The sequence below is a fragment of the Schistocerca cancellata genome, chromosome 9 (assembly GCF_023864275.1).
Source record: "Schistocerca cancellata isolate TAMUIC-IGC-003103 chromosome 9, iqSchCanc2.1, whole genome shotgun sequence".
Lineage (NCBI taxonomy): Eukaryota > Metazoa > Arthropoda > Insecta > Orthoptera > Acrididae > Schistocerca > Schistocerca cancellata.
The window spans coordinates 435,175,417-435,309,164 of NC_064634.1; the positions used below are offsets into that span (position 1 = coordinate 435,175,417).

General features: G+C 42.0%; 1 protein-coding gene across 1 annotated transcript; it reads right to left on the reverse strand.

Moving 5' to 3' along the window:
• Positions 1-12,167: 12,167 nt before the first annotated feature.
• Positions 12,168-74,095, reverse strand: LOC126100214 (protein takeout-like). The gene is made up of 6 exons (XM_049910776.1): positions 73,942-74,095; positions 48,535-48,627; positions 34,713-34,863; positions 23,226-23,362; positions 18,556-18,705; positions 12,168-12,929 (listed from the first exon to the last, which is right to left on the reverse strand). The coding sequence occupies exons 1-6, from the start codon at positions 74,003-74,005 to the stop codon at positions 12,775-12,777; spliced, it is 750 nt and encodes a 249-aa protein (XP_049766733.1). The 5' UTR covers positions 74,006-74,095; the 3' UTR covers positions 12,168-12,774.
• Positions 74,096-133,748: the final 59,653 nt, after the last annotated feature.

Sequence of the window (133,748 nt, forward strand, 5' to 3'; positions counted from 1 at the left end):
CAACAAAGTCAAACATTCTAAAGCGCCTGTATCAAGAAACTAAGAGAACCCATAGGGGGAACTGTGTTGGTCACGAGGGTGACTATGTTGAGAAATAAATATGTAGACTTGAAGAATAAAGATGTAGAATTTTAATAAGGTTTGCTTCATTTAAAAAGTTTTAGGACTTTCCATATAAAAATTTAGGAGGCATTACCTTTCATCAAGCCCACTTAGTTTTGTATTCTTTGACATGAGGGTTTCCCTCGTGTCCGTTTCTCACTCTCTGTAGGAGATGGGTATTTAAATGAAGTGGTTGAAGCCAATGAGGACAATAACAAAATCCTGCACAGTATCTCAGCAAAAAAAGGTTTCTATAAGACAACTTTAGATGTGGCTGGCTCATGCTATGTGCTGGATTAAAACTTCGTTGCAATTCTGTGTTTAGTCTACTGCCGTTATCGCGATTATGCTGTTATCTTCTCCTTCCGTGGGTGGCAGCAGCGGTGTGTATCGATATTCGCACCTTGGACTATCTTTGACCTGGCGCTGATAGTTACCGGCTGGGCGGTGTGCGACCAGTCGGTCCGTTGGCGTTGAGCAGCGAGGAATTCTCCAAGGGACGTGGTTTGGCCGGGACCACTGGCGGCCTCTACACTGTGTTGCAGTGTGTGGGGCTGTTCGCATTGCTACGACGTCCGTGGCTCACCGACTCTGGACACGAAGGTTGAGTTTTGATGTAATATACCAGGAAGTCAAGACTGTTCATATTGTGATGTTTCGAGTTCATTGTCGGTTGTTGGGATATTCCCGCGAGCAACAACATTGTTTTCAAGTTGGAAAATTCTAGCCACCCTCTGATGGACTTTCACTGTATTTGGTTATTTGAACTGAAGTTACCAGCGGAATCTTCTGCCTTGTGGCTGTTAACGTTCCAGTTACGTGCCCTGGCCGTTGACGTAAATTTCAGGCAGTGTAGTTTCCTCATCGTGTTGTTGCTGTCCCACGGTGTGTAGTTTGACAGCTCCATGTATGATTGGTTGTGGGAGCCAATATCTTCTACGTTGCTTCGTTGAACTTCCTGTTGGGCCCTGGTCGGGTGAACTGGAAGTTATCTTGTTGGTGGATACGTTGACACTCTGTCGGTTCGTGAATAGTTGGCACGACTGTCTCTCACCTAAGCGAGCGTTAGTGTTGGATTTCCAGGCCGTCCCTCGAAGTTCTGAGCGCCCTTGAGTGTACTGCCTATTTTCATTTGTTCTTGTTGTTTGTACTGGTATGGCTTCTAGCCGATTTTTTTTTTTTAATTAAGGTTGTTTTGTCCTTAAGACGTAAGATTCTTTAGGCCTTCAGCCTAATTTAAAGAACTGTTTCTCGTAAGACCTTTGGCGTTTTAAAAATTTTAATATTGTAGAATTTTAAGTGTTGGGCTTTCATCCGATTTTCAATTCAAATTTTTTGCTCTGGAAATCTCAGATTTTTTGTGCCTATGAGCTAAATAAAGAGCTGTTGTAAGATAAGGCTTGCCTTTTAAATTTCTGATTATGCTTGCGTTTTAACTTATTTGCCTTCAGTCATTTTTAAATTAAAGTAGCTTTCAGCCGGTAATTAAGTCCCAAAGATTAAAGGATGTGTGTTACGAAAAAACCATCTTTGGGCTCTTGTAATGTTTGATCAAATGATAAAGTTGTACATTCGAGTGTAACTGGCAGCCTCTTAATTTGGCCCCTTTGCACAATTTACACTACCTGTCCTGTCGTGCAGGGCGTCTCACTGGTAGCAGAGCGTGGTTTGTGCTTGTGCTTGCCATTTTAGTTGCTGTCAATTTCACTCTTATTTCGTTTGTGTTCTGTGGCACCATATTGTTTTGGCTGTAACTTGTAAAAGGTGCTTACCGTAATGGCAGTCAGATAGTATCCGTGAATTGTCATGCTCAGGAAACACCACCTTGTATATGAGTTGGCAATAAGGCACCAACCGATTGAGGGCAGTGTTCCGGAATTGGTAATCCGTTTGCGCGCTGCCCTTCTTCAGCCGGTTGACGTCACGCCGACGGTGTTGGGTGGGACAGGAGCGGCAACTGAGTTCTTGTTTGAGGCTATTAGAGGCCTTGAGAACACTATTTGTCTTTTGGTGGGAACCCAACTTAGTAAAAGTCAGCTGGATAGGGTGCAGGCACAATTAATGCATTTAACTAATCGGATAGCGGATTTGAGCACGTTAGATTCGGAAGAGCATCACAAAAAAAAAAAAAAATAACCGTTGGGTTCATAAATTTGGTGAGCGCATTACAGTTTAAGCTTACGTGTTTGGAGATGGATGGGAAGAGGGTTGAAGATAGAGACTTGCGCTGTCAGGGAGAGAGTGAGAGCCAGCGTGGGGGTGGTACTGTGACAGCCCTTGTCAAGTTAGATGCTGTGTTTGCTAAGTTGTCTATTCCTTTCGAGATTTTACTGTATTTGCTGTGGAGTGACTTGATCATATAGAACAATTATTGTGGTTATTGGTTCTCTTAGAACAACAATCCGCCGCATTTCGAGTACGGCACTAATTAATTTTATCGTTGTTGTACCCATTTGTTAGAGGTGAGTTACAGAACCTCCTCTCGCGAGCCTTGGCGGAAGGGTTTTCCTTGCGGCAATTAAGAGAACTCGTAATTAGGCAAAGGTTGACCACTGGGGTTCGTACACAACTTGAGTGTCGTTACATTTGGGAAGTGCAGTGAGGTGAGGGCCAGTTACATCAGTATGTCGATAGAGTTCAGAATGGTCTTGCTCATTAATTTACCTGAATAAGAATTGGCGTCTGAATAAGAATTGGTCTATTCTTAGGGGAATGCGTGCGACGGATAAGTCATATTTTGTCTTCCGTAAGCAGCCTTCAACTTGGGAAGAGCTTCGTGACGCGGTCGTAGCAGCATCAGCATTACCACTTGAGAGCCGTGTACGTCACAAGGTTAAGGGGCGGGACGTCGGCGTTGATGCCGGAGTATATACATCTGCTGAAGTTACAAAAAGGGAACCCCGGCATTGTTTCAGGTGCAGCAGTACGGCTCATTTGGTGCGCTATTGTGTTCAGCCTCGTGCACCCAGAGCCAATAGACGACGCCGGGTTGGGCCGCGAAATCGGGTTCGAGCTTTCAGACATTGGCGTACTCATGTGGTCGCTTCCTCATCACCCCCCTTGCATTATGTTTGTTAACGGGTAGGTGGCCAGCCGGTTTGTGCTCCTTTGGGTTCTGGTAGTTCCTTTTTATTATTGAGCTTCGAGTGGTTTTTGGAATTTGGGCATCTCACGAAAATTCGATCGGTCCCTTCGTCGGTGCAGAGATGTCTGGTGCCCAATGGCCAGGTGATGCATCTGTACGGTTGGGTCCGGGCGATTACATCGGTCGGCGATTTTTCCTGTCCTATGTCTGTAGCCTTGGTTAAGGAACTTCCCGTTAATCTAATTTTGGGGTGTGATTATATCGGTAAAACCGGCTTAGTCTTGGATTATTCCGGATACACCTTATCCTTTAAATTCGCTCCTCGAGAGAAGTTTGGCCTTTGCGAGGGCGCTAAACCTGTTGTGAATCGAACTTTCGGGGCGTTGGCCTTTGAGGTTGTAGCTAACGAGTTTGATCTGGCCCATCTCTTTCCACATCAGGTTTCGTAGTTGCGCGATTTGTTGCACAGTTTCCCCAGGTCCTTAGGGATAATCTGGGTGTTACTAACGTTCTTGATTGTCATATCCGTCTGTTCGACAATATTCCAGTTAGGCAGTCCCCATACGGCCTCTCACCCCTAAGGTGAAGATACTTAAGGCTAAGATACCTCACATGCTCCAAAAATGAGTAATTAGGCCCTCTACATCTGCTAATGCCCCCCAATATTTCTTGTACCAAAAGATCAGGGGCGTGAGTTCTGTGGTAGACTACCGCCTTTTAAACGCTAATGTTGTCCTTGAATCGGTACCCCTACCTGATCTGCATAATTCTTTTACATGGTTTGCTGGGGTTAATTGGTTTACGGTTCTTGATTTGAATCAGGCCCATTATCAGATTCCATTGGCTGAAGAATCTAAACGTGTTACTGCATTTAGTACTGATTGGAACTTGTTCGAGTTCAAATGAGTCACTTTCGGTTTTGCAACTGGAGCGGTTGGGCTTACTCGTTTATTGGAAATATCCTTGGCGACTTGAAGTCAGTCTGCGTGTATAATTATTTGGACGATTTGGTTATCTATAGTCGTTCGTTTGAAGATCATTTGGAGCATATCCAGCAAGTTCTTCTGAGATTACAGGGAGCCGGGCTGACCGTTAAGCCTAGTAAGATGTCGCTAGCCAAGCAGCAGGTATCTTTCTCAGGTCATATAGTGTCGGGTCAGAGTATTCACATTGACCAAGAACGAACTAAAGCCTTACGGGCTTTTCCTCTACCTACTGATAAGCGGGGGATTGCTAAATTCATAGGCATGGCAAATAATTTCAGGCGTTTCGTTCCCAATTTCGCTCAGTTGACAGCACCCTTAAATCAGTTACGTAGGAAGGGCGCACGTTTTGAATGGGAACTCGCCTAGGAGGAGGCCTTTGTGCATATTAAGGCACCGATAGCAAATCCTCCGGTCCTTGGGGTACTCGATCTTAGTAAAAGCTTTATGCTGGGGTTTAAGCTGTTCTCCTAAAGGAGTTTGAGGGACAGAGACAGCCATTAGCCTACGAGTATGAGCGGTTACGAGTGCGACGCTTTGGCCGTTTTGTTTGCATTAGAGAAATAACGCTTCTAGCTTGAACATCGGGTTTTCCAACTAGAAACCGACAATCAGGCTTTGAGCTGGGTGTTGGCTAGGTCGCGTTAGACTGGCCTTATTGCCATTGTCCTCAGCTGGATGTTCACCGAGACTACACCTATTGAGAAAAACCTGCAGGTAGAAGGAGACGGTATTAATTGTATGGTGTTGGGTGAAATTGCCTTCTTGTTTCAAGATGTGGGTCAGCATCAGGATCAGGACCCGGACTCCCATTCAGAAACGTGTGTTGGCAGGAGAGCTGTCGGATGAGTATTTTGTTAAGAGTGGTATTCCCTGTAAGAGTGTGGGCGAGGCTAAGCAGTGCAATATCTGTTTGTAAATTTGGTGCGCCCGGTTTTTTGTTGTTTTCATGATTCAGTGGCTATTTTTGTACTTCCAAGACTCTCCAAAAAATTAAGGAGGATATAACTTGGCCCTCCATGGGCGGGGCTGTGTGAGAGATGATATCCCAATGTCACTTGTGTAATGTAGCCAAACGCAAGAATGCTCTTCATCAGGGTTCCTTGAGTTCTGAACAAGTCATGTCCTATGCACAAGCTCTATATTGATTATTTAGGACCTTTACGATATACTAAGAAGAGTCATCGATATGTACTAGTTATTATCGATGCGTTCTCCAGATTTACTTGGCTCCTCCCGACTCGTAACGTTACCGCTGCCACCACTATTTGTCATTTAACTCGTTAGCGATAATGCTCCTGCTTTCCTTTCGTCTCCTTTCATGGCATTCTGTTTTCATATCGGTGTCAGGCATATCACTACCACCCCGTATTATCTCCAGGGGCCTTTCGCGGAGAGAGATAACCGAGAGATTAAGTCCGTGTTGATTATTTATCATCAGAAAACGCCTAGTAACTGTGACTCCAGTCTTCCTTGGCTTAGTTTTGCCTCTAATACCACCAGTCATGAAGCCTTGCGAGTTACGCCATATTAGTCCTCGTGTTATCAAGGAATACTGGAACCGGGCCATACGCAATATACTCAGAGCCCATATTAAACAAGCTGAGCGTTACAATCGCAATCGAGAAACCTTTACAGGCAGGCCAGGGGATCAAGTTTATGTCCGCAGTTTCCCAGAGAGGCTGGTGCGTGGCGGGAATCTTAGTAAGTTTACTCCTTGTTTTCTACGGCCTTGCGCTATCATGCGTATTTTAGGCCCGGTAAGTAATTCGGAGTAGGTATTAAAATCCATGGAGAAGAAATAAAAACTTTGAGGTTCGCCGATGACATTGTAATTCTGTCAGAGACAGCAAAGGACTTGGAAGAGCAGGTGAACGGAATGGACAGTGTCTTGAAAGGAGGATATAAGATTAACATCAACAAAAGCAAAACGAGGATAATGGAATGTAGTCGAATTAAGTCGGGTGATGCTGAGGGAATTAGATTGGAAAATGAGACACTTAAAATGGTAAAGGAGTTTTGCTATTTGGGGAGCAAAATAACTGATGATGGTCCAAGTAGAGAAGATATAAAATGTAGACTGGCAATGGCAAGGAAAGCGTTTCTGAAGAAGAGAAATTTGTTAACATCGAGTATAGATTTAAGTGCCAGGAAGTCATTTCTGAAAGTATTTGTATGGAGTGTAGCCGTGTATGGAAGTGAAACATGGACGGTAAATAGTTTGGACAAGAAGAGAATAGAAGCTTTCGAAATGTGGTGCTACAGAAGAATGCTGAAGATTAGATGGGTAGATCACATAACTAATGAGGAAGTATTGAATAGGACTGGGGAGAAGAGAAGTTTGTGGCACAACTTGACCAGAAGAAGGGATCTGTTGGTAGGACATGTTCTGAGGCATCAAGGGATCACCAATTTAGTATTGGAGGGCAGCGTGGAGGGTAAAAATCGTAGGGGGAGACCAAGAGATGAATACACTAAGCAGATTCAGAAGGATGTAGGTTGCAGTAGTTACTGGGAGATGAAGAAATTTGCACAGGGTAGAGCAGCATGGAGATCTGCATCAAACCAGTCTCAGGACTGAAGACCACAACAACAAAAACAAGTCTGTTGGTCAATGAGAACAGTTCAGGTAAGCAGTATCGGAATCACCTTAGCCAAGTTAAGTTCAGATAGCTCAGGGGTTGAATTACCCCCTTCCTGTGTTAAGTTTGAAGGGGGGGAGGTTGAGCCGTTAGGGCAAGAAAGGAAGAATGAATTGACTGTTCGTGTTAATAACGATCATCCTCCTTTACCTTCTCTGCATTACTGCAGATGACGTGTCACTGAGCACAATTGTTCTGTGCATGCAGTAGACGTGAGGCGCCTAGTTTTTTTCCACTGCACTGTGTGGAATACGGAGGTTCTATTATAGTTCACTAACCTGCTATCTTCAAGTTGATGTCTCCAGCGCAGAAAACAGCACGCAGGTCGTAGGTTCTGTATCTTGAGGCTGAAACTGTCTTTTAGCGAGGTTCTGTTCCGAAATAATGTATCATTTCTTTGGGATGCCACTCGCGTATTTTAATATTGGCACACGAGAAGACTACATGATCTTAATACAACACCTTGTGATACAGAAAAGTACACGATCAAACACAATGTTTACGAAAATGTATCTTTATACCATTTGTGGCACGTGTCTGTGCCTCATAACTACCCGGAGTGAAACGTTTAGTACTGAATACTGGCCACAGACAACATGACTGTACATCTCGACCGCCTAATCCAGAGTGACGAACAGCCCGAAACACTTCGCTCGCCATACGAGAAAAGGCGTGACCCGAACGCTTCCGAAGTGCTTCGTCTGCAATTTCGTCAGTCTTTTGTTTTTGATTTAAATTGTTTTTAATAATTCTAAAATGACTGATTGATAGGTGTTGAGAGATATGTATATTAAAAAGTGAAGTAATTCCAATGAGTAGTTTAACTAATAATAATAACTATAACGTTTTGGCGCCCTTGCTCCGAACACAGCAGCCAATCACGGAGAAGTAGCATTATGCAGGCGGCATTTCTCATGGGAATGGTACCGAATCTAACAACTGTCGCAGGTACCTCACACCACATTTTGTCATCTATATACTTCCTGCATCTCCACAGCTCTGGGAACAGCTTCTTGGAGCCTAATATGATGGCTGACTAAGCCAGAAATATTACACCATGGCTGGCTCATGCCATGCGCTGGATGAAACCTTCATTGCGATTCTGTGTTTCGTCTACCGCGGTTATCGCGATTATGCTGTTATCCTCTCCTTCCGCGGGTGGCTGCAGTGGTGTGTATCAGTATTCGCACCTTGGACTCTCTTTGACCTGGCACTTACAGTTTGCGACTGGGCGGTGCGCGACAAGTCGGTCGGTTTGCGTGGAGCAGCGAGGAATTCTCCACAGGACATAGTTTACCTGGGGCTACTGGCGGCCTCTATGCTGTGTCGGAATGTGTGGGGCTGTTCCCACTGCTACGAGGTCAGTGGCTCACCGACTCTGGACAGGAAAGTTGAGTTTTGATGTAATTTACCAGGAAGTCAAGACTGTTCGTATTGTGTTGTTTGGAGTTTATTGTTGGCTGTTCGGATATTCCTGAGGGCAACAATGTTGTTTTCAAGTTGGAAAATTCTAGCCCCCCTCTGGTGGAGGTTCACAGTATTTGGTTATTTGAATTGAAGTTACCAGCGGAATCGTCTGCTTTGAGGCCGTTAAAGTTCCGGTTACCTGCCCTGGCCGTTGACGTAAGTTTCAGGCAGTGTAGTTTTCTCCTCGTGTTGTCGCTGTCCAGCACGGTTTGTAGTTTGACAGCTCCATGTATGATTGGTTGTGGGTGCCAATATCTTCTACATTGTTCTGTTAAACTCTCTGTTGGGCCCTGGTCAGGTGAAGTGGAAGTTATCTTGTTGGTTGATTCGTTGACTCTCTGTTGGTTGGGTTGTCGTCGGATCGTGAATAGCTGTCACGATTGTCTCTCACCAAAGCGACCGTTAGTGTTGGATTTCCAGGCCGTCCCTCGAATATCTGAGGGCCCTTGGGTGTACTGCCTTTTTTTTTTATTTGTTTTCGTTGTTTGCACTTGTATGGCTTCTAGCCGATTTTTCTTTTTTAAAAGTAAGGTTGTTTGCCCTTAAGGCGTAACATTCCTTAGGTCTTCGGCCTAATTTAAATAACTGTTTCACGAGAGATCTTTGGCGTTTTAAAGGTTTTAAGGTTGTTGAATTTTAAGTATTGGGCCTTCAGTCCGAGTTTGAGTTGTTTTGCTCTGAAGGCCTTCAGCCTAGTTCAAAGAACTCTTTCACGTAACGTCTTTGGTATTTAAAAAAATGAATGTTATCGAGTTTTAATTGTTAGGCCCTCAGCTGATTCGAATTTAACTTGTTTGCTCTTGAAGTGTCTGATTGTTTGGGCCTTTACGTAAGGCCTTTGTTTTTTTTAATTAATGTTGTTTAGCCTTAAGTGTTACGCTTTCAGCCGATTTTGAATTCAAATTGTTTGCTCTGAAAATCTGATTCATTAGGCCTTCAGCTTAAATAAAGAACTGTTGTAAGATAAGGCTCGCCTTTTAAATATCTGTCAATGCTTGCGTTTTAACTTATTGGCCTTCACATTTTTTAAAATTAAAGTGGCTTTCAGTCAGTAATTAAGTCCCAAAGATAAAAAAGCTGTGTGTTTTTAAAAATATTTTTGGTCTCTTGTAATGTTTGATCAAATAATGAAGTCTTATGTTCGAGTGTAGCAGTCAGCCCCTTATTTTGGCCCTTTTCCACAATTTAAATTATCTGTCTTGTCCTGCAGTTTAAGCAGGGCGTCTCACAACTATTTAAAGTAAATATCCTGTGCAAACACAGAAATTACTACTAAATCATTTCATGACTACTAACCGCTTTTTCTAGCATACCTTCTGTGACTGCCTCACCAGAGTTAGGGAACACCAAATCAAGAGTAGAAAATTACAGCAGCTGGTTAATAGTGCAACAAGGTAGGCGCAATGACTGCTCTGCCCACAGACCAAGTTATTAAGGTATTATCTCCTCAAAAGTAATCTAAGTGTCTTGTAGTAGAACGTACTCAGCAATAGCAGAATATTACCAACACCAGAAACATCACGAGCAGCTACTACTCTCGGCTAGCCTTCTCACTTGCACTCATGAGGCTACTATCAATATTCTCGGCGAGGCCATTAACATGCAGCGTCCGCCACTGGGATCCCGACACACATCTCTGGAACATTCACAAAGTTACTTCTAATTTCTGAGCAACTCTCCATCCAAGATAACATGCTACACTCTCCCTACAAAGAAATCGTAATCCAGTCTCAATTGTCAATGGATGCCTCGTCTGATCGTACTTTAGAAAATGTGGGTAGGTTTTGCGCTGTGTCAAATTGTCTTCGAAAGTCAAGAAATACTGCATCTTTCTTACTACCTTGTATCATGGCTTGCAGGATGTCATGTGAGAAAAACTTGAGTTGGCTTTCGCAGGTCCGATGCTTTTGGAATCGATGTTGTTTAGCATAGGAGAGGCCATTCTGTTTCGAGATATCGTAGGTGACACGCCTGTTATTTGCCACTAGGTATTCGCTCAAATGAAGTCATCTAGAAAAGCGTTTTACCTGGCATTCTGTTATCACTATGTTATTTTTCGTGAACGCACAGGATTGTCTCAGGAGCAGCCCAGCCACTGTCGAAGAGTGAGATTCCCATGAGCAGCGACGGCACTACCACCTTCGGGGCACAATGACAAGTATAATCCAAATACGTTAGTAGGCACAATATTCAGTGTTAACCCGCGGAAGATTTTTATTTCACTGATGTTCATTATCTAACCAGCTACCTCCATTTTCGCTATTTTTTTTATTTCGTAGTATAATTCATTCCATTATGAGAGGTATTTAAAACCCGCATTTGCGACTACCATAATAATAATAATAAGCATATGCCTTACAGAGCAACAGCACCCAGCGTACCCAGATGGCCAGCCACAGTAGCTCTAACACGACCTGACGTTGCTTAATTTCAGTCATACGGGCGAGACTCAGCATATAAAATATAGCAAAGTCGTTTCCTGCTACTACTATGATATCCGTGGTAATTTCAAAAGTCATTCTCTCTCTCTCTCTCTCTCTCAGTCTCTCTCTCTCTCTCTCTCTCTCTCTCTCTCTCTCTCTCTCTCTGTGTGTGTGTGTGTGTGTGTGTGTGTGTGTGTGTGTGTGTGTATGTGTATGTGCGTGTGTGAGGAGAGAGAGAGAGAGAGAGACTGTATGTGACCTGAAGTCTCACCGCTTTCAGAGCTCGGTGTGTTGAGGTTCACAAAAAATTTTCGTTATTTGACACTTTAAGAGGGGGATTGCCACACTGATGGGTCCTTATCACCTCTGGGGAGATTAAGGGATAGGGGAGGTTTTTTTGGTGTAGTCTGCATGCGCTTCCTAGTTGGCAGTCAGCTGAGGGGCACTTTATATCGGTGCCACCTTCTGGAGTGTACTGTTCCGGCTTATTCTAGTTACCTAGCGATGTGTGGTAGATTGCCAATCCTAAAAAAAAAAAAAAAGAAAACAGAATAAAAGATATTATCCTTTTAGGATGCGAAGGTCTTTCATGTTACTACTGCAAGTTGGATCGTGTGGTACAATACAGCATGATATAATAGGTTGAACAGTCGCTTAATAAAGTGTATGTGTTGTTGATAGGTTAAGGTCTTTGCAGAGAGACCTTGGCGCTAACGCCTATATACAGTAGTTTCGAATGTCACTTTTTTGTTTCTGTCACTTGAAAAAAGAAGGTATTTCTCTAGCCAGATTCCAAAATGCTTCGTTTGGACTTTCCAGGGTACCAGATAGACACATCATTAATACTGTATCTTGTATTGGCGGTTTCCGGTTAGGCAGTACTGCCACTAGCTTAGTGGGGTTGAAAACAGCTTTTTACACCACTGACTCACTAATTAATATTTTTAAAACACATAAGGTCATTCTGTCAATCCCTTTTTTCCTTGGATTTACGACTTTCGACTTTCACTAATATGCAGGTGTTAGAATATTTCCTTGAGGTGTTTGAAGACATAGTTGCACATGTAAAATTCTTGTTAAACTTTGATCAAAGGCCTCGCTCTATATATATCTTTGCTGTGAATGTTTGCATTTATTAATGTGAAATTTAGATCAATATCAGCGAATATTACTAAATTAGTACATGAGAACACTCATCATAGATACATATCCAAAAGCAGCTGTAGCAGGCAGTAAATGCAATCCGGCATGTTATTTTTACATTCGTTGTAGTGCATTACGAAGTGACAACATTACTAAGAGAATCAATGCACATGAAATCCGTTTCACAAACTTTTAACAAAGCCTTTACTCAGCGCAGGTCTTCTCTGTAGATGTTTAAATATATCAAAGTTTGCTTTAATAATAAAAGCGTGTCTTACATCGTTAGCACATTGTAACATACAAACATAATGACAAAAACAGGTTGAAATTATAACCCCAGTTTTTAATTTTAAATGTAGGAGTGTACTTTATTTACAGTTATCTGGCAAATTATGGGAAATATATTTTTGTGATGGCATACAATAGCATGTTTTTATGATGAAACTCTTTTTAATGAGCTACTCATTCTTATAATTAGACTCTGCATGTTAACAATATGTTACAAAATAATTTATAACGACTATTATACCATGATTTTTAGAAAGGAATTTATTATTCGAAATATATGAATTATAGAACGAGAATCGTTTGAACTGCACACATTAAACATAGCCTACATGGTGCTGGTATCTTATTTATTAAAGTCTAATGGCATCAGAGTAGATGGACTAGAATGCCCTAAAGACTTAACAAAGCATTTTCTGGAATAAATTTTGAAACAAATGCAGTTTGTTAATGGGCAAAGTAGCTATAGAAATTGAAGCAAAGTCATTTATTTCTGGGAAAGTAATGTTCATATTTTATTGTTTCTGTAAAGTAGAAGTATGATAGAGCACATCAGTGTACGATATTGGGCTGAACTAACGTTCACCTTTGTGAATGACTAATGAAGTACTTTTCCTAAGGAAAAACCTACATCTCACTCCACTTCATGAAGGTGGAAAGATTGAGTTGTAGGGAACACTTCCAAACACCTTCCTGGCCATTTCCTTGAAGGAGACGCCCAGAGCTTCATCTATAGCCGGTTTCAGCTCCTTTGTAATCTCTCCAGAATTCTCATTCAGGAACTTGAGTGTGTTATCAGCTGTAACATCCACATACAGTTCACAATTACTTTTACTTTCTCACAGCCATACTCATCGTCCAGCATCAAATTATCAAATTAATATGTCAAACACTGAGGTTTTTCGCTACTCTGTAATTTCATATATTTAGCTTCGAATTAAGTACAAATGTATTTAAAAGAAAGTAAATTCTATTAAAATACTAAGAAATATAGTATGCAATAAATCAGATAGAACCACAGACAAATGTGGCATATTATCAGGAGTTTATGAATATGCTCGATGTCTCAGCAGCTAATATTTACACAACAACGAAAATTTGAATTCTTAGAAACTCATTAAATGTATTTCTGAGACAGCTAGGTTCACCAGTTTTGCTCTTCACATCATTACAACTTTCAAAGAGAAGCAAATCAAATTTGTAACATGGTTTACATGTTTCCCATCAAAGTCTTAATATTCTGGAAAAAGTTAATTAGCTGTTAAAATAAACTATTTATTACAAGAATGTGGGAGGTGCATTCATCTATGGCATCTTCCCACAGTTCACTAATGGTGTTTAACCACTGACCTTGGTATTGTTATTTTCTTGCAGTTAGGCTGTTTGACACATACTTGCATTAAGTAATTCGTTATAATTCACAAACAGTAATAATCAGCACAAAGCTGTTAGTGGACCATGAAATCTGTAGCATGATGTCGGAAAAATATTAACTGTTATAAAAATGTTGATAAGTAACAAACCAAAGTAGAAATCTAAACTGAAATCGTCCCATCTTAAATCGCTTCTTGCCACATATTGATGATTTCCTTAAATTAAAAGGTGCTTAGTTCATTTACAACATTTTTTTTTTAATTTTAAATGGAAGTAGTTCTTAGTAGAAATACGCGAATTAAAGAAAAATACATATTTTCTCAATTTTTAATTTAACTATGGTTATTAACAACAGAATTTATGTGTAAGATTGAAATGTCCATATTTGTTAATAAATTTGAGCTCCTGAGATATTTATTGATTTGTAAAGAGATTGCATCCATCTATACATATGTACCACGTACAGAATATGGAGATAACTAGCTTTTGGTTCATTAGCTGGAACATAGGTACTAACTAGAAGCAATGAAGTGCCTACCAACAATAACTGTACCATAAAATAGAATAGAGTTTCTGCTGAATTAAGTCAAAACTCGACTGAAAGTAAAAAACGAAGGTCAAGTGCGAGTACGACTCTTTCTCTGAGGGTTCCTTACAAATGTAGTTACATGTGTTTATAAACAGCTTATCCATCGACCATTTTTTCCTGTTATCGATATAGATATTGCGAAGTATGTCTACTGGTAACTCCAAGACTTTCGAGAATATTTTAATGTTAAGTTTTAAGTTTAAAACTTTTGTGTGTTTTCGCATTTCCTATTGTAATTTTTCACAGTTAGGTGAAATGGGAATGAAATATTCATAAACTGTGTACATAAATTTTGCACATAAATCAACCATTAAGAAAAACCATATCAAAATCTTTACAGTAGTCCCTCAGACTGGCCTGGACATTCAAATACAAGAGAGAAAAGAACTTATGTTTACATTGTAGAGAGAGAAGCATTGACAAAATATTGATATTTACTTATTAAATCAGGACTACAATTTCCATTTTATGTTTAAATACAGTAACATGTTTCTATTATTCATAAAGAGGATGAAAGCAATTTAAGTACTAATGACAAAAAGAGTTTTTATGTAATATAGCTACAATTTAACAGATTTTGGTCCTTTAGTTGTAATATAAAACCTTTTTTTCTTCGCGAATTTTATTATTCAAGGCTTTTGATGAGTGAGTTCACGAGTAACAAAATATGTGACATAAATGGACACATATTTTGTTTGCATTGACATAGCAGCTTAACTCTTTTATACCAACAGGTGCTGGTAGACCTCAGTCAGTATGTGACATAAATCTCAATATGTCTACTCGTTCCTGAGAAAAATTAGACAGGCAGGCAAACAGAACAGAGGGACAACAAAGTCGTTCTTTAAAGGTTCCATTTTTATGGATTGAGGTATAGAAAACCTAAAATCCAGCACACAGTTACCAGAATACTTGCATAGAATTACCATGAAATCTTGAGCAATAATTAATCCACAGGATGTATGATTCAAAATCCTAATTTCAATGATACAGAACGTCATAAGTCGAATTTTGTACCGGTTGTCCACTTTTGTAAACATTTCGAACCGAATTTTGTTCCAGTTGTCCACTTTAGTAAATATTTTGATAAAAATCGAACAGATACGTGGAAATTTTTAGAGAGGAAACAAACAGTTCCTATGGACTATGGATCTTATGGATTCATATGAAAATACTAGTATACAACCAACTTATACTCATATAAGTAGGGAATCACCAATTATCAGCTGTACACAATGAAGAATACAAATAAAGAGAGCTTTCATTAGAGAAAATTTTACAAAAATTACGTATAAGTTAATCTGATTGAAGCTTTGGAGAATGACGAACTGTCGGCTCCCATACTCGCTAAAGGTTCATCTGTACATTTTGTTTCAGTATGCGGGTTCTCCTTGGTAATGTCCTTAACACTCACGAACAGTTCTTCATTTGATCAGATTTTCAAAACGTGCTAACCATTATGTGACATGTTTGGGATATTTAATGACTTTTTCTAACTATTTATCAGGATTTATAGAACCAAGTATTTTATGGAAGTGTTTTATCCGAGAGTTTTGGGAAAATCTGGTATTATGTTGTAGTATTAAGTTGCCTCATCTTACTATTTTCTATTAAGACAGCACAGTTGGTGCACAAAAATTAGACGCAATCCAAATTTATCGCTTGTGATACGATTTACTGGCAAGTATAGATGCTGGATATACATAATCTGTGACAACCGAGTTCCACCTTAGTGGCTGGACACTACTTTGAATAGCCAGCGTATACTACGAACACTGAAGGATAATAATAACTCACAGCCAAAAGGAAAAGAACATTCTTGTTATTATTCGAGTTTATAGATAGCCTGTGCCCTTTGTAACATGTGAAGCTATGCGGGGAAACGACTATTCACAGGATGGTTAGGATTTTCAATACTTCCAATAATTAAAATTCCTGAAGGAGTGCTTGTTTTGTTCTCACGAGGAGGAGCAGTGCTTAACATACTGGACTCTTCATATGACTGCTTAAATTCCTGTCCAGAGCGTGATAACTACTTTCTTTTTTTCTTTCTTTCCATGATTACCTCAAGATCACTTAGCACAAACGATTCCATTGAGAACCTTACTCTACATTTCCTTCCTCATCGTAATCTGACTTGAGCTTGAGATCAGTCTCTAATGAAACCCTCATCGACAGTGTTTTACACAAACTCTACCTTTCTTAAATCTGTAACCAATAAGGTAATCAAAGAAATGCTGCATCATCTCAGTAGCAATTCATTGTGGGAATCTTAGGCCTGTGCAACGGATTCAGGGAGATGTAAAGAAAATTATTGTAATATTGTGTAAATGAGGAATGAGGCTGTCACGACACAGAAGAGAGTGAGAGAGTCATTGGGGAATGTAGGTGGTATTTTAAATATTTTTAAAGTTCTTCAAAGCATATCACCACTACACAGACAGTCACCTTACTAGCTGTACAAAGGACGTTCAAAAAGTTTTGCTCAGTCGTCTCCAATTTTTGTATTTTTTGCAGGACGAGAATGAAACGTTTTGTCAACATACTTGGAACACTTAGCTATAAAATGCTGTATAAAAGTATTTTCTTTTATTTACAGGTAAGCCATAATGGATCACGAAGTAGATGTCAGTTTGCGACGTCGGTGATGCAGTTCATCTTCAAGACTGGTGACGACTCTGCCACATCGTTTCACAGGAAGTCTCCCTGTTTACGGGGAGGACACAGTGCATCGCAGCAGTATCCAGCGGCGGTTGCAGAGGTTTACAGAAGGTGATTTCTCTCTACTGGACAATCCAAGATGTGGTACACCATTGACAGCAGTGAGTGATGTGAATAAAGGAGACCATTGATCAAATCATCCAAAATGACAGATGTGTGACGACACGACAGCTTGCTGAAATGACTCGTTTGTCACTGGGTAGTGTGGTATCACTGGTACAATCACTAGGGCACAGAAAAGTCTGTGCACGTTGGGTGCCTAGATTATTCACAAGAGAAATGAAAACGATGAGGAAGAATGTGTGCGAGGGTCTCATGAAGACTTTTACTGAAGAGTGGAAACAATGTTTTGATGGTGTCATTACCCAGGATGAAACATGGTTGTATTTGTCCGAACCTGTGAGAAAAACACAATCCATGGAGTGGCGTGATCTGGGTTCCCCCCGGAAGAACAAATCAAGAGGTTCACGAACAGCAGGCCGAAAGATGATGGCCTCCTTCTTCTGGAATCAGCATGGTGTCATTTTTACTGACTTTTTGGAAACTGGCTCCACAATTAACTGGGACCGTTGCTATTTGTCACTGGACAAGCTGCGATGTGCCATCAAGACCCGCAGGCCAGAGCTTCAGGGTCAGCTCATCACGCTACCATGACAATGCTAAACCCCATACAGCAATTATGATGCAGGAGGAAATCAGGAAAATGGGTTGGAAATCTTCCTCATCCTCCCTACAGTCTGGACTTCGCTCCATCTGATTTTTGCCTGCATGGTAAAACATTTGATAATGAGAAAGACCTTATTTCCTATTTCAAGCGATGGTGTAAATGTCAATCCCCAGAATTTTACCAAAGTGCATCTACATCATGGAAAGAACGTTGGGCCAGATGCATCATAGGTGATGGAGGCTACATTGGTAGGTTCAATTTACAGCTAAATGATCCAAGTACGTTCACAAGAAATTTCCTTCGCCTCCAGCAAAAAATAAAAAAATCAGAGACGACTGTGCAAAACATTTTGAACACCCTTAGTATTTCACAAAAGTGTACTGTGTCTTCTATACTACAGTAGATGAAGCATAATGAAACCATTACATCTTTGCTATTGATAGGAACTGGACGATTTTTCTTAGCTGCATTTATAGTCACATCCCACTATATTGATGCCCAATGTCGGTCTCTGTTTCATTTTGACAATTAAAACCACATAAAATATCTTTATTGTTTTTCTAGCTCAGAATTGCTTTTCATTAATAGCATTGTGGTTTGTTTCATCTGGTATCAATGAATGTAAAAAAAAAATTAAGTTTTCTGTCTTAATTAAATAATCTACTACATCAACTTACGATTCTAGCAAGTGGTTTCTGTTGCTAAATTTGTTTGTATGTTCAAAACATTGACAACTGAGAAAACCAACAGAAATTATGTTTCTTGTATATTTTTACCAGATAAAATCCAGCTTTTAATGCTCACTAAAAGCAAGAATCAATTCTCACCCAGTTTTTATAGTAAACTGATTCCTCTGCAACACATTGAAATTACTCTTTCTAAGAATCAATAATCAGTAACACAGTGACTCCTCTTAGCAGTAATCTAATAATCCCAGGCCTAACAACTGACCATAGTCTGAGAGATTTCAGTGGAACTATCTACTGTATTTTTCATGTATCTTAATATTTCAACAGGTGGAAGAAGCAGGCACATAATTTCTATGAGCACAACAACATCTTTCTAGTTACGTACCTAATGCCTTGTCATTGTTGAACAATCCTGTCAAGTCCATCGACAACTTGTTCAACTTGAGGTCGACCTTAAAGTCCGTCACGTCCCAGAACACCTGTCCATCTCGTTCAGTTGGCTGTCCACTTAGCTCCACATCGGTTTCCAGTCTAGCTGCAGGTATGGGAGACAAAATGAATATTAGTACAATTGCACTGAAACTCACAATAACAGACAAAGGACTATTTCTAAAGGCAGCTAAATGCAAAAAAGTGTATATTTGTTGGACATGAAATGACAAAAATAGTTTGCTTAGGGTGCATGTTGAAAGAGGGGGGAAAATCACGATTTTAATGTTGTACATAATGGTACTGTGTTTAAAACCTGCGAAATACATGATTATTTACAAGCTAAAGGAAGTGACTTCAGTTGAAAAATGGTGGTTATAAAATCATTATGCGCAATTAATAAGCTGTTATGATGTCTTCAAGCACTGTGGCCCGATGTCTCCCTGTATAAAAAGTCACCCTCATTCTGCTAACGACCTTGTCAAAGAGGGCAGAGGATCGGACAGAGGTTCAGAATACACTCTCGTCCTTGGGGTTGGGAAACTGTACCTAAAGGCGGAAGAATCACCCCTGATTAACGGTATGAGAATGCAGAATGCAATGAAAACAACTGCATTAAAGACACATATCGTGTCTCCACAGAACTATTGGGCTGTAATTGTGGAAATGTCATGGAGATCTCTCTATTGGCAAAAGATTTGGGAATAGTCTTCCATTCAGCTGTGCAGAGGGGACAGCCAAGGAGGAATGACAATAAGAAGATTGAGTAACCGATGAAAGGATAACATTCTATGAGTCAGGGCATGGATTGTCAAAAGCTTGAAAGTGATAGGGGAGCTAGGAAATCTGAAAAGGGAAATGCAGTGGCTCAGTCTCGATATAGTAGGAGCTAGTGAAATGAAATTGTAGGAAGAGAAAGATTTCGGGTCAGATAATTATGGGGTAATATCAATAGCAGCAGAAAATGGTACCATGGGAGTCGGATTCCTTATGAATAGGAAGGTATGGCAAAGAGTATGTTAGCGTGAACAGTTCAGAGATACGGTTGTTCTCACCAGAATTGACAGTAAATCAACACCAATCACGATATTTCAGGTACACATGCTGACGCTGTAAACTGAAGAGACAGGGAAAGTATATGAGGATACTGAAAGAGTAATACAGAATAGCAAGGGAGATGAAAATCTAACAGTCACGGGTCTGGAATGATGCTGTAGTAAATAAATAAAAAGGTTATAGGAGAATCTGGGCTGAGGGCAAGCAATGAGAGAGGAGAATTCAGCTATATCATATCATCGACAGTCAGAGAGTTCAAAGTCAGATACTGGATTTTAAAGCGTACCCAGAAGCAGATATTGACACAGACTGCAAAGTTTAAGAGATCAGTGAACCAGAATCAATACACAAAGAAGTGGGGTATTCAATTGCTAAGGAATGACGAGATACACTTGAAGTTCTCTAAGGCTATAGATACAGCACTAAGGAAGAGCTCACTAGGCAGTGCAGTTGAAGAGGAAAGGCGGTCTATAAAAAAGGCAATCACACAATCTGGAAAGATAAACTCAAGTACAAATAAGGTGACTGTGAAGAAACGATGGGTAACACAGGAAATACTTCAGCTGATCAATGAAAGAAGGAAGTTTATTTATTTATTTACTTATTGTTCTGTGGGACCACATTATGGAGAAGTCTCCATGGTCATGGAACGAGTCAATACATGAAATTATAACACGATTGTAGAAACAGATAAAATGAAATATAAGAAACATATTCAGGCGACACATCATTAGTTTAAATAAAGAAATCAAGAATGTAACACTGGAATTTGCTTCATTTTTTAGCTCTTCCAGAAGCTCCTCGACAGAATAGAAGGAGTGAGCCATGAGGAAACTCTTCAGTTTAGACTTAAAAGAGTTTGGGCTACTGCTAAGATTTTTGAGTTCTTGTGGTAGCTTATTGAAAATGGATGCAGCAGAATACTGCACTCCTTTCTGCACAAGAGTCAAGGAAGTGCATTCCACATGCAGATTTGATTTCTGCCTAGTATTAACTGAGTGAAAGCTGCTAACTCTTGGGAATAAGCTAATATTGCTAACAGCAAACGACATTAAAGAAAATATATACTGTGAGGGCAATGTCAGAATTCCCAGACTATTGAATAGGGGTCGACAAGAGGTTCTTGAACTTACACCACACATAGCTCGAACAGCCCGTTTTTGAGCCAAAAATACCCTTTGTGAATCAGAAGAATTACCCCCAAAAAAATACCATATGACATAAGCGTATGAAAATATGCGAAGTAGACTACGTTTCGTGTTGAAATGTCACTTATTTCAGATACTGTTCTAATGGTAAATAAAGTGGCATTTAGTTTCTGAACAAGATCCTGAACATGGGCTTTCCACAACAGCTTACTATATATCCGTATGCCTAGGAACTTGAACTGTTCCGTCTCGCTTGTAACATGCCCATCCTGTCTGATTAAAATATCAGTTCTTGTTGAATTGTGAGTTAGAAACTGTAAAAACTGAGTCTTACTGTGATTTAGCATCAAATTATTTTCCACAAGCCACGAACTTATTTCATGAACTGCATTATTTGATAATGTTTCAATATTACACACAAGATCCTTCACTACCAAGCTGGTGTCATCAGCAAACAGAAATATTTTTGAATCACCTGTAATACTAGAAGGCATATCATTTATATAAATAAGAAACAGCAGTGGCCCCAGCACTTGGGGAACGCCCCATTTAACAGTGCCCCATTGGGACTGAACATCATTACCACTCTCAATATTGCGGAGAATTACCTTCTGCTTTCTGTTCTTAAAGTAAGAGGCGAACCAATTGTAAGCTACTCCCCTTACTCCATAATGTTCCAACTTCTGCAGTAATATTTTGTGGTCAACACAGTCAAAAGCCTTCGTTAAATCAAAGAAAACACCTAACGTTCGCAACCTTTTATTTAATCTGTCCAAAACCTCACAGAGAAAAGAGACTATAACATTTTCAGTTGTTAAGCCATTTCTAAAACCAAACTGTACATCTGACAGCAAATTATGTGAATTTAAATGCTGCAGTAACCTTGTATATACAACCCTCTCGATAACTTTAGCAAACACCGATGGCATGGAAATAGGTCTATAATTATCAACATTATCCCTGTCTCCCTTTCTATAAAGTGGCTTCACTACCGAGTACTTTAATCGGTCAGGAAACCGACCACTCCTAAAGGAAAAGTTACAGATATGGCTAAGTACTGGGCTAACATACATAGAACAATACTTCAGTATTCTGCTAGATACCCCGTCATATCCATGAGAGTTCTTAGTCTTTAGTGATTTAATTATTAACTCAGTCTCAATGTATCAAATTTATTTTAGATATTACAATGGGGATAAAGGGGTAATTGAGGAAACAAGGAAAAATTTATATTTTTGAAACCATTTGTTCACACATAAGAGTCTCCACATAGGAACTATTAAACTTATTGTATTTGAAATAACGAGGATGATCTTCTGCTCACAGCTGGCTTATTGTTAATGATTAATGAAAAGTACCTCAGCTGTATTATAAATTGGCAATAAGACATCTGAGATGGTTTTCATCAATCATTAATCAGTCATATTAGCAGAAGACTCTAGTATTGCATGACTGAAAGTCACTCCATTATAAAGCACGCCAGTAAACGTACATTTTCAGCAGTTTTTTGCTACCAACACTGATCAGAGAATTAAGCTTTGGGAAAAGTTAACCTGGAAGAGGTGTTCTTTACTGACAGTTACATGTACAATGTCAATTTTTAGGAGGCTGTTGTATTTGCAGCACTACTGGAAATGTATGCTTTGGGAGATGGTGTAGGTATTTGAAAATGTTCCTTTTTTTAATAGTTTTATTGTCCTCATTCCAAATGTGCGATTCAATCCCAAAATATTTTGAGTGGGAAGATAATACAGAAAGATGTAAAAATATTTATAACTAAGAAACTGAGTTATCAAATATTGCTGGTGACTTATTAGAAAGTGCTGTTTTGGCATGATATGACAATTTTTGAGATGCCAAACGAAACGATGCTTACGAGAAGGTAACAGAAGTTAGGATGGAGAATGAGGGGACTTTTTGTATTTTGAGGAAGAGCTCTTGAGTAACCGTTGTTGTAGGAAAAAGGAATCGACTGTTTAGATTTCGTGTCACGATGAGGAATAGCGCAATTTCAAAGACAAATAGATCTTTTATTCGGTTTCGTGGTAAAATAGCAGAGTTAATTAAACTATCTTATGTGGAGAATTGATAGGTATGTGTTCAGGGGTATATGATCGTGTAGGTCAAGCAGATGGAGACTCTTGTAAGGGCAGTACGGTGCTTGGTGTGAAGTTTGTTGAGACTACAAGTATTCAGAATGGAGGGTGGGCGATAAACGGGTAATTTTATAGATTCCTATAGAACAAATGCGTATGAGAGAAAGTAGATGTGAAAGCAAAGTGGAATATATGGTTGTATAGTATAAAGAAGGGAGTGATAGGACCCTGGATGGATAGAAGCCCAGGTTACATTTGATAGAAAAAGATCTCGAGGACCGTTGTCATAAGAAATGAGTGGATGAAGCGACAAACTGGTTACTTACGTGCCGTTATGTTGCTGTTTCCCTCCCCTTTAACAGGCAGCACCAGAACCTTGCCATCTGCCTTGTATTGTCCAATCAGCGAGAAGGGCGAATCGGCATGCAGCTTTGCCTTCAAGTTGTAACTTCCCGGCTTCATTCTGTGAACACAGTCATGTTGACCAGAGTTATCAACGTTGTTGCGTTGTAAGCCGATATTTGGTGAATACTCATTTCTCCGAGTAGTAACATATGAATGAGTGTTTCATTATTGTATGCTGACCCTCTCTCTGAGCCGACTCTTCGGCACACTGAAATAGGGAGCACACTATCAGAGGCGAATGTTGGAGAGTACTAGATACACCGAGAGGTGATGACCTACATTATATTTCCTAACTAAATTTTGGAACAGCCAATAATAACTTCTCAGCTTGCCAAGTCTGTAAGATTTCGTATCACTGCCCGCATAGTCATTGATGGTTGCCTTTCGCAAGAGTTTGGACTTTGTTTGCTAGAGAATTGTGCGTGAGGCTTCGTTCGGCGAACAAAGACTATTACCAGATATGTGGCCTACAAATCGCCAACTGTTGTGTTGCCAAAAATGGTAACCATCACCATATGTACTGTACGTTTTATTTCAGTCTTCATCACCAGAAGTATTTCTGTGTTATTGAAAGTATACTTTCCACATTTGTATGCCATGTCGGCTAGGTAAGAATCAGTTGCGCTGCGACTATAAAGGAATCAACAGATATGGACTGAATCATAATTCAGTCATTCCAATTGAGACTTATAAATTATGAGTGATTAAGATTTACGAATGGAGATATTTTCATAGATATATCGTGGCGCAAGATCAACAGCCTGCCACATAACGAAACCGTAATGAGTAGCCTCGTTAGAATGAACTAATGTCAAACAAACTGTGCCGACTATAGAAAGGCAATACTAGTTATCTCAAAACAGATTTTAAGTGAACGAGATGCTAGCAAACGAATATACGAGCATGACAACGGGTTCTGATGACCTGGAAGCTAGAAAACTGTGAGTGAAATGCAGTTTGTTACCTGTGTATGACTTACTCTATTGTGTGACCAAAACAATTTGTGCAAACTGCAATCCACTTTAATGTTGTGGTATCGTGCAAAGATTGCGTTTCACACCAAAGCTGACAACACGAATTGATACCGCAGACTCCAGGGAGAGCTCTCTACAGTCCGGCACGACGTGTAAGAAGCTCTCCTAAAGACTACGCCTCCCCTCCCAGCACAGCAGTGCTCTCACCCTGTGGTCAATACACTGTCGACCTAGCAAGGCCTCTGCCCCAGTTTATGACCTCATTTGAAGAAGTCGTAGGACCAACTCGATAGTTAAAGTTTCTCATGGACTTCTTCATTTAAATATTGAACATTTTACAGCAAGAGAACAGTTTGTTAATCTTTGCAGTAAACAATGCTTTCACAGTCAGTAAAAATTGTAGCTCATCAAGCAGTCCTATGGCAGAGATCTGTGTCCAGGTTCAGCAAATTATTTATTCACCTGTGTAATAAACTGAACTAATCTTTCACGTCTTTCAATTTATAGTGCCACCTCATCGAGCAATCAAAAACCTGACAATTCTAATCGGACGATTGTAGTTCCGTCTGGTCACAATGTGCCTCACTGGAAAGACATACGTGAATCTTTACTGGATATCTGTGGTCCTTATTGCATGCATGCACCCGCCACCTGCAGCTAACTCAATCAACAATTACAGTCTAACATTTTATTTTGTGTTGTAGCATTAAGAAGACAAGTGCCAAGGGGAAACAAGTACGAGCGACCTAGGTAGTCGGTCATTAAAATTCTGCTCCACGTGCCTGCACTGCGTATTGCGTAACGTTAGCATTGTATCAGACTATTTGAATTGTGGTCGACAGAAATAGATAGTTTTTAACTCCCCAGACCGGTCACATGTCTTACGAAATATCAATTCTCATGACATGCACGACCATAGTAGGGTTACCTATTTTCAAATAGACATTCATGCACTTTCCTACGAACAAAATAAAAATGATAAAGTATTTTGGCATTAACAGTAAGGATTATTGATTACCACAAAGGTGACCTATTTTATTACTTACTGCTTCATTGCTTCGTGGTAATCGTGTAAAAGGACTTGAGCCCTGAAATAAAACGTTATAGACAATATCAGGTTCATTAGCCACGTTTACTGCAATGTGAAGTATCAGTACGTTTCGTGCTGTGCAAATATGTTCGTTGTCTACTTGTGGCTATTTACCTGCCGGTTTTCGTCCCCTTAGACGATCTTCCTATAGAGGAAACTATTAAGTAAAAAATATTTTTTGCCACTTATAGTCTATTTACAAATTTTGATAATCAAATGGTTTTCTTTTCATTGTTGGCCATAGTTACTGTGAAACTTTGGAATTAAGTAAAACATAGCCAATATTTTTATAAGTTTGCATTAAAGACTGTAGTTGTTTATACGGCTATGCTGTGTGCTAAATGTAGCTAACATACTGAAATTGTTTACAACGCTAGAAGGAGGATCCTACCTCTTTCCATTCTCGAGTAAATACGTGAGATACTTCGAAGTTGTCTGCAACAGCGCTGGCAGAGATACACCACACGCAGGCTGATTACACCCTACTGAGACTTGGTACTAGTCCTATCTGTCTTGCGGGGATACAAGGGTTGCAGGTCCAGTTCTTCCAGGATCATTTTCCGGCCGTGGTGATGTCGGAGATTTGATGTTTTACCGGATTTCTGATATGCACGGTACACTCGTGTAATCGTCGTACGGGAAACTTCCCACTACATCGCTACCTCGGAGATGCCGCATCCTTCTCTCGTGCACCGACTATAGCACCTCGTTCACACTCACTTACATCTTTATAACCTGCTATTGCAGCAGCAGTAACCGATCTAACAACTGCGCCAGGCACTTCTTGCCCTATACAGCCGTAGCCGACCGCAGCGCAGTGTTCTGCCTGTTTACATTGTACACTCCTGGAAACTGAAATAAGAACACCGTGAATTCATTGTCCCAGGAAGGGGAAACTTTATTGACACATTCCTGGGGTCAAAAACATCACATGATCACACTGACAGAACCACAGGCACATAGACACAGGCAACAGAGCATGCACAATGTCGGCACTAGTACAGTGTATATCCACCTTTCGCAGCAATGCAGGCTGCTATTCTCCCATGGAGACGATCGTAGAGATGCTGGATGTAGTCCTGTGGAACGGCTTGCCATGCCATTTCCACCTGGCGCCTCAGTTGGACCAGCGTTCGTGCTGGACGTGCAGACCGCGTGAGATGACGCTTCATCCAGTCCCAAACATGCTCAATGGGGGACAGATCCGGAGATCTTGCTGGCCAGGGTAGTTGACTTACACCTTCTAGAGCACGTTGGGTGGCACGGGATACATGCGGACGTGCATTGTCCTGTTGGAACAGCAAGTTCCCTTGCCGGTCTAGGAATGGTAGAACGATGGGTTCGATGACGGTTTGGATGTACCGTGCACTATTCAGTGTCCCCTCGACGATCACCAGTGGTGTACGGCCAGTGTAGGAGATCGCTGCCCACACCATGATGCCGGGTGTTGGCCCTGTGTGCCTCGGTCGTATGCAGTCCTGATTGTGGCGCTCACCTGCACGGCGCCAAACACGCATACGACCATCATTGGCACCAAGGCAGAAGCGACTCTCATCGCTGAAGACGACACGTCTCCATTCGTCCCTCCATTCACGCCTGTCGCGACACCACTGGAGGCGGGCTGCACGATGTTGGGGCGTGAGCGGAAGACGGCCTAACGGTGTGCGGAACCGTAGCCCAGCTTCATGGAGACGGTTGCGAATGGTCCTCGCCGATACCCCAGGAGTAACAGTGTCCCTAATTTGCTGGGAAGTGGTGGTGCGGTCCCCTACGGCACTGCATAGGATCCTACGGTCTTGGCGTGCATCCGTGCGTCGCTGCGGTCCGGTCCCAGGTCGACGGGCACGTGCACCTTCCGCCGACCACTGGCGACAACATCGATGTACTGTGGAGACCTCACATCCCACGTGTTGAGCAATTCGGCGGTACGTCCACCCGGCCTCCCGCATGCCCACTATATGCCCTCGCTCAATGTCCGTCAACTGCACATACGGTTCACGTCCACGCTGTCGCGGCATGCTACCAGTGTTAAAGACTGCGATGGAGCTCCGTATGCCACGGCAAACTGGCTGACACTGACGGCGGCGGTGCACAAATGCTGTGCAGCTAGCGCCTTTCGACGGCCAACACCGCGGTTCCTGGTGTGTCCGCTGTGCCGTGCGTGTGATCATTGCTTGTACAGCCCTCTCGCAGTGTCCGGAGCAAGTATGGTGGGTCTGACACACCGGTGTCAATGTGTTCTTTTTTCCATTTCCAGGAGTGTATTTGATACGTTTGGCATTTAAGGGTATGTATGTATACAGGGTGTTACAAAAAGGTACGGCCAAACTTTCGGGAAACATTCCTTACACACAAAGAAAGAAAATATGTTATGTGGACATGTATCCGGAAACGCTTACTTTCCATGTTAGAGCTCATTTTATTACTTCTCTTCAAATCACATTAATCATGAAATGGAAACACACAGAAACAGAACGTACCAGCGTGACTTCAAACACTTTGTTACAGGAAATGTTCAAAATGTCCTCCGTTAGCGAGGATACATGCATCCACCCTCCGTCGCATGGAATCCCTGATGCGCTGATGCAGCCCTGGAGAATGGCGTATTGTATCACAGCCGTCCACAATACGAACACGAAGAGTCTCTACATTCGGTACCGGGGTTGCGTAGACAAGAGCTTTCAGATGCCCCCATAAATGAAAGTCGAGAGGGTTGAGGTCAGGAGAGCGTGGAGGCCATGGAATTGGTCCGCCTCTACCTATCCATCGGTCACCGAATCTGTTGTTGAGAATCGTACGAACACTTCGACTGAAATGTGCAGGAGCTCCATCGTGCATCAACCACATGTTGTATCGTACTTGTAAAGACACATGTTCTAGCAGCACAGGAAGAGAATCCCAAATGAAATCATGATAACGTGCTCCATTGAGCGTAGGTGGACGAAACTAAAATGAGCTCTAACATGGAAATTAAGCGTTTCCGGACACATGTCCACATAACATCTTTTCTTTATTTGTGTGTGAGGAATGTTTCCTGAAAGTTTGGCCGTACCTTTTTGTAACACCCTGTATATGTATGCATACGGCTACACGCTGGCCATTTGCAGGTTGCTATTCGACTGATAGGGAAAGGAATTTTAGGGGCAAACAGTTTCTTTCTGTATTTCATCTATCAGGCTCTGTCAGACATCCAGGTAAATGAACAGGTTATTCAATGGTTCAAATGGCTCTGAGTACTATGGGACTTAACTTCTGAGATCATCAGTCCCCTAGAACTTAGAACTACTTAAACGTACCTAACCTTAGGACATCACACACATCCATGCCCGATGCAGGATTCGAACCTGCGACTGTAGCGGTCGCGCGGTTCCTGACTGTAGCGCCTAGAACCGCTCGGCCACTACGGCCGGCTCACAGATTATTATCAAAAGCTTCTAGTTATGGAGCCATATTATAGTGTGGGTACGCTGCTGTCAGTGATGGGCCATTTTTTGTTGCCTATCTGCTGCAGACTTGTACGTGTAGGCTGACTGAATTGAATAAATGTTGAAATACACTGAAGCACCAAAGAAACTGGTATAGGCATGCGTATTCCAATACATTGATGTGTAAGGAGGCAGGATACGGCGCTGCGGTCGGCGACGATTATATAAGCCAACAAGTGTTTGGTGCAGTTGTTAGAACGGTTGCTGCTGCTTCAATGGCAGATTATCAAGATTTAAGTGAGTTTGAACGTGGTATTATAGTCGACGCGCGAGCAGTAGGATACAGCATCTTCGAGGTACGGATGAAGTGAGGATTTTACCGTACGACCATTTCACGAATCTATCGTGAATATCAGGAATCCCGGAAAAATGTCTAATCTACTGCATCACCACGGCCGGAGAAAGATTCTACACAAAAGGGACTACAGACGGTTGAAGAGAATCGTCCAACGTGAGAGAAATGCAACCCTTCTGCAAATTGCTGCTGATTTCAGTACTGGGACATCAGCAAGTGTCAGCGTGCGAACCATTCAACGAAACATTTTCGATATAGGCTTTCGGGGCCGAAGGCCACTCGTGTACCCTTGATGACTGCTCGACAAAGCTTTACGCCTCACCTTGGCTGTTGACGACGGGAAACATGTTGCCTGGTCGGACGAGTCTCGTTTCAAATTGCATCGTGCGGATGGCCGAATACGGTATGGTGACAACTTCATGGACCCTGCATGTCAGCAGAGGATTGTTCAAGCTGGTGGAGGCTCTGTAATGGTGCGGGGTGTGTGCAGTTGGAGTGATATGGGACCCATGATACGTCAAGATACGACTCTTATATCTGACCCGTACATAAGCATTCTCTCTGATCGCCTGCATCCATTCATCTCCATCCTCCATTCCGACGGAATTGGGCGATTGCGACAATGCATATGGCCAGAGTGGCTCAAGGAACACTCTCCTGAGTTCAAACTTTTCCGCTGGCCACCAAACTAACCAAACGTGAACATCATTTAATATATCTGGGATGCCTTGCAACATACTGCTCTACCCTCGTACTCCTAAGCAATTATGGAGAGCTCTGCAGATTTCATGGTGTCAGTTCCCTCCGCTCAGAGATCAGCCGAGTCCATGCCACATCGTGTTGTGGCACTTCTGCGTGCTCACGGGCGCCCAACACGATATTATGCACGTGTACCAGTTTCACTGGCTCTTCAGTGAAATTAAAGAATGTTTTTAAAGGAAACCTAAGAATTTATTCTGAATGACTTTCATTAGCTAAGAGCTACCTTCATGTCGCCTACTCTTCAACTAGTAGGGGCATCAGCTGTTCATAGGAACATGAATTCGAAGCGACATAATTTAGATCTTCCTTCTTACGACCGGGAGAGCGGCTCTCTGACCCCACGCCCCTCCTATCCGCATCCTCCTCCGAGGATGACACGGCGGTCGGATGGTCCCAGTAGGCCCCTCGTGGCCTGAAGAGGGAGTGAGTGCTAAAAGTTTAATCTCTGCTACTTTCGAGTTTGTTATATTTTGGAGCTGGCATTGTCTATAAATTGATCTTTTTTTCATACTTTCATCCACTAATAGCTTACGGCGTAAAATGAGAGTTAACTCACTATAAACGAAAAACTTTTCTTTTTCATAGAGGAATGTCGGTCGAATATGTGGCTTCCGCCTCAGGAGCTGTTGGAGGCATCTCTTTGAACAGATTTATGGTACATTTATCCCATTATGTAGATTGTTCCCAAGAATAGATGTAATAGATAACGAAATTAGTAGGAAACAGGAAATGAAATCACATCTCCTTGGCGACTCCTATTCCACACAAGAATTTCTGAATACATGAAGAGTATGGTGTACGCCAGTGCGTCTTGTGGTGTGTGTGTGTGTGTGTGTGTGTGTGTGTGTGTGTGTGTGTGTGTTTTCAAGGAAATGAAAGGCATTGAGCTTTAAATCACTGAAAACAGGGAAAAAATAAGAAACAATGTATATGACCAGCAAACCGTCATATCAGCAAATGTCCTGCGACAGTTAGACGTGGTAAATACAGAGCAGAGAACATCCAAATAACGAACTGATTATTTAACAGTGGGGTAGGTAATGTGTCTGTTATCTGGAGGGAGCTGAGTACAGACTAAAGCGTATGCGTGACTGACTAATTCCTCGTCGCACGAAAGTGTCCCCTGTCTTAAAGCGCTAATCGCTTGAAAGTCAGCTTGCCCTTTTCTCGCACGACATCCTGTAAAGCATTCATGAAACACGACAGACCGATTCCACATTCCCAGATTTCCGGTAATCGTTTGACACGGTGGCTCACTATAGATTGTTACCGTAGATCTGACCATACGGAACAGGTTCTCCGTTGTAAGAGTGGCTCGAAGAGTTCTTGGGTAATAGAACCCATTGCCTGGTCCTAAACGACGAGAGTTCATCAAAGACCAGTCATAGTTCCGCAGGGAAGTGCGATAGGATAGCTTTTATTCTCTATATACGTATACGATGTGACGGAGTGGGTGAGCAGTAGTCTGCGACTTTTTGCTAATGGAGCTGCAAGTGTACCAGAAATTGTTGTCGGTGAGTGTCTGTAGGAGGATCCCGGGTACTTTGGTGTGATGAAGCAGAGCTTTCACTAAATGCATAAAAATGTAAGTTAATATAGATGAATAGGCAAACAATATTGTAATATTCGAATAGAGAACTGGTGATGTAATTGCATACAATCACTTCGATCAAATATCTGAGTGTAGCGTTGAAAAGAGCTATAAATAGGGACGAGTAGGTAGGAACGGCAGTAGGGAAGGCGAATGGTGGATTTCGGGTTCCTAGGAGAATTCTAGGAAAAGTGCAGCTCATCTATGAAAGGAACTATGTGTAGAGAACTAGTGTGGCCATTTCTCGACCACATCTTTTCGCGAAATAGCACTGACAAATTTGAGAGAACTGGCACTTTTGGCAGACCGCAGATGGATTCTATGAAGGATAAGACACATTTAAAATGAGTGCCGTGAAGAACAGGTAAGATAGATTATGATTCGTCGGAGTTATATAGAAAGTCGTTTACTCCTCGCACGTAGTGGTACTCTCCGCCATGTGCCGTATGGTGAATTCGGAGTATGTATGTAGGTGTAGAAAAGCACGTACGGTCTTCATTATGAAAGTCGTTTGTGTGACTGAGAAGTCGAAAAATCTGTGAAATTCACCCAGTGTCCACCTTTCTCGCTCCCGAAGAGATTTCGTATTGTTTTATGTATATATTGCCTTTGTTTGCCTTTTCACTGTCAATGAATTCTTCTGAAATTACACAAAGTACTCCAGAAAATTAAGGATTTCTAAAATGTTAAAACACTTTCGGAGCTACAAGTTGATCGTGTAACTAGGAACAAATATTCCATTAATATTCAAAAGTGTAGCAATTGAGAAAATCTTATCAGTACTGCAATAACCAAACTATAGATTACATTATTACTTTACTACAAGCCAATAATCACAAAGTGAAATTAAATTAAGCAGAAGTATTATTAAAAACAGCTACAAAATGGTTCAAATGGCACTGAGCACTATGGGACTCAACTGCTGTGGTCATAAGTCCCCTAGAACTTAGAACTACTTAAACCTAATTAACCTAAAGACATCACACACATCCAAGCCCGAGGCAGGATTCGAACCTACGACCGTAGCGGTCGCGCGGTTCCAGACTGGAGCGCCCAGAACCGCTCGGTCACTCCGGCCGCTAAAAACAGCTACAAGTTAAATATAATTTAAAACTGAAGATACTGAAAACTAATACAAATTTCCATTCTCAGGTGAGACAAAACTGGTAAGACAATATCAGATGTTACGTGGTAATGAATCCCCTTAAGTTTCAAGGTACGAGAACGTGGCTTAACTATCCATACGTTACATAGGTAATCCCAGAAATGTTGCGACAAGCTTCGAGGGGCTGTAGAGGGTGTCCTGAGGAACAAATCGAGGATAGGAACCCGTGTCTGGAAACGTCACCCAACGACGCTGCAGAGCGTCGAAGCTATAAGCGCCGATGTTTGTCATTAGGCCAATCTCTCGGCAGCAAACGTAAGTTTGTATGCTGAAGGACTGTAGGCGTAACATTTCGTAATGTTTGTTATTCAGTGGTCGCGACTGACTGCCACGGTCGCCAATGGAGAAAGTGCACCTTGCTGCTGCGTACAAAGACCTGATGTCCATGAATGCAAAGCTCTGTTGCCTTGGTGGATGACGGTTCCGGACACGGGTTTCTATCTGCAGTTTATTTTTCTCCTGGATACCAAAAATGATGCGATATTTTAGAGGGACGCTTCGCCAGAAGATGACAAGGCTGATACTCATCGAAACGCTCCGGACAATGGAGTCACCCGGATCGAAGCCGGAGATGATTTGATAAGTAGTACACGTTGTCCCGTGTCTGGCAAAAACAAAACTGTATAAAACGTCGGAAACTGCTTATAGCGATCCCTAATGCGAGTTCCATCACGTGTCTATAAAACCTGCGACTAAACTGAAGTACTGACCGATTAACATGTCTCTCAGGCTACAGTAACCTCTAGTTGCAACAGTCTCCCCCCACTCTCTTCAGACAATGCGCCGCGCTTGTACATCAATAGTCTTAGCGTGGGAACACAAGTGTAACCACCTTTCTAAAATTCGAACGTACGTACCTTCAGTCATTTTGGATATTTCGTAAATATAGTGATTACACTGTGCGCACTGTTTGTGTAAAAGATTATATCAACCTCTAGTTTCAGCGGGTTGTTGAAGTAATGACCCATTTTAGAATCAGGGAAGTTTTCAGCTGAATTACAAGCGAACTGATTCTGAGATTGTGGAAGCATGAACTGAGAATATATGGCAGGGGATTTTCAGTTCCAGCATTACCACTGCAACCAAAGGAATCTTCCTGAAAACCTTGACAGAAGCGGGAGATGGGAACTGTTTTTGAATTAATCCTTGACAGATGGAGCCCGCTCAAGAAGTATGAAACCCCAATGGGCGTTAGTGCATATCTTTCACTGTGCACTTAGCAGAATTGGCTATGTGCTCAACACGTCCAGTATACCTACGTATGACGTTGGTGACCTCCTGCCTCGCTGCTCTTTTCCTTTGCGAAATATAATCACCGAGTACGTGACATTAGCGACGTAATACGTTGAATTTGCGGACATTTTAAATAGCTGTCACTCAAAGCTTATAGAATCCGCTTATGGAATCGGCTCTAGCAAACAAGCGTATTGTGCAGCTCCAAGTTCACACATGTTAAAATATTCAGGACTATTACACAGTTGTCAGATTTCTTACTTATAACCAACGTGTTGCTCCCATCTACGGCGGAGAATTTCAAGAGGAGTTGTAGCCAAGGTCCAATGCACGCAGTGGCTCGCTCCGTTTCCGCGTGATACCGCACACCTCAAATTTTTGAATTCTCGAGGAGGGGAGAAACATATATTTCAGCCGTTGCGGAAACGCTCTGCGGTCAGAAGTGCAGCGGATTCGTTTGGATAAGACTGACGCACTGGCAGCCACTAGCGGATTCCATGAAAGCCAGTTCATAGAGGCCATGGTGGTTGTTAAACGCCACAATAACATTTTTCGGGCCGGCCGTTGTGGCCGAGCGGTTCTAGACGCTTCAATCTGAACCGCGTGACCGTCACGGTCGTAGGTTCGAATCCTGCCTCCGGTATGGATGTGTGTGATATCCTTAGGTTAGTTAGGTTTAAGTAGTTCTAAGTTCTAGGGTACTGATGACCTCAGATGTTAAACCCCATAGTGTTCAGAACCATTTGAACATTTTTCGGGAGGAGTAGAATGTGTAACTACCATCCGTGCTATTTGTAACGCTGTAGTACTTACTCGATGGAGTCGACGATGCCATTGCCAATGCCAGTAATGTCCACCTCGTTGAATTCCAGGTTTAGGGAGACTGGCCGGTCAGGTGAGTCATTGATTTTGATTTGCGTAAAGTGCAACGGGTCAAGTGGCGGAAGGCCGAGACTCGGAATACCTGGAAAGGAACAGTGCATTTGAACGGGATGTCAGATGCGATACAGCACTAGTAAATAAATAATGTGGATCAGCAATTGAACTGATTCAACAGTTCTATAGTGCCGAGATCCCACTAGTTGGAGAAAAAAACAGAATTGATGATTCGGAAGAAATAACAGCATTGTCGCGACATATGTATGAACTACTGCACTACATAGCACAGTAAGCTGCGACTTGATTGTGTCCTGGGTGTCCACAAAAATTTATCCAAGAGGTGTACAAATATAAAGTGTCAGTAACTGATGCAGTTAATTCGGTTAATCTGAAAAGTATTAGTTCACCAAGAACTAAATATTACACGAGATATACGCAACGTATTATATCACAGAGGAGAGATACGTGTCCACGCAATAAAGGATGTTTATAACACTTAATTGTTGAAAAGGTAAGTAACTTATAGAAATATTTGATACAGCATTGAGTGCAGTACATCTCCAAGTTTTATTTACAAAGTTTAATTTCGGATACCTTTTGTAGCACGACAAATATCCCATCCTTAATCATTTCCCTACCAAATACTAAGAAACGAGGTCACAATGTCTGATGGAACTGCTTGTGTTATTCATTGCCGCCGCCCATCGACTATGCCGGAAGCGGAAGAACAAACAGTCTGTATTTTAGATAATTCCATACACAGAATTCCACTGCAGTTAAATCAGGTGACCGAGGTGGCCACCAAGTCCAAACCGACTAGGCGACAACTTTACGATGACAATGTGGTAGAGCGCCAACTTGTTGGAAAATAAATTATGTGCACATATCCTGTTGTAATATAGGCGTTAGATAATGTTCAAGAGTGTCCAGGTACGATATGCCAATTACAGCTGACTAAGAGACTGCTGGCCGACGCTGACTGAGCGCCCTGTGTGGTACGTGGGCAGTTTCAGTGAAGCGATTGTGCAAATGAATTACAGTTTGTCTTTGATATGGTCGCTTGGCTTGAAATATTTAGTGCTGAGTTGTCTCCGAACTGTAGTAGCGGATTTGGATTCATTAAACCATAAACAATACTACACACACTATGCAGCGTTATACGACTACTAGATAGTTGTTGGAATAACTGATTCGAGCATGCCACCTACCAGAAACGTCTGGACGTAAAAGTGTTAGGTAGGAATGAAACTTTAATATGTACTGCATCCAGTGCTCTATCAAAGGTTTCCGTATGTTTTTTACCCCTTTCACAATTAAAGTTACTTTACCACAGCTCATTTAAAAGCATCCAGTATAATTTTGAAGTATATTTGTAGATTACCGTGATACCCAAAACAAGGCATATTTCGTTACATTATGGAAAGCTGCATGGGTACCTTCGAGAAATGAAACAGGGAAGGCAGCATAGCTTCTTACATGTAAAAAGGCAAGTTGTAGTAGAAGTCATTAGATAACTGACATACAAAATTTAAATGTCGAAAGGAGAAAATACACACATCAAAAAAGTTTTGCATCACCTCGGTTCCGAGATTTCCGGAATATAAATCAACATAAACATCATTTCCGCCCTTTTTATTGCACATGAAAACCACACATGTTGTACCATCATACAACGAGACCTTTAAGAGGTGGTGGTCCAGATTGCTGTACACACTGGTATCTCTAAAACACAGTAGCACGTCCTCTTGCATTGATGCATGCCTGTATTCGTCGTGTCATACTGTCCACGAGTTCATTAAGGCACTGTTGGTCCAGATTGTCCCACTCCTCAGCGGCGATACGGCGTAGATCCCTCGGAGAGGTTGGTGGCTCACATCGTCCATAAAAGGCCCTTGTCAATCTACCCCAGAATGTTCGATAGGGTTCAAGTCTTGAGAACATGCTGGCCACTCTAGTCGAGCAATGTCTTTATCCCGATGAAAGTCATTCACAAGATGTGCAAGATGGAGGCGCGAATTGTCGTCCATGAAGACAAATGCCTCGCAAATATGCTGCCGATATGGTTGCACTAACGGTCAGAGGCTTACATTCACATATCGTACAGCCGTTATGGTGCCTTCCTTGACCACCAGCGGCGTACATCGCCCCTACATAATGCTACCCCAAAACAGTAGGGAACCTAAACCTTGCTTCTCTAGCTGGACCGTGTATCTAAGGCGTTCAGCCTTATAAGGTTCCCTTCAAACACGTCTGACGATTGTGTGGTTGAATGCATATGCGACACTCATCGGTGAAGAGAACGTGATGCCAATCCTGAGCGGTCCATTCGGCATGTTGTTGGGCCCATCCGTATCGCGCTGCTTGATGTCGTGGTTGCACAGACGGACCTCGCCAAGGGCGTTGGGAGTGAAGTTGCGCATCATGCAGATTATTGCGCACAGTTTGAGTAGTATCACGACGTCCTGTGGCTGCACGAAAAGCGTTACTCAACATGTTGGCGTTGCTGTCAGGGTTCCTCCGAGCCATAATCCGCAGGTAGCGGTCATCCACTGCAGTAGTAGCCCTTGGGTGGCCTGAGTGAGGCATGTCATCGACAGTTCCTTTCTCTCTGTATCGCCTCAATGTCCGAACAACATCGCTTTGGTTCATTCCAAGACGCCTGGACATTTTCCCTGCTGTGAGCCCTTCCTAGCACAAAGTAACAAAGCGGATGCGATTTAACCGCGGTACTGACCGTCTACGCACGGTTGAACTACAGACAATACGAGTCGTGTACCTCCTTCCTGATGGAATGACTGAAACTGATCGCCTGTCGAACCGTCTAATAGGTGCTGCTCATGCAGGGTTGTTTACATCTTTGGGCAGGTTTAGTGACATCTCTGAACAGTCAAAGGGACTGTGTCTGTGATACATCCACAGTCAACGACTCTCTTCAGGAGTTCTGGGAACCGAGGCCTGGCAAAACTTTTGTTGATGTGTAGATATAGATGCAGAAAATGAAGCAGGCAGTACAAACAACGAACAACCAAGATTGATGCACATTGTAAAATTGCTTGGTAGGCATAGCAGGTGAACAAAAGAAAGACTGGTGAGACTTACATAACTTGGCGAAAGATAGATGCCGCCCACAAAATACTATCGAGTCAAGTGGGAAAGTTAAGCAATTGTATGAATATCAAGAGCTCAGGTACGAAGCCAGTAAAGAAAGGAAGCCTTAGAGGTACAAGGGATATATAGAGGGTCAATGTAAGGAGAACAAACTTGACGACAGTATTACAAGAGGAAGAACAGGTGGAAATGTGATGGGAGATTTGATACTAAGAGTGCAATTGGATGTACCATTAAAACGCCTAAGTGTAAACAAGTAATCTAGAGTTTACGACATTCTTTCAGAATTATTGAGATACTTGGGAGAGCCAATCGTGAGAAAATTAATTCACCTGTTGTGAAAAACATACACTCCTGGAAATTGAAATAAGAACACCGTGAATTCATTGTCCCAGGAAGGGGAAACTTTATTGACACATTCCTGGGGTCAGATACATCACATGATCACACTGACAGAACCACAGGCACATAGACACAGGCAACAGAGCATGCACAATGTCGGCACTAGTACAGTGTATATCCACCTTTTGCAGCAATGCAGGCTGCTATTCTCCCATGGAGACGATCGTAGAGATGCTGGATGTAGTCCTGTGGAACGGTTTGCCATGCCATTTCCACCTGGCGCCTCAGTTGGACCAGCGTTCGTGCTGGACGTGCAGACCGCGTGAGACGACGCTTCATCCAGTCCCAAACATGCTCAATGGGGGACAGATCCGGAGATCTTGCTGGCCAGGGTAGTTGACTTACACCTTCTAGAGCACGTTGGGTGGCACGGGATACATGCGGACGTGCATTGTCCTGTTGGAACAACAGGTTCCCTTGCCGGTCTAGGAATGGTAGAACGATGGGTTCGATGACGGTTTGGATGTACCGTGCACTATTCAGTGTCCCCTCGACGATCACCAGTGGTGTACGGCCAGTGTAGGAGATCGCTCCCCACACCATGATGCCGGGTGTTGCCCTGTGTGCCTCGGTCGTACGCAGTCCTGATTGTGGCGCTCACCTGCACGGCGCCAAACACGCATACGACCATCATTGGCACCAAGGCAGAAGCGACTCTCATCGCTGAAGACGACACGTCTCCATTCGTCCCTCCATTCACGCCTGTCGCGATACCACTGGAGGCTGGCTGCACGATGTTGGGGCGTGAGCGGAAGACGGCCTAACGGTGTGCGGGACCTTAGCCCAGCTTCGTGGAGACGGTTGCGAATGGTCCTCGCCGATACCCCAGGAGCAACAGTGTCCCTAATTTGCTGGGAAGTGGCGGTGCGGTCCCCTACGGCACTGCGTAGGATCCTACGGTCTTGGCGTGCATCCATGCGTCGCTGCGGTCCGGTCCCAGGTCGACGGGCACGTGCACCTTCCGCCGACCACTGTCGACAACATCGATGTACTGTGGAGACCTCACGCCCCACGTGTTGAGCAATTCGGCGGTACGTCCACCCGGCCTCCCGCATGCCCACTATACGCCCTCGCTCAAAGTCCGTCAACTGCACATACGGTTCACGTCCACGCTGTCGCGGCATGCTACCAGTGTTAAAGACTGCGATGGAGCTCCGTATGCCACGGCAAACTGGCTGACACTGACGGCGGCGGTGCACAAATGCTGCGCAGCTAGCGCCATTCGACGGCCAACACCGCGGTTCCTGGTGTGTCCGCTGTGCCGTGCGTGTGATCATTGCTTGTACAGCCCTCTCGCAGTGTCCGGAGCAAGTATGGTGGGTCTGACACACCGGTGTCAATGTGTTCTTTTTTCCATTTCCAGGAGTGTATTTACAGATCGATGCAAAAACTGGTAATTGTCTACGTTGGACAACATCAGTTTGGATTCCTGCGAGATATACGAACACGCGAGGTAATACTGACCAATAACTCATCATAGAAGATAGCTTTAAGAAAGGTGGAAAAATGTTTATAGCATTATAGATTTATAGAAAGCTTTTAACACTGTGGTCTGGAGTACATTTTTTGGAATTTTGGTGGTAGCAGGGAGAAAACGCAAAGAGGGAAAGGATATTTACAACTTGTATAGGAACCACAGTGTAGTTGTAAAAGTGGAAGGGAATGCAAGAGAGGCAAAGTTGACAAGTGAGACTGGATTGCACCCTATCCCCGCTGTTACACAATGTTCACAATGAGCAGGATGTGCAGGAAAGCAATGAGAAATTGATAAAAGGAGTTACATTTCAGGAGAAAAATAAACACTTTACAGTTTACTCTTGACATTGCGTCTCTGACAGAGATCCCTGCAGACTTCAAAGAGCAGTTGAATGAAACGGATAGTACTGTGAAAAGAAATTTTAAGACGCATACAAATAAAAAATAAGTATATCAGGCGATGCACAGGGAACTAGTTTAGGAAATGAACTGATAAAGTAGTAGATGAGTTTTGTTCTGTAGCTAGCAAAATAACTGATGATGGCCAAAATAGGGAAAAATTCAAAATACAGACTGACAATAGCAAGAAAAGCATTCCCTGAAAAAGAAGTTGTTAACATCTAATATCAATGAGAAAGTTGTTTCTGAAGGAACTTGTGTGGTGTGCATATCTGTATGACGTGATCGTGGACGATACGCACTTCTGACAGGAAGATCATATAAGCTTTAGAAATATGATGCTACAGAAGAATGCTGAAGACTTGATGCATAGATCAATTAACGAGTGAATATGAACAGAAAAGAAATTTATGTCACAACTTTATTACAAGAAGGGATCAATTAGCAGGACACATCTTGAGGCATCACTGAACTGTCATTTTGGTAATGGGAGGATTGGTTCGGCATAAAAATTGTAGTGGGAGAGCGTGGCTTGAATTCGATAAGTAGATACAAATGGATGTATTTTATGGTTTCTATGCAGAGATGAAGAAACTTGCACAAGATAGACAAGCATGGAGAGTTCCATCATACCACTCTTTGGACTGAAGACTACATGCAAAGTTTATCTTTCTATGTTATCAACGCAATTTTAGATATCACCTTTTTGACCTAACAATGCTAAATTACATCTCTATGATTAAATCTAGAATATCAAATGGGTTACTAAATAAATCTAAAATACATTTTTATACATTAATATTTTTGTGTTTTTATTCGTGTAACAATGTTATTTAGGCACTAAAATAAGACAAAACTAAAACTGGAAAGCACAGAAATGAGAAATTCTTGTTGGCTGTCAACACGTATGACTTATAAAATCTGCCATTGGGCAGTGTGGATACATCAATTTTTAAAAATACTTTACTGAACTTTGATATGATCTGCAGCACACTTTGCTTACAAAACTTCACGCCTGAATGTGTTACTAGATTTATTGCGTTATTTTCGTGCACTCAGTTTATTAATGTCGCTTGACATAATTAATATATATATGGTGCCTGTGCATTCGGACACATGCAAAAGATCAGACACCATTTTGATTCTCCAGCCACTATGAGTGAAGACGCAAAGGAATTAATGACATTAGCTGCCAGTGGGCTTTGATTTAAATCAAAGGAGAAAGCTGAATATTTGTGCTGGGCAGATGTGCTGACCACTGCGCCATCCAGACACAGTCGTCATCGCAGCTGCATGAACTACCCTAGCAAGCCTTCCATCAGACCTAAATTCTCAACTCACCCACACAATACTGATGTATTGCTCCCTGTTCATTAGCCTATTTACTCGCTGTGTTTCAGTAATTCTCGAAGGAATTCGAACGGGGTTTACATCTGCACTGAAGTGATCAACTGGTCGTCCTCACCTTAACAGCGTATGAGGTGTCTCTTGTTTTGTATATATTGGACATGTGATTCCCCCATACTGGTCACAGAAATGTGCTCCCAACGCTGAGCCTGGCATCACTCTTAACGTAAGGGTTTCAGAGCATTCCTTTACGCTAAACTTGCAGTCTGAAACGCGTTCTTGTGTCATCCTAACATAATATTATTACACATAGCCGCACTGAGGAGAGTGTTGGTTTTATACTGAGTTTGAGTGCTGGAGAAGATTTTCTTAGCTTTCTCTCTTGCACGCTCTGAGGCAACGAGCTATTGCTTGTTTGCGCTTCAGTTCTTCCGAGTGTTGACGTTGGTGACACCATCACTGTGTACTCCACTTACCATCATTGTAGGTTTTATTAAAAATATTTTATTCCGGCGCTTAATTAGTATTCTGCTGCGGAACACGGCATTTTTGTTTGGGGCAAGACCTATCAATTCAAGGTATTGCCATTTGGGCTGACCATAAATGTTTCTGTTTTTTTCACAGTGTTAGACCAGGTACATGAACCTGAGATAAGTGCAAAAATTACTGTATATATTGATGACATACTAACTGCCACTTCCACCTGGCATGGGCATTGTAAATTATTAAATGAGACGTTTCAAGCATTCACGAAATAGCGCATGATACTTAGGGGGCTTGACTCTGAGAATGAGCATCTGTGAAGTGAGAAATTACGATTCTGGTGTTTCTTCTCACAAATGAAGGTGACAAACCTGATACAGAAATATTATGTAGCATAAAAGGTTGTACCAAACCTAAAAATAGAAAAAAACTGATCCATTTTCTGGGACTTCCTACTTTTGCAGAAATTATGTGCCAGGGAAAATATTCAGTTATAGAAACTCTAACAGACTGCTGATCCTAAACCAAAATTATGAATTGGATGACCAATGTCAAAAAGCAATCGAGAATTTGAAAGAACACTTAGTGAATATACAACGAAACATCGTCCAGCTTTGAGCAGACCTTCCCATATGCGAACAGATAGAAGTGAGTATGGTTTAAGAGGGACACGTTTTGAAAATAAGAGAAGAACAAACGTATTTAAATAGTTATTTCAAGTGGTTCTAGCCATTTTTTTTTTGTTTTCAAAAATTTAGAATACATCTCCGGAGGCATATGTCGCATGTGTACACGCACCAGCGAGCAGTAACTGTCAGTGAAGAAATTCAGATTGGTTCATGAAAGAGTATGATGGTGCTCACTGTACTTACAGCAGTTTCAATATAAAATCAAATGAATACATTATAAGACGCCACAATGCTGACAAGACTTTCTCATAAGATGTATGTAATGTTAACAAGAGGTTTCTCCAGCCTTTCGCAACCTATTCATCAAGCTCTTTATTCTTCATCAACTACAAAATAGCTAACATTTGCTGATAACATATCACTTGACAAGCGTTGTAGTCTTGCCAGTTTTCAACCCATGGATTTCATTGTTGCCTAGTTTCAGCCCACAATCAACAAAGGTATAATATATTTTCCCATTTGCTCATTATCGTGCAGCTATTCAATATAATCAATTTCTACATTTAACAATAATTAACTTCCCCTAATGCTAGCGTAGTCTACACTTGCTTATCAAGGGTAAGTGTTGCATGGTCTTCGCTTCTCAGCCGACCTGACTCTACTGATGCCAAGCCATGTGCAGTGCTGTAGACGCTGGGACAGCCTAAGAGTCATTAGTGTCACTTCTGTTTAACCATCCAGTTTGCTCACAGTCTGTCGTGTAAGCGAACCCACCAGGAAGAAAGAAACAGGCCTTTCGGTCATTCAACATAACGTTCTCAATTTACAATAGCTTTGTCACTAAGTCCGATTCTGCTCAGTACCTGACCATGCAAAAAACGAATGGATGGAGGAAACTCAGACGATGCTCATCCTACCAGCTATTCATATGGGTTGCACTCATTCTGATAAGAGTAAGAATAATGTCTTGTCCACTGATGTATGAACGTTTTTGTCGCCTACTTGTTCTGGTGACTGTCACTTAATGACGCAATAGTCTCTGTGCATCGAATGTGTCGCAAATAAATTATTTGTAGCTATGACTAGTGTTCTTCTATTTCAGGCGACACTGACAGGAACATGCTGCAACTTTTGGATTAATGATGAGTGCGAGCTACTTTCCAAAAGGAGCAAATTTGTCTGAAGAGTCGTAACAACTAAACACGTGTATACGTGCCTCTATTTTGTTTTTAATGAGTATTTAATGGAAAGTCAATTTGAATATGTAATGTTTTCATGCGGATTGTGTATTGTATGTGGGTATAAGAGCACGTGTGTGTGCGTTGGAAGGGGGGGGGGTTAAGAGAGAGATGTGTATTGGATAGTTAGATGGAGAGCGTTTCCATTTGCTGTTCTTGTTATTTATTGAGCACTACACTATACGTGAATCAGTTGCAGTCACCTACACCGTGCAAATACATTCACTACACAACTGTCGCAGGACCACAAGGAAGGGGGGCACCGTGTGATTGGGACCAATACCGTTTCAGACAGGTGACTGAACCCTCTCCGTAGGATACATAAATGCTTTGCAGAAAGAGTGCCTAGATGGCTATGAGCATATGCGTGCGCCCCGCAGGTAGTACAGCCAGATGGCTATGGGCGTTTCATTACCAACGGCCGGTAAGAAGGCCTGATGACTAAGCGCATTCATGTACACCTAGACCCAGGCGCAGATAAACGTGGACAATAGAATAGGGACTTATTGTCTGCGTTTCAACATTTCTGCCAACGCTGGCCTACCTGTTCTTCTTGTGGGAAAGTGCCATAGCTTTCACCTGCTGCTGGTTGCTTTCAGCTTTCGAGTCGATCTATTAGATTCTCTTTGATTTACAACAAGACATACAAAATTTGGGGACCATAAATTATCCTAATGATCTGACGTATCATATATCACAAAAAGTGAACAGAAAACCAAAATATGTGCACTTTCTCAACAACTACCAAGCGGAGCAGAAGATATTTCTATTTCGGGTGGCTACGCCTGCAAGTGCTCGCTTTAAAACAACATATGCTGAAACGTATTTGTCCAGTGTTTATGAAGTTTTAATATTTTACAGAATTTCTTCATAGATATTTTAAATCTGAAGTTACAGAACCTTCCAATCAAACATAAAAATATTCGTATCATTGTCCTAAAATAATTTTTTTTGAAGCCAGAATAACCTTATAACAGAAAGCTAGGATTAGCTTTGAAGCTTTCTGTCGTGTTTATCATATACTATGACTATGACTGTACAGCACAGTACTGATTACAAAAAGAATGTTATGGAAGAGTGGTTCTACACGCGCTCATACGTCGACTGCCTTCAGTGATCATAGCCTGCAGCGAACGTCAGGCTATGCCAACCAAACAGATTACCGAAACATATGTCTAACGATCAAGAAACTCATCTTTGATACTTACGGTGTAAATAGGAATAAAATTAGCATAACACCAAAGTAACATAACGGAATCTGACTACTAGTTTAATGGTGAAGATCTTGAGGACGTCACGTCTTGTAAGTGTTTACGAGTAGTATCGAGAAAAAAATTAAATGGTGTGATCACAAAAATCAATATGAAGGAAGAGTTGTGTGCTATGTCAACTCCAGACACCTTTCTTTACATCTGACCTAACTCAGCGCCCTACATGTGATGTCACAATCCACTATGCTGACAACCAGGGCACCCTATCATGTGACAAGCCACATCTCCCCTATCTGCCACATCACACACCACATCTCTCCCTTCTCCGCTCCTCATACGCCTCCAGAAACCAGCCAAAACCAGTGTAGTCACCCATAGCATAGTACTTTAGTGGCACTAAAATATACTGAAAATGCATTGATGTATCCTGCAAGTACAACAGTTTGCTCCGCAGCTGCAACAACGTGCTACAAAGCTGTAAAAATTTACCAAATACCCGTAGAACTCGCAAGGCAAGTGTAATAACTTGCCAGCCACCCGTAAATCCTTTCTCCGAAACAGTAACAACTTTCACTCCAACTATGACAAGTTGCCTATTGGGACCAATACCGTTTCAGACAGGTGACTGAACCCTCTCCGTAGGATACATAAATGCTTTGCATCCTTTGCATCCTAGGTGATGTTAGTTCGTTGTATGACCCACAAATTACCTATTTCGGCAGACTGATACGACAACACCCTTCACGTATTTTGGATGTGTAGATACCACTGAACACTTCAGAGAAACTATAAAACAGTTTAGATATGAAAATACTTAATTTGAATATGTATTGCGTCATGCGCGGAATGTAGGCCTATATAATGGAACTTATTACTTTCCTCTGGTATCTACAAGTAATTCAGACTGCTTGTAAGTTTGTCTGCTTGCCTGCTTAGCATAATATTTTAGCCACAATGTTTTTGCTGCAGTTATAAGTTTGTTCAGGTTAGTTTTATTAAATCGCCTAAATTTAGCTTAAACAAGACGTTTACATGTGTGTTTGTAATGTCATAGCTTTGTCAGTGGTCAAGTGTGAACATAGCATTGGAGCACTTATTCTGAGAATTCAAAAACATGTTTTAACCATCAGTCATGATAGATGTTTGTGTGTGAGTGATTGGAATACAATTGTAACACTTATGTAAACATTGCACTTTTTATGTTTCTGCTTACTTTTGCCGAGATTTTTTTCTGTTGTGAGACTTGACAGGTAAAATAGACCTATTTAGAAGTTGAAACGCATAATTTGATGCTCTCTCTTTCATTACACAAAGTATGATACAAAAACCGAACTCTGCTCATCTAGTAGTGTTGCGTAACCTTTGATTTCCTGTGACTTTTGTGTGCGTGTGTGTGTGTGTGTGTGTGTGTGTGTGTGTGTGTGTGTGGGTGGGTGGATGGGTGGGTGGGTTGGTGGATGGCTGGGTGTGGGTTGTGGGTGGATGTGTGGGTGGGTGAGTGGTTGGGTGTTTTGATGTATTTAGATGTGGAAATACTATAAGAAACACCTTTTTCACAATTTTTTGGGTAAATACTTTTGAACAACTCAGATTGTTTGGATATGTTTCAGCACATTCAAGATGGCTACTGTGGGGTTACACAGTGAAATTTTAAACCTCGATAAAATACTGCATGTGAATTAGGTTCTCGTTTTAATACTACGTTGATAATGGCTGGAGAGGTGTGGTGAAAGAGGAAGGGAGCAGGGCAGTTGTATGGCATGGCGGCTGAAAGATAAGAGATGTGTGGCTTTTAACGTGATAGATAACGGGAGCGTGTCAGCTCCCATTAGGGACTGTGCTGCCATAGGTTGGACACTGACCTGTGTCACATTAGTTTACAAATACGAACCAAATATTCTGGAAATGGCATAGATACACTACTCGAAAGGGGAACGGGAAATGTAAAGATTCCTGCACAGTGTGTTTAAACTGTAAACGTTAACCGCATAAAAAATGTTTGTGTCACTAGTCCTAGAACATTGTTCAAGTGTTTCGAATCCTTATCAAGTGAGAATGACAAAAAGTTTCAAACGAATTCAGACGCGCTGCTAGGATCATGGTATTCAAATATAGCCCAAACGATAGTGTAACAGAACTGATCGGAATAGTTGTAAGGAAATTATTAGTTTCTCGATGTTTGGAGAGTGTTTTTGCTCCACAACGGTGTATTGAATTGCTGAACGACTTCTCCAGATGATAACAACGTATTTATTTTATTTTGCATCAAATTTTAGCTTTTATTTTAAACCACGTTGTAATAGAATATGAAAATATTTCTGTGGTGAAGGAAAAGCGCACACCACAGCACAGTTATCAGTTACCACTAGAAATTCGCCTCAGTATTCTCAGTATAAGAACCACAGCCGGTCGTAGATTAAAATAGAGACTTTTTCAGCAGCTGAAGCGGTTAATCATCTCTGAAATGGGAGTATGAAGGAATATGACGCAGTTTTCATGAAATCCTGCTGGTTTAAGTTAGATAACCAGTTTTTGTAAAAGCTTCTGCTACTGATGTGCAGCTAGTTGCACTGTGATCTTGAGAAATAGATAAGAGAGATACTGACCCACAAAGATGAATACAGACAGTCAATTTTCCGTTGGTTGCGGAGCTTTTATTTGGATAGATGCAGAACAAATTCAAATCTACTTGTCCTAGCCATTTGAGGTAAGAAAACACATATCAATGCAAGCAGTAAGACTCAGAAATTCTTACTACAGGATGGACGAAATAAAATTGGCCAAGATACATAGTACACCTGAAAATCGGCAATCCCAAGTACATCATTTATCGTGGAAAAATATTTCTTGTCCCTTAACATAGGCAACCCAACTTACAGCATCTCCTGTTGGCTACGTATATTGTAATTGGGGTTGCCTATATTAAGGTGCATAAAATATTTGTTTCGACAGTATAATTTTTCCTACCCACGGTATTGCTAATGTGTGATGACAAGGCTTATTTTTGTACATTAATCATTGGAAACATAAATTTCAGTGCGTCCCTCTTACATTGTATATGGTTTATGCACATTTTCACGTACATCACGACAATGTAACTTTAATTATGAAATTCAGCTCTGCTAATGTAGTCGTATGGTTGATAATTACGTGAAGTCCAGGTACTTTCTGCTTTTAGCATGTGTAACGCGCCAGTCCTTTACAGCAATTTTTGGGAAGAGGCTTTTGCAGTCGGCTCACCCTTGTTCGAACAACGTAGTAATGTTAGTCACAGGGATCCAAATCCCACATTTCTCCTCAATACTGCAATAGCTTCACGTGGTACGTAATTAAGCTAGCTCCACACGACACCAACCCATGAGCTCCATGTACTAGGAGTACATATGTGAAACACTTATTACTCTCGTGCCATTTAACTTTTTTTACAAATCATGAAATGCATTCCGAAGTTGGCGGAAGTTACCTTTTTTCAGTATTGGCACAGCATCCATAATAGCCTTCTTCAAGCAGCCGTTGAAGTCTGGGTCAGTCTGCTTGCAGGTTTTCAGAGATGATGCTGTAAGAGAACAGAAGCCTATTAGGGAATTTGAACTCATAGTACTATAAAAAAAACTGAAGAAACATCTGAAGTGCAGTGACAAAACAGTGTTTATCATTTTTATGATATAATGTGTGGTGTCACCGCCAGACACCACACTTGCTAGGTGGTAGCTTAAATCGGCCGCGGTCCATTAGTACGTGTCGGACCCGCGTGTCGCCATTGTCAGTACTTGCAGACCTAGCGCCACCACATGGCAGGTCTAGGAAGACGGACTAGCACTCGCCCCAGTTGTACGGACGACATTGCTAGCGACTAGACGTACGAAGCCTCCCTCTCATTTGCCGAGAGACAGTTAGAATAGCCTTCAGCTAAGTCCATAGCTACGACCTAGCAAGGCGCAGTAAATCATATCTGGAGAGAGTCTTACTTGTATTCACCATAAACGATGTATACCAAAAAGGATGGATTAAAGTTAAGTATTCCCAAAGCAACGTACTTTTCTTATTAGCATTCATTGAGCATCCTGTTTCAGACTTCACGATATTCTGGGTGAGCTTAGCGTGCCTTTTCGGCCCTTCTAAATAACACTGTGTCGGCACTTCTGTCGACACATAACATAATGTACAAAACAGAATTTTAGCTTTCACCTCTGATATTAAGTTTTTCACGTACAGAAGTACGTGTTCTACAACTTGGAAATAACGACAGATTTACTCTACAGGTAATTCAGGACAGAAAGTTGTTGAGAAACTGAGATCTGTGTACATCAATGGCGCAAAAACATTTATAACCATTTTTCAAGGACCTGTAGTGCTATTACCATTAGATAGGACATATAATTACTGTAGGGAAAGAAGCTGTTCAGATTCGTCAGTTGTTCAAAGGAACAGATACATTTTTCATTTCTAGAATGAATGTTTCGCTATGCAGCTGTTTTGAAACTTGTTAACAGATTAATACAGTGTCCTGGGTTAAGATTCGAAGCATAAATCAGTCTTTCGCAGGCAATACTCTTACTGATCCGAATACATAGGAGTGTCTCATGAAATTCCGTCGGAAGTGTGGTAGGCAACTGAGATCAGAGCAGAAGTAAAGGTGACACGGCAGGTCGTGAGTCGTGCCTGGATTGCGAGCAATGTTCTCACTGACTCAGCTAGCTAGGATGACTCACGACCTGCCCTCGAAGATCTGGATATGGGGGAGTTAAGGGCAGCAATAAAGCAGTGACTGTGGGAAATATTCGTAACGACTCAGGTATCTAAGACAGGCCTGTAACCCAGCCTCATAGGTCAGGACTGTACGATGGATAGAGATGGAAGTAAAGCGTTGGCAGCATACCACGTTTCATATCTGAGTGATGAGCAAAGCTCCTACCGAGTAACCTATCTAAGATCGACTCACGACACGCTCTGTGAGGGCATGCCGAAAGTCATCAAGGAAGGAGATCAATGCTGTTAGTGATTCGGGACAGGCCCTCACTGGTCTAGGATTAGGAGAGGTGCAGGCGAAAGTAAATCAGTGAGGGCATACCGCGAGCCACAACTCGACGGTGAGCAACGCACTTACTGACGCGGCTGTTTGGGTATACTCACAACCTGTTCTCACAGGCCTGAAATGTAAGGAGGTAAAAGTAAGGAAGTAAATCTGTGAAGGCATGCCGAAAGTCATCAAGGAAGGAGATCAATGCTGTTAGTGATTCGGGACAGGCCCTCACTGGTTTGGCATGTAGGAGAAGTTGTGGCGGAATTAGAGGGTCAATGGTGGGTTACGAGACATATCTCTATTTCGGCAATGCTCTTGTCCATTCAGCTATCTAGAAATGACTCACAACTGCCTCCATATCCCGAAAGTAGGAGAGGTGAAAGCACAAGTAAAGCTATAAGGGCATGCGTAAGGCATAAATAGATAGCGGGCAATTCTCTCACCTACTCAGATATGTAGGAATGACTCGCAACCCACCCTTATACGTCCGGAGTGTAGGAGAGGTGCAAAGGCAAGAAAATGTGTGAGGGCATTCCGGCAGTCACGCCCGGATGATGGCCAGTGCTCTTACTGACGTAACTGCCTAGGAATGACTCACGACGCGTTCTTACAGGTCTGAAATGTAGGTAAGTACAGCTGGAAGTAAAACTATGAGTGCATTCCAAAAGTCATACTAGATTCATGACATGCTCTCATAGCTCTGGTACTTGGGAGACTTCTTGGTAGATATAAAGGCGCAGTGGTAGGTTCTGAGTCATAAACACTTGGCGACAATGGTCTTACCGACTCAGCTGTCTACGAATGACTCACAGCTGCCCCTAAATACCTCGAAAATAGGAGAGGTGGTGGCAGTAGTGATGCTGTGAGGGCATGCGCGATTCATAACTAGGTAGTGGCCAGTGCTCTATGTCACTCAGCTATCTGGAGATGACTAACGACCCACACTGGTTTGTAGGAGAGATGAGGTGGAAGTAAATCTATGAGCGTACGTCAGGAGCCACACATCGATGGTGATCACCGCTCTCACAGCGCTAACACATGCTTTCATAAGGTAGAACATGGAGTGAAGGGTATGAGGAGCTATACTCCCAGCAAACATGGAGTTACTCTGTCAAAATGAAAATTTGCATAGTGGAGGTTTCTTTGAAGTTGTCGCCTTTTCGTTACAAGTATCACATCTGAGGTTTTTTCTCATGGGAGTATTACTATGACCTACATCTACATCTACATCTACATCTACATCTACATGGATACTCTGTAAATCACATTTAAGTACCTGGCAGAGGGTTCATCGAACCACCTTCACAATTCACTGTTATTCCAATCTCGTATAGCGTGCGGAAAGAATGGAGACCTATATTTGTCCGTACGAGCTCTGACTTCCCTTATTTTATCTTGGTGATCGTTCCTCCCTATGTAGGTCACTGTCAACAAAATATTTTCGCATTCGGTGGAGAAAGTTGGTGATTGGAATTTCGTAAGAAGATTCCGTCGCAACGAAAAAGTCTTCCTTTTAATGATGTCCAGCCCAATTCCTGCATCATTTCTGTGACACTCTCTCCCATATTTCGCGATAATACAAAACGTGTTACCTATCTTTGAACTTTTTCTATGTAGTCCGTCAGTCCTATCTGGTAAGGATCCCACACCGCGCAACAGTGTTCTAAAAGAGGACGGACAAGCGAAGTACAGGCTATCTCCTTAGTAGATTTGTTGCATTTTCTAAGTGTCCTGACAATAAAAGGCTCCCTTTAGTTAGCCTTCCCCACAACATTTTCTATGTGTTCTATCCCAGTTACGTTGTTCGTAATTGTAATACCTAGGTATTAGCTGAATTTACGGCTTTTAGTTTAGACTGATTTATCGTGTAACCGAAGTTTAATGAGTTCCTTTTAGCACTCATGTGGATGACCTCACACTTTTCGTTATTTAAGGTCAACTGCCACCTAGCGCACCATTCATATACTTCTTCTAAATCGTTTGGCAGTTTGTTTTAATCTTCTGATGACTTTATTAGTCGATAAACGACAGCGTCATCTGCAAACAACCTACGACGACTGCTCCGATTGTCTCCAAAATCGTCAATGTAGATAAGGAGCAGCTAAGGGCCTATAACAATACCTTCGGGAACGCCTGAAATCACTTCTGTTTTACTCGACGGCTTTCCGTCAATTACTACGAACTGTGACCTTTCTGACCGGAAATCACAAATCCATTGACATAACTGAGACGATATTCCATAAGCACGCAATTTCATTACGAGCCGCTTATATGGTACAGTGTCAAAAGCCTTCCGGAAATCGAGAAATACGGAATCGATCTGAAATCCTTTATCAATAGCACTCAGCACTTCATGCGAATAAAGAGCTAGATGTGTTTCACAGGAACGATGTTTTCTAACCCTATGTTGACCGTGTGTCAATAGACCGTTTTCTTCAAGGTAATTCATGATGTTCGAACACAATATATGTTCTAAAATCCTGCTGCATTTCGACGTTAACGATATGGGCCTGTAATATAGTGGATTACTCCTGCTACCTTTCTTGAATATTGGTTTGACCTGTGCAACTTTCCAGTCTTTGCGTACGGATCTTTCGTCGAGCGAACGGTTGTATATGATTGTTAAGTATGGAGCTAATGCATCAGCATAAGTATGGAGCTAACGCATCAGCATAAGTATGGAGCTAATGCATCAGCATACCCCGAAACAAACCTAATTGGTATACAGTCTGGACCAGAAGACTTGCCTTTATTAGGTGATTTAAGTTGCTTCACCACTCCGAGAATATTTACTTCTACGTTACTCATGTTGGCAGCTGTTCTCGATTCGAATTCTCGAATATTTACTTCGTTTTATTTTGTGAACCCATTTCGGAAGGCGGTATTTAGTAACTCTGTCCTCGATAGTATCTCCATTGCTATCGTGCAGAGAAGACATTGATTGTTTCTTGCCGCCAACATACGTACGACCAGAATCTCGTGGACCTTCTGCCAGGTTTCGAGACCAAGTTTCATTGTGGAAACTGTTATAGGCATCTTGCTAAATTTCGAGCTTCTCTAAAAGATCGCCAATCTTGGGGATTTTGCGTCAGTTTAAATTTGGTATGTTTGTTTCGTTGTTTCTGCAACAGTGTTCTAACCCGTTTTGTGTACCAAGGAGGGTCAGCTCCGTCGTTTGTTAATTTATTTGGTATAGCTCTTTCAATTGCTGCCGATACTTTTTCTTTGAATCTAAGTCACATCTGGTCTACACTTACATAATTAATCTGGAAAGAATGGACATTGTATCTCAGGAAGGCGTCAAGTGAATTTTTACCTGCTTTTTTGAACAGGTATATTTTTCACTTATTTTTCGAGGATTTGGGGATTACAGTGTTCAGTCTCGCTACGACAATCCTGTGTTCAGTAATCCCTGAATCGGGTTTGATGCTCATTATTAACTGAGGAGTTCTTGTTATTAAGAGGTCAATTGTGTTTTCACAACCGCTTACTATTCGCGTGGGCTTACGAACTAACTGCTCGCAATAATTTTCAGAGAATGCGTTTAGCACAATTTATGATGATATTTTATGCTTACCTACGGTATTAAACATGTATTTTCGCCAACATATCGAGGACAACTAAAGTCATCACCAACTATTATCCTAAGACTCGGATACGTGTGTGAAATCACTCAAGTTTTCTTTGAACCTTTCAGCAGCTGTATCATCTGAATTGGGAGGTCGGTAAAAGGATCCAATTATTATTTTATTCCGGTTGCCAACAATGACCTCTGCCTATACTAACTCACAGGAAGTATCTACTTCAATCTCGTGACAGTTTAAACTACTTCTCACAGCAACAAACACGCCAGCGCCAACCGTGTTTAGCTTATCCTTTCGGAACACCGTTAGGTTCTTCGCAAAAATTTCGGCTGAGCTTACTCCCGGCGTTTGCCACCTTTCAGTGTCTATAACGATTTGAGCATCAGTGCTTTCTATTAGCGCTTGGGGCTTTGGTGCCTTCCCAACACAGCTACGACAATTTACAACTGTTATAGCAATGGTTCCTGTATCTACGTTTTTCCTGTGTTCAGCCTGCACCCTTTGAAGCCCTTCTTGTGCTTTCCCGAGACCCTCCAACCTAGAAAACCGCCCAGTCCACGCCACACATACGGGTGTATCCGCCTTCTGCGTATAGTGGACACCTGACGTACTCAGCGGAACCCGAAACCCAACCACCCTGTGGCACAAGTCGAGGAATCAGAAGCCTACACGGTCACAGAACCGTCTGATTCAGACCCTCCAATCGGCTCTGTACCAGAGCTGCAAATGGTCAGCCCTGCTTTCATCTTGCCAGCAAAACTGTCAGCCTTTACCACTTCTGTTAGCCGCTCGAAACCAGATAGAATCTCTTCTGATCCAAAGTGACACACATCATTGGTACCGACGTGAGCCACCACCTGCAGTTGGCTGCACCCTGTGCTCTTCATGGCATCCGGGAGGACCCTTCCCACAGCTGGATTGACTCCAACGGGTATGCACACGGAGTGCACATTGGATTTCTTACCCTCCTTGTCGGTCAAGTCCCTAAGGGGCCCCATAACGCGCCTAACGTTGGAGCTTCCAACTACCATCAATCACACCCTCAGCGATTACCCAGATATTGCAGGCTGAGAGGTTTCCTCTGAAACAAGACAGGCGACAGCATCTGGCTCAGCTGCAGTGTCAGCCACAGACAGCGCCTGGAACCTGTTTGTCAGACAAACTGTGGAGGCCTTACGTGCGGCCGCCTCGGAAGTCTTTCGCCACCTGCTTCGCCCCAGGGTGACCTCCCACTCGACCACAGGTGAGGGATCAGCCTCAGTGCGAGCAGTAACTGGGTTGGCCACCGGTGAGGACCGATCGGACGACTCTGACGTGCTGGACGTCTGTTGGATCCCCACGGCCGGCCCACAACAGTGGTGCCCATCCATTGTAGCCTCAAGCTGTGTAACCGAAGCCATCACAGCCTGAAGCTGAGAGCGAAGTGTCGCCTACTCGACTGGCTTCCCCAAACAACAATCGCAGTCCCTGTCCATACTAACGACCGTGGAAAACTAAACTGTGCAGATAAATAATCGGCACGTCCTGCGCAACTCTACTGTAGACCTTGACGAAAAAGTAGCAACTGTGTCTAATAATACGCAGATATTCAAAAACTTAAGTACCAAAGCAGGTGAAACTAAAGAATTTGCCCCTGATTAGGAACTTGTAATGTGTCACAAAATCTGTTTGCTGTCCGACGCAAACGAAAACGAGACAACTGTGGCTATTAGACAGTAAACTTACACGCAGAAACTCAAGAAACTAAGCTATTAAAGCACACAGATAATATAATAAAATTCGCTTCTGGGTAGGAACCCGGAAATGACAAAAGCCGTTTACTTTCCTGATGCTGCGTCTGTCTCTGTCGGCTACTGCTGCCTGACGCTAGAATAGTATTCTAGAGTAAACCGAGACATTTCATGTGCTTCAAATGTCCACCAAACTCAGTAAAAACGTTCTGCTTTGTAAATTTTCTTATTGGCTCTGAGCACTATGGGACTTAACATCTGAGGTCATCAGTCCCCTAGAACTTAGAACTACTTAAACCTAACTAACCTAAGGACATCACACACGTCCATGCCCGAGGCAGGATTCGAACCTGCAACCGTAGTAGTCGCGCGGTTCCGGATGAAGCGCCTAGAACCGCTCAGCCACCGCGGCCGGCAAACTTTCTTATTCTAACTCCGTGTGTTGTCTCTGTGAGGTTTAGAAATGAAAGCTTCTTGTGTTCTCTTAAAACTGTGTCTGATATTTGTAATCTGTAACTAGACTGCATATTGCTGGACGTCAATCGTCATTAATCGGGTATGGTAACTTTCCAACTCTGGTTAGTTCAAATGGTTCAAATGGCTCTGAGCACTATGGGACTCAACTGCTGAGGTCATTAGTCCCCTAGAACTTAGAACTAGTTAAACCTAACTAACCTAAGGACATCACAAACATCCATGCCCGAGGCAGGATTCGAACCTGCGACCGTAGCGGTCTTGCGGTTCCAGACTGCAGCGCCTTTAACCGCACGGCCACTTCGGCCGGCCAACTCTGGTTAGTCCCCTCGTCCCTCGAACCTATGAGAAGCGAGTAATTAGATCTCTGCTTATTTGGGCTCAAAAATTGTTAAATGGGGGAACTTCTAGAGTCATTAGTACTAGTGCTCTCTTATCCAATGACGTTTCTTGTCGCATGTGTCCCTTATTTATACTTTTACAGGAGCTCATCTGTAATTCAATGCTCTACAAATGTGTCTGATATGAAATTAGTAAACTTAGTGAATTACACTAGCGATAAGTGTACGACTAACTTCCGTTTCAGAATATTACTTCAGTTTAAATACGCTACGAAAATATTTACATACCATACCTTCAGAGTTCCCAGACAAATTCGTACACAGGTAATCGTCGTGGGTAAAGAACAGGACATTATGGCTATATCTATACCAGTTTTCTGTTCACAAAGTTAACGTCGTGTCAGGCATAGTGCCTTTCTTTGATCTTGCCCCTTGTGCGTGTCGTACAAGGAGACTTTTGAACTGACGCTGGGGTGCCCACGTAAGTTTAGGACTTAAAATTATTTCAAACTTTTTGCCGAGCTCCATCGCTGCCGTTTCCGGTTAATAAGGCGGTTCAGGCAGAATTCACAAGGCTTCAGGACCGAGGAGTTCTCTCCCTGGCTTCCCCCAGGCTATGTGGAACGCGTATGGTTATCATTAAGAAATGGAACTGGTTGTTATGCATTGGTGGTGATTTTAAGTTCACTGTTAACTAACAGTCTAGCATTGATAAGTACATACTGCTTCGTACAGAGGATTTGTTGTTAAGATTACTGGGAACAAATATTTTTTCGAAAATTTGACCGCATCCACAGGAAAGAAAACCTCTGGACGATAGTGGAGAAGATGTCCCCCGGCACCTGATAAAAGTATACCAAGGCTTATAAGAAAGCACCAAAATAAGAATAAATACTGACAAATGTTAGCACTAGAAACAAACCAGGGAATAAGGCAAGCCTGTAGGACATTAGCAACACTGTTCAACATCTACATCAACGACCCGCTTAATTAAGGAAAGCGTGAATTACAGGAAACCCCCAACGTATCATACCTGCGACACATAAATTGGTAATTACGTTGCTTTTTGCCGACGACCACGTAACTGGTCTCAGTGATACAAACATTAAAAAATATTGGGCTACATTAGAACCCGAATATGCCACCAACTATAAAAATAATGTCGTTTTTAGGAAATTATCCCATAAGAACAAGAATAATCATCAGCAATGTACTAACAGAATAGGTGTCTCATTTTCACTATCTAGGTACGGAATCGTGCTGCTGCTACGGTCACAGGTTCGAATCCTGCCTCGGGCGTGAATGTGTGTGGTGTCCTTACGTTAGTTAGGTTGAAGTAGTTCTAAGTTTAGGGGACTGATGACCTAAGATGTTAAGTCCCATAGTGCTTAGAGCAATTTGAACAATTCTCAACATATATAGCGAAGGATATAACCAACATTAAACGGTAAACGAGTGGAAAAACCCAAATTGAACTTCAGGAAGTCACGACACTACTAAATCTCTTCAGCAAAATGACGGTGTGGTTCCTTTGAAAAGGGCGAGGCCGGTTTCCTTCCTCATCCGAGCTTGTATTCAGTGATAGCGCCTGTTCAAATTTGTCATTAGAAAATAGTGAGCCTCTTCAGTTTCTTACTTGTTTTGTGATTTTAGTCACTATTACCTACGCCTCCCCAATTACCTTCGCGCTGTTTAAATTCGCCTGACGTCTCGAAGTTCTCTGCTCATCTCACCGGAAGCTAAGTTATTTTCTTCTAATTATTAACAGGTGTAGCGGAATTGTTTGTAGTGTAATTTCTATTGTTAAGTTTGCCGTCGTGCATGATAAATGTGGATGTTGTCGTAGATTAGTGAGCACGAGAGTGAAATGTCATGATTATGGGTTGGTGTTTCACTGGGGTGATTGTAGTGGGGAAGCTGTTATAGAGCCACATGAGGCTCGCCAATGGAATTGTAGATTATGTATCCGTGACAAGAAAATCGTGGTACAGGAAGAAAAGTTTGTGCCCTTCAAGCTTAACTAGAAATGTCGTACTTCGAATTAGACAACTTGAAGGGGGAAAGAGATAATGGGAGCTGGAAACAGGTAACAAGTCGTACACAGAAGGAGAAAACCCCAGAAATCACTTTTCAGATTCCAGTGCGCAATCAGTTTGATTTTTTACCTGAAGAGCCTCAAAGAGTTTTTGAGCAAAATAGGGTGCATCAGACTCGTAGTAATAATTGTAATGCTAGTTCGTGAGTAATTTCAAGGAGAAAGAAAAGAGTCCTGCTATTAGGTAGCACCATGGAAGAGGTGTAGGCCAATTGCCACAGAATACGCTAGGAATCGAGTACCAGGTCAGAAGCATTGTGAAACCTAGTGCTAAGCTTAGCCAGGTTACAGAAAACCTAGGGGCCTTGTGCAAAGATTTTTATGGTGAAGACTATACTCTTATAGTAGGAGGAGTACTAAACAACCAGGTTAGCAATTCGGATTGTAGTATTAGGTGTAACCTGGATGTAATAGGAGCAACAACAGCTCACACTCGTGTGTGGTTGTAGATATTTTGCAGTTCCATGACCAGCCCTAGGTTAAAAAGACTGTCAACCACGTTAACAGGGAGCTGGTGGGGGGGGGGGGGGGTGTTACCGTTGGCAGAAACTAAATCTCATATCTGTGCTGTGCCTGTTGATGCAATTGGGAGGTGGGGTTACACTAGTCATGGCCTGCTCCTGAATAGGAGGGGGAAGGATAGATTAGTTGGTCTTCTTGTAGAATATTTAAGGGGGGCCACATGCACACAAGACAAAATACCTGTGATTATTGGAGTCATAGGGACATATTTTTTTAGTTTAGAGTCGGGTTACAGACAGAGAGTATTGAAAGAGTTTAAAACAGAACAGTGCCATGATATCTGAGATGAGCCTCTTGTATGCATAGAAAATGGGGTGAATTCTGAAGGTCTAGATATTTTGTGTCTCTCTGAAGACCATGTAATCGCAGGGATGGAGAAGTTAAATTTAAGGGATTACAGATTAGCATATTATTCATGTAGAGCCAACATGGAAAAAGGAGGAGTTGCTACTTATATAAAAACTGGACACAAAGTCAAAAATATGGAAACAAATAGTTTTTGTGTAGTTCAGATCCTTGAAGCATGTGCTACTGTAATATACTTCTATAGTAATTGTAACAATCTACAGGCCCTCGCAAGATAACTTTCAGCCATTCATGAAAAATCTAGAGGCATTATTGAGGTAACTGTCAGACAAAAGAAAGCTGTTAGTGGTTTTCGGTGAATTTAATGTAGATTTCTTAAAAGATACACACAGGAAAATGAGCTAGTATATTTGTTTGGTTGTTTCAATGTAGTATTTGTTGTAAGTTTTCCAACTCATGTGCAGCAGGATAGTAGGTCACTTATCGATAACATTTTAAAAGACAAAGCTAGGACAGGAACTATTAATGTGCACCCAGTTGTTAATGAACTATGTGATCATGATGCACAGTTAATGGAAATAACACATATAGCACCTCACAGGCTTGAAGCAGGTTCATACAAGGCAAGGAGGCTTATTGATTCGAACAAGATGCAGAGTCTTAACATCAGCCTAGAAGAGGTAGAAAGGGATGAAGTATACACAGAATGGGGACAACAGTGACTTAAATAATTATAGAACCATATCATTGCTGACTTCATTTTCTAAAATATTCGAAAGATTTGTGTATTCAATAGTAGTCTCACATTTAAGTGAAAATAATTTACTCAGCACGTCACAGTTCGGATTCTGGAATGGTTACTTGACTGAGAATGCTATCTACTCATTACCCATCAAATAGTACAAGCAATAAATAACAAATTATCGTCAGTTGGTATTTTTTGTGATCTTTCCAAGGCATTTGATTCTGTGGATCATGTCACACTCTCAGATAAACAAAGATTTTATGGCATTGAAGGCTATACACTCAGCTGCTATGAATCATAATTAACGAACAGAAAGCAAAACGTTGTGCTGAATAACACAAATAATGAAGGGAGGGTGGTAAATTCTAGTGAATGGGGAGTTATCACAAATGGAGCCCCACAGGGTTTAATTTTGGGTCCTCTGCTGTTCCTTATTCATGTGAATGACTCCTCACTTAACGTTCAGCAAGCAGAATTAGTACTTTCTGCAGACGACATGAGTGTTATAGTAAATTCCGTTCCAGAAAAAGCAGAAGAAGATATTAATAAGGATGTCTTTGAAATAATTATTAAGTGGTTCTCAGAAAATGGACTCTTTCTTAATTTTGAAACACTCACTATATCTCCCCCCATGAACCATGGACCTTGCCGTTGGTGGGGAGGCTTGCGTGCCTTAGCGATACAGATTGTCGTACCGTAGGTACAACCACAATGGAGGGGTATCTGTTGGGTAGCCAGACAAACGTGTGGTTCCTGAAGAGGGGCAGCAGCCTTTTCAGTAGTTGCAAGGGCAACAATCTGGATGATCGACTGATCTGGCCTTGTAACAAGAACCAAAACGGCCTTGCTGTGCTGGTACTGCGAATGGCTGAAAGCAAGGGGAAACTACGGCCGTAATTTTTCCCGAGGGCATGCAGCTTTACTGTATGATTAAATGATGATGGCGTCCTCTTGGGTAAAATATTCCGGAGGTAAAATAGTCCCCCATTCGGATCTCCGGGCGGGGACTACTCAAGAGGATGTCGTTATCAGGAAAAAGAAAACTGGCGTTCTACGGATCGGAGTGTGGAATGTCAGATCACTTAATCGGGCAGGTAAGTTAGAAAATTTAAAAAGGGAAATGGATAGGTTAAAGTTAGATATAGTGGGAATTAGTGAAGTTCGGTGGCAGGAGGAACAAGACTTCTGGTCAGGTGACTACAGGGATATAAACACAAAGTCACAAACGAGTAATGCAGGAGTAGGTTTAATAATGAATAGGAAAATAGGAATGCGGTTAAGCTACTACAAACAGCATAGTGAACGCATTATTGTGACCAAGATAGATACGAAGCCCACACCTACTACAGTAGTATAAGTTTATTTGCCAACTAGCTCTGCAGATGACGAAGAAATTGAAGAAATGTATGATGAAATAAAAGAAATTATTCAGATGGTGAAGGGAGACGAAAATTTAATAGTCATGGGTGACTGGAATTCGAGTGTAGGAAAAGGGAGAGAAGGAAACGTAGTAGGTGAATATGGATTGGGCCTAAGAAATGAAAGAGGAAGCCGCCTGGTAGAATTTTGCACAGAGCACAACTTAATCACAACTAACACTTGGTTTAAGAATCATGATAGAAGGTTGTATACGTGGAAGAACCCTGGAGATACTAAAAGGTATCAGATAGATTATGTAATGGTAAGACAGAGATTTAGGAACCAGGTTTTAAATTGTAAGACATTTCCAGGGGCAGATGTGGACTCTGACCACAATCTATTGGTTATGACCTGTAGATTAAAACTGAAGAAACTGCAAAAAGGTGGGAATTTAAGGAGATGGGACCTGGATAAACTGAAAGAACCAGAGGTTGTACAGAGTTTCAGGGAGAGCATAAGGAAACAAGTGACAGGAATGGGGGAAAGAAATACAGTAGAAGAGGAATGGGTAGCTTTGAGGGATGAAGTAGTGAAGGCAGCAGAGGATCAAGTAGGTAAAAAGACGAGGGCTAGTAGAAATCCTTGGGTAACAGAAGAAATATTCAATTTAATTGATGAAAGGAGCAGATAGGTGGAAGGTGTATATAGAGGGTCTATACAAGGGTGATGTACTTAAGGACAATATTATGGAAATGGAAGAGGATGTTGATGAAGATGAAATGGAATATACGATACTGCGCGAAGAGTTTGACAGAGCACTGACAGACCTGAGTCGGAACAAGGCCCCCGGAGTAGACAACATTCCATTGGAACTACTGACAGCTTTGGGAGAGCCAGTCCTGACAAAACTCTACCATCTGGTGAGCAAGATGTATCAAACAGGTGAAATACCCTCAGACTTCAAGAAGAATATAATAATTCCAATCCCAAAGAAAGCAGGTGTTGATAGATGTGAAAATAACCGAATAATCAGTTTAATAATCCACAGCTGCAAAATACTAACACGAATTCTTTACAGACGAATGGAAAAACTAGTAGAAGCCGACCTCGGGGAAGATCAGTTTGGATTCCGTAGAAATACTGGAACACGTGAGGCAATACTGACCTTACGACTTATCTTAGAAGAATGATTAAGGAAAGGCAAACCTACGTTTCTAGCATTTGTAGACTTAGAGAAAGCTTTTGACAATGTTGACTGGAATACTCTCTTTCAAATTCTAAAGATGGCAGGGGTAAAATACAGGGAGCGAAAGGCTATTTACAATTTGTACTGAATCCAGATGGCAGTTATAAGAGTCGAGGGGCATGAAAGGGAAGCAGCGGTAGGGAAGGGAGTAAGACAGGGTTGTAGCCTCTCCCCGATGTTATTGAATCTGTATATTGAGCAAGCAGTAAAGGAAACAAAAGAAAAATTCGGAGTAGGTATTAAAATCCATGGAGAAGAAATAAAAACTTTGAGGTTCGCCGATGACATTGTAATTCTGTCAGAGACAGCAAAGGACTTGGAAGAGCAGTTGAACGGAATGGATGGTGTCTTGAAGGGAGGATATAAGATGAACATCAACAAAAGCGAAACGAGGATAATGGAATGTAGTCGAATTAAGTCGGGTGATGTTGAGGGTATTAGATTAGGAAATGAGACACTTACAGTAATTAAGGAGTTTTGCTATTTGGGGAGCAAAATAACTGATGATGGTCGAAGTAGAGAGGATATAAAATGTAGACTGGCAATGGCAAGGAAAGCGTTTCTGAAGAAGAGAAATTTGTTAACATCGAGTATAGATTTAAGTGTCAGGAAGTCATTTCTGAAAGTATTTGTATGGAGTGTAGCCATGTATGGAAGTGAAGACAAGAAGAGAATAGAAGCTTTCGAAATGTGGTGCTACAGAAGAATGCTGAAGATTAGATGGGTAGATCACATAACTAATGAGGAAGTATTGAATAGAATTGGGGAGAAGAGAAGTTTGTGGCACAACTTGACCAGAAGAAGTGATCGGTTGGTAGGACATGTTCTGAGGCATCAAGGGGTCACCAATTTTGTATTGGAGGGCAGCGTGGAGGGTAAAAATCGTACGGGGAGACCAAGAGATGAATACACTAAGCAGATTCAGAAGGATGTAGGTTGCAGTAGGTACTGAGAGATGAAGAAGCTTGCACAGGATAGAGTAGCATGGAGAGCTGCATCAAACCAGTCTCAGGACTGAAGACCACAACAACAACAACACTATATCCAGTTCTGTACACGGATAATTGATGTAGCATATGAGCAGGGCTCAGTTACCAGGGTAGATTTCTCCAAATTTTTGGGTGTTCACATTGACGACAAATTCAACTGGAAGAAGCACATTACCAAGCTTCTCAAACAATTAAGTTCAACTGCTTTCGTTTTCCGTATAATCGTTAGTCTTGGTAATAAAGGGATCAGCCTCCTAACGTACTTTGCGTATTTCCACTCAGTAATGTCTTATGGAATAATTTTCTGGTGTAACTCACCACTTAGACACAAAGTATTGATTGCTCAAAAGAGAGCAGTTAGAATAATTAGTAGTTTTCATACAAGGACGTCATGTAGACACCCATTCAAGGAGTTAGGTATTTTAACTGCGCCATCAAAGTACATATATTGGCTAATGAAATTCGGTTTAAATAATCCATCTCAATTTGCAGAGAACAGTGATGTTCATACGTTCAACGCAGACGGAGAAATGACCTTTGCTATCCGTTATTGAAGCTGTCTGTTGCTCAAAAACGAGTACATTATTCAGCAACAAAAATCTTTGATCATTTGCCCAAGAACATAAAGTGTCTGGCAGGTAGCAGATCAAGTTTTAAATCTAGCTTAAATCATTTCTTTTGGACAACTCCTTCTATACCATCTACATCTACATCTATACTCCGCGAGCCACCTTACGGTGTGTGGCGGAGGGTACTTATTGTACCACTATCTGATCCCCCCTTCCCTGTTCCATTCACGAATTGTGCGTGGGAAGAACGACTGCTTGTAAGTCTCCGTATTTGCTCTAATTTCTCGGATCTTTTCGTTGTGATCATTACGCGAGATATATGTGGGCGGTAGTAATATGTTGCCCATCTCTTCCCGGAATGTGCTCTCTCGTAATTTCGATAATAAACCTCTCCGTATTGCGTAACGCCTTTCTTGAAGTGTCCGCCACTGGAGCTTGTTCAGCATCTCCGTAACGCTCTCGCGCTGACTAAATGTCCCCATGACGAATCGCGCTGCTTTTCGCTGGATCATGTCTATCTCTTCTATTAATCCAACCTGGTAAGGGTCCCATACTGATGAGCAATACTCAAGAATCGGACGAACAAGCGTTTTGTAAGCTACTTCTTTCGTCGATGAGTCACATTTTCTTAGAATTCTTCCTATGAATCTCAACCTGGCGCCTGCTTTTCCCACTATTTGTTTTATGTGATCATTCCACTTCAGATCGCTCCGGATAGTAACTCCTAAGTATTTTACGGTCGTTACCGCTTCCAATGATTTACCACCTATGGCATAATCGTACTGGAATGGATTTCTGCCCCTATGTATGCGCATTATATTACATTTATCTACGTTTAGGGAAAGCTGCCAGCTGTCGCACCATGCATTAATCCTCTGCAGGTCTTCCTGGAGTACGTACGAGTCTTCTGATGTTGCTACTTTCTTGTAGACAACCGTGTCATCTGCAAATAGCCTCACGGAGCCACCGATGTTGTCAACTAAGTCATTTATGTATATTGTAAACAATAAAGGTCCTATCACGCTTCCTTGCGGTACTCCCGAAATTACCTCTACATCTGCAGATTTTGAACCGTTAAGAATGACATGTTGTGTTCTTTCTTCTAGGAAATCCTGAATCCAATCACAAACCTGGTCCGATATTCCGTAAGCTCGTATTTTTTTCACTAAACGTAAGTGCGGAACCGTATCAAATGCCTTCCTGAAGTCCAGGAATACGGCATCAATCTGCTCGCCAGTGTCTACGGCACTGTGAATTTCTTGGGCAAATAGGGCGAGCTGAGTTTCACATGATCTCTGTTTGCGGAATCCATGTTGGTTATGATGAAGGAGATTTGTATTATCTAAGAACGTCATAATACGAGAACACAAAACATGTTCCATTACTCTACAACAGATTGACGTAAGCGAAATAGGGCTATAATTATTCGCATCTGATTTATGACCCTTCTTGAAAATGGGAACGACCTGCGCTTTCCTCCAGTCGCTAGGTACTTTACGTTCTTCCAGCGATCTACGATAAATTGCTGATAGAAAGGGGGCAAGTTCTTTAGCATAATCACTGTAGAATCTTAAGGGTACCTCGTCTGGTCCGGATGCTTTTCCGCTACTAAGTGATAGCAGTTGTTTTTCAATTCCGATATCGTTTATTTCAATATTTTCCATTTTGGCGTCCGTGCGACGGCTGAAGTCAGGGACCGTGTTACGATTTTCCGCAGTGAAACAGTTTCGGAACACTGAATTCAGTATTTCTGCCTTTCTTCGGTCGTCCTCTGTTTCGGTGCCATCGTGGTCAACGAGTGACTGAATAGGGGATTTAGATCCGCTTACCGATTTTACATATGACCAAAACTTTTTAGGGTTCTTGTTTAGATTGTTTGCCAATGTTTTATGTTCGAATTCGTTGAATGCTTCTCTCATTGCTCTCTTTACGCTCTTTTTCGCTTCGTTCAGCTTTTCCTTATCAGCTATGATTCGACTACTCTTAAACCTATGATGAAGCTTTCTTTGTTTCCGTAGTACCTTTCGTACATGATTGTTATACCACGGTGGATCTTTCCCCTCGCTTTGGACCTTAGTCGGTACGAACTTATCTAAGGCGTACTGGACGATGTTTCTGAATTTATTCCATTTCTGTTCCACATCCTCTTCCTCAGAAATGAACGTTTGATGGTGGTCACTCAGATATTCTGCGATTTGTGCCCTATCACTCTTGTTAAGCAAATATATTTTCCTTCCTTTCTTGGCATTTCTTATTACACTTGTAGTCATTGATGCAACCACTGACTTATGATCACTGATACCCTCTTCTACATTCACGGAGTCGAAAAGTTCCGGTCTATTTGTTGCTATGAGGTCTAAAACGTTAGCTTCACGAGTTGGTTCTCTAACTATCTGCTCGAAGTAATTCTCGGACAAGGCAGTCAGGATAATGTCACAAGAGTCTCTGTCCCTGGCTCCAGTTCTGATTGTGTGACTATCCCATTCTATACCTGGTAGATTGAAGTCTCCCCCTATTACAATAGTATGATCACGAAACTTCTTCACGACGTTCTGCAGGTTCTCTCTGAGGCGCTCAACTACTACGGTTGCTGATGGAGGTGGTCTATAGAAGCATCCGACTATCATATCTGACCCACCCTTGATACTTAGCTTAACCCAGATTATTTCACATTCGCATTCGCTAATAACTTCACTGGATATTATTGAATTCTTTACTGCTATAAATACTCCTCCACCATTGGCGTTTATCCTATCCTTGCGGTATATATTCCATTCTGTGTCTAGGATTTCGTTACTGTTCACTTCCGGTTTTAACCAACTTTCCGTTCCTAATACTATATGCGCACTATTTCCTTCAATAAGAGATACTAATTCAGGAACCTTGCCCTGGATACTCCTGCAGTTTACCAATATTACGTTAACTTTTCCTGTTTTTGGTCTCTGAGGACGGACGTTCTTTATCAACGATGATAATGTCCTCTCTGGTAAGCCGTCAGGTATTTTATCGTTTCGCCCAAGGGGGGGTCCCTCTAACCTAAAAAATCCCCGTGTGCACGCCACACGTACTCTGCTACCCTAGTAGCTGCTTCCGGTGTGTAGTGCACGCCTGACCTGTCTAGGGGGGCCCTACAGTTCTCCACCCAATAACGGAGGTCGATGAATTTGCAACCATTATAGTCGCAGAGTCGTCTGAGCCTCTGGTTTAGACCCTCCACACGGCTCCAAACCAGAGGACCGCGATCGACTCTGGGCACTATGCTGCAGATATTAAGCTCAGCTTGCACTCCGCGTGCGATGCTGGTTGTCTTCACCAAATCAGCCAGCCGCCGGAAGGAACCAAGGATGGCCTCCGAACCCAAGCGGCAGGCGTCATTCGTTCCGACATGTGCTACTATCTGCAGCCGGTCACACCCAGTGCGTTCAATAGCTGCCGGAAGGGCCTCCTCCACATTACGGACGAGACCCCCCGGCAAGCACACCGAGTGCACACTGGCATTCTTCCCCGACCTACCCGCTATTTTCCTGAGTTTCTGCTTCAAAACTTGTAAAAAAAAATTGCATATGTAGGACTAAAATTTTCAGTAAAATTAATATTAGCAGTATTCATGTGTTGATACATATATCTTGTAACCTGACTTGTTCCACATCATATCTATAAAACAATCGTGAAAATGATCTACAGATCATGACATAACTAAACTAAACAACAGTAACCATGTAATGGCTGGGGTACACTTTTATAGCGCCTATACAGTTTTATTGTTATACTTTTTTCGTTTAGAACCTCCTGCCAAAAGAAATAGCCACTGGCTCCGAAGACTTGTGCATAGCCACATCTTTTGTAGTTGCTTTTTTCTGCCGTCACTTGATGAGCAGATTTCTATCTGTCCTTGTTATATTTTCTAACACTGACAATTTTCGTGATATTTTCGTATTTTTAACAAAAAACACCTTTAATGAGTTTGTTATGCTGGACACTAGCCAAGCACCCGGTACTGCGTGATGTATCCACAGATAATTCTTGATATCCTAGTAATGAGAATTTTTGTAGTTTCCAGATGGATATTCTGTCAATATAAACTAAAATATTTTGGCACTGCTCCTACGGTTTTTATTACTACTATCATTATTATTATTATTGGAAGTGGTTGTGGTAGTCAGGCACAAGGCATTAGCGATATGTCAGAAGACTTGCAGTTTCTATCTTTTCAGAAGTAAGGATCCCAGTAACCATGTGATTTAAAAGTTGTAAGTATAGTGCACACATGTCAACTTGATTGGTTTAAATGAGAATGTAGGAAATCGGTAGGGAGAGGACTGGCATAGAAGAAACATGTTTTCTAGTAAGTTCTACCCTCAATGTCGACACTTAGCTTTCATTTACGAGTATTAGGACTCGCGATGCACATGAGAGTTGCTAATCACCTACAAAAATTAATTATCATTTGTCATCTGTCATTTTAAAAGTAAGTGTTCGAAGGGAATTCTTTTTCATTGTAAACTTTACTAAGCCGGTAACGCTGATTATGTGAGAAGAAGGACGGAGGACACTAGCTGATATCTGCTTACGCTCAGGGACTATGCTCTCAGAAAATTTTGGAACCATTGGTCTAGTCAGTACCAAAGTTATCACAGACTTTACCTATCTGATGTAGTTTTCTTTAATGAAATACTGTCTGAAAAAGCTGCAGAAATATTCAGTCAGATGTTGATCTGAATGGAAAGTGGTGCAAAGAGAGACAACTTCCTTTGAATGTTCATAAACGTGAAAAATTGCATTTTACAAAACGACAAAATTAGTGCTCTATTATTACAGTACAAAAGAGTCAAAATTGGAATCAGTAAGCTCATGTAGATATCCGGATGTAACAATTTATAAGGATATGAAAAAAATGCAGTAGGCTCCATGGTAGTTGACGGACTGAAGTGCGTTGATGAAATGCTTATAAAATGAAATGAAATGCAACGGAGGTAGCTGACAAAACACTCTTGCGACTAGAAGTGTTATTTTCTCGGCCACAGAACAGCACAATTCATTTTAATGGTTACTGCATATATTTCGTACATCTATAATTCACCTTTTATTTTTACCTATGTGTGAACTAAATTTAACATATCCTGTACATTTCTAGTAATGTTCAGAATAACTTTAATTTTGTGCAACTTTTATGCAGAAAATTTTGCTTTAGTCCAGTAGAAAAAGTTTTATCTGTACTAAATTTTGTTTAGGAGGACGTGGCAAGAGAACTGATTTAGTTGGTGCTGGGACTCGGTAAAGTGATAATGGATGGATGAAGACTTATCGTTTAATCTGTGAAAAGAGTGGCTATTTCCTAGGAAGATAGGCAGTTTTCTTTTTGGTGAAAGTCAGAAGATAACACGGAGAAAGCAATTTCAATACATAGAAACACGCGGGACGCAAGTATTCCCCAAAAAGCCGTCATAGCTACACTGTTGCAGTGATTGCAGGAGTTTCAAGAAAAAATACGGCTTAAATATTTGCGATGAGGAAGAGGATTCGAAAGAGGGGAAAATCACAAGAGAATAAAATGGAAGAGGCAAGTTTCTAGACCATAGAATTTGACAGCAGATCGACACAGAAGATTAGAACTTTACCAAGACAGTGAACGTACGAGAAGAAATATTCATCAGTTGAAAACTCGAGTACACTGTGAACTCGCCGAGATAGTCTATTGAACAGGTGTCAGCTTTATTTTGGTAGAGGAGGGACTGGAAACTACAGCGGTAATACGGACGGTGTTGCGAAAAGTGGCTATTATCGGTTATCTAGTAATCAAAAGAGGGGAGCTATGAATAGATTGGCTGTCGTTAATTTACTTTACATGAGGCCTGAAGTGTGAATTAGCTTTGAAAGTGAAATATTAATAAAGTGAGGACACGTCTTTTAAATATATCATTACACGACCATCCACAGCTATTTGCATGAAATAATGTGTATATTTCAACCCCCGGCACATTGTAGACCCAAACTAGGATTTAAAAGGTTTTGACAATTAGAATTCGTAGACGAGAATGTCATCGGAGCGGCAGTGGGTATTATTTGCAATTTTTTAAAATTAATTCATTCGTTGACAAGATAGCATCGTGCCATATTGTCTTCCTCCCGTGGGTCATCGAACGTCTGCCATGCGATGGCACCAGTGTTTCTCAGCTCGAAAAGCGGCGTTCCAGATGTATCCAAAAAAATGATAATGATTCATCTTGACGGCAGACATTATTTTCTGCATCTTCATGAACATTTATCTCAAAGCAGACTTTCTGCGCGTACATTAACTGATGTTACATTAGTAAAAGACCATCAAGATTAACAACAGTTACGCGAAAGAATAATAGTTACGCCAAACATTTTCCTCTCAAAATTAAATTTTCAACATTTAAATGCTATGGTCACGCTGCTTTTGTGGACTGTGAAAACATATATGTTTAATTGTAAAGTGCTAAATAGAACAAAAATTTTGCCATTTCAACATTCTGTTACATTGTAGTTTCCAGATGATTAATGTAAATAATTAATGCCATAGTCTGGACAAATACTTATCTTTAACAAAAACAGAACATGACTGATATGACACGGTGTCACATGCAACAGTATTAATATTTCTATATATAGTCCCTGTTGCAGTCTTTATTTAAATTGTATCTTAACATACCACTTGACCAACACAAGTAGATAATTCACTTCGGTTTACACACTCTTAGTCCTATACAGAAAAAGACACCCTGCATATATTAACACACGTCAATTCAGTAGAGTCCAGTTTATCTACCCTAGTATTTTTATATAATATTTGCTTTCATGTCAGTGTGAATGTGCGCATATGTGTGTGTCTTAAGTCGCCTCCCATAGACAAAAGCAACATTGAGGCTAGTGGCACATAGTCTGAATAGAATTACTGGTCTTGTATTGAATTATTTTGGTGCGAGCGAGGAAGTAGCATTTCAAGTCACAGCTGTTAGCTGTGGCAACAGGTAGTCATTCTAGCATATTTCTGAGTTGTTTGAGATTCCGAAAGCTCTATTACAGGTGCTTAGACAGCGAGTTAGTAAAAACATCATATTATTAGGGTGTTATCACATCTTAACCGTTCCACCTGCTGTCGACTGTGGCAGAAAGTGTGTTTAAACGAGATTCATTGGTCATTCAGTGTCATTGGGTCGGGCGTTTACCGTATTATTTGGCGCCGGTGTTATTTAGGCAGAGAGTAAAGGTATATAATTTCTAGTAATTAAGCGTGCAGCAATCACCCACAAATAATGTTTATTGCAGATCTAGATTTCGGTCGCTCTGTGCCCATCTTCAATTTAGTAAATGTAAGTTATTATATATATAGTAATTAAGCGTGCAGCAGTCACCCACAAATAATGTTTATTGCAGATCTAGATTTCGGTCGCTGTGTGCCCATCTGATCCCACATGGCTGATCCCACATGGTACACAAAACAGGTCAGAACTCTGTAGCAGAAGCAATGAAAGAAGCATGCCAAGTTTAAAAGAAGGCAGATCCACCAAGATCGGTACAGTTTTACACGAGCCCGAAATTCAGCGCGATCTTCAATGCGATATTCTTTCAAATACAAATGTGGCAGGAAATCCAAAGAGATTCTGATCGAATGTAAATTACACCTGCGCCAAGACGCAGTCGATACTTTCACCGTGCTATGACAATGACGATGTTACTAAAGACAGTACCACTACGACAGAGTTACTAAATGTGGTCTTCCGAAATTCCTTCAGCAAAGAAGACGAAGTAAATATTCCAGAACAACTTCCAACAGGAGTAACTAAGATGTAGATATCCTTGGTGTAGCGAAGCAGGTTAAATCAGATTGTATTCTAGTCGATTTCCTTTCGGTGTATACTGACACATTAGCTCTTTACTTAACAATCATATGAAACTTATAGATTGTAAAGTTGCAAAAACCACCGCAGTACCCAAGAAAGAAAATAGGAGTAGTCCTCTGAATTGCAGACACATTTCGCCAACGTCGATTTTCGGTAGGATTTTGAAACATACTCTTTGTGTGAACATTGCGAATTGCTTCGAAGAAAACGATTGTGGACAAGGAGTGAATACGAATTCTAAAACTATCGTTCTTGTGAAGCACAGTTAGACTTTTACTCTCAGGAGTTAATGAGTGCTATCAGCAGGGGATGTCAAACTAACTTCATGATTTTAGATTTCCAGAAGGCTTTTGACACCGTTCCTCATAAGACACTTCTAATCAAAGTGCGTGTTATGGACTGTCGACTCAATTGGCATTGGCTTCGTGATTTCCCATCAGAAAGGTCACAATTCGTAGTAACCGATGAAACATTATCTAGTAAATCAGAAGCAATATATGGAGTTCCGCAAGGAAGCGTTACAAGCCGTCTGTTGCTCATGATCTACATGACAACCTTAGAATACCTCTGAGACTGTTTTCCAGTGATGCTGTCATGTATTGTCTTGTAAAGTCATCTCACGATCAAAGCTAACGAAAAAATGATTTTGACAAGATATCTGCATGGTGCGTAAAGTGGAAATTAACTCTAAATAACAAAATCTGTGAAGTTTTCCACACGAGTCATAGAAGGAATACGCTAGATTCCGGCTACATGATGAATCACACAAATATAAAGGCTGTAAAATATACAAATTACTTAGATATTAGAATTACGAGTTACTTCAGCGGAAACGATCACACTGATAAGCTGTGCGGAAAGGAATCCAAAGACTGTGATTCATTGACAGAACACTTAGAAAAGGCAACGGATCTACTAAAGAGACTACCTACAATACGTTCGTCCGTCTCTTTTGAAGTATTGCTGTGAGGTGTGGAATACGCATCACATAGGACTGATGGAGGACATTCAAAGAGTTCAGTGAAGGTCAGTTCGTTTTGCGCTATCGCGAAATAGGAGAGAGAAAGCTTCGGATATGATACGCGACCTGGGATGTCAGCCGATAAAGCAAAGACGTTTTCGCATCAAAATTCCAATCAGCAACTTTCTCCTCAGAGGATGAAAATGTTTTGTTGGCTGCCAAACTAAATAGGAAGAAATGATCACCATAACAAATAAGATAAACCTGTGCTCGCGCAGAATGTTTTTAGCACTCGCTTTTTCCGCACGTTGTTCGAGAGTGGAACGGTAGGGAAATAGCTTGAACCTTGTTCGATGAACACCCTACCAGGAACTTAATTGTTGGTTTCAGAGTAATCATACAGATGTACATGCACACAGCAGTGATTTTTACATTTTAACTTATATTTGCATCACTGAAGTCGTGGCCATATTTGTTTCGTGCGATCAAAGCTGATAATATAGTTTCAGGTAATCCAAAACTAATTTGCTACTATATTATTACCATCTTATGAGCCAGTCTACAAAATGATTCAGCGTCACGGAGATGCTGAAAGAACTGAACTGGCAAACGCACGCAGCTGGACACTAACAGTCTCGTCAGTCCCTTAGTAAGATTCAAGAATCAACTTTATTTGGGAATTCTGAGAATACAGTACTGTCCTCTGCGCATCACTCCTCTAAGCCTCGCGATGGGCGTATTAAGGCTTTTAGACAATATTTCTTCTCGAACTGTATACGTGAATTAAACGGGGAGAAGCCCTAATATTTGCTACAGTTGAAGGAATCCCGTCGGTCACTGGTCACCAAATGAAAAAAACACTTTCAATTTAGAAGGGCAATAGCATCAGTTGTACGCATCCACGATAAATGAAAACGACGGTAATGGAGACCATGTTGGCTGTTGGCTGTTGGTCACGGCAGTAGTGACGTGAAAGTGGACAAGTCTCCTCAGCTCAGAACGCCACGCGGCTGCACCTCGGCAGTCTCTGACTTTTTCGGGCAAGCACGGTAAGCACTCACGCAGCTGGGCGGCAACGGCGAAGGCGACGAGCAGCAGCACAAGCGGCAGCGGTGAGGACCCCATGGTGGCTGGAACTGCGACGTGATGTCTCTGGAGCCGGAGGACGTGTGGCGGAGAAGCCAGGTCGGTCCCTAGTTCTTAAAGGTTCGCTCTCAAGGTCGTTGCGGAACCCCAGAGTAACCGGTCGCCGCGAAGTCGCATCAAGGCTACGATTTCGCACAACTTGTAGACGAAAGTGCAGATACGAAGCTGGAGGTGAGCCAGCACCAGTCTGTTGGCTACAGGTACCAGATCCCTGCAGCCTCTGTTGAATCCCGGTTTCATTTGCTACGAAGATGATTGCTTCGTGCAGGAGACACGGCACGCTCGGCACTAGATAAGTGAAGAACAACACTGAACCAAACAGCAAGCTCCGAACGATTTGGGATACAGGCGAGGATATAATTTAATTGCCAATTGCCGAAGATGAAGATGTCCAATATTTTCAGAATTCGTTTTATTGAATTAAAGAAGTCCAAATGGGTAAGCACACCGTTTACTGCTGGTTGTTGTTGTAGTTGTTCTTGTGGTCTTCAGTCCTGAGACTGGTTTCATGCAGCTCTCCATGCTACTCTATCCTGTGCAAGCTTCTTCGTCTCCCAGTACCTACTGCAGCCTACATCCTTCTGAATCTGCTTACTGTATTCATCTCTTGGTCTCCCTCTACGATTTTTACCTTCCACGGTGCCCTCCAATACTAAATTGGTGACCCCTTGATGCCTCAGAACGTGTCCTACCAAGCGATCCTTTCTTCTAGTCAAGTTGTGCCACAAACTCCTCTTCTCCCAAATTCTATTCAATACCTCCTCTTTAGTTATGTGATCTACCCATCTAATCTTCAGCATTCTTCTGTAGCACCACATTTCGAAAGCTTCTATTCTCTTCTTGTCTAAGCTATTTATCGTCCATGTTTCACTTCCATACATGGTTACACTCCATACAAATACTTCCAGAAACAACTTCCTGACATTTAAATATATACTCGATGTTAACAAATTTTTCTTCTTCAGAAACGCTTTCCTTGCTATTGCCAGTCTACATTTTATATCCTCTCTACTTCGACCATCATCAGTTATTTTGCTCCCCAAATAGCAAAACTCCTTCACTACTTTAAGTGTCTCATTTCCTAATCTAATTCCCTCAGCATCACCCCACTTATTCGACTACATTCCATTGTCCTCGTTTTGCTTTTGTTGATGTTCATCTTACACCCTCCTTTCAAGACACTGTCCATTCCGTTCAACTGCTCTTCCAAGTCCTTTGCTGTCTATGACAGAATTACAATGTCATCGGCGAACCTCAAAGTTTTTATTTCTTCTCCGTGGATTTTAATGCCTACTCCGAATTTTTCTTTTGTTTCCTTTACTGCTTGCTCAATATACAGATTGAATAACATCGGGGACACGCTACAACCCTGTCTCACTCCCTTCCCAACCGCTGCTTCCATTTCATGCCCCTCGACCCTGATAACTGACATCTGCTTTCTGCACAAATTGTAAATAGCCTTTCGCTCCCTGTATTTTACCCCTGCCACGTTCAGAATTTGAAAGAGTACTCCAATCAACATTGTCAAAAGCTTTCTCTAAGTCTACAAATGCTAGAAACGTAGGTTTGCCTTTCTTTAATCTTTCTTCTAAGATAAGTCGTAGGGTCAGTATTGCCTCACGTATTCCAACATTTCTACGGAATCCAAACTGATCTTCCACGAGGTCGGCTTCTATCAGTTTTTCCATTCGCCTGTAAAGAATTCGCGTTACTATTTTGCAGCTGCGATTTATTAATTTTCACATCTGTCGACACCTGCTTTCTTTAGGATTGGAATTATTATATTCTTCCTGAAGTCTGAGGATATTTCGCCTGCCTCATACATCTTGCTCACCAGATGGTAGAGTTTTGTCAGGACTGGCTCTGCCAATGCTGTCAGTAGTTCTAATGGAATGTTTTCTACTGCGTTGGCCTTGTTTCGACTCAGGTCTTCAAGTGCTCTGTCAAACCCTTCACGCAGTATCATATCTCCCATTTCATCTTCATCTACATCCTCTTTCATTTCCATAATATTGTCTTCAAATACATCGCCCTTGTATAGACCCTCTATATACTCCTTCCACCTTTCTGCTTTCCCTTCTTTGCTTATAACTGGGTTTCCATCTGAGTTCTTGATATTCACGCAAGTGGTTCTCCTTTCTCCAAAGGTCTCTTTAATTTTCCTGTAGGCAGTATCTATCTTACCCCTCGTGAGATAAGCCTCTACATCCTACGATCAGTGAATCGCCATATACACTGAAGCGCCAAAGAAACTGGTATAATCATGTGAATTCAAATACATATATATGTAAACAGGCAGAAAACGACGCTGCGGTCGGAAACGCCTGCATCAGACAACAAATGTCTCGCGCAGTTGTTAGATAGGTTACTGCTGCTACAGTGGGAGGTTATGAAGATTTAAGTGAGTTTGAACGTGGTGTTACAGTCGGTGCACGTGCGAGCTAGCGATGAAGTGGGTATTTTCTCTTACGACCATTTTAAGAATCCGCTAAAACGTCAAATCTCTGATATCGCTGCGGCCGGAAAAAGATCCCGCAAGAACGGGACCAACGGCGACAGAGCCCAATACTCGTCGAGTAATTTCGTATGTAGTCCTCAAGGCTTACAGAATCTCTTAAACTGGCATAAACCGAAATACTGTGCCTTCGTTAACGAAGCAAGCGTCAAAAAAAGTGCATTTAAGGGAATAATTCAGAAAAATAAAATCTGTCAGTGACAGTTCATCGACTTGCTGGTTTACGTTTTTCATTTGTGTACTGCAAGCACAGGAAATGCACATCATGAAAATATCCATATTTGGTTTAGTGTTGCAGTCAGTTCAGATTATAAACTATTTTCACGGTATTTTGCACTCAAGCGCCAATGAAGCTGTTATAGGCATGCGTATTCAAATACAGAGTGATGCAAACAAGCAGAATACGGCGCTGCGGTTAGCAACGCATATGTGAGACTTGAAGTGTCCGGCACAATTGTTAGGTCGGTTACTGCTTCATACATTAGGTTATCAAGATTTAAATGAGTTTCAACGTGGTGTTGCAGTCGGCGCGCAAGCGATGGGACACAGTACCTTCGAGGTAGCCATAAGTTGGGGATTATCCCATCCGACCATTTCACGACTGTACAGTAAATATCAGGAATCCGGTAAAACGTCCAATCCTCGATGACGCTGCGGACGAAAAAATATCCTGCGAGAACGGGACCAACGACGACTGAAGATAAGCGTTCAACGTGACAGAAATGCAACCCTCCCTCAAATTTCTGCAGATTTCAGTGCTGGGCTATCAGCAAGTGCCAGCGTGCGAACCAATCAACGAAACGTCATCGATATGAGCCTTCCGAGCCGAAGGCCTACTCGTGTATCCTTAATGACTGCCCGGCACAAAGCTGTACGTCTCGCCTGGTCTGGCCAACACCGACACTGGACTGTTGGTGACTGGAGACATGTTGTCTGGCCACGCGAGTCTCGTTTCAAACTCTATCGAGTGGATGGTCGTGTACGGGTACGGAGATAACCTCATGAATCAAAGAAACCTCCACGTCAGCTGGTGGAGATTTTGTAATGGCGTTGGTCGTGGGCAGTTCGAGTGACATGGGACCCCTGATACATGCAGATACGACTGTGAAAGGTGACACGTACGTAGGCATCCTATCTGATCACCTAAATCTATTGATGTATATTGTGCATTCCGACGAACTTGTGCAAGGAGGACAATGCGACACCTCATACGTCCAGAATTGCAACATAGTGGCTCCAGGAAAACTCTTCCGAGTTTAAACACTTCCATTGGCCACCAAACTCCCCAGGAATGAACATTATTGAGCATATCTGGGATTCCTTGCCACGTGCTGTTTTGGAAGTGATCTCCAGCCCCTCGTACTCTTAACGATTTATGGAGAGACGTGCTGGATTCAGGCGTCAATTCCCTCCAGCACTGCTTCAGGTTATGGACGGCCTTTCAGGATGCAAGGTGTCAGTTCCCTCCAGCACTACTTCAGACATTAGTCGAGTCCATGCCACGTCGTGTTGCGGCACTTCTGCGCGCCCACTGGGGCCCTACACGATATTAGGCAGGTATTTTTCCGCCTTCAGCGATGTCGGAGATTTGATGTTTTACCGGATTCCTTATAGCCAAGGTACACTCGTGAAATGGTCGTAGGAAAATTCCTATTTAATCGCTACGTCGGAAGTGCTGTGTCCCATCTGTCGTGCGCCGACTATAGTACCACGTTCAAACGCACTTTAATCTTGATAACCTGCCATTGTAGCAGCAGTAACCGTTCCAACAACTACGCCAGACACTTGTTGTCTTATGTAGACATTGCCGACCGCAGCGACATATTCTGCCGGTATACATATCTCTGTATTTGAATACCCATGCCTATACCAGTTTCTTTGGAGCTTCAGTGTAGAATTGTCAGTTAAACTGTTATTTATAAAGTTACATTCTTCTATTTTATATTCATTTCTTTGCTTCTGAAAAATGGTTCGCGTTCATCATTTTTTCCACTGTTTTTTCCGTTGTATTGTATTTTCTTTGAATGTCAATTCTTTATCCAAATATATCCCAAGTTATTTGGTTTTCTTTGTCCATAGGATGTTCTGTCCTGGTATTTGTAGTTTAGTTCTTAGTAATGATCTTGTCTTCTTGACGAGGGGTACTGTTGCTGTTTTCGTGGTGTTATATGCACATTTGTTTTGTTGTACCCATGTTTCTATTACATTAGTTTGCCTGTAGGATCTGGTTATTATGATGTCAGTGTTGTCAAAAACTGAGAAAAGATTACTATGCTGTTAGGGAGATGATGCACGTCATATTGGATTCAGAGACAAATTTTGTCTTGTTCCTATGGTAAAGGTGTTCGAAAGAAACGAAAGATGTCTTTTTTCCTATAAAAGTATCAGTGACATGAATTAGTTTCACCAAAGATAGCTCAATGTAAGATGAACGTCAATGGTCTGTGGGCTGACATCTTTTATTTGAAGGAATATTCAGATGAATTTAGAATTCCTGAAGCAACCCGATTACAAAGCCAGATTACCCAAAAAACATCTTCGAAAAGGATGCTATTAAGAAAACTTTAATTTGTATTATGGAAGAAAAGAAGCAATTTTAGAATGAGATTTTCACATCTCCACCAACAAAGAGAGTAGAAACTGAAGTGAACTTTAAGTCATGACCTTATTTGATTGTAATAATGTTTCAAATGTATTTTGTTTCAGGAAAACACGTATAATAAATTTGTCTCCTCAAAATATAAGGCTTTTAGTTTCTACACCACACTGTTCATGGTAAAAAAAATTAAGCTACTGATAAAGCTAATTTGGATACAAATTTCATAATCCAAACCACTGGAAACTATTTACATTTACAAAATGTATAAAATGATTTTACTTCAGTGTTTTTGCATAAAGCAGTTTCTTTTCTCCATTTTCAAATCGGTAAAAGAGGATTTGTCTTTCTGTAGTTAGCATCTGAAGCATACTGAACGTCAGCTGCTTACTGTCTGGTTACTCGTCACTGATTAGCCTGATTCGCCGGAACACTGAAAGCTGAGTGCACATTTTTCAGAAGCGGGTTGCGTCTTGCTGTTTCGTTCTGAAGTGCTCACGTGTTAGTGTTCATCCGGCTTTAAATCCGAGGAGCGAGTCACTGTTACGGTTTCGGGTAGAAAGTTCGTATGCAGTCTAGTCATACTAAGATTATATGAAGATTCCGCATATGTTGATAAAATATGAGTTTGAATTCTTCCTGTCAATCTGTAGGGCAGCAATTGATTTATTGGCGTAAACTGCACAGTAATTACACAGATAATAAGTACAAAAACCAGTATCGTTACTTTTAGTCAGGAGCATCCGTTAAAGTGCTGCATCAATCCATGAAAAAATAAAAACGGACAAGTGCGAGAACGACTAGCACTCTGATGGATCTGTACAGACATAATAATGTATGTAGATATTGTATTTCATGTTTAGATTTTGAGTATTGTGTTCTGGAGTAACAAAACATGTGACACAAGTGACAGTAACTATTGTCTGCATTGACTGAGAAGCTCAAAATGGTTGACAGCACAGGAGGACCGCAGACCTTTTCGACCGGATGTCTCGACCGGATGTCTCTACCCGTTTCGCCGGCCGCGGTGGCCAAGCGGTTAAAGGCGCTACAGTCTGGAACCGCGCGACCGCTACGGTCGCAGGTTCGAATCCTGCCTCGGGCATGGATGTGTGTGATGTCCTTAGGTTAGTTAGGTTTAAGTAGTTCTAAGTTCTAGGGGACTGATGACCTTAGAAGTTAAGTCCCATAGTGCTCAGAGGCATTTCTCTACCCGTTTCTGAGAAAAAGTTTTCTTAATAGAAGGAAAGACCAACGGACAACAAAGTGATTCTATAAGCGCACCGTTTTAACGATTGAGGTAAGGAATCGTAAAAATTAATAAATATACCGTGAAAATTTGATTTTGAAAAGAAATACAGCCATGATAAAATTCAGCGGGAGAGAGGAAGTAAATTCAACTCATAATACGATCAGATATGTGCTTACCTGTTGTTAGGAACTCAATAAACTAACAAGAGGAGGTCACGATGTTGGGATTACTTCAGACTTTGTACACCTTTAGCAGGCCATTAAAACAACATAATGTGCGGGCAGTAAGGTGCGCTACTCCGGCAATTCCGAGAAAATCGCAAGAGAAATTTTACGCTTCTATTGTGTTACTTACCTATGAGTGGTACTCGGCGTTAGACTTCATGGTGGTCAAGTGGTTAGCGTTCGAGCTTGGAAAGACAGACGTGTATGAGGCGGCGGTCTGTACTATGGGGAGAGAGAGAAATTTTTCAAAATACTAACGAGGTGTGCTTTCCCAGCATTTCCTGTAAATGCGGGAGAACTGCGTTCTTTGGATGTAGTAGACGCCGCTTCAATTTATGTTTTCCATGTCTGTTTGACAAATACGATTCTGCAACATGTGTTGTCGAGAGCACATACGACGAGTAATTATGTAATACTCTTATGGTTTGGCACATTACGACTTACTATATTACGGGATAACGTCATTCGCATCATTATTTATCTAGGTTAGACTTGGGTTTTCAAAGCCTGTCCCTCGTCCTTAAAAATTTAATTAAAACTAATAAATTGTCAAATAAAATATGATATTCACTACAACTTCATGCAAATGCGCGTGGGTTCTTTCAATTTTATTGCCTCTCAAATGTCGTATAATCAATCCAGTTTAAAAATAACAACTGCTTGCCGGATTCTAGCCGTTGCCTGGTCCACCACTCTCTTGAAAAGCGCGAACTTTTAGCACTTGACCACAATCACTGCTTAAAGCCAGCAACTTTGCAGAGATGGATAAGTTACACAATAGACGCGTAAAACTTCTCTTGCAATTTTCTCGGAATTGTCGGAGTACTGCACTGTACTACTTGTACATTATGTTGTATTAACGACCTACTAATAGTGTACGCAGGTTGAAGTGAATCCATGATCCTAAAGTCGTGGCCTCTCCTTTTAAGTAAACAATATGAACTATTACCCTTTCAAGGCAATCTTTTTCATTTGGATTTAACAAATTTTAATTTTCGTAAGATATGTTTTGCTAAGCTGTAGATTAGTGATTATGAGACATGCAGAATACCTCCCGACTTTAAGAAGAATGTAATAATTCCAGTTCCAAATAAAGCAGGTGCTAACAGGTGTAAAAATTACCGAATTATCCGTTTTCTTTAGAGAAAATGGGAAAGCCGGTAGAAGCCAACATCGGGGATCATCAGTTTCTATTTCGGAGAATTTTATGAAAACGTATTGAACCTACGTCTATCTTGGTAGATAGGTTAAGGAAGATACACCTACGTTTATAGCATTTGTAGACATAGAGAAAGCTTTAGACAATATTTAGACAGTGTTGCCCTTGACATGCAGAAGGTAGCAGAAGTAAATTACAGCTTGTTCGGAACAAGACGGCAGTTGTACGAGTCGAGTGGCGTGAAAGGTAAGCGGTGGTTGAGAAGGGAGAGAGAAAGGGCTGTAACCTATCCTCGATGTTATTTAATCTGTACATTTAGCAAGCAGTAAAAGAAACCAAGGAAAACTTCGGAGTAGGAGTTAAAATTCGGAGAGAAATCTTTGAGGCTTGCTGATAACATTGTAATTCCGTCACAGACGTGGAATAGCAGTTGAACGGAAAGAACAGTGCCTTCAAAGTAGGGTATAAGCTGAATATCAATAAAAGCAAATCAAGGATAATGAAATGTGACTGAATAAAGTCAGGTCATGCTCAATGAATTAAATTAGGAAATGAGACAGCTAAAGTAGTAAATGAGTTTTGTTATTATAAAATAAATTATGGTGGTCGAAATAGAGATGGTAGGAAATGTAGACTGGCAATGGCAAAAAAAGCGTTTCTGGAGAAAGGGATTTGGTTAACATCGAATATAGATCTTAGTGTTTGGAATTCCTTTCTGAAAGTATTCGAATGGAACGTAGCCATGTACGGAAGTGGAGCATTGGTGATGCGCAGTTTAGACAAGAAGAGAATAGAAGCTTTTGAAATGCGGTACTACAGAAGAATGCTGAGTATTGGATGGACAGATCACCTAATCAATGATGAATTACATTCTGAAACATCAAGGGATCACCAACTTATTGTTGGAGGGAACTATGGGAGACAAAAATCGGAGACGGTGTCCAAGAGATGAATACAGTCAGCAGTTTCAGAAGGGTAGAGGTTGCATTATTTGTTCAAAGATGAAGAGGCTTGCACAGGGTAGCAGAGCATTTAGAACCGCATCAAACCAGTCTTAGGACTGAAAACCAGAACAAAACCAAGGAAAAGATACAAGCTTTATGCAACACGTATTGTGTAACACATTCAGGTCTTGTAGAAGCGTGTTATCTTTCCTAATAGTCAGTTTCCCACATCTGATCGCCGCGCAGAAAACTATTTCAATTGAAAGTCAGTAAGACTCGGAGGAGAGAGTTTACAACGTTCACGATCATTTTAGGATTCCTAAAAAGATGTATACCGAAAATCAAATAGGATCAGCTATCCCATGCAGAGTAGTTTTTAGGATCCATTCCTCGTTCAGTAATAACCGAACCTTTATAGGATAAGTTTGATGTCTGTCTGTCTTTCTGTCTATTTGTTAAGATGCCTTCTTTCTCAGGAAAGGCTACAGGTATCAACATGACATTTATGTCAAATACTAAGGTCTGCAGTCTTTTGGTAGTGTAAAGGAGCAAGTTCAAATAAAAGTAAAGGAAAATTATCACAGAATATCTAGTTTGTAATTACTCAACATAAAGAAAATATTTTTTATCATTTGTTGTCCGTCTTTCTGCCAGTTCGTCTGTCAGAATCCTTGCTTCTGAGGAGTGAGAAGAGATATTATTTTAAAATTTATTTGAGATAATAGGGTCTACATACCCTTGGTTGTGTAAAACATTTAAGGACCTAAATCAATGCATTCAGAAAATAGGTCCATAGGTATTTTGACAGTGGGAAACTTGCTCATCAAAACCTATAGATCAACTGTATGCATACAGAATATATTTAAATAATTAAGTTTATGCGGAAGCTTCAGATCGCGAGTCCTAGTTCAACTGACATATTTTTTTAAAGCATCTCCACGCTGGGAATCTCTATGAACACAATAAATTCGTTCGTTATGTTATGGATGAATGTTGTCATGAAGATTCACACGATAGTTTAATTTGGAAAAGCAATACAGGAATGGCTGTCTCAGATATTTTAAGGGTTCAACGTTCTGCTTGTTTGTAGTTTGCCTTTGTATTAACAGCGTATAGTAAGGTCACGTTTGCAAGAGATGATGCTTTTACGCAGAAAATATCGGGGAATTTCGTTAAAGAAAAAGTGGCACATAAGAGGACCAAATTTGTAAAGTGCTAGAACCTTGGAACTCACAACACGCAGTGCACTTGTTAACAGGCCGCTCGATGGACTCGCATTGGGAGTGGTTTCATAACTTGTTTCCCGATTAGCACGACGTAACTTCGTAAGAAGTACGAACGCCAGAATAATGCGGACACGGAAATAAGCGGACAGCAGGGTTTGCCGGGGATTTGCGGACACCAACTATTTTTTGGAAGTGGTCTTGTTTAACAACGGCACGCAATTTAAAACAAGTCCTTAGGTCATCGTTTCTGCCACACCTTCTATAAAAGAATAGGAAAAAAGTTTTATAAACAGCAGAACTTCAATTATCCGGATGTCTCGCGATCGGACCCGATCCGAGTCAAATATCCGGATGAATGGATAAATCATTTCTTTTTAGAATAGCTACATCTGTGTACAGCACTTTACTTACAATTAGTATCAAATCTTGACCACATTGGTCAGAGCCAGTTGTTTTGCTATGTTCAGTCGTTTCCGTGTACCAAATCTCGCAACCGCTTGACTGCGTGCAGCAGTTTATGCAGTCACACTCAGGCCTCCGCCCCATATACGTTAGCGCAGTGTCGAGGGACACAAACGCCTCACCAGCTGACGCTCCCGAATCTGGTTCAGTGACAGGGCTATTCTTCTGGTCGTTCGTCTCCTGTCTCACACTTTGAATAAGTTCATTGGCACAGAGAATTTGGAATAGAGTGTTCGAAGAATTAGAAGCAAGTCGCTCGCCTATATCCACTGCACTGCAATCGGAACGTCCAGGAATTTTCCAAATGATCGTTCTGCGTCCTCAAGTGATACTTCGTCCTCAGCCGCTTCTCTTTCTTCCTATTCCTTTTCGCATTACTCTTTTCATCTTCGTCTTCCTGTACATCGTCCATCGTTCAAATTCCTTTCAGTTTATTCCAAGCTCTTTTTAAGGCGTCCGCCAAGCGCTGCTGGCAAGCGGGGTGCTACCAGCTCTTGTGAAGCAAACTGGAGAGCTATTTGGTTGAGCTTTAGTTCAAAAAAATGGCTCTGACCACTATGGTACTTAACTTCTATGGTCATCAGTCCCCTAGAGCTTAGAACTACTTAAACCTAACTAACCTAAGGACATCACAGACATCCATGCCAGAGGCAGGATTCTAGCCTGAGACCGTAGCGGTCTCGCGGTTCCAGACTGCAGCGCCTAGAACCGCTCGGCCATGAGCATTAGTGATTCCGGTCTCTTAAACTGACATACGTCCGGGAGAGCGGTGTGCTGACCTCATACCCCTCCATATCCGCATCCAGTGTCGCCTGTGGGCTGAGGATGACACGGCGGCCTGTTGGTACCGTTGAACCCTCATGGCCTGTTCGGGCGAAATTTAATTTAGTTCTTTTTAAGGTGGTTGTCTTAACCAAACTCCACACTTCTGCCACCGTGTAAGAGCTGCCTTTTAAATTCAATTTCTGATGATGAGCCACAATGCCTTATTCATTACCATCTTCTATGAAAAGCTTATCAATAGTTGTCTTCAGTAATGTCACTTTATAATTTAGGTAACTAACTGGTCCATTGGCTGCAGAAAACTAGTTACGGAAGGAAGGAAGGAAGGAAGATTGTTTTGATATGTCCATCTTCCCTTTCGAGATGGATTTCTGTAGGGTAGATTGGTCTATTGTCCAGAAGTAACATCACTTTACTGGCTTCTTTTTCTACAGCCGTTTCTATTTATTCAACTGAGGTATGAAAATTTAGTCATACGATTCGCAAAACAAAGTAGCAATCATCCTGGTCTTTGGTTGATTGTTGTAAAAGATGACAAGTTTTTTTTTAATATACTCGAAAGCTCGCTGGTTTCTAGATCCTCCTATTACCTCTAGGGCTATTTTGTGGTTACAGTTAGCACAGTTCAGCACGGTAACATTGTCTTTATCAATCTTACGGTCAGGCGCTCTGCTTTCCAGTTTAGAAGCTGAAGATGTTTTCAGCAGCGCCTTGCGAATAAGGTCTTTGTCATCTGTGTTGTATAATAATTCAACGTCGTAAGATCCTGCCTCAACTTTTATTTTTTCAATAAAATTTTATGCTGTGTTCTGGTCTCATAGTTTTTCACCACTTAAATCACGAATAACTGCCTTTTCCACTTTAAACGAAGATAAACCGTCGATTTTCGCTTATAAAAGTTCGTTTTTTTAAGCAATCGGTCGTGAAAAAGGATTTCCCAATGTTCGCACTTTCAAAAACCTCTTCAAGGTCTTTATTTTCTCCTGTTTTCATCGCTGTTCTCGACGAACACCCATCTTCACTCAGGAACAGACACAAAGTTTAAAATTGAGGACGTGTTTCTCTATGACTGATATCTTTAATGTACCCACGTCAAAATTTTAGATATTTGCTTATCACTATGCCATTTTGTAAGTGTTTAAGAACTTTTACTTTGCCTGCCAACGATGCGACATCACGTTTCCTTTTAGAAGACACATTTCGCACAGTAAATTAAAACACATGCACAAAACAAAGCGAAAGACATGTGGGGCGGAACGAACTACGAAAAATCAGTCTACACGTTACAGGTGACAGAGACTTATATAGGCCGCACTGCATGACAGGCACCACAAACAGCAAAGCTCATACTGCCCACAGAACTACGCGCGTACTGTATCCGTTATTCACTGAACACTTTTGCCTCTTACAACATTGACTGTGGATTGACATTAGAACGACAATAAAGCGTACAACACCATAATAACTACTAAATAAAATCAAAGGTTTTAATCATACAGTAGAACTTTATTTTTCCTCAAAGCTATCCGGATAATTGACGATCTGGGTGTTCGGAACTTTGGATAACTGGAGTTCTACTGTATAAACAAATATAGATTTTGGTCAGCATATTACTAAGTATTGATGCACTTGTACGTCCAGATTCCTCATCTTTTGTGATAATTTACTGAGACTGACGTGTATTTTACAGATTACCAAATATTGTGTAAATACGATGTCCTTCATTTCCTTCCTCTAAATTACCATCTTCTGGAAAGAAACTATTGTCATCACACTTCTCTAAGAGACCACCATGAACATCAGTTTGAAAACAGTTCTTGGGCTGTTAAAAGTCCCCCCCCCCCTCCCCACCGTACTTGACACCACAGGTAACGCAAGGCTGTGTTCACGTTTTTGGAGTGAAGCATCAGTGTAACAAAATCATGGTTTCGTATGAAGATTCCCCATTTCATCCACACATATCTCGGATAATTGGGTTAGTATCTTCTCGAACTTCTTCATCGCCTTCTCCAGTTACTTCTTCACTTCTAGAGCAGCATCGCCTGGTCCACAGTAATGTTCAGAAAAGTAAAACACTTCGCAATACTTCGACATATTTTTCCCTTGCAATGATCAGATTTTTCGCGTAAACACAACCAAGTGACAAACTTCTTCTAGGTATTCCGTAAATTTCCGATACATGTAACAACCGCAGTGAGCAATATGTCCTGATCGTTGTAACGACTTCCATACTAGGACTCATACTGGGAACTTGAGAAGCGAAGTAAGCACAGCGACTTTTGTTTCAACCACCGCGACGTTCACGAAAGTCTTTAGTGCTGGAGGAGGCGTGTAAGGTTACGCAAATACAGCATTTTATGTGTTACACACATTAATGACTTGCGAGCTCTCTGCCACCTGCTTAATACTGATATGTACTTGTGTGGTGGTCAAGTGTATAAATGGCGATTAAAATGAAATCAAAGAGGCCAGTGAATTAATGGTGTAATTTTTGTTGGTTTTAAATATTTGTGTAAATTTGTGGTACTAGAGAAAGAATAAATAAAAAAGTTTACTAATCATTATATTAATCGATTTAGGTGTTAACCATTCAGATTTTGACAAGGGTGCATCATCAAAGCTGACACCAAGGTTGTTTGAAATATTTGTGTAAATTTGTGATCATGCAGAAAGAATAAATAAAAAAGTTTACTAATCAATATATTAATCGATTTTGGTGGTAACCATTAAGATTGTGACAAGGGTGCATCCTCAAAGCTGACGCCAAGGATGCTTTCAGACCTGTAATATTTTAATCATCAAGCTTGCAACAGTGCTACAATTCAATAGAGCACACGTTCATATCTATGTAACAGGATAACACCTCTGTAACGTCACAAAAAGGAGCGTTTTCATGACAATTATTTATGTACATTATAAACAATACTGTGAAAAAATATTGCAAACACTCAGAAATTCTCCCGAGGCATGTTGAAATTGAAGCGACCTGCTGCATACACCGTAACTGGTACCAATTTGAACCTGGAAAAAAGAAACAAGAAAAAGAAAATCTGTGTAATACACATGAGAGTAGCTAGTGAAGAATGTAGGAGGTTTTATAAATATTGCTTTTTGTGTTATTAGCGAGTGTTTAAATAAAAACGTTCAGTTTGCGCAAAAAAGACACCCCTTTTTTAACAAATGTGGCTTAAATTAACTAATCGAAAACATTGATATGTTATTTCAAAATTGTGGTTTAATTTTTAAGAAAAGACTGAAAATTATGGAAATATATTGCGTGTCATATTAAGGAATATAGATTATTTTTACTTCTGGATAAAAGATTGAAAATTTTGGAAATTTATTGCGTGCCATATTACGGTATATTCATAGTTTTTACTTTTGGACCGTCTGCCTACACCTGAATGAAACACAATTTTCGTCCAATACGCGTTTGAGCTTCATTCTCTGCAAGGCATCTTCAGTGCCCTGGAATACGTACACATTTTTAATATTTAGTTTACACTTTGGAGCAATGCATCTACAGGTTATAAACAGTTCTACTGGTTGGTTTTTCTATGACGTAATAATATTTTAAATTTTACATTCAAGTTGTGTGGACGATTTTCTACAGTTATATTTCTGTTCAATTTTTGGTGCTGGTCCTCTTCTTATAACTGGCACTTGGGGCTTTTGCTTTCCACATTTCACATTCACTTCCTAGCGCTATCCAAAAGCAAAAATTATCAACATACTGTAATATAACACGCAACTGCGGAAGACAGGCCTGCAGAAGTTGAAGATGTTAATACTGCGTGCCGTAAAAGACGCATTTGAAGTTTTCAAATGTGTTCCACACACGAAAAAATGAAGAAATCTACTTTTAAAAAACGCTTCCAAATAACCCGTCGTGCTTTTGTCGTTGCTATCGAAATCATATTCTTTCATGGAACGATTGAAACGTCATTAGTGCTTTGCAATTCCTTTTAGGATTACTCCAAGCAAGCGAATTGCTAGGGCGATTCGACGGCTCATTTCGTATCCATTCAGTATAAACTGTTTACTTGATATAACATCTTCAAAGCAATTTGGACAAATAGTAATTATTGTAAAGCCTTATCCTGGAGGATTTCTTTCTTGCAACTGATGTGTGTATTGCACGTTTTACTCTTCGCAAGTTGAGAAATAACAGCGAAAACGGCAAGAAAACTTTAATCTTATAACTCAGTCCTTTATTCAGATCAAAATACCTGTCATTCTCCTTCATAGCAGAAGCACTGACTGCTTCCGAATTGCTCTCGGCTTCATATCTATTCTTCGAACGCTTTGATGACGTACTGGTTCGACAGCGTGTTGGACACGATGCTTTCGTACCTTGTCTGCCCGAGTACGCATTCTTGCCACTCACTCTTACTAGAAAGACAGACCCTTATACCATAAGATCACAAATAAACTCTTAAAAATGTCTGTAAGGTCAAGATTTTAAGCGAAAGAATTGTCTTTTTCGTACACGTACTGACGCTTGCTTGTAACTACACCCGGACATTACAGGGGTATCGAACTGGCGCAGGTAGGTCGTTTCGGGTCATCCGAGGCGCTAGACGAGGAGGTCAAAATTCCATAGACTGCTGTTTTTCGCGGTTTAGACTTTTTCCCTCAGAATTTAGGAGGTTCAAAGTGTCTCTTAATAAAACAATACATGAAGTTCTGAAAATTTTAACACGAATCAACAAGCTTGCAAGTCGCTGCAATTACCTGTCTACTTGGAGCCACTTCCACACATCCTATTGTTACGAAATCATAGGTGTCCGAAAATCTTCAATGTCTTCAAGTTTCCGTGTCTGCATATCTCCTGACAACAAAGGTATTGCGTCAGTAGTACCATGACGTAGTGAATTGTACCACTTACACACCCCAGATGCTTTGGAATATTCGGAGATGAATGCGCCTTTTCCGACAGGAGGCACTATCTTATTGTTCCGTCCAACAATACCCAAGCAATAAGTTTTTTTTTCTTAACTGGCTTTCGTAACTTACTCAGCCATATTAATACTGAAAACGTTAAACGTACTAGAGTTTCTTTAGACAATTCAGAGCACACATTAGATTAAGTCGTATACCGGTTCGAAGTCACAGGCTTAACTAAGGGCAACTCCGACATAAAGCGAGTTTTACAACCACAGTATACTGGAATGAGTAAACAAGATGAAAATGTAACACGGGACGCACAGAGGTAGTATGGTATAAAATACTGCCGGTAACACAATAGGAAGTGATAAATCGCCGTTGGTATACATTTGGGACATTCCCAGTGAAATTCATAATAATGGCATGTATCTAAATCAATAACAAAATGTTCTTTTGTAAGTTGTGGTAGAATAGTTTCAAAACCTGCGGACAGCGAATTGGGTATTTGTGCATATCTACACGTACCATCCAGACAGAACATGAGAACTCGATTCAAGAGTCAAATTTAGGCATTACAATGTATCGACACACCAGTACTGAGACACATACGTACAGGAGATACATTTATAGGCTGAGCGTTCCATATCCTGCTGAGCAGTAGGGCATAAGTAAGTTAATAGTGGTTGGTCTTCCCGTTCTAATTACTAAGTCGATTAGGTTAGAAGCGCTTGGGACTATATGTGGATGTTGGCACTGTTTACGAGCTCGTACATTTTATTTATTTATTTATTTTGTTAAGTCGTTGGATGTTAACAAGGATTGGAGGCTGCTTTGTAACTGTTGGCCAAGGGGCTGAAGATTACTTACAAGAACTTTCATTTGGTACGCTTTCCGAGGATATAAAAATTGGTTTCAATCTCCATCCTCTCCAGAAACACATAGATGGGTGGCACTTAGATTGACCCGACAGAGGTCTTTTTGAGCTTCCAAAGATTAAATTTCAGCCGTGCATTAAGTGTTGTGGAGATATTCAATGTTTGAGTCTTTATGTATTTATTTCTTTTTATACCATGGGATGAATTAGTGCATAGTGACTGCATTTGGTTTTAGAAGTCCTCGACCATCCTCTGCCAGTCCGATGGCAACCTCCTTAGACAAGCTGGGTATCATATCTGTGAGAGGGAGTTTATCTTATTCTTATTCTTATCTTATTCAGTAACTCCATATAGAGATGCTTGCCTTACTGGTCCACATATCCCATAGTGGCCTTTCATCAATCCTACCACGACGTTGCTATAGTTGCTGTGCGACCGAGACACGACTTTGATAATTGCTACATCTATAGGGTTTGGTTCAACTATAATGGTGGCTTCTAATGTTGTAAACCTGACATGCTATCAGAGACTGTGACTACTGTGTTTGCTGTCGTCGTCTGTGCGAATATCTGGGCTTCCAAATTGGCAATCAGCTCGGCTGTCATAATAGTGGAGTGTGCATCCTGATTGGACAGACCTCCTCGTTTCCTTGAAGTAACCCATAAACATTACCAGCGTCATCACTAGATTTGCTCTCATCTATATATACCGTACATGCAGCGTGATAGTGAGACAGGAATGCCACTGCCGTTGCGTTTGCTGGGTCGTGGTTCTGAAGCGTCATACTAATCCTGGCATCAGTCTGCAAAGTTCCTTATCGCCTGTTGTAATGCCGTATAAGACGAATTTTTTACTCCCTATGCCATCATGCTTTCATTTCCAACTATTCAGCAGCAGTTAAAGTAGGATGTTGATTTCCGGATTTTTTCGGCAAGGGACTCATATTCGTTTAAACAGAGCAACAGAAGGAATCTCTCACAGAGGAGTATTCGGTGCAGCTTTAACGGTGGACCATTCGAGCGCGACATGTACGTAATGCTTTGTTCTGCATAGTGTACACTCTTTCGGGATTGTTCTCTGATGCTGATCTGTGGCACATAGATTCACAGCCAAAGTTTGTCATTAGTAGGGACCAGTATGAATGTAACTCCATCTCTGGCTGGAGTGTGGGACTAAGGTTGGTCAATATCCAATAAAACAGTACCAATCATCGTTAAATAACGGCAATTGGTATTGTTTTATTGGGACTAGTATGAAGTCAGCGCTGTCCGCCCGTCAGAGCTCTAACACTCTCAAAACACTATTGTTCGTGTATCTTTATAGAGGAGAGGGTAGTTGTTCAGGTTTCGCGTGGGACAGTGATATACATTCGAGCTGCGTCGAAAATTATAAACATGCTGCAGCTACGGATATGAAAGTTTTGCGTCAAATGTTAGGACAACATTGAGGACTAAACAGTGTATTCGCAGAGCGTGTGCGTCATGGCACACTGGAATCAGTGGACAAACCTGGGTCGTCATTATTTGTCTGTAGCATCTGTTGTCGTGCTGTACTATAAAGGACAGTCAAATCAAAACCAAACACCTGCAGTAACACACAGAACGCGCGTCATACGGCCCCATTACTGCTACGTTTCGATACTGTCAGTGTGGTAGGGGAACGGCGTAGTGTCACACCACAGGTGCGCGCAGTTGTTGGGTTCTGACCTTCAATGTTGGCGGACTGACGTAGTGTATTCGTCCATCTGTCATAGTACCGTACGACTGGCGCCTACGACATGACTATCCTTCAACCAGCTGTGCAGCAGGCGTGGCCAGCATTCCTCGCCCGCTCGCTATACCGTACTCCTAGCGCCTGCGTCACGACTATCCTTCAGACAGCTGTGCAACAGACGCGGCCTGCATACCTCGCCGGCTCGCTACCCGGACTCCGGCAATCACTTGGAAACAAGTTTCTCGGGCGTGGAACCACAATCGAACGAAGGCTACGCTTCAGAAATTTGGTTAGGAAACACTGCAATATCCTCCGTGCAGCCCAGATCTTTCATCGCGTGATATTCACATCTTCGACGACGTGAAGAAAAACGTGCGAGGACGTCGGTTTCAGCCGAACGAGGAAGTGCAAGAGTGGGTACGCTTGTAGATACGTCAGCGGCCGACAGCGTTCAACTAAACAGGAACTGATCGTCACGTCTCCTAGTTGGATAAATGTCTTAACGCATGTGGTTATAATTTTTGAATGGACCGTTTCCATGGGCCTGTTGTGGCGCATGTTCTGTTCTCAATAGGCTGCCTCTCATATTACTTCAAAAATTATTGAACCACAGTCAAACTTTGGGAGATGCATTTAAGCAGCCGCAAAGTTCAGTGAGAATGGGAAGCAGAATGTAACGGCCAATATCAGCACGGTTCGGTCTAAACATTGTCAGGAAATGTGTTGCTTTCGAACACAGTAAACGAAGTAAATTGTATTAGTTTCACAGTATGAACCGTTATCCCTCTGAAAGCAAACTTTTCATTCACTTTCGAGGAGCAATGATTAACTTTATGTTATTAACTAACTCGCTTCTTTCTCCATGGCTCAAGGGCCAGTTGGAGGTTGCACACCCAACCACTTCCAGAAGCAACAAAAATTTGATTTTCTACATTTTTTTGAAATTTCTGACCAATTTTAATAATTTAAAATGTTAGAACAATCCACTCATAAGGCATAATCTTTTACTAAGGGCTTAAAACAATAAGATTTCCATTAAAGTCTGAAAACGTGTATATGTCTTCAGGCAGCGTAACTCACGGAGCGCAAATACCCAAAATACACTGAAGAACGAAAGAATCAAGTACAACTGTCTCATATCGTGTAGAGCCTCCGCTAGCACACAGAAGTGCCACAACACGACCTAACATGGACTCGACAAATGTCTGCAGTAGTGCCATGAATCCTGCAGGACTGTCCACAACTCCGTATGAGTACAAGGGGATGCAGATTTCTGAACAGCACGTTGCAAGGCACCCCAGATATGCTCAGTAATGTTCATGTCTAAGGAGTGCTCATGGAGACAGTCAGTAGCAATTCTGGACATATAGGGTGTCGCATTGTGCTGCTAGAATTGTCCAAGTCCGTCGGAATGCACAATGGACATGGGTGGATGCAGGTGATCAGACAGGATGCTTACGTACGTGTCACCCATCAAAGTCGTATCTAGACGCATCATGGTCCCCATATCACTCAAACTGCACTCGCCTCACACCATTACGCAGCCTCTATCAGCTTGATGAGTCCCCTGATAACATGCAGCATCCATGGATTCATGAGGTTGTCTCCATACCCGTACACTTCCATTCGCTCGATACAATTTCAAAAGAGACTCGCCCGACCAGGCAACAGGTTTAGAATCATCAACATTCGAATGACGGTGTTGATCAGCCCAGGCAAGGCGTAAAGCCTTGTGTCTTGCAGTCATCACGGATACACGAGTGGGCCGTCGGCTCCGAAAGCCCATATCAATGACGTTTCGTTTAATCGATCGCACGCTGGCACTTGTTGATGGCCCAGCATTGAAATCTGCAGCAATTTTAGGAAGGGTTGCATTTGTGTCAAGTTGAACGATTATCTTCAGTCGTCGTTGGTCCCGTTCTCGCAGGATATTTTTTCGTCCGCAGCGTCATCGAGGATTGGACGTTTTACCGGATTCCTGATATTTACTGTACAGTCGTGAAATGGTCGGATGGGATAATCCCCAACTTATGGCTACCTCGAAGGTACTGTGTCCCATCGCTTGCGCGCCGACTGCAACACCACGTTGAAACTCATTTAAATCTTGATAACCTAATGTATGAAGCAGTAACCGACCTAACAATTGTGCCGGACACTTCAAGTCTTACATATGCGTTGCTAACCGCAGCGCCGTATTCTGCTTGTTTGCATCACTCTGTATTTGAATACGCATGCCTATAACAGCTTCATTGGCGCTTGAGTGCAAAATACCGCGAAAATCGTTTATAATCTGAACTGACTGTAACACTAAACCAAATATGGATATTTTCATGATGTGCATTTCCTGTGCTTGCAGTACACAAATGAAAAACGTAAACCAGCAAGTCGATGAACTGTCACTGACAGATTTTATTCTTCTAATTTATTCAGGTAAATGTACTTTTTTGACGCTTGGTCCATTAACGAAGGCACAGTAATTCGGTTTATACCAATATTAGAGGTTCTGTAAGCTTTGAGGACTACATATGAAACAGATACTCGACGAGTATTGGGCTCTGTCCTATCTACTTTCTCCTCAGATAGGAGGTGAATATCTGGTAGATACCGAATTTCCAATAAATTATAAAAATATTTTAAAATCGATTTTATTTAATTCACATGTTAGATACATTAAACTTAAATTAAACCACAATTACTTCAAATCAACACGCCGTTTACTATTCCTTTTAACAAAATCATAAGCTAGTACTTTTATAGAGCAAGGGGAAAATTATAGTGAATAACACCAATTTATCTACATTAAGAGGTTGTGATGATGCATTTACACTGGTGTCCAAATTTAAAGCAACAAACCATTGTTTACTTGTCCTGTGACTAATTTACGATTTAATAAGAGAAACCGTCACTACATGACCGTACGATCGTTTTCTGCACCGAAGATTCCATTCCACTCGACGCACATCCACGCCAACGATAACCTCAAGGAATCTATCAAACGGAGACTGTTTGCCGGGTAATCCCTCATCCACAATCGCTGTGTACACAATTACAGACTGTGGAATATGGCACAGACAAGACGTCTACCAGGCGCTCTGCGGTTGAAGGCCATGACAAGAATGGAAGCAGGACAGTCACAAACTCATTTGGCCCTATGACTTGATATGAATCGTTCTGTTATTTTTCGTACGTGGCGAAAATTTATAGAGATAGAACCTGTATCCCGAAGAACAGGGCTCGGCCGACTACATGTCATATCAGAAAGAGAGATCCATTATTTGGCTGTAAGAGCACGACGGTACTGCCTTTGTAGTGCACAGCAACTGGCATCTGACCTCGCAGCATCCATTGGAAGTGTTGTAGCGAGGCAAACGGTGAACAGAAGGCTTTGTCAGAATGGCCTATATTGTCGGAGACCTGCTGTATGTGAACCACTGACGCTTCTTCACAGAAGGGAACGCCTAGAGCGGAGTCGTCAACATGCCACGTGGACTGTCAAACAGACGACCAATGTTCTTTACCCAGATGAGTACCGATTTAAACTAGATACTGATTCTCGACGGATTCTGATTTGCAGGGAACCTGAAAGACGAGTTCGGGACCCAAAAAATTATGGAAAGAGACCGGTATCGAAGACGATCCCTAATAATGTGGACAGAGATTATGTTGACCGCTCGAACACCTCTTCAAGAAATTGTGCGGTGTAATCGGCAAGCTTCAACTGCTGTCAGGTACGATTACGAGATCTTGGCCGCTGTTGCGTAATGCTGTGGTCTTTAACTTCGTATTGTTGGACGATAACGCTTGTCCTCAAAGAGCACTCGTCTCCTGGAAACGGAAGATATTGCCTGCTCGCTCTCTCGATCTGAATGTTATGGAGTACGTCAGGGATGGACTAGGGACACGGGTTGCATCAGTCAGCTTCCACCAACCACCCTCCAAGACTTGCGAGCAGCGCTGCAGGAAAAATGGGCGCTATTATCTCAACCTGAGACTGATGTCATCATTCACAGCATGTCACGTTGTTTGTCGTTCCTGTATTGTTGCCAGAGATAGTCACATCACATAGTGAGTGCAATAACCACTTGTCGGAATTTGTGTGTAAATCCATTAAGTTGGAAGAAACGAAGATCGTCTTTGTCCACCGTTATGCATGTTGCAGTTGTTTACGCACTGTATTCTTTACATTGTTTCTACTTCACTTTCACCTGATTATAGTATTTTGTGGCAAAATAAACTCAACCTTGCAAAATTTCGATTTGCTGTTATTTTGGCTACCAGTGTATTACGTCTACTAAAATTTTTCAGAACCCATTTTCATTTCATTAGATGACAACATCCATCTGCACCGCAAGCAATCTGTCATAATGGGGATGCCAGTACGGATATTAGCCGGGTGAAAACGTATAAAATCTAGTGGAATTATTGCAGATTGTCGAAGTAAGAAATGACCCACTAATACAGTATTGCATGTTGTTGCCACCTAACGCCCAAGATGTGAATGAATCATCTGTACTCTTTGTTCTTGTTTTTATATAATTATTGTTAATGGTCAAGATTTTTAGTACCTACATTAAGTTGTACATACACTAGTCATGAAATTTTATTGTCAAAATTGAGTTTCCTGGACTTGGAACACTTGCACAAGAAACACATTACCTCATCCTTTTAAGAGCACTATGAATTGTAAGGGATCCGTGATCCCACAAACATAGATGCTAGTATCCTACATCCAGATCGATAGCACACAGGAGTCGATTGTCGATTGCTGCAGGAGGCAGTGATACGAGCGTCGAGTGAGAAGTAGCGTTGGAGAGACGGGCAAGAATGGTGGTCGAGTTAGTAGTAAACGGTAAATTCCCCGGAGTATGACAAATGAGCGCTTCCACATGATCGTCGTGGGGTGGACCCTCATCGATACCGATTCGCGAGTGATATGAAACCAAAAGTGACAAGTGCCGAATTACGTGTTTCGCGTTAACTGCGTCGGCCAGCAACAACCATGGATTGCAGTGAGGATTGTTGTGAATGTTAACCATCACCATTGCGTGTGACGAAGTACCTAAAATCAACAACCAATAAAAGATATAACCGTAATTAGACGTGTAAGGCGAAGGTAGCAACTGCCTCAGAATTTGTGTGTTCGTAGAAAATACAACACAGTTTGTACATCGCAACCTTTATGGTTTTTTTAATAATAGACAAACTCTCAATCATTAACTCAGAACAGCCGCACTCGGTTGACATACCCGCGAAACTACGGCAGAAAAACCAATAGCCTTTCATACATTAAGCACACGGTCATATAATTATAACAATTAACTGTTTGGTGGCTTTGGTAAATCACGGAAAACCCAATAAAGGAATTTAATTGGAGGTGTTTCAGAGTTCATCACAAATGGTCTTAGCTGACCGTCACAAACAAGTAACAAATTCAGTAACCAGTTCCTAAGAGGAAAGTAAGTTCAACACTAGACGCAATACTTGTAACACAAGCCTTTGTTGAGAAAGCAACACAATGAAAGCTTCTACAGTCAGAGTTCGTACCCCATTAGTCTGACTACCAAATGTTTAAGTGCTCGCTCCTCTTGAGAGGAGCACATCGAAACGAACTAACACGTAAGTTACGATCTGTACGAGTTCGCAGTTTCTACAGTCTTGTCAAATGAATTTGACAGAATACCAACAAGCTGGCGAGCACATTGCGGAGTGCAGTCGAGGAGGCGCTGTATCCGGCGCAGACTTCTTTTTTTGGCTGGCTACGTCGTAACCAAGGTGACCGGCGGGTGTACGGTCGTAAATGCCTGATTGGCTGCACTTGACTTTGGTGGATGCAGCAAAATGTTCGTGGCAGGATCGACCTCTGTTGCTGATTTACACGCCCTCTTTGCTGTGGTCCGGTGCAGTCGAAGGCCGTCTGCAGGCCGCGCTGCAAATGACGGAGCCGGAACGTCGTGTAGTCGTAGGGGCTGAGTTGGCAACTAGCCCGACGGCGTTGTGTTGCCGTGTGGTATCTGTACCTGACAACTTTTTCCACTGGCCACAAAATGTCTATGCAATTAACGAGAGAGTAACAGATGTAAGCAAATAGCTGTTATCAATTAGGTGGACAAAGAAGGTTTTACTATTGAGCGTTTTCATTAGACTGTATTTATATTAGTAAAGAATTATTTCTACAAGTATTTAAAACTCAGTATTGCAATGGTGAAATGGATACAATAATGCATCTTGTGGATGGTGGCTGTCTTTTGGTACATGCGAATTGCAAGCTATTGTATGGAAACTAATATGTAATGAGTACAGCTACGTGAATTTACGTGGCGTCTCCGACAGAGGCAAACCATCTGCTCACTGAAGTACCTGTACCTACAGATTTACGTATTTTTAGTATATGTGTTGCGGAATCAGTTACCGTTTTGTAAAAATACTTTCTCTCAGCTGTGGTACTTTATTTTGAATAATATTTGTTTCTTCAGTGAAGTAGTGAGTGGAACGCAATCGTATGTTCCATATACCTAAAATCTGTTTTTGTACTCAGCAGCTACAAAAGAAAGCTAATATAATTTAAATTGAATATCTCCTAAAATCATCTAAAATCAGCTAAATGGTTACCAACCTTCCTTTATAAAATGTATAAAACTGCTGAGGAACATTAAGCGAAGCAGACATCAAAATGTAAAGTGCCAGCTTCCTTATCAAGAAGTGTAGGGAATATGGTGTCTAAAGCTTAGTTGCAACGTTACTTATATTGCGTGCGACGAAATTAAAATTGTCATTCAATATCATCAGTACAGTTTTTTTTATCTCATTCTGTTAAATCTTATGTTTCACATATTTACTCTACAGTAAATTGCTGTACACTTTGTGATGTAACAAAATAAAAGTGATGTTGTTATTCAATGGAAAATTTGGAATTTGACATTTCGCTTACTGTTTTATCAGTCACAACTGGCGTAAGAATCGTGGATTGACCATTGTCATAAAATATTGCATTATGAAATGTGAATAGTCTTTACTTGCAGTTTCTCGTGGCTTGAAGCAGTCACAGCTAGCGTGCTATTGATTTAAAAAAATGCATTATCGTCTTTCTAATTACTTCATGATCGTAGGTACGATCATACCCGGTTGTGAAGTTACTGTTATGACAAAACAATTTCCTAAGGGACCAGAAAGTTCTTAAGGGCGCTAAATCAACTGTAACATCACACAAAAGGGAAATTCAATATTAAAGCTGATCCAAGAAGACGATAAAACAGTTTTCTTTTTATCAATGTAACACGCAAATTGGACTGCTGATCTTGGTGTCTGTAATCTTAGAAAAATGCTTAATTAAAATGAAAATAATACTGAAGAGATGATAGGAATGAGCACTGGTAAATTATTCAGTATTTCCAGAAGAAATATTTATTACAACTAAAACATATATCGTACCTTAAGCTTAGTACTACATTGACCGTAGATTTTTATGTCCGTTTCATGTCCATTGAGCGCTCTTTTATATAGCCATTGTCCTCTTGTATCGCTCGTGCGTCGCCACGATAAGTTATAACAGTTGTTCTTTTTACACTTCACTCAAACTTAGACGGAACACGTTTTCTTTATTTAGTAAAATATCAGATCAGACCGCCACAAATCTGCGTCCGTCTTACTTAAGAAAAACAGTACAAGCCTTTAGCGCTCAAGGCTTCATTTGTTCTCCAGCGAACAAAATAGTGAAGGATCGCATATCTATCCGTATTTTTTCTGTTTATATTGCCGCCCAAAGACGACGAATTACACTATTTAGAAAATTCCACCGTCGATATGCGACCCCTTATTATACATTAATCATTCTTTATAAACAAGTATTTGCCTTCTGGCTGAAAGTATTAACTATTTGCTGTTTTAATGAAGCCAAAAATAGCGAATATCACAACTTCCATGTATTAGAAAAAATATTTCCTACACTTATAACTAAAATACCATCTACCACAGTCCGCCATGAGCATTAATCTATTTCTGAGTAATTGTGCTGTTAGTTACTGAATACTAATTAGTTACATAGTGTTCATATCTTCAGTGATGGTAAATACAGATAGGCTCAAGTATTTCTGCTAATGTGTTTTGCGTTAATGTGCCATCGTCAGTCATCTCAAAGTTGTGGTGCAATTATTAGCTCAATTAGTAACACCCTCTTTCTTCACATAAAAATTCTAATTAATTATTTAATGCGTCGTAACTTCCTGGCATTATGTTTTTGCGAAGTGCTTAGTGTAAGAATAACTACCGAGTAGCTACTGCACGCAATTGGTACCACTTTAGAGTCACATGCCTCGTAGTGAAACAAAGGTTTCTCCTCATTAGAAAGGACCATTTAATTGAAATCAGAAACCGTCATTTTATAATAAGCTATTTCGTTTTTCTTTGTAAACAATTCCAGCTTCAGAGAAACGTCGTTCGTTATATATATCGAAGCAAGGCGTTGACAGATTGTGGCAAACTCTAAAATTCTGGTGCTGTGTCGCATTAGCTGACCACCAAATACATGGATCGCGATTGCGAGGCTTTCACGTGTGGTAAGTCAGGGATTCTTTGTGTAGTCTTATCCACATCTAAATCCTCATTTAATGTCAAACGTACAGGAGAGACCACAGCACATTTTTTTTTTCTCATTTCGTCAGATGGCTTCAAAACTTTAACGCACTGCTGAATCAAACTACTCTCATAAGATGTCAAATTAGTTAGCATATATATATTGGGAAGCCACATAAATCTACATAAAACGTTTATGTGGTTTGTTCCAACAGATGTTCTACCATATATAAGGTAAAATTCCATCACAGCTTAAGTAATCAACAGGGTGAGTCAAGTAAACCGTAACACATCGTTCATTTCGTGATGGTTACACGCGGTTTTCGGAAGTTTAGAGTGCCGAGGGGCATGTATTTTTTTGTTTGGCCAATATTTTAGCGCTTGTATCAACGGAGATATTAAAGCAAGTTTGTTAAGCACGTGTTCTATTTTTATTTTAATGGAACTGTATATTTTTTTATTGCATTCGATGCCTCTTGAGAAGACAATTACAGTGATATAGCGTTTATTAGTGTTGATGTTGAAATCTGTCGTAAAAAATTCGAGAAATGTTCTAGAATGTGAGAGCACGTTGGACGGAGTTGCAGATTCACTTACGAATGTTGTATGTGGAAATACGACATAGGTTTGAATTTAGCATATGACAAAGAGTTTAGGAAAACTATTTCACATTTGTGTATTCTCCCAGAGTTACAGGAGCTGAAACAGAAAAATCAACTGTTCGTTCTTCAGAAATAAAGAGGTCTTATACGCTTCAAAAAGCAACTACTGTATTAAATATCTAAATGTTACAAGGAAGATTTGACTAATGTTTTCCTGTGCGTTGCTGTGTGCTTCTTAAAGATAATATACATGCTGTCGGGCAAGTGTCTCTATCTACACAGATCTAAATTATATCATATGGGATACATTCGTTGAACTGAACATTCTATTAAAAGTAGTTTGGTGACCATTAGTGCACCAAGAAGCTTTTTCTTGACGGAACGTCGTTTGATGCCAGCCGCGAGTGCATAAAACAGCCTTACCAATTACGTGCAATACACGCTGTCCACTTATTTGACATTACAATGCAATTATGTACGCAGGTAAATCAACTAACAATGATTTTCTAATAGTCCAAATCACATAACAATAATTTTGTATTTAAAAAATTTTGTCCTTTATTTAAGCATGTGTTCAAACTATTGACCACAGCCTGAGAAGCACATCTTCCATTCGAAATAACGATGAACAGATGTAGTTACAGTGGATGATATGGCAGAACATGCACTGATGATTCGTCTCGTGTAGTAGGGGTTTCGTCATAGACTGCATTGCTGAACGCTCCCCAGAAAACTAAATCAACAAGAACCAAATCGTTGGTCTTCACAAGTCATTTGATAAAGAGAAAGTTCTCATTCAGTATTTGCGTTGCAACACGGAACGAGTGAGCTGGACAGCCATCGTGTTGTAGCTATATACTTTGTTCAATATCCAGTGTACCTCTTCTAGAAGAACCGACCGAATATTAGTCAGAAACTGTGAGTATGAATGTCCATTTAGAACGCCTCAGAAGAAATGAGATCCTACGGTGTAATTTCCTATGATGCCGCACCATACGGTAACGCCCCATGGCCGTTGATGTTGCGCCTGACAAAGCCATTATGGATTCCACGCTTCCCAGTAGCGCATGTTATGCAATTTACATTAGCGTGATTACTAAACGTTGCTTCATAGGTAAAAGAGCACAAGCTGGAAAAATGTTGTGTCGTCTCTCAGTTACTAGAAGGCAAACGGACATAATTCTGTACAACGTTCGAAATCATGGTCGTTGACTGCGTGATACAGTGACAGGGATGGGAATTCTATTGATGCAGGATGCGAATATAACTCGTCTTGCTGATTCCACATTCCTTGCCAATATGTCTAATAGCACTATGCAGATTCATTAGCGTCGTAGCCAGAACAGCTTCTTCGTGTTCTCTGTCAGTTCAGTCTTCTTTCTTGTCCTCCTTTTGACTTTCAAGTATCATCTTAAAAATTCGTGCAATTCCCTGGCGCGTCGGACACTGGCGATCCTGATAGATAGCCCTATACGGCTGCACTGATTTTACAGCGCTCCTATTACATTCACCATAAAAAATACCGCCTAGTTATAATTAAACTTCTTCTATTTAACACGTTATGACCAGGAAATTAATTACCATACAAGAACCAAACTTGATGACATTAATGTCAAGGACATGGAGAAGAGAAATGATGCAGAATCAGTTCAGCAGAAACACTTTTAATGTGCTACTACAGTAGCCCATACCATAACATATCGGTACTATTAATGTTACAGAGGGGCGCAATGTGGCGCCCATCAGTGTCCAGAAGAGTCTGAAAGCGCAGAATTGCATTCTGAACAGCAGGACAAAGCATGTTGGTAGGTATGGTGGATACCTCTCATGATATGCTGCGCTTCAGATCATCACATCTGTGAATGTTCCCCTGGCAAACCCCGTCCTCCAGATAGCCACATGACCAGAAATCACAGGGAGTGAGATCAGGTGATCGTGCCGACCAAGCATTTGGAAACACCGAATTGATTATTCGATCGTTTTCAAATGCGTTAGGGTGAACACGAGCGATGTGCAAGGAGGCCCCATCTTGCATGACAACTGTTACGTTCAGTGCGACACTCTCCTGTACGGCAGGTATGACATGCTAGGGAATCGTATCGCAGTAATGCTGGCCAGCTACACTGCACGTCTTCGGTAGCCGAGCACCAGTCTGTTCAAAAAAGAATGGCCCAATGATGAACGTCGCCGTGAACCCACACCGTGGAGTGAGATGTTCACTATGCAGATAAACTTCGTGCGTAGTGACTGGTGGTGAAGGTACCCACTGTCAACAATCCTGTGCGTTCACCTCAGCCATCAGAGAAACATGAGCTTCTTCTGTCCATAAGATGATCCAGGGCCAGCCTTCGTCCACTTCAGTGCTTCAGAGAAAATGGAGAGCGAAGTCAACACGTCGTTGTGCGTCTTGTGGTGCAAGCTGCTGTACGATATGGATCCTGTACGGCTACCATTCGAGAATGGTTGGAAGCACCTTCCCTACAGTGGGCCACTGGATGTTCAACTGTCGTGACACAACACGCGCATCGGGAATTGCTTGCGGCGTTTTCTGCCATTGGAACGGCGATTTCATCAGCCACCTATGGTGCAACCGGTTGTCGGTCTCTTTCTGGAGCGACACCCAGTTCTCCACTTGATTCGGACTTCTTCATCAAGCTTCGCACAGAAGGTGGAGAAAGAGGACTCTTCCGTAATCCTTTCAGCCGGCGATATTCTCGAAGTGCAGCTACAGCATTACTGTTGTTTTGATAGTACAGCTTCGCCAGTAACGCCCTGCTCCTTTTGTCCAAGCTCATGTTCACAAGTCAAGTGCACTGTGACTGGGCAGGTGTGTGAGACTATGAACCACGATGACTGACCACGGCACGGCCAGAGTTGGAACTGGACGGTGGCACTGAAACGCATGGAAATCATGCACTCCGTACTCTGGACATTAATGCTGCCAAGATTGGTACTAGGACGTTAATTAATTTCCGTGTTATAACGTGTTAAATAGGGAAACTTCTGTTATTAGCACCGGTAGCACATCCAGTTTCTTCTCATTGATGAACATATCTGCACGCAGTGACTGTTGAAGCAGAAATGAGCGGCCTGCAGTGCAGGCAAGGAAACAGACCAATGTGTTGACATTCTGACACAGAGTAGCACGAGAGCTCTGCTTGGCGGTGTTTACACCGCTAGTGTCGATTTCAGTCACAGTGGTCTCCTATTCCAGGACATTTCTCGAATTTTTTATTCTACTGATTTTAACGTGAACATTAAAAATGCTATATCACTGTTATAGCCTTCCCAAGAGCTATCGAATGTAGTTATAAAAAGTACCCTGTTACATTTAAAATACGTACTTTCTTCAATATCCACGTTGATACCAGCGCTAAAGGCATTAACAAACCAAAAACATTACGAGCTTCTAGACTCTCTAACGTTTGGCAAAAACCGCATTTCGATATGTGAAGCCGTCACGAAATAAAAGCCGTGTTACGTCTTACGTTATTCAGCCTGCCATTCAGAATAGACTCACACCACTGTTTAATGAAATATCTATTAATGAATGGTTTAGTATTAGAAACGCTACAAAACAGACAGAAAGTGAAATGTTAACTGAAAAAACGCTAAACAAACGGGTAAAGAGGTTTAAAAATTAGGTACGAAGACATACAATAATCCACATACGCTAATCGTAAAGCAATTAATGCATACATACAGAAGAAATCATTAGATGCTAAGAGCAACACCACTGGAAAAGAAATGAAACAAAAGCAATTTATCAGCACATAGGACATCTTGGGATATGTTTATAAGTTTAAGAAGACATCCATGGGAGACAAAATGATGAAATACCTAAGCAAAGAAGAAATAGGTACCGTATATCAAAACGTAATGCAAACATCTTACCAGATTACACATTACAAAGGACTGTTCTACAATCCAGAAATCAAATAAGCATGAAATAAATAACAAGTGCAAGCAATAAATTACATCAATGTGATGCTGTTGAGGACAGTTTTGAAATAATGAAAAACAGAAAATCACCAGAATTAGATGGAATAAATTTCGAATTGATTAAACATGGAAGAATCCTTTCGAAACTAAGCATGCTACACTTCTTTAACGCGTTTTGTGTGAAATATGGAATACTGAAGGAATTGAAAAAAGCAAAGGTCGTTTCAGTATATAAGAAAAGCAAAAGAAGTAATACACCTAATTTTAGGGATTTAAGCATTCATCATATTGTTTTGAAATCGTCAGCAAAGTAATAAATGAAACACTTTGAAATGTTGTGGATACAGTTTTAATGGAGGAACAAGCAGTTTCCAAACGGGAAGATCAAGCACAGTTTCTGAAACAGGTAGTACAGAAGAGACGAGAAATTAATCTGCAAACTCAGCTAGCGTTTGCGGCTTAAGGAAATGCATTTGACAAAATTCGCAGAGATAAGCTACGAGGTTTTTATGTGACCGAATCAGTGCTGATTGTGACAGCTTTTCGTTTTACTAAACTGAGGTTACAATGTGGTTTTCAGTGCAGTAAAGTAATCCATTTCACGCATTGTAAGGGGCATGAAATGGAAGCAGCGGAGGAGGAGGAGGAGATTAGTGTTTAACGACCCCTCGACAACGAGGTCATTAGAGACGGGGAAGCAGCGGTTGGGAAGGGAGTGAGACAGGGTTGTAGCCTGTCCCCGATGTTATTCAATCTGTATATTGAGCAAGCAGTAAAGGAAACAAAAGAAAAATTCGGAGTAGGTATTAAAATCCATGGAGAAGAAATAAAAACGTTGAGATTCGCCGATGACATTGTAATTCTGTCAGAGACAGCAAAGGACTTGGAAGAGCAGTTGAACGGGATGGACAGTGTCTTGAAAGGAGAGTATAAGATGAACATCAACAAAAGCAAAACAAGGATATTGGAATGTAGTCGAATTACTGAGGGAATTAGATTAGGAAATGAGACACAAAGTGGTAAAGGAGTTTTGCTATTTGGGGAGCAAAATAACTGGTGATGGTCGAAGTAGAGAGGATATATAATGTAGACTGGCAATGTCAAGGAAAGCGTTTCTGAAGAAGAGAAATTTGTTAACATCGATTATAGATTTAACTGTCAGGAAGTCGTTTCTGAACGTATTTGTATGGAGTGTAGGGATGTATGGAAGTGAAACATGGACGATAAATAGTTTGGACAAGAAGAGAATAGAAGCTTTAGAAATGTGGTGCTACAGAAGAATGCTGAAGATTAGATGGGTAGATCACATAACTAATGAGGAGGTATTGAATAGAATTGTGGAGAAGAGGAGTTTTTGGCACAACTTGACAAGAAGAAGGGACCGGTTGGTATGACATGTTCTGAGGTATCAAGGGATCACCAATTTAGCATTGGAGGGCAGCGTGGAGGGTAAAAATCGTAGAGGGAGACCAAGAGATGAATACACTAAGCAGAGTAAGAAGGGTGTAGGTTGCAGTAAATACTGGGAGATGAAGAAGCTAGCACAGGATAGAGTAGCATGGAGAGCTGCATCAAACCAGTCTCAGGACTGAAGACAACAACATCAACAAGTCATGGTTATGCAACATGCTCATGCAGAAGACGTTTAACTGCACCATGTGCAGTAGAAAACTTCATGGCAGAGAAATACGCTTTCGTCAGGGTCCCAGAACTGATGGCGAAGGAGAAGGCGGACTGCCTGTGATCCTAATAGTCGTAAAGGACACGGAGGAAAGTGAGACACAAAGTGGAACAGTATTGGATTGCAGGGTGTCCGTTCCGACAGCTAGGGGACAAGCGAACTATGGTCTGCCAGGTAATATGCCAATCAAAGAACAGCAGCAGGTAGATTATTCACCAAGGCTAAGTTGGCAGGTGTTCCCAACGAAAAATGCAACGACTGTACAAATCCTTGACCTTCATACCTGTCAAGTAATGATGTCACATCAGTTTAAGGCGCAGACTGACCGACAGTAAGCACGCAATGCGAACACTGACAGGCAAATCGCAGCTCTTACTGGGAACTTTGAGGAAATCGAAAGGGAAAAAGGTGATCAGAGAATCGTTATCAAAAACAGAGCACTGAGTTGATTTATTGTTAGTTAAAATGCGCGGTGAAACACAAGGCATTAGTTAAGACATGGCAGAAGTAGAAACCTATTAACAATCAGTGAACCTGCGGAGAGAGAGGGTTAGCAGAAAGATATCTGATATAAATGAGAATCAGTCGATGGTCACCGAATACTTGGAGTACCGCATGACTGCACTAGCAGATAACATAAAGGGGGGTTCCGTAAGTGCGTATAAAAATATAACAGGACATAGAGAATGCTCTATTAAACAATTAAACAATTTGAGTTAGGGAACCTTGGGACGGAGGAACCAGCCTATGGAAGGAGATATAGAAGTAAACTGGTCTACCGCATTGTTCAGCATTACTGCTTTCCAGCTTATTTACAAACAACTTGCGTACAGGTTTACACGTACTGTGCTGGTTTTTTTTTCAGCAGTCTTCTGATTGGTTTGATGCGGCCTACCCCGAATTCCTTTCCTGTGCTAAGCCCTTCATCTCAGAGTTGCACTTGCAACCTATGTCCTCAATTATTTGCTGGATGTATTCCAATCTCTGTCTTCCTCTAGGGTTTTTGCTCACCAGAGCTCTCTCTAGTGCCATGGATGTCATTCCCTCATGTATTAACAGATGTCCTATCATCCTGTCCCTTCTCTTTATCAGTGTTTTCCACGTGTTTCTATCCTCTCCGATTCTCCGCAGGAACTCCTCATTCCTTCCCTCATCACTCCACCTAATTTTCAAAATTCGTCCTTAACACCACTTCTCAAACGCTTCGATGCTCTTCTGTTCCTGTTATCCCACATTCCATGCTTCACTACCATACAATGCTGTGCTCCAGACGTAAATTCTCAGAAATTTCTTCCTCAAATTAAGGCCGATATTTGATATTAGTAGACTTTCCTTGGTCAGGAATGCCGTTTTTGCCGTTGCTGGTCTCTTTTGATGTCCTCCTTGCTCCGTCCGTCATTGATTATTTTACTGTCGAGGTAGCAGAATTCCTTAACTTCATCTACTTCGTGACCATCAGTCCTGACGCAATGTTTCTCGCTGTTCTCATTTCTGCTTCGTCTTCTTCGATTTACTCTCAGTCCATATTCTGTGTTCATTAGACGCTTCATTCCATTCAGCAGATCATGCAATTCTTTACTTTGACTGAGGATAGCAATGTTATCAGGAATCATATCATTGATTCGCTTTCTCCTTGAATTTTAATTCCACTCCTGAATCATTCTTTTATTTTTACCATTGCTTCTGCAATCTATAGATTGAACAGTATGGTCGAAAGACTACATCCCTGTCTTACACCCTTTTTAAACCTAGCACTTCGTTCTTGGTCGTCCACTCTTATTATTCCCTCTTGGGACTTGTAAACCACATACAGATGCCATTTTGAAGCTGTCCTGCAGCTGTGCTGTTTGTCAGAGGTGGTGAAAACTTGTCGCGGTCACTCAGACATAACATACATATGATTTCGCATTCCTAGTATTGGTTTCGGCTGAGAAAAATTGCGATGCATTACTTTATGCGCAACCGTCGGATACTGTACATTACTTGTCTATCCCTACAGCTTACCCCTATTTTTCTCAGAATTTCTATCACGTTACTCATTTTACATTGTCGAATGCCTTTTTCAGGTCAACAAATCCTACGAACGTGTCTTGATTTTTCCGTGGTCTTGCTTCCATTATCAACCGCAACGTCAGGATTGCCTCCCTCTGGTGCCTTTACCTTCCCAGGCCTTTTGGGGCGAGGGACAAAGGCCGCTACCATACTGGGCATGCTCCCAGATGCCCTCGCCATCGTCGGCTCTAAGGAGAAGGAGTTTCAGAAGAGGATGCCTCACCCTCTACCACGGCAGATCAAGAACCAGTTTACTGCAGCGGCGACAGAGCCCTCGGTGGGAGTTCGCTCCACTCATGAGGCGCTGTTTGCAGAGGCTCCTGGATGCCACTCACCTGTAGCCACTGTCTAACATCCCCGACCTGCACAACTTCTTGACGACCTCTTCAAGCAAAAGCCTACCTCGACCAGTGGCGACATCAGTGGCCGCTTCCTGCCGCTCTCGCAACCTGTAGACTTCAGGTGCCTGTGGAGGCCGGTCACTGCCGAAGGGGTCGCAGTCTCCCTGCCACCCAGGAATTCGGCACCGGATCCAGACGACCCGACTCCCACCGAGCTGCGCCGTTTGCCGCACGATGTGGTGGTGAGATTGATGAATCTCTTCCTCCTTTGCAGGAGCACTCCCTGGCCATCTCCTCCATGTCTGGACCAACTTAGCCCCCAGAGTGGCTTCACCACCATCCCCTGCTGACTCTCGCTCTGTCACTATATTTTCGGTGCTGGATAGGAATTTTCAAAAGGTTCTGGCCTCTCGCTTGATACATCTGTGTGCTGTGAACGAACGTCAGCAGGCATTCATTCCTCGGGATGGGTTGCTGGAATAGACTTCCATCTTGAACCAAGCTCTCGTCGACTCCGTCCAGCCGGCTGGTGTGGGCGAGCGGTTCTAGGCGCTTCAATCCGGAACCGCGAGCCTGTTACGGTCGCTGGTTCGAATCCCGCCTCGGGTATGGATGTGTGTGATGTCCTTAGGTTAGTTAGGTTTACGTAGTTCTAAGTTCTAGGGGACTGATGACCTCAGAAGTTAAGTCCCATAGTGCTCAGAGCCATTTGAGACATTTTGACTCCGTCCATTCCTGCTGTTCTGTCTTTTCATCGCTCGACGTGTTCAGTTCCTTCTACTCGCTAGGCCATATTGCCCTACGCCCTGTGCTGAAGGCGCATGGCCTTCCGAGTGAATTTGCCGACTACGTTGAGGGCTCCTATAGGGACAGCAAGACGGTCTTAGCGGGCAGCGGCGGCTTGAGCGCGGAAGTGCAGCTGTCAAACGGTGTCCGTCAGGAGGGCCCTCTCTCCTCCTCCACTTCAACATGGCCACCGACACAATACTAGATCGCCTGCCTTCCCACATTGGAGCGCAGATTCTAGGTCGCAGAGTCAATGCTGCGGCCTTTGCTGATGATGTCCTCATGTCTGCATCGGCAAAGAGGAGTCTGAAGTCACTCACCGACGCAGCCACCGCAGCTTGCGCTCAACTGGGGCTGCACATCAACATACAGAAGTGTTTCAACCTTGCCTTCGTGGCTTCGGGCTGTAAGAAAAAGGTGAAGGTGGATGACGCAGTCATCTTAACGGCCGCCAACGCTCACCTGCTGGCTCTATGCATAGCTGAGACCTTCCGCCACTTGGGGATGCAGTTCTCTTCTTCCGGTCAATTCCTGTTCTGTCCTCGCAGTCATCGGCAACAGCAGGTGAACATCATCACCCACGCTCCTTGAAGACGCAACAGCGCTTCTATGCCCTTGTGCACGTGCTGCTGCCGGGCCAGTATCATGGGCTGACCCTTAGTTGCACCCATGTTGGTGTCCTGAACAACGCAGACGTCATGGCGCGAGCAGCTGAGATATTTCCGCTTCCCAGCCGATACTTATTTGGGGTAATTCCATGCTCCTGTGGCCCAGAGGAACTCGGCATTCAATCTGACCGCTTGACAGGACCTACCATCCGGCCAGCTGTGGACAACACAAGTCTAGACGAAGTACAGCGCTAGGTCGCGGTGCTGGAGCGGTACTTGTCGCGGAAGGCCACCTTCTGGAGACGTTGGAGCAGGTCGGGGAGATGTGAGCGGCTAGTCTGCATGTCGCCTTCGATGGAGCGGCCCTCTCGGAGTGTGCCGCTATCCGAGGCCAGCACCAGTGTGTCTCTGACACCAGTCGACTTCTGTCTGGGCGTGACGTCATGAACGCCATCCGCGCCTGCATAAACGCCTTTCCTTCCGTCGTGAGCGGATGGCTGACACCCGTTGCCGTGAGAGCTACAGAGCCGTCCAGATCGCGAATCACGTCGTATAGCTTGCGGTCTCCCGTGAAGCGACCCCACGCAGTCGAGAAGTGCATGTTGCATAAATTCGCTCAATAGGACTTCGTTATCTCGGTGGAGCCTGCGTACACCTGAAGGGCTCTGCAAGCCAGACATCGTCGCGGTCAAAGACGGCCAAGTTCTCATAGTCGACGCCCAGAAAGTCGGTGATCACTTTCGGCTCGGCTGGTGCCGCAACGAGAAGGCGACAAAGTACAACGCGCCGTTCATTCGGCGTCCCGTCCTCGACTTGCGTCCTGGCGTCACAGAAATGTCATTCACATCAGCCAAGTTGAACTGGAAGGGGACATGGTCTTCACAACCACAATGCCCGGGAGACCTCTTTAAAGTGTGCCTCACAGTGCGAGAATTGTCAGTCATCTCTTCCCCTGAGCTTACTTCGTGGTCCACATCCTACAAGATCTTTGAGCTGATAACAGCAAAGCGCCTGCGGCACAGGGTCGACGTCGTGTAGAGTTCTGGACGCTTACGCCTTGACTCCTGGGAATTGTTCTTCGATAGCGGAGCAATATCGTCTTTGTTCTGTTCTTTTCTTTATTATCTATGTAATTTCATTTTCATTCTATGTAATTTTCTGTATATGAGCTGCGTGCCCCAAGTAAGCTCCCACTACGGTGAGGGTGCTGGTGCCGTACAAAACACGTAATGTACGTTATTTGTCATGTATTTCTAATTCGGAATAAAGACGTCTGAATAGATTTGTCAACGTATTTTTATTACACATTGCAATAAATTATAATGTATGTATGCCATGTTTTTATAAAATCCTAATTTTCTGAACGTTGCATTTATCTGTACACACTTACATCAAAGTAACAAGACTTCTGAAGATGACAGGATTATATGGGTTGAAACCAAGGTGAAGAGGTTTTGACAACTACCTCCAGCTACTGGTGGCTGTTTTAGTCCATATACTACATTTTCACAGTTGCTGTTGCAGCCGTGCTTAAGATTCTACTGCATGTATATGCTTACTACAACCCACTTGGCCCGCGCGTCCTTCTCTCTCCTGTGACCATGTGCTTCTCACACAGCTGTTCAACCTTTGTCACAATGTATTTTCTACTTGTAACTACAGTACCAGACATTTCCCAATCGTGGCTAGTAGCTACTATACCTGCCGAAAAGCGTGGCAGAATTGGTGAGGAAGGAAAAGCAGTGGGCACCCGTTGAGGTGAAGAAGCCTACCACGTTAATAGCACGGTTATCTATTGCAGTAAGAAAGAAAGGTAGACCTAGAGAAGCCGCCGAAACAGAGTGGGCTGCTGCCCAAGGGAGCAGGAGAGGAGAGCTATTGTCCGGCCACTAGGCGTGCCATAACACATAAATAACATAACGAAAATAACATAATAAAAGTACTGGTTAAAACTAGGGAGTAATTATTCTAGGGCGGCATTACAGAACAGGGTGGACAGGTAAAGTTCTGATAAACTCTTTCAGACAGGGAAGCTAAGGTGACATCTTCATTTGCGAAGGAAAGTAATAAGGTGGTTGCTTCAACCTTGCCACTTTGTTTTTGGTTGCTATGGCTGGAAATCTCCTAAGTAAGAAGAAATACCTGGATGTTTAGTCCTTGGATCTAAGGGCATATGGGTGTTTAGTTCTCAGAGCGTATCTAGGGTGAGCTGGGTATGAGGGAATTTTCCTTTTCCTCCACTTCCTTAGGGGGTGGGGGGTTGGATTGAAGGTGGGGGGGGGGGGGGGCAGAACCTGCTGGAGGTACGGCGCTTGTCTCAGGAGGCAGTGGGAGAGGCATAGTTCCTGAATAGGGTTTTAGTCGATAAAACTGGTTGACCACCTTGCAGTCAGGCAGGGGAAGTGAGATGAGTGATTGAATATGGTCTGTCATACATACTCTTCCTTTCTTTATACTAGGTTTCTTTAGCAAAACCGAATCACCAGATTTCTAGAGGGAGAGGATGGCATTTTTATTGTTTCTTTCATCTGTTTCCTGGTTGCTTTGCGGTTGTTCCTTTGCACATTCTTCCAAATGGCCTTAAGGCGGTGTTCTCGCCCCTTAAAGGCTGTGTGATCGATTCCCAGAGGTAACTGATCGATCTCAAAACGAGATTCCATAGGGCGGCCAAACCTTATCTCATGAGGTGTATGTTCATTGGCTTTAGTTAGGTCGGTAAGACGGGCCTAATGGTGAGTGATCCCACTTCTGACACCACATGTTGGACAGCCAAGTTGTAGACGCGCAATTCGGTAGGGTTACCTCGTCAGCAACACGTGAGTTTAGCTGCTGATGGTTCAACACGTGAGTTTCAAAGTGGTTCTGTCTGGTTTTGTGCAACGTGACTGATACGATGTAACTAGTAGCAAGGCAGAAGACACTGACGAACATCCAGTGAAAATTAAAATCAAAGTTTTATACTATTAAATCCATTCAGTAAGGGCCTCGACAGTACAATACACTATATTACATTTTCACAGTGGCTGCTGCAGTCATACGTAAGATTCTACTGCATGTATATGCTTACTACAACCCGCTTCGCCCACGCGTACTCTTTTTCTCCTGTGACCATGTGTAACCACCCCCTCACTTATCGACCTTAATTATAGAGAAAAATTAAATCGCGTGTACCTAATGGAAATTTGGGAAAAGCAATCGTCACCGAAGTTAATTTGTCGGTAAAGAGGGAGGAAAGGGTTACATCTAAATGAAAGGAAAAATGCAAATGAAATTGGTGGAAATTAATTTTGAAAAGGGGTAAAGTTAATAATGAATGATGCTGGCTTTTGAATTTCAACGACACTCGAGTTCATTCCGGAAAAGGATGGGACCCTGCTTGGTAATGCAATTGGGACAATGAGCAACAAACGTTCATGCTAAGTTCCTGTAACTTTGTGATGCAACAATTTTAAAGGTTTGAAAAGCTGAGGTCTGCCATACAGTTCTAAACTTTGCATGCTTCCAGTCTTCCTTGTTGGTTGATTGAAGGTTTGAAAACGTCGATCGAGGAGGTGGCGACAGTCACTCATTGTCGGCCGTCGCTGTTGCAGAAGCTGGATGTTGGCGCGCCTTCTTCTCGACACGGTCACCAGGCGAAACGGGCTCTTGATGTGCGCCAGCTAATTCTTCCTGTCCGCGACACCGTGTCCGAAACTATCATAGCAAGTCGAGCGCAATTACATGCTGCCCAACCCCGAAAGCGGGGCAACTCGCGGGAGCGTCACACAACAAACCTGCTCCACTGCACCACCCCAGCCAGACTCTCCTCTGCCCGCGCTCCACGCGGTAGACCTAACACTACCAAAGATCCTAAACACTTTGGTTCTCCACACGACCTATCGGTGTAGTCGTTCGATAGCATAGTTTTCTCTAGGCAAGACCCAGCGTAAAAATCTAAATAATATTTGCAAAACAACCAATTATACATCGACATAAATGCATGAATATATATATACAAATAGTAAAACAATTACAATATATAAAGACACAGAAATGTCATATCTTCAGGTAACAAAAAAAAATTATAGTACTATAGATGTAAATAGGAGGATATGCATTTCCGGCGCTACACATGTGCATGTCACACACCTGCTCAACCTTCGTCACAATGAATTTTCTACTTGTAACTAAAATACCAGACATATAACCGCAGAAAAGTGTGACAGTTTATTGTTTCTACAGTATGGTTCTTATAAATAGTTTGTATCAACATTCAGCCCATTAATTGGTTTTCGTACTTTGAGCTAAATTTATCTGTAGTATATTCATCCTTTTACTTGTTTCAAGTTTAAACAGAGCCTGTTAGAGAAAGGAGGGCTTGATGAAAAAAAAAAAAACACGTCCATACCTTTTTAGAAACTCCACGTATAAATTCTCAGTGTCGAATGGTTCATTTCTGCCGAAGGAGTCACATGATGATTCAAACACTGTTGGCAAATTATTCATTCTCACAAGAATCCTGTCTAATGCCATGGTTGGAGGTTACATAATATATTTTCCTTTAGGATGCCCATATCTGATAATATGTCTAAGAGTAGCTGCAGTACACTGAAACCCTCTAAACAACAACTTCTAAATTACTGTGAATTTTTTCTCTGTGACATTGAAAATCCTTTTTAATGTGGCTAAAGGTGCTAGAAACGTCTTTTGTACTCGATAGAAGGACCTGGTTTTCACTGCACTTCACTGTTTTGCGATTCTTGTACTCATTAGTACTATTACGGTCACCACACTTAAATTCACGTTGATACAGGGGAGGCTCTGCAGACGATGTCGAAGGTGCGTGGGTTTCTGCTTCTTTAGCAGATGCGGTGTCGATATTATCATTATCCTCACCACTTTTATCATACCGTTTGGCAGGAGTTCCATGTACGGGCTGGTCAGATGATAGTGACCGGGCCAAATATTTCACGAAATAAGCATCAAACGAAAAAATTACAAAAATCGAAACTCGTCTGGCTTGAAGGGAGAAACCAGATGGCGCTATGGTTGACCTGCTAGATGGCGCTGCCATAGGTCAAACGGATATCAACTGCGTTTTTTTTAAATAGGAACCCACATTTTTTATTACATATTCGTGTATTACATAAAGAAATATGAATGTTTTAGTTGGAACACTTTCTTCGCTTTGTGATAGATGACTCTGTAATAGTCACAAACGTGTAAGTACGTGGTATCACGTATCATTCCGCCAGGGCGGACGGTATTTGCTTCGTGATACATTACACGTGTTAAAATGGACCGTTTACCAATTGCGGAAAATGTCGATTTCCTATTGATGTATGGTTATTGTGATCAAAATGCCCAACGGGCGTGTGCTATGAATGATGCTCGGTATGCTGGATGACATCAACCAAGCGTCCATCATCCAAGTGTCCAGACCGATCGCCGGGTAGTTACGTTATATAAGGAAACAGGAAGTGTTCAGCCACAAGTGAAACGTCAACCACGACCTGCAACAAGTGATGATACGCAAGTAGCTGTTTTAGCTGCTGTCGCAGCTAATCCACAAATCAGTAGCAGACAAATTGCGCGAGAATCGGTTGTTGAGAATGCTACAACATCGACTGCACCCGTACCATATTTCTATGCACCAGGAATTGCATGGTGATGACTTTGAACGTCGTGTACATTTCTGCCACTGGGCACAAGAGAAACTGCGGGACGATGACAATTTTTTTGCACGCGTTCTATTTAGCGACGAAGCGTCATTCACCAACAGTGGTACACCCTGGACTTCGGGAGGACGACGGTTCAATCCTGCGTCCGGCCATCCTGATTTCGGTTTCCTGTGATTTCCCTAAATCGCTCCAGGCAAATGCCGGGATGGTTCCCTTGAAAGGGGACGGCCGGCTTCCTTCCCCGTTCTCCCCTATTCCGGTAAGACCGATGACCTCGCAGTTCAGTCGCTTCCCCCAAACAACCCAACCCAATCCCATCAGCGGTAACGTAAACCGGCATAATATACACTATTGGGCAACGGAAAATCCACGGTGGCTGCGAAATGTAGAACATCAACGACCTCGGCGGGTTAATGTATGGTGCGGCATTATGGGAGGAACGATTATTGGCCCCCATATTATCGATGGCAATCCAAATGGTGCAATGTATGCTGATTTCCTACGTAATGTTCTACCATTTTATCGATGGCAATCTAAATGGTGCAATGTATGCTGATTTCCTACGTAATGTTCTACCGATGTCACTACAAGATGTTTCACTGCACGACAGAATGGCGATGTACTTCCAACATGTAGGATGTCCGGCACATAGCTCGCGTACAGTTGAAGCGGTATTGAATAGCATATCTCATGACAGGTGGATTGGTCGTTGAAACACCATACCATGGCCTGCACGTTCGCCGGATCTGACGTCCCCGGATTTCTTTCCGTGGGGAAAGTTGAAGGATAATTGGTATCGTGATCCACCGACAACACCTCACAACATGCGTTAGCGCATTGTCAATGCATGTGCGAACATTACAGAAGGCGAACTACTCCCTGTTGAGGGGAATGTCGTTACACGTATTGCCAAATGCATTGAGATTGACGGACATCATTTCTAGCGTTTATTGCATTAATGTAGTATTACAGGTAATCATGCTGTAACACCATGCTTCCTCAGAAATGATAAGTTCACAAAGGTACATGTATCACATTGGAACAACCGAAATAAAGTGTTGAAACGTACCTATGCCCTGTATTTTAATTTAAAAAACCTACCGGTTACCAACTGTTCGTCTAAAATTATGAGCCATATGTTTGTGACTATTACAGCGCCATCTATCAAAAAACGAAAGAAGTGGTCCAACTAAAACATTCATATTTCTGTACGTACTACACGAATATGTTATGAAAAATGTGGGTTCCTATTTTAAAAAACGCAGTTGATATCCCTTTGACCTATGGCAGCGCTATCTAGCGGGCCAACCATAGCGCCATCTGGTTTCTCCCTTCAAGCTATGACAAGTTTCGTTCTTTGTAGTTTTTTCGTTTGATGCTTATTTTGGGAGATATTTGGCCCGGTCACGATGAATGGACCACCCTGTAGATGCAGCATCGGATAGGACAGATGAAACCTCGGATAGCTTCTCACTGCAGGCATTGCTGCGCCAGGAACATGTCTTTTGTGAGTAGCCCCCGTTGTGTGGGTTGATGAAGACGTTCCCAACAAGGTTTCTTCTTGAACGAAGTTCACGAACTTCATCGCATATAATATCGCACGTGATGGGTAAGTCCCTTCTTGTGTTGAGAACAGGTCATTATGAGTTATACTGCTGTGTTAAAGCTTCCTGAATGTTCAGGTCACTTTCACGAAATTGCTATAGCCCAAGCTCATTTATCATGCAACACAAGTTGGTCTGTGTTATTAGCCATTTAATGATTGTCTTATAAGTAACTTTCAGCTGCTGTCTCTTAACTCTTCTGGAGTATCACGTCATGTACGAAATAGGTGAAGTGAAGATGCTGCTTTTCAATAAACTCTGTAGTAATTGGTGCTGGAATGTTATCAAAATGTGACACTCCTCTCCCTGGCAGTATAATCCCGTAGGCAGTAACGGCGTATAAGTGAGGCTGAATTTGAGGACAAGGGGGGGGGGTTATTCGATTCCGGGACTTGGTCATCGCTGAGTAGTCACACCACGACGCCGGAACGCCGTCGGACCGTGAGACGATAGGGCAGCGTCAGCAGCAGCCTCCAGTTCGAGACCAGGCTGCATCTGCTGCCACGGTGGGTGCTTCGCGGGACTGGGTGACACAGCCCCGCTTGCTTGCTGCTCGTTTCTGTTGCCGCCTTTCCGAGGGGCGCAGGTCGACACCCGTGCCCAGTCGCCTGCGCCACCGTGTAACGAAGAGCTGTGGGACAGTGTGTCGCTCTGTCGTGAAGCTCCGCTATCGCGACTGGCCGTGGCCTTCATTGGCCGCCAGGCCGGTGTCCTGGTGCAGCATCGGCGAGTGCCGACCTAGCAGCCGACGCCATCTGCACCGTCCAGAGCTAAGGAAGAGAGGTGCGACTGCCTCATGTAGAATTGAGGATTCAACAGTTGATAAATTGTCCATACCGCTTCCCCACCACCTACAGCGTCACTACAAACGCACCACTCCCTACAGCAGAGTCACTGCAGAGTGATGCAGTTGTGTCAAGAGGTCGGACGTCGCAGGAATCAACAGTGGAGGGTTTACCATTCCCGCAGCGCGTCTTTCAAGCCAAACCCGCAGTGTCGTCATTGGCGTGTGTGACGCTACGTTGTTCTTATGTTATGGTGATAATGAGGTAGAAGTTTAGAGGGCTTGATTTTACGAAAGTTACATTTATGAAACCAGCGGAACCTGTCGATCTATCGCAATGTAGGTTTAATGGTTAAGATGGATCCTTAGTACCTGTGCGTTGCTCTCAGTGTAATTTACACGAGTATTCTGCGGCTTGTGCTGAATCAGAAGTGGAACTGCTGTACTTGTAGCCGTTTACGGCAAACGGCTAGGCAATTTTTGGTGTCCAGGTGGCTCGCGATTAGAGAAAAAGAAGTAACTTGGTAGAAAAATTCGGAACTAACTGTTCTCTGGATACTGATTTGTTGTAGTGTAACTTTTATAGACGGTAATTGACGCAGAATCAAAATCAGAGACAGAAGGGGTCGGCAGTGAAAAATCGGTACAGTCATTAGAGGATTAGGTGGCTCATTTTAGAGCGAATAATTTGGTCATATTTAATGAACTAGCCCGAAAAACTCGCGAGATAGAAAAGTCGCAAACGCTAGCAGTAGATCCGACTGCGGCGAATCTTTATCTGGTAGACCGTCACGGGATGTGTTGGCTTTTATAGACAATCTTGAGTCGCCATCTGATATTAGGGGCTCGTCAGATAAAGAATTGTTTCTGATTGCCTGGTTATGTTTGTCAGGAAAAGCAAAATTATTCGTAAAGCACACAGAAGTATTGTGAAATGCACAAAATTTTAACAAGCTGAGACAGAGGTTTCAACAACGATACGTTGTTGTTGTTGTGGTCTTCAGTCCTGAGACTGGTTTGATGCAGCTCTCCATGCTACTCTATCCTGTGCAAGCTTCTTCATCTCCCAGTACTTACTGCAACCTACATCCTTCTGAATCTGCTTAGTGTATTCATCTCTTGGTCTCCCCCTACGATTTTTACCCACCACGCTGCCCTCCAATACTAAATTGGTGATCCCTTGATGCCTCAGAACATGTCCTACCAACCGATCCCTTCTTCTGGTCAAGTTGTGCCACAAACTTCACTTCTCCCCAATCCTATTCAATACTTCCTCATTAGTTATGTGATCTACCCATCTAATCTTCAGCATTCTTCTGTAGCACCACATTTCGAAAGCTTCTATTCTCTTCTTGTCCAAACTATTTACCGTCCATGTTTCACTTCCATACATGGCTACACTCCATACAAATACTTTCAGAAATGACTTCCTGACACTTAAATCTATGCTCGATGTTAACAAATTTCTCTTCTTCAGAAACGCTTTCCTTGCCATTGCCAGTCTACATTTTATATCCTCTCTACTTCGACCATCATCAGTTATTTTGCTCCCCAAATAGCAAAACTCCTTTACTACTTTAAGTGCCTCATTTCCTAATCTAATTCCCTCAGCATCACCCGACTTAATTCCACTACATTCCATTGTCCTCGTTTTGCTTTTGTTGATGTTCATCTTATATCCTCCCTTCAAGATACCATCCATTCCGTTCAACTGCTCTTCCAAGTCCTTTGCTGTCTCTGACAGAATTACAATGTCATCGGCAAACCTCAAAGTTTTTATTTCTTCTCCATGGATTTTAATACCTACTCCGAAATTTTCTTTTGTTTCCTTTACTGCTTGCTCAATATACAGATTGAATAACATCGGGGAGAGGCTACAACCCTGTCTTACTCCCTTCCCCACCGCTGCTTCCCTTTCATGTCCCTCGACTCTTATAACTGCCATCTGGTTTCTGTACAAATTGTAAATTGCCTTTCGCTCCCTGTATTTTACCCCTGCCACCTTTAGAATTTGAAAGAGAGTATTCCAGTCAACATTGTCAAAAGCTTTCTCTAAGTCTACAAATGCTAGAAACGTAGGTTTGCCTTTCCTTAATCTTTCTTCTATGATAAGTCGTAAGGTCAGTATTGCCTCACGTGTTCCAGTATTTCTACGGAATCCAAACTGATCTTCCCCGAGGTTGGCTTCTGCTAGTTTTTCCATTCGTCTGTAAAGAATTTGTGTTAGTATTTTGCAGCTGTGGCTTATTAAACTGATTGTTCGGTAATTTTCAACAACGATACAGGAAACGATACAGGAAGCTTAAAAATGCACTGTTTTTTGCGAACAATTAGGGATGGTATCCAGGAGACATAATGGTGAAGTAGAAGACTTTGCGGATAAAATCAAAAAATGAACGTTAACACGTTAGAGCTCTCAGAAAACGAGGAGGTAAATAAAGTGATGCTGAGCAACGAGCGTTCGATGCTTTTTTAAGAGATTTGACACCGGAAACGTCCAGAACAGTGCGCCTAATCATCTTGATGAAGGGTTAGGTAAGCTATGGAATACGAAGAAATCGAAGAACGGAAGCGGCTATTTACATTGATTATTAAGTGTTTTAAGTGGGATCGAAGGAGCAATGCAAAAAGGCAGTGTTACCAATTACGGAACCCACAGTACAACTGGAGTAACAGGGATAGCCAACAGTTTGGTGGAAATGACTTTACAGGACGTTTTGGTCATCGATAAGGTTATAAGGAGATTCGTAGAGGGAGTACAGGGAATAGAAAGGATCCGTTAAATATAGAAGGCAGCTCCGGGGCCGCCGACAGGAGTTCCCAATAAAAGTAAGTTCAGTCAGATCACATGCAGAGGCGGAATGTGCCATTACGGGTGTTGTGGATGGAAGAGAGTATAAAGTGTTGGACACAGGAGCGTATGTACCAGTAGCGTCGAGAGAATTAGTGGTTAGGAGGCAGTGGAACCCACCACGATACGATTTACGTGGAGTAAAGAATAATGACAACGGCAATGGGGGTCAATAGTGGTGAATTTTTCGGTGGGGCCGATCAAGTTTAGGCAGTGTGTGAAAAAGGTGTCTCATGTAAGCGAGTGGTACACCAAGATCCTAGGGTTAGATTTTCTGCATCAACATCATTCCATGATTGACCCTCGGCGACGTACATTGGAACTGAGTGGAAAGACATTCCGAATAAAGGGAACTGTTGTCAATGTTAATCTTCTGCGAGGGGTGTCCAGTTAAACCGTGAGAAACAATTAACGCTTGATCCTCATGGTTTTGTGTCGAAAGGCACCAGAAAATCGCTACGTAGTTTCATATGTGTAATATAATTGAACCAGTGGACGTTAATGAAGTGTCAGACATAGCACGTTATTTTGCGGAACTTATATTGTATGCGTACAGGAAATGGACAGAGGTAATGTGGTACCCGCCAATGTTGATAATTTTGGCGCCGGAGATGTGAAGTTATTGAAACGAACGTTATTAGCTACGCTGCAGATTCCGGAAGATTACCACACAGGATGTGTGAGCTATAATGGGCACAGGACGCTGCTACGATGGCATTTCGGTAGAAGTTGAAGCATTTGAAAGGACCAGAAAGAGCACAGCCGAAGGACCTTTTGCTAGAATTCCAGGATCTGCTCTTATTTCCCGAGAAGGCCGTTGCCTGCTGCAGTATTACACAATACAGAACAGGAAATCAAGCACCGGCATATCGAAGACCATAAAAAATACATCTGTTTTTGCAGCCGGTTTTAGAAGAGTTTATTAATGAACAATTAGTTGTCAAAATAATAGAAGAAAGTAGTAGCGCATGGTGGGCAGGAATTGCAATCGTACCTAAGAAGTCTATGGATGGTTCGCAGAAGTATCGGCTTTGTTGTGATTATCGCTGTTTGAACAGCAACACTACAACAGATGCATACGCTCTTCCGAATATCACAGAGTAAAGCAAGTACGTCGCGACGTTGGACTTAAAAAGCAGATACCATCAGCCAAAAGTGTTTCTTGAAGGCAGACCAACAACAGATTTTTCAACAGGTGAGAAACACTACCAATATACGAGGATGCCTTTTGGGTTGAAGCATGCGCCGGCGATATTCCAACAGTTTCTGGAGGAAGTACTGAGAGTACTGAAACCCCACCAATCCACCAATACTTAGTATATCTTGATTACGTAATCATCCACTCAAGGGATATGCAGGAACACAGACAAAGTCTAAAACAAGTATTCAGCAGATTGTGGGCAGCACATCTCACACTCAATGCTGAAAAATGTCACTTTGCACTGGAGGAAGGAAACTATTTTGACCTTGTCATAAGTAACGATGATGCAACGACTTATCCGAAGTTTCTGCAAACAGTGAAAGATTTTCCAGTATCATGAATTACCAAGGACTTACAATCTTTCCTTAAAGTCGCGAATTATTATAGGAGGTTCGTGAAGGGATTTGCGGATATTGCTTACGCAACTGTTGAACAAAGGGGTTAAGTTTGTGCGGTCACCGAGCGAGGTGGCGCAGTGGTTAGCACACTGGACTCGCATTCGGGAGGACGACGGTTCAATCCCGTCTCCGGCCATCCTGATTTAGGTTTTCCGTGATTTCCCTAAATCGCTTCAGGCAAATGCCGGGATGGTTCCTTTGAAAGGGCACGGCCGATTTCCTTCCCCATCCTTCCCTCACCCGAGCTTGCGCTCCGTCTCTAATGACCTCGTCGTCGACGGGACGTTAAACACTAATCTCCTCCTCCTCCTTTGTGCGGTCGGACGAACGCCAGGGAGCATTTGACGACTTAAAGAAGGTGTCAAAATACAGTTCAGTTTTGGTGATTCCAGACTTTCAGTAAAAATTTATATTGTCATGTGATGCGTCAAACTACGTCCTTGGTAGTGTTTTGAGCCAGGAGGTCGATGGTCAAGAGCATCCTGTTGCCTTTGCATTAAGGCAACTGAACGCCATTGACGGAAATTATAACGCTTAGTCTGATATATAGAATAACGTACTTTCGATGTTATTAGTATGGTAGGACGTTTAATGTGATAACGGACCATGCAGCTTTAAAGTGGTTACTACTGAATGAATTTGAGTACGAAGTAATCCACAAGCTGCAATCAAACAAACAAATGCGGATGGGCTCAGCGAAAAGATAGCTTTACTACAAGTGCTGGGTCCCGATTTTACATAATGGCGAGCAGCACAGAACATCGACTAGAAATGCAGACAGTATAAGAAACTGTATCAAGTTAGTATGCATGACGGGTTACTGTGTAGAGGAACAAAATTAGGACCACGAGTGTTAGTGCCGGCCAAGTTGAAATTAGTATTGTTACGTGAGATGTATGATCGTATTTCGTTAGGCCATGGTGGGTACAGGACGATGAATAGAAGGGTGGCAGAGACGTATTGGTGGAGAGGAAGGAAGTTGTGGATTGATAAGTCAGGAATTGTAGGACTGTACACAGACAGCCAATTTGAGGCGGCAGCAGATACTGTTACAAATATTACCAGGAGCAATAGAATCTTTTAGTTCAATTTGGGGTGGACATATTAAAAACATTCAACCGAACACCAGCGGGTAACGGTTTTGTGCTGAGCATAACAGATGATTTTTCTCGTTAGGTCTGGCTATAGCAGGCCACCAAGCAATCAAAGTCGCACAAGTGGTTATTGAAGTTCGGGGTGCCACAGACGATGATAACGGACCAGGGGAAGAACTTCACATCATGCATGATGGAAGTGTGTCGGTTTGTGAGAGTGAGGAATTGAGGACTAGCCCACAGCATACGCAACTTAAGGGAATGACAAAGAGTTCACCCAACAACTGGGAAAATGCTGTTACTACGTGGATTCAAATCATTCAAACTGTGACACGTAACTTGGGTTCGTCATAAACTCGAATGACTCTGAAGTATATACTAGTACTGGGTTACCACTATTCGAGGTTATGTATGGCAAAAAGATGAGGTCACCCTTTGACATAACTGACCACATGTGTGGCAGAAAAGGAGAAGCCGTCTGCGATTTTGCAAGAAAAGTAATGGAAGTGTGAAAAAGGGTACAAAGAGCAAATACGAAGGCTCAGGAGAACCAGGAAGAGGCAGTGTGGCATGCGGAGACGTTGTCGTGGTATAATGTGGGCTAATGGGTGATGTTGTCGAATCCATATACGCCGAAGGGAAAGGCATAGAAGTTTTTAAAACGGTAGCAGGGCCCGTAGCAACTAACCTAAACTACGTCACCACTGAATGTGAAACTGGAGTTGCCAAAAGACGACGATTTTGCATGTGGAACGTCTGCAATTATTCAAAGGTGTGCCAGAGGCGATTCCGCGAGAGGAGCTAATAAATGCAAGGAACGATATCAGGAGGAAAAAGCTAAACGTTGAGCAACGGGGAAATCCGGATACCTCAGACTCGTTACACATTAATGTCAAGACAGTAGTGTATCGACTTTGTGGAAATTATCCGTGTGTGTAGTGTACAACGTAATGTTGATAACAGTAGGGGCAGACCTACATATGCATTTTTGGTATTCTTATCGGTAGAACTACAAGGTCATCGCTGTTCAGAGATAGGAAGTTCCTGGGGGTAGGGGAAGTGATACGGATCCCTGTCCTCATGTTACCATGGGGAGGAAAAGAAGAGCCCCACTTTTGGTAGTACTATACGTTTTCGCTAGGGGTGGAGTAATGGGGCTGTAAGTGCGTTACTTGGACAGTGGAGTGTTGTTTTCCAGATAACCAGATGTGGTATTTTCACAAATGGTCTTTACGTTTGGTACTTAATTTGTGGGAGTTACGAAATGAAATCGCGAGGCTGGAAGAACTATTTTCAGGGGTGCAAGAATTGGCGATTAGTAGTGGGAAGTAGAGACAGGCCTCAAGCTTGGTCGAGGCATATGGACCATTAAAGGAGCTGATACAAGAGGTGATTGAAGTAGCTTAGGAGTGTAAAGAGGAAATGGAAGGATGTTGATGGTAGAATACTGAAGACAAATTTCGGTACAGCAGATGCAAGCGACGTGAGCAAGTTGAATTAAATGGCAGAAGCCGCAAGAGAGTTCACAGAAGCGAATAAGGTGACTAGAATGGCATCCGCGCAAATTATGAATTGCGGCATGCTAAGCGACACACGCACGCTCCGCTACCTGCTAAGGAAATCATGGATAATGTCACGACCTCGGCTAGTACCCTGAACAGGGGTTTGGAGGCAGTGAAAGGCACGTATGCTGGTATTAGACGCAAATTTAACCTTGAAAGGTTACTGCAATCACTAGGTGAAAGCGTTTGGAATGCGAAGTTCGAGCTAACAAATTTGCAGCAGGCACTACATGGTCAATTAAGTATTGTCCTGCTGTCACCCGAGCAATTTCTGAAGGGTCTGAGGAAGGTAGAAGGAGAATTACCATCAGATTTAGAGCTAGTAGTAAAGCCAAGTAGTCAGAACGTACCATAGTGCAGGAGTGTGTGTAGTAATAGATGGCTTGCAGTTGTACGTATCGTTAAAAATACTAGTATCTGGGAAACACGCAGCATTTAGATATTACAGAGTGCACAATTATCCGCTGAAAGTAGCGGCACTTGGGAAATTAATGCAAGTAAGGGAAGAAGGACTGTTACTGGTAGGAGACGGTGGGGATCGAGACATGGAGATGATTGTGCGTGAGCTCCAGGAATCTCAGAACGGGGTGGTCACCATATAGCCATCTCGCGAGTTTGAAATGAGCAATGACTCATGCAACCTGCAATTGTTTAAGGAAGAAACATGAAAATGTCTTTGCACAAATGAAGTGAATGAACTAAACCGTTATTTTTGGAGAGCAGGGCTCCACTGAGTTTATTCAAAGTCCAATGACACGGTAGTTGTCTCTAGTTGTTATGAGCGTGGGAAACTCGCAGGAAGCAAAATGTTTGGAGTTCAAATACACCGACTACTAATTAACGGGACTAGGTGTGACGTATTGGGATGTAAATTTCATTTACCAGCGACTATGACGGGAGTTACTTTATTTAAAGTAACACACCCACAACTGTACTGGCCAGACGAACTACTACAGATCTTATCCAAACAGAATCTAAACTTTCTGACCGATACTTGGGGACCAGGTCTAGACCACTCCTTAATCCAAATGCCAGCAGCCAAAGAGGGCCGGATAACTGCGGAAGAAATGCTACAGCGTGTAGAGCAGTATTGGAATAGGAAACGTCGTCAAGTAACAGTGACTTTAAGCATGGCACTTCCTAGCACCACGGTGATTCTGATTTTGCTCTGACTAGTTTTTATTATTATTATTTGAGGCTACAGAGCGTGAGGAAACGCGGTCCAGTGGTGATACGAGTTTCCTTTGAATTTATTCCCAGGCCAAGACTTGACATGTAGGTCGACTAAATTCATATAGTAAGTTTGTAATAGGAACAGACAACTTGGGGAAACTGTACAGAGAAAGGGTATAGTTGCTATCAAAATAGAGTAATGGGTCAGAGTAACACCTGAGGAAGCAGTGCAGTGGTGCTACCGACTATTTTAGGCAAAAGTATTAAATCTCTACTGTAAGTGACTGAAAATAGGATGGAGGCCCCGGCGGTGTACCGTGGTAATAGCGCTATCTTACAGCCATGCTATGTCGGTATGTTGGGACAACAGAGGCGCAGCTAAGTTGCTGAGTGTAGCGGTAAACTTCCCCACTCAGCAAAGAATTTGTTATGGGCGACGTAACTAGACGCGAGATTTTAGAGAAGCAATTGGGCAATAATGGTGAATTAATGCTTATATTTCAAATACAGGATGACACACTTGTTATCACATGATATGGAACTGTTGAGCACGTGGAGTTATTTTTTATTAATTAATTTATTTATTTAATTTTTTTTGAGGGAAGCATTGAGATCATGATGTATTCATATTAAAAGCTGTCTTATCTGGGTATTGTATAATATCTCTCATCATACAGGGTGAAGCGAAATTCGCGCACTCGGTCTTCGCAGCGCGACTCCTCATAAGAAACGATAAAAAAATGTCTCTCACAAAATTTCGTCTGGCGATTACATCCGGCAGAAAAAAAGATGTTAAAGAGTGACAATCTAACAACACTGTAATCACATGTATGGTAACTACCTCTGTCAGCAAATCGTAATCCTGCTTTTCAGTTGGCGCAGTGGACAGAGTTTTGGGTTAGCATGCAGGAGCTCGAGCGTTCGACCGTAGATTGGGGGGCATTCTTTATATTTGCTAATTCCATTCTGACATTTCATTCTGTAATATACACGGTTTCTTAGGTCATATGTATCCTAAATGTACAAGATTTTGTAACGCTGATCATAACAAACATGTGACAAATAAGAAATAGGCAGTAGAAACAAATGACCTGGCTTAGGACAGAAGAACTACAATATATATATATATATATATATATATATATATATATATATATATATATATATATATATATATATATATCGAGATGCTAAAGATGATAGTACAGGACAATAACCCAACATTTAATTGCCATTTATACTACTTGTAATAAGAGCACTCATATGTCGCACATTAGTAACCACTGTCAATAATCGTATTAATGACCGCATGACCTTCACAACAGACTACGTTTTGCTCAGAACAACAGATGCTCAAAGTGACCTTCTTGCAGGTCCAAACATTTCGCAACCAGCCTGATCATACCGTTCTGGACCCTTCGCAGCAAAGGTGCGTCCATAGTAACAAGAGCAGCATGAACACGCGCTACCAATTCTTCCACATTCGTCAGCGGAGTAGAGAACACGTGCTCCTTCACGTGTGCCCACCGGAAGAAATCCAGGGGATTTAGGTCTAGTGAACATGCTGGCCATACAACTGGACCACCACGTCTGAGTCATTTTCCTGGATATTTTCTGTCCAAATACTGTCACACATTAATTCCAGAGTGTGGAGGTGCGCCATCATGTTGGAACCATATGCTCTGTCGAACATGTAGTGGAGCATCTTCCAGAGCATCAGGCAGATAGTTTGAGAAGAATGCACGATACCTTCGTGAAGTCAACCGGTCAGGCAATGTGTAGGGGCCAAAACACGTGTTGCCCAATATTCCGGCCCAGACGTTGATACCAAAACGAAGTTGATATCCACGGTCGCGGGTGACGTGCGGGTTAACGTCACACCAATGGTGGCCATTGTGCGTATTGAAGGCACCCTCACGAGTGAATGCTGCTTCATCTGACCATATTAAGGTGTTCACGAAGTCATCATTGGCTTCCTGTTGTTGTTGGAACAATTCACAGAATTGCATCTGCTGATGGCGATCTGCAGGATGCAGGTGTTGCATGAAAGTATAATCATAGGGATGCAGCCCATTCACGTGCAGCACGTTAACGACCGTGCATTGCGAGACAAGCAGCTGCCTTGCAACGAGTACTTCGCTGATGTTCTTGGTGTATCAACTCCAGAATAGCTTCCTCAGTAGCTTGGGTACGGCGAGTCCATGGATGACCTCTGTCACGTGATGGTGGAAGGAGAGAACCTGACTCCTGAACGTGCAGCTCCAGACAACGAAACACATTTTTTATCTGGATGCCGTCGGCGAGGATACCTAGCAGCATATTCATGAGTGGCAACATCAGCCCGTTTATCAGATGCACCAAAAGGACCAGAATCATATCCGCATATTGGTCGTTTGTGTGTGCCGTCCGCCTTCCACACTGGTTTAGAGGTTTACAATGAGAAAATTAGATACGTGTACGCGCGTACGTTAGAGTCTGTCACGGGCGCATAACTCCGCTCGCTACTAGTCTCTGTCTGGTAGAGAGCGCTTACGGTATAAACATGATGTCAGTCCTGCGCGGTGTTCCACCTAATGTCCATTACCCCTCTGACAGATATTGCTCTGCATGATTAATCCCAACACTGCTAATAGTAAAATGTTCATTTTCGAATTACACTTTTCCCCTAACGGTAGTAGACGTGATGTTTCCACAACCCATCGACGGAATAACAATAATAATAATAATAATAATAATAATAATGTATTGAGATACATACTAAACAGCGTGCGGTTACCAGACTCAATGTTGAAAGGCATATTTTTTGTGACCATGGTTATAACGCAGATAGTAACAGAGTTTTGGCATTATTCGGAAAGCACATTGTTAGTCTTACTGGTAACGTAAGGCCCTAACGAAATGTAATCGATCTGAACGAGACAAGAATAATAGTTAGTACTAATCTATGAGACCACTATAGGAGGGTACAAAGAAAACAGGTTTCGCATCTATTAGATGATATGGTGCGAATAAATTCACGCCCACGACGTGCAAAGACCTTTCAAAGCTGACCAATCTTCCATTTCTACGATTTTAGTATTAAAGTGCAAATGTTTTCTAGAGGACCCGGTTGAATTCGCTGTTGACGATTAAGATGTCAGATACCGTACCACCAGGACTACATTTACCAAATAAAAAACGTATGCCTCAACCCAGGATCGAACCCTCGACCTCCTGCATGCTAACCAAAAAATCCATCCACTGCACCAATTATACAGCACGACTCAGATGTACTGACAGAGATAGTTACCATACATGTGGTTACAATGTTGACAGACTGCCACTTTTTAACGTCCTTGCCCTGCCAGATGTAGCCGCCGAACGAAATTTTGTGGCAGACATTTTTTTATCGCTGGCATGTGAGGAGTCGAGCTGCGAAGCCCGAGTGGGCGAATTTCGCTTGACCCTGTGTAATGTTAATGTATTAGTTTCACAGAAAAAAGCAACAGCCTTTAGAAGTACATAATTTTAAGGCGTTTTCTGCTAACGCTAGCATAGTATTTGTGTATATACAATGCAGACTATGCAAACATCTTCTTTCTTCCCTTGGCCGAAATATAGTGTAGACTAGGACATGTATGAAAGTGAATGTCTGTGTGTGTGTTTTTGGTATTTCTGAAGTTTAATAGTGACATGCTGTGGCATATGGATTACTGGTAGATTGAGAATGGTATGCTTTCTAGTGCTTCAGAAGTTTTCAACGGAGTCTCAAATTTGGATTACGTTTAACTTTTTTTAATAATATTTTCTTCATTGGGAATGGCATTGCTATTGCACTCTTGCTCATACACCATGTTTTAGGCATTCTTGATGCCAATGCAGTTTTTCTTCAGTGGTTTCCATTCTCCACATTTGAACATCACATTCCTCCTAGTCATGTGTTTCACACCATACTTTACAATTTTTCCACTAAACACAGCATTGATATTGCCTCAAAAAATCAGTCGCCGACAAATTCACATAGCTCTTCGGCTCTATTGCAGGTTTTGCTTGTCACAGTCAACATTTCCATATTATTCGTATATTACTGCCACTACTGCACGCTAGGGAATTTTAAAATGTTTCTTTTCTAAAAAAAATAATGTTGTTGTTGAGACAGATGTCATATCTATCCTGTTTTGCTGCCTGTTTATGACGGTAGCACGGCTCTCAGAAAGAAGTCAATAGATTTATTCTCGACATTTACAGTGATATATATGCGCCAACGTCCTTCCTGCATCATTTTCCTATTATTTAATCCAAAATGTATGCCTTAAATGAGTATATGTGAGTTTCCTAAGGGCACCTTGTATGTGTTGCCTAATAGGGCAGTTTCAGCAATAGTAGTTGCTTTAAGCAGAAAGGCGAAAGGTTTAACTTGAGCATCAGGGCAGGTGTATGAGCACATAGTCACGTTTAGCTTGGCTAGTGGGTCCTGTGGTCATCTCTGTTGGCTACCCTCACAATAGATAAATGGGGGCTCTTCCCGCTCATTCAGTATGAAAGCAATTTGCTTCTGGGACAGTGTAAGGACAGACATGTCTTTGGACAGTCTATGACTGAAAGTGTTTGAAAATACTTAGTATGTTATAATACTATTTAAAATTCTTCATATCAGCATAATAGCTTACAGGGAAATAATGCTATTTAAATTATGGGCAATTTCGAGTGCAAATTTACGATTATTCTTGTGTTTTTGAAAGGAAGTACTTTGTCTATCAGTATCTTCGTTACCACGTGGTACCCAATGAAACAGTAATTTCATTTTCCGATGCAGTGTATTATGTCACTGCTTCCGATGTGTAACGCAAATTTGTGGAACACAATGGTACGAAATGCGTGTCTGAATTTTATAGTTCCTTAGATTTCAAGAACTCGAAGGTTAGTGGCTTTGTTCAGTTATGATGCCACAGGATCGATGGTAGAAAACACGATCCTTCTTCCACTACTCATCAGTAAATGTAAATGCTTCCACCTTCAGTGCTGGAATGATTAATGTGTGGTTTTGTGTATTTTAGGTAATTTATCTTGTAAATAGATGGGATTTCTATGTATACATACCAGTGAGTTCAACACGAGGCACTCAGAATGAATCGATATTCATGCCTTTCCTGAACATTGGACAAATCTAAAACTGCGAAGTGGAATGAATAGTCGCTTGAGTGCAATACTTAGCTTCACAATGGACTTCTGTACTTGAATAATTTGTCCCTAATTGGCACTAGCCTTGGGTTGAGAAGACTCAGTAGTGAGTATCCAGTGGGTTTCATAGTAGTTATCGGTGATGAGCAATTACTTTCGTTTCCATCCCTTAATGAGTGAAAGAGCGTTTGATTATGAAGTTTCTTTCCTTTTTTTATTTTTACATAGCAGTTCCTTCCCTTTTACTCTTCAGTGTAGATACGCTAATAGGACTATGCATTATGTTCTCAAACGTTTCTTAATGTGTTCGGATAAAAAAAATGTGTTCGATCAAGAAGGTATTGGTCCACAATGTTTAAAGGAAACCTATGACTCCTATATGGTAAACCATCAGAATCCTTAATGCCTTATTTTTTTTTTTTTGTCATCAGTCTACTGACTGGTTTGATGCGGCCCGCCGCAAATTCCTTTCCTGTGCTAACCTCTTCATCTCAGAGTAGCACTTGCAACCTACGTCCTCAATTATTTGCTTGACGTATTCCAATCTCTGTCTTCCTCTACAGTTTTTGCCCTCTACAGACCCCTCTAGTACCATGGAAGTCAATCCCTCATGTCTTAGCAGATGTCCTATCATCCTGTCCCTTCTCCTTATCAGTGTTTTCCACATATTCCTTTCCTCTCCGATTCTACGGAGAACCTCCTCATTCCATACCTTATCAGTCCACCTAATTTTCAACATTCGTCTATAGCACCACATCTCAAATGCTTCGATTCTCTTCTGTTCCGGTTTTCCCACAGTCCATGTGTCACTACCGTACAATGCTGTACTCCAGACGTACATCCTCAGAAATTTCTTCCTCAAATTAAGGCCGGTATTTGATATTAGTAGACTTCTCTTGGCCAGAAATGCCTTTTTTTGCCATAGCGAGTCTGCTTTTGATGTCCTCCTTGCTCCGTCCGTCATTGGTTATTTTACTGCCTAGGTAGCAGAATTCCTTAACTTCATTGACTTCGTGACC

Coding starts and splice junctions, on each gene's coding strand:
- LOC126100214 (XM_049910776.1), bottom strand. CDS start 74,005: ATGGGGTCCTCACCGCTGCCGCTTGTGCTGCTGCTCGTCGCCTTCGCC. Junction 34,864..48,534: donor TGTGCCAATACTGAAAAAAG/GTAACTTCCGCC, acceptor GTTCCTTTCCAG/GTATTCCGAGTCTCGGCCTT. Junction 18,706..23,225: donor AAACAGCAACATAACGGCAC/GTAAGTAACCAG, acceptor CCATACCTGCAG/CTAGACTGGAAACCGATGTG.